General features: G+C 38.8%; 1 protein-coding gene and 1 pseudogene across 3 annotated transcripts in view; both read left to right on the top strand.

Moving 5' to 3' along the window:
* LOC309661081 (60S ribosome subunit biogenesis protein NIP7 homolog pseudogene) overlaps positions 1–6,794 on the top strand; it is a 7,670-nt pseudogene extending 876 nt beyond the window's left edge. The window contains exon 1 of the transcript in view: positions 1–6,794. This exon is cut by the window's left edge and continues 876 nt beyond it. The product of the transcript in view is annotated as a 60S ribosome subunit biogenesis protein NIP7 homolog pseudogene (transcript).
* A 32,110-nt stretch (positions 6,795–38,904) lies between these two features.
* Positions 38,905–109,187, top strand: SLC39A8 (solute carrier family 39 member 8). 2 transcript variants are annotated; one of them, XM_082462356.1, is made up of 9 exons: positions 38,905–39,017; positions 39,459–39,931; positions 64,085–64,247; positions 71,593–71,762; positions 74,698–74,820; positions 75,319–75,486; positions 105,037–105,244; positions 105,445–105,629; positions 107,717–109,187. In XM_082462356.1, the coding sequence occupies exons 2-9, from the start codon at positions 39,713–39,715 to the stop codon at positions 107,864–107,866; spliced, it is 1,386 nt and encodes a 461-aa protein (XP_082318482.1). In that variant the 5' UTR covers positions 38,905–39,017; positions 39,459–39,712; the 3' UTR covers positions 107,867–109,187. The 2 variants fall into 2 exon arrangements, with proteins under 2 accessions (XP_082318482.1, XP_082318483.1); XM_082462357.1 differs by lacking the exon at positions 38,905–39,017 and having other exon boundaries at positions 39,341–39,931.
* The last annotated feature ends 34,992 nt before the right edge of the window (positions 109,188–144,179 follow it).

The raw sequence follows: 144,179 nt of genomic DNA, 5'->3' as shown, positions 1-144,179 counted from the left end.
GATAAGAACATAATGGATTTTCTTAATTATTTATTAATACTATGAAAGATAGATATTGCCATATCAGAGTAGTAGGCCATGTCTGGGATTTTACAAATGAAATTTGGATAAAATAGTAAGATAAGTTTATTCTGCTGATTTTCTATATGGTAGGTGCTGTGGGTGTGGAAGAAAAACTTGGATTCAAACACCAGTTCTCACATCTACCAGCTGTATGGCCTTAGATGAGTCATTAAACTTTAATAATTTTCATTTCCTTCTTCTGTTTAAAAAAACAGCGTAACCGTCTTCCTAAGAATAGTGTTTAGAATTAGAAATCATGACTTTAAAGCACCTAGCACTGTGCCTGGCAAATGATAAGTGTTGAATAAGTGGTAAGAATTATTTTTATAATGCTTATACTAAGTATTTCTGCTACTAAGAGTAGGATCATATGAATAGAATTTGATTATATCATCTTGACTTTTACAAGCGGTTTTCTCAATCTTTCTTTTTCTTGAATGGTATAATCCCAGGCTGAATGTTATTTTTATCACCTTGATTTCCTAAAACATAATTTCTCTAATAAATCTTTTGGTTTTTTAATTAAAAAAATTTAAATTGAAGTACAGTTGATTTTCAATACTGTGTTAGTTTCAGGTGTACAGCAAAGTGATTCAGTTTTATATATTATATATATATATTTTTATATTCTTATAAATCTTTACTTATCTGACTGGGCTGGACAAAAAGCACTAATCAGAGATCCTGAAATAATTCAGCTCCTCCATCTTTTCCCCATGCCTTCCAAAATTATTTTTTAGAATTATTAAAATATCTTTAAATAAAAAACATATCACAGACAAAAAATTTTTAAACTACCTGTATTGTAAAACAATTTCTTTAGTGAAAGTACTGCTTATTTTAAATTCCAAAGATGACATCTCTAAAAATAAAGCATTTTTCAATTACCAAAAAGAAAAAAGAAAGAAATCATATGGTATTGCCTCTTCTGTACCCTATTGGTGGACAGAGTCACAAGCCCAATGAGATCCAGGGGATGGGCACATGTGCTTACCTCTTGATGGGATGATGGGTACAAAATTTGTGGCCACTCCCAATGAGTTATCCTGTGAAATATTTATCTGAGAAGCTCATATTTACATTGTATCAAAGTAGAATATGGAAAAGCTAATAGGCTGATAATTTGTTTTGCTCCTTTAAAAGTTGCTGTTTTAAAAATAGGCCTGACTGTATTCTGAGTGTAACCAGGCAAGACCAATAGACTGCCAATAGAGATTATAAGTGTCAAGTCAGCCTGTCGGAGAAGACCTTGACTAAATCATGGCAAGAATTCTTTATTAGATACTTTATTTAGCTTAAGCTGTTAATCAGCTCTTCTAAAGGTGCAAACTTTCCTGAGAGTGAGTTAGAAATAGGCCTGGGTCACAAAGTTTAGAGCTGAGAAAAGCAAGCTTCTCAGGTGTCATGTGTGACTTCCATGATCTCACCCAACACAATAATACTATTGGATTTTCCATCTCCAAGTCTGCCTTCATTAGTGGTTCCAACAGTGAAACTCAGGCCCTGCACAGTCATTTATTATACCTAAGGTTTTATAGTGCAGCAAAAATTTATAGTAAAACCATGACTAAGTGGTGGCCATGGTACTAGGTGCCCAGATATAACAATGAATAAGGTAGGGCGGCTGACTTCAAAGAACACACAGTCTGGTGGGTGTTTCAGGCACGTGAACAGATAAATTGCACCATAAGACATTACTTGTAAATGAACCATGTGATCTCAGAGGGAGAAGATCTACCTGCCTGGGTGTTCACACTGGATTAGCACCTATAACCACTCCATCTCTGTCCACACCTGAGCCTTTGAACCTTCTCTCTTATCAGGCCTACGAGGATGTCACTTTGGTAGACTTCAAACCTGGTTTTTCCCTCTGCCTAGATTTTTTGCTTTCATGACTGATTTGGATATTTGTCTCTTGTCCTAATATTCCTCCTCCCTGCAATACTTTGTCTCAACCCTGTTTTTTTGGTCTCTGTGCTCTAAAGGCTGAAGGTAAGAGATTCATTCATTAAAATATATAAGTTGAACAGTGATTCTATGCTGGGAAAAATGTTAGAAGCTGGGGATACAGTGGCCAGCCACTTAGAGTTCCTGTCTGTTGCAAGGAGCTTACTTCTAGTAGGATGCCTCCTAGACTCTTGGAGTTAGGAGTCCGGGCTAGTCAAATGTGGGGTGGGTTAGACCCGGAGAAGCTCAGGGAAACCTTTCTAGCCAGGTGACATTTGATCTATTATTATTATTATTTTCTAATGAAAAAAATAGAAGTTTTCCAGGTTGAGGTAGAGGTAGAGTAGGGGAAGGCCAGACATTTCACGCAGAGGGCATAACACATAAAAAACAGGAAGGGCATGGTCAATTTGGGAGATAAAGAGAAATTCATTTGAGGGTGTAGTGAGGCATATCAGAGATTGAAGCTAGAGAAGTAGGTTGGGGTCATATTGGGAAAGGCCTTGAATGGCCCTTCTGGTTCAATTTGGATTTAATCCTGTAGGAAAGGGAGAGTCAGCAAACATTTAGAAGCAGAATCATGACAAAATTATATTTGTTGTTCTTTAAGATGATAAACCCAGCAGGATGGTTGCAAGAGTGGAAAAAAACAAGTAGCAGGAAGACCAGTTAGGAGATTATTGTATTAGCCTAGATGAGAATGTGTGAGCACCTGAGTGAAGAGATCAAAAGAGGGGGCAGAGGTTAATTCTGCAATCGGGTTTTAAGGTGGAATCAAGACCACTTGGCAACTCATTAGAACACTTGATGGATGGTAAGATCATGAGTCTAAGACGGAAAAAGAGGGAAGAGGAGCAGATTTGGTATGTAAGGTAACACCAAGTTTTGTTTTGGATACTTGGCTATTCAAGTGAAGATGTTCGGGAGGCAGCTGGAGACTTTGATCTGAATCTGAGGAGGGAGAGAAGATGGGCTGGAGACCCAGTTTTTTGGAGGCTGTAAGAGAGGCAAATGAACAGAAAGTTAAACAAATATTTGAGAAAGGAGAAAAAAAGTCAACAAAGATTGTGGAATCAGTGAATAAGGAGGAGAAGCAGCAAAGATTAGCCTCCTGGAAGGGAGGAAAAGTCAGATAGATGATTGGTGTTGCTTGATCAAAGTTCTTTGGGTGCCTGGGTCAAGTGTTGGCACATGTGATGATGAAGGAACAGTAATAAGGAACAGTTGTTGGCTCCGCTGCTTAGGACGTTGCCACTGATGGTTGTACCAAAGGTGATATCCTATGTGGTTTTGGGCCCTCCCTCTTGGTTCTTGCCAGTCAGGAGTCAGAATAGAGTTAGAACACTTCCCAGGCTGGTCTCACTCCCGAGAAGAAGAGGATCCTAGAAACTGGGTACACTACTTTCCAAAAGTTGAAAAACATGGGAGATATAATCTGCCTCTTGGGAGATAGATAAGAGCACTTTAGCTTTAACTCTAAACCAGCTTCTCCATTTCTGTGCCTGAATTTCATCTGCCCGATGCATTTGGTTGAATATCACTATTGTTTTTTATTGTACTAGAGATTTTTTTTTTTAATTTTTATTTTTTTGGCTACGTTGGGTCTTCGTTGCTGCACGCAGGCATTCTCTAGTTGCGGCGAGCGGGGGCTACTCTTCGTTGCGGTGTGTGGGCTTCTCATTGCGGTGGCTTCTCTTTGTTGCAGAGCACGGGCTCTAGGTGCACGGGCTCAGTAGTTGTGGCTCGCGGGCTCTAGAGTGTAGGCTCAGGAGTTGTGGCACACGGGCTTAGTTGCTCCGTAGCATGTGGGATTTTCCCGGACCAGGGCTTGAACCCGTGTCCCCTGCGTTGGCAGGTGGATTCTTAACCACTGCACCACCAGGGAAGTCCCTGGAGATGTTTTTGAGTTGGCATGTTATGCAATTTTATGCTGGAAAATACTTCAAATTGTTCTAAAAATGTCCTCCCCAAGGAAGTGGTCAGAATTTTCTCTTTCCTCATCAAACGTAAATATACAAGCAGACTGCAAGAGAAGACTTTTGCACAAATGTTATTTGTTTCCATAGTTTATTTGTTCATTTACTTTCCATTGGGAAGTTTCTCTGGTTTCTCCTTGGATCATGTATCTGTAATTGATCTGATGCTCCATATCCTAGGCTAGCTTTGGTTACTGTTAGACAGGGTTTTAGTCTTCTAGGGCTGCCACAACAAAATACCATAGACTGGGTGGCTTAAACAACAGACATTTATTTGCTCACAGTTATAGAGGCTGGGAGTCCAAGATCAAGATGCTGTCAGGGTTGGTTTCTGGTGAGACCTCTCTTCCTGGCTTGTAGATGGCTGCGTTCTTGCTGTGTCTTTATATGGCCTTTTCTCTGTGCCTTGCAACCCTGGTGCCTCTCTCTCTTCTTTTAAGGACAACTGTCCTACCAAGTTAAGACGTCCACGCATAGGACCTCATTGTCGAAATAAATTTTTAGGCTCAAGATGGAACTGCTCCTGCCTGGAGTGCCAAGTCAGCACATCGAAACTTAGAAAACTTTCATGTCCCTGTAAACCCTCTGTTTGACCAGAAACACAGTATATCCAGCCAGCCAATCCCCAAACGCCAAGCCATCTCTGGGCTCTACACTTACTTCCTCATTTCTTATTCATTTTCTATTTTTCTCTCCCTTGTTCCTTCTTCTTTATCCTATAAAACTTTCTTGCCTTCTGCTCCATTTTGCAGTTCTCTGGACCCTTGGGAATGGAGACTGCCTGCTTCATGAAATGTTAAATAAAGTTTGTATCACCTAAATTTTCTTCAATCATTTTTAACACTACAAAAAAGAGTTTTTTCTCTCCAATGTCTTCCACATACACTATTGCCTGAGTGTGTCGTGAGAATGTGAAATGTGACAACTCAGCCTACCTGATCCTCAGTTTCCTAATCTTTAAAATGGGGGTAAGAATAACAGTCCCACCTATCTCACAATGGGATTTTTTTTTCTTTTCCTCTTCTCGGTATTCAATGCAATAAAATTCAGAAAGTGCTTTACCAACAGAAGGTGCTATGTCTGAAATGTCCTTTCCCCAACTGCCCGGTAAATGTTGACTCATTTTTAAGACCCAGACTAAATTATCACCTCCAGTGTGAGCCATTATTTTTCTTTATCATAATTGTTGACTGGTAGATGGGTGAAGTTTTTAACACCCCAGGGCCCAAATCTAATACAGGTAGAATATAAAAAGAGCATAGGTAATTTGCTGGAGTCTTGTAAGTAACCAGCACTTGCTTCTCTGACTTGGAACGATATGGTCCCAAGTGTGTCCAGACACAGAGCAGACTTCCTGTCCCTTCCTTCCTTCTCGGCCCACTTCTTATCAATGTGTTATGGAAAGAGCATAAGATTTGAAGGTAGACTGATCAGGGTTTAAATCTTGATTCTGCAACTACCTACATACTTGACCTTGAGCATTTTACATCCATGAGCCTCAGTGCTCTACAAGTCGGTCTGATACTTCAGATTTGGTTGCTTCCTCTGCATGGGCATGAAGTGCAGGGGCTGTGGGTACAAGGGAGGGAAGAGAGGAGTGGTGGCGAGGGAGAGGGAGGAGTACTGAGAACTGTGAGGACAAGTGGCATTTATGCCAATCTTTGTGTTTTAATTGCCACAGCTGTTCCCAAATTGGGATCTAGCTCTAAAATGGATAAATCTTTTACGTTAATTTCCCACTAAGTCAGGCTTCTATTATCTTTTACAAGTGGTGCTTTTTGTGTTTTGAGGAGACAGAGGTCACAGTTAATGCACAGACTTCTGGGAACTAAAGGAGGAAGCAGAAGGCCCATCTGGTAAAGCAGGTGGGCAGGCCATGGATGACCGTCAGGCATGTGTGTGTTGGGTGTTGATTATTGTGTTGACCTGGTCTAGATTACAGGAGAGCTTGAATGTTCCAAGAAGGAAAAAAAATTTGGGGGGGGGGGCACTTGGGACTGAACAAAATAAATTAACCATCTCTGATTGGTTTCAGATTTGCAGATCTCTGAGGAATTTGAAAAGGGTGTGGCAATTAAGCAATAGTGGAAGAGCCACATACCAAATAGACTAAATATTTTGAGACTTGCATAAGTTCTGAAAATGGTCCAGGCATTTTTACTAAACATCTTTTACATTTCTCAAAACTGAAATGGTTGAAGAAAAAAAGAGGAAACACCTAATGAGAAGAACGAACTAATTTATCAAAGGACAGAGAAGTTTTTTTATCCTAAAACTTTCAGTAAATGCTCTTTTATTCAAAGGTTAACCGTAATGCCCAGTAGTGACTTAGAGGTTTTCTCTCCCTGCCCTACCCAGCTGTGGAATACAGATTCATTCTTTTTATTAGAGTGATATTTTGTTCAATGGACAATGTTTATCCGTATCCATATCCAGTGATAGATTTAAAATATAGGTAATGTAGAAGTGGTTTGAGAGACTCCAGGGAAATGAATTGACAGGTAGCTAAGGGCAAAGTACTGTAGTCATGACTGGGTTACAAACTGCTGGAAAGGGTGTAAAGATTCAAAGCAGACTTATAGGACTTGACAGCCTGTTCTTGTTCCACTGTCCTGGCCTTGATAATGCTGCGCTGTCTCCTAGCGCTGGCATGAGGATTCAAGAGTGGCATGCCATTTGTAAAGTTGGCACACTGTAGATATTTTTCAAATGTTAGTTCCCTTTCCCTTAACTTCAAGTGCCAAAACGCTGCCCTTATCAAAATTATTTCCATCTTCAAGATGTGTGCGTGTCCGTGTGTGTGTGTGTGTGTGTGTGTGTGTGTGTGTGTGTGTATGTATACGCATATATGAGATGGGGGTGTTCTTAATAAAATGCACGTGTTGGTGCAGTACCCCCAATGATTAATCAATCTTGAAAAAGATGCTCAGCTCTGGGTCATTTTGTTTTCATTTATTTAAGGGACAATAAGTTTCTATTTTTTATTGTACTTTGGGCATAGATATAACGGGAGGCCTAAAAATCGGGGAGTTAGGGGAAGAAACATATGTAAAATGGAAACTGTGGCACCATGTCCAATATATAAAGGGGCAGGCCAAGGGCTTCTTTCGTGGGGTTCAAAGAGAGGCAGAAAGTGGCTGATGTGAAAAGCCTCTTCATTGGGGAGTTCAAAATAAGCTGAGTGTTACAGGACAAGGCCTCAACAGGCTGCTGTGAGATGAAAGTTTCATCATAAGGACCATAGTCCTTGGACTTGGAGGCCATAGTCTTATTGATGTGGCAAGATTTTTGATTTGAAGAAAGGGCATACTTTGTAGGGAAATGGTAATAAGGCAAGATTCCTCAGGGTCAGTGGGGTGACTTAACAACCCATTAATGTTGATGGGCATCTAATCTCTGAAAGGTCTTTGACCATACCTACCTAATAGTCTAGCTCTGATAATTCTGATGGGGTGTGCTGACTGATATTCTCTTTGAAGAGAACTTTGAACTATAGTTTCAAACTAGAAAGAAAAAGTAATCAATAGTTAAAGAAAAGAAAGGCAGGTAATGAACCCTGGTTTAGGTGTTGAGTAGTTAAATGTACTGCAAATATATGCCAGGAATTTACACTGCGGAGTGAATTGGAAGCTGAACTTTCCCGGAGAAGATTTCAATAAAGACTCTTGCTTCTTTCTTTGGTTCTTGCAGGAGACTATTTCAATTCCCCTTTTTACAGGATGGAAAAAATAGTGCATGAGCAGACAAGGATAGTCAAAGTGACACTTGAGTTATGTAAAGCACAAAGCATCACACACATTTCCCTGCTGTAGGCCAGCACACTAGTGTGGACCCCAGCTCAGAGTTTTGTCAGAGACCTGTCAGTCCTGCTTAATCAGGGAAAGAAGTTTGGCTTAACATGTTTCTCTTTTCCCCACATCACACACTACAAAAACGAAAACCAAACCAAATAAAACACAACAAACAAAAGCAAAATCCCATACCAGACAATACATGATTTACCTCCATGGGGATTAAACATTACAGAAGCTGAACTCATGAAATAGTGTCTGATTAGCTGTCACTATGAGGTTGTTATCATTTTTTAGTCTGGCCCAGACATGCTGTTCAATTGAAGAAGGTACTAAATCCAGGGATTTGGTGTTGGGATCTAATTATGGATCATAATTTCTTGTGGGCTTTCAACATGCCTGAAGATATAGTGACTGATGCAGGTCTAGGGCTCTGGACCTTTGCTCCTGGACTCACTATGGCCTCTTGTCTGAGAAGCTCTCCCCAGAGGAACCTTCCTCACACATTTCTCTCAACTTCTATTCTTTCTGATCCAGGAAGGAGGCCAAGTGTTGTATATGTAATTCTTGAATATTTCCTTTGAAATTTGCTTCTTGGTGGTCTGTCTCACAACTCAATTTTATATCTGATATATTTGATACCTTGGGTCTTCTAGTTGCAACTTCCAATTTAAGGTTCTGGGGTATCGGAATGGAGGGTAGAGACAGATTTGGTGATTCTTATTTTCTCCTTTATGCTTATCTGTATTTTCTTAATTTTCTGTAATAACCACACATTAATTTTAAAATAAGAAAAATTCATATGAAAGTGTCACTCATTAATTTATCTTTTTACCTCTAAAATGCTCAATGATACTTGGACAAATTTGTAATTGATACTACTCGTGTATAGAAACATTGTGTACATAAACAAGGCAAAACAGTAATTCTTTTTTTTTTTTAAGATTTATTATTTATTTTATTTATTTTTGTCTGTGTCGGGTCTTAGTTGCAGCACACAGGATCTTCGTTTCAGCATGCAGGCTTCTCTCTAGCTGTGGTGTGTGGGTTTTCTCTTCTCTAGTTGTGGCATGCAGGTTCCAGAGCGCTTGGGCTCTGTAGTTTGCGGCTCGCAGGCTTTCTAGTTGAGGCGCACTAGCTCAGTAGTTGTGGCGCGCGGGCTTAGTTGCCCTGCGGCATGTGGGATCTTAGTTCCCTTACCAGGGATCAAACCCATGTCTCCTGCATTGTAAGGCAGATTCTTTACCACTGGACCACTAGGGAAGTCCCCAAGACAGTAAATCTATTGCAAGTAATTCTCATTGTATCCTATCAGGTGACACACCATGGCTAATTGTCCCTTTACTGGTGGAGTTAACATTGATCACTTTATCAAGATGTGTCTGCCTGGGTTTTCTATTGTAATGTTGCTTTTTCATTTTAATTAATAAATATTTGTGGGGAGACACCTTGAGATCAGGTAAAACCTTGTTCCTTATCCCACCTTCACCCATCAATTTTAGCATCTATTGATAATACTTGTGTAAATTTATTATTACCATGATGATTGACAAACTGTGATTTTTCTAATTTCATCATTCATTCTACACTTATTAGTTGGCATTCTATGCTAAGAAAGAACTTTCTTTTCTCCCATTTATTTATTCATATATTTATTTATATTCATGGTCCCTTGGATCCTTATTTTATCAAATGGGTTATAATTTTTTACTATTATTACTTATTTTGATACTCAAATTGCTCCAGATTCGGCCAGTAAGAGCTCTTTCAAACTGGTTACTGAGTTTGTTTGACATGTCACTATCATTTTTTTGGAAATATTCTAGGTTCATCTTGTTCTCTCCCTATTCAAGTCCTGGAATTAGGCACTATTTCCAAGGTCCTTGGTTCCATTTAATGTAGAGTGATATTTAGAAGCCAAAGACCTGGGTGATAAGTGTGCTTATTGCTACTGAGATATTGATGTTCCACAACCTATCAGTGAACAGAATTATAAAAAAATATATCTATACACTCATTAATATCTGTATTTATTTCTATGTCTATCTACATATATTGAAATATGTGAGGTCACATTTATGCCTCCTATTCCAGTTCAGCACCACAAGATACATTCTAGCTTCTCTCCTTGCTATGTTTGTACCTCTTTTCTCTGACACTGAGAACTATTGCTGTCATTATCCTCAACATATTTACTTATTTTTTTAAATCTCTGAATATCATTAATCTCTTGACCTCTCTAGGTTTCTACCCCATTTGTACACCCTCCTTGCATGCATCCTGACTCACTCAGCCACCCTTCTTAATTGGATTCTAACTTATGCTGCGATGCTTTCTTGTCCTCTGGGAACCTCATGCGGGCCATGGCCACAACTGGGCTGCCATCAAGGAAGGAAGAAAAGAAAGAAGAAAGAAAGGAATCAATCTGAAGAAATACTTATATAGTAATTGTCTTTTTGAAAACTCAAGCTATAGATCACATTGCTTTATAGCCATTATGATAGAATCATTGCATTGAAGGCTGAAGGAAAAGTTAAAGAGTCTCTAATCACATTCTCTCATTTCACACATATGCAATAGATATCCAGAGAGGATAAGTTGCTTGGAAATGTCACGTAATTAATCAGAAGCCACAGTCTGAACAAGAAGTCAAGATATCTGAGTCCCTGGAAGGTTCTGTCTTTTTTTTTTTTTTTTTTAAGTTTCTGTCTTCACTGGGTCTTTCTGGTGCATTAGAAAATGGTTTATTTTTTAAAGTATCAAATTGAATTTCCATATTACAGTGGAGATTTGTTACTTTTGCCTCCTCAGTATACCATTTCTTCCTTTTGGGAGACATCCCATTGTCACTCTTAGTTCACCCTCAGCCATCACCAAGTGTGGGACCAGCTCTACTCTCTGGCTCCAGGGGTGGTCATAGCCTCACGAATGGCTAATGAGAGTCCCTGAGGCATCTGTGGAGACATCAAGAAGGAGTCTTAGTCTCTGCTGGGACTGTTAGACTAGTAGGAGTTAAGCCTGACACTGCTGTGGGCAAATACAGCCCAAAGATGAGCTTGATTACAGTTTAGGAAAAGTCTGACTATTAATGTAGCCAAGACATGAAGAGGTTCCTGAGGACATCCTTAAGCCCTGGATCAATTTGTGTGTGAAACCATGTTGCATCCCTAAACTTCACTGTTGTGTGGTCTAGTAAATTCTTTTGTTTGTCTAAGGCAATTTGAATTGGGCTTCCGTTACTCGAAACCAAAAGAGTAATATGTTCCCCTTAAAATCTTAATTTCTAAATCTGTGAAGCAGGAAAAGCATAGCTAAATTTATTTTCTGTTAAATTGATGTCAGGAAGTTTATTCCTTGATACTTTGATACAGGAGAAAGGAATGAGAAGTATTTGTTGAGTGCCTGGTCTATCAGGAAGAAAACCAGTCTCCTTTGCTTAGTTAAATAACCCCAATTTCACCTATTTGAAGTTCCTAAGTGGTGAAGATTATTACTTAACCACATAGATCACCAGTGTAAACCACATCATTTTTCAACAGAATTTATCTTTGCTTTTAATAGTTAGCCTCTCTAGACATATGATTGCTATTGTGAAATAATGGTGGTTCATTTACCTCAGTTTAAAATAGAAATATTCTTAACAGGAATGGTTGATGGACTGTTCAATTTTCAGGCTGTTCATCCTCCTTTAAGTTGTTCCAAACTAGGTAGCTGCTTCAGGGAAACATGGGTAGGATGTTAATGGTGGAGTGACACGCATAAAACCAATTATACTCCAAGTTTGCTTATTAATAGAAGCCTGGGACCTAAAAGAAACCAGGCAGCCAACTTATGAGATAGTTTTATATATTATAACATTTCTTCTAGTAAAATAGTTTAAAGAATGCATGCTCATTTGTTAATGTGATTTGATTATAAAACATACACTTACAACTATTGTTTATATATATATATATTTTTTAATTCAAATTTAAATTTTTTTTATTGGAGTATAGTTGCTTTACACTGCTGTGTCAGTTTCTGCTGTACAGCAAGCCATATGTATACATATATCCCTTTTTTCAGTTTCCTTCCCATTTAGACAACTATTGTTTAATATCTCAATTATAAAATATAGGTAAAGAAAGCTTAATATATTTTAAGTAAATTAATGATGATAATATTTATTCAGCACCTATGATATGTTAGACATTATTAATTAACTCATTTAATGCTCACAATAATCCCACTAAGCTGAGCAAATTTTATTCCTATTTTTAGAGGTTAAGAAATCAGTAACCTGGTGTCCAAGATCACACAATTATAAGAGGTGGATTTCTACTGAAGTTTACCTGACTCTCAAAGGTAAGTTCCTTTGATCCTCCAAACAGTAGTAAATTTCACTAAATTTCATGTGATAGTGATGATGGTTAATTTTATGTGTCAACTTGGGTAAGGCACTATACCCAGATATTTGGTCAAACATTTTTCTAAAAGTTTCTGTGAAGGTGTTTTTTAGATGAGATTAACATGTAAATCAGTAGACTTTGAGTAAAGAGTTTCAATTATTTGATAATAAAAGACACATGTATTAAAGGAGGTTAATACTTTTGTTGCTCAAGTAGAGTCACAGTTCAACATTCCGCCAAGTGGATCAATTAGTCTTAATAACACTCGCTGAAGGAGCTTGAGATAAGCATGTAGGGAGTCCTTATTTGCTCTCCAAGTTTCCATTAAGGGAGTCCCCAAAGTACAGTTATGTGCATAGAGAAGCAAAAGTCCTCATAACATGAAAACGTTTACTAATGATCTTCTATTTACAAAATTAATCTCCACTTACGCATCCTTTCCCTTTAACACACCACTAGAGATTATGAAGCCTACAGAGTGCCTTCTGTATCAGCCCCTGACTGATTTTTGGATGCCAGGATAAAAGCCAAGTCAATTGCAAAGTAAATTCCATATCTTGCAAAAAGGTAGGATTACATGCAGTATTGAACACAATGTTGAAGAACTTCTCAGCCTTTTACTGCATTACAAGAACATTAGGCACAATTAAATCAGTTAGCAGTAGAAGACAAAGGAAATCTACCTAGATGACAGAGTTTTTAGTTCTTTTTATTTTAATGAAAATTTTACGTAAAACGAAATGCATAAATTGCTGACTTCGAAAAATACTTCTGCCTGTGCAACTCAAATCCCTATTGAAATATAGACCTTTACCATCACACCAGAAACCTTGTGCTCTTTTCCAATTAATATTCATACCCACTGTCCCAGAAAAAACTACTATATGCATTTTTTCCCACCATAGATTAAAGTAGCCTGTTGTAGAAGTTCCCATAAATATATTCATACAGTATGTGCTCTTTTGTGTAAAGTGTCTTTTCATTCAAGATACTCTATGAAATTCACCCATGTGGTTACATGTATCAGTAACTTATTCCTTTTTATTTTGGAGTCATATTCTATTATATAAACATACCACAGTTTATGATGGACATTTGGGCTGTCTGCAGTGTTTAACAATTATGAATAAAGTTGTGAAGAGAATTCATGTACAAATGTTTTTATAATCATATACAGCTGTCCTTTCGTATCCCAGGAGATTGGATCTAGGACCCCGGTGGATTCCAAAATCCTCAGATTCTCAAGACCCTTATGTACAATGGTGTAGAACAGTCAATCCTCTGCACCTGCAGGTCCCACAGCCATGGGTACGGAGGGCTGACTGTACTTTCATTTCTCTTGTGCAAATCCCTGGAAATGGAATTGATGGGTCTCAGACCAGGTGTGTTTTGCTTTACAAGACACTAGCAGACCTCTTCCTTAAGTGCTCATACCATTCTCATTTAGTTTTAAAAAATGACCATATTTGTTGCAATGTGGAGAGGATTGTAAGAGTACAGGAATAGAAACTGGGAAGCCAGTATATTGTCATAGTTGATAGCCAGAACCTAGGTGTAGGTTTTACGCAGAATTTCTGTAAAATATTTGTATGATTTTTAATTGTTAGTAAAGCTGATATCAGACTCAGAATGTGATAACTAACCACAGGGCCAGTCTCAGCTGTGTACTTTGGAAATATGTGAGGAATTTAAAACTCAAGTCCTACTTACGGCAAAGAGTCCTTCATTTTAGAGATGGTAATCCTCATAAATCACGCAGGGAAGATACTCCTGTGAGCCTCTGTGCTATTTTCCAGGTGAGCGATGAGGTGTCAAATAAAGCTGTATTAGTTGTTTTTTTTCTTCCCACCAGAAGGCTTATATATTTTTTCTTTTTTATTACAAAATAAAAGCAGATCCAGAAAAACCACACAAAGGAATTATATAGCTCTGAATTTTTATAAGCTGAACACTTAACTACCACTCAGGCCAAAATATAAAGTTTTGCCAATCATTCCAGAAGCCCCTCCAGGTGACCTGTCCCACAGACCTGCCCTTCTCTCCAAAGGTAATCACTTTCTTCTTTGTGATTTTATCACTTAAGTATGCATCATTTGAGAGTACAGTTGATTGTGCCTATTAAAAAATCGATATCTTGTATGTCTCTTTTTGATCTATGGGCTTATCCTCCATTCTAGTCTCTGCCTTACAGTTTGTTGAAGAACCTCGGCCATTTCACTAAAGTGTTTCGCAGCCTGGACTTTGTCGATCACATCCTCATGGTGAAGTTCAACACGCGGTTTTATCCTCCATATTTCCTGAACATTAGCAGCTGGATCCAGGAGCTTGGTCAGACTCAGATTACTTCCATGGACCCATATGTCTGAGTGTTTTTCTGATGTTAGCAGACATTGACACTCATTGCCTCAAATCATTCATTGGGGGTCACAAAAAGGGTGATGCTCTAATTTGGTTTTCAATTATTAGCTGAAATACTTTTTATTAGAGATGACTCTTTCACCTACTGTTGGGTTACCTAGTAGTACGATTTATATAGGAATGGCAGGTTAAATTTTTGATTAGTGCTTTTACTCACCTGTTTTTAAGTAAAAAATTGGAATTGGTTTCATAACATCCTCTGAAAGTGAGTGATTAGTTTTATAGTTGTATAGGGTGAGGGAGTTTGAAAAAGATTTTGAAAAATTCTCTTACCTGGAATGCTAGCAATTGTGCTAGCATTCAAAAGGAATGACTGTTTTGTCAAGTTTTATATTGTGTGAATGTAATTGTGTGTGTGTGTGTGTGTGTGATGGGAGAAACAACTGGCACAATAAAAATGTTGATGAATAATTGTATTTTGGCTAATACAGCTAGCACTCCTCATTTGCTACACAGAAAGTTTTCTGTAAAGCAAGACAAACTACCACTGTTTGTTTGTACTATGACATAACACACTGCATTAAATCACCATCTGTATGGAAGTTTCTGTCCTTATATTTATATAAAAAATTTTAAGTAGCCATCTTACTTACTTCACACATTCTTTCTCACAAAAGTATTGTATTGCAGGATAAAAGAAAGTTAGGAATCATAGAGTTACCTGATTAAGAGTTAATATGGGAAGATCTAAAGTTGATCTGACTTATATAATCTCACTTTATCTCTTTCATGCAGGAAGTAGGATAACTTCGCCTCCAGAAAATAAAAGAGAAGGGCCACACTTCCATGAAAAGGCTGTCCTTTGGTGGTCAGACATTTTGGGACATGGGATCGTAGCCCTAGTCTGGGCACAGTGTCTGTGGCTCCCGTTCAGGTTGGGTGACTCCTTTGCACTCAGTACATCACCGCTCCATGTCTTTAAAGAGGGACAACCATGAGGTATCTTTGTTTACTCTCCAGCAGTGAAAAGGCAATTAAGTAAATGCTGCATATTTTTTTTTCAAGCCTCAGATAGAATTGGGAACACACCTAAGTCTGGAAAATCTTGTCCCCAGGGCTTTTTCAGCTGATGTCCTCTCTTTAGGCTAGCTGATGGGTCTATTGAGATTTAAAATCATTATTCTATATGTCCTGTGCAATAATTAAAAGGTATTATGAAATCTCCAGTGGCGCCCTAGCCCAGTTTTAGACTTCATTTCTCAGATATCTCTCATTCTCTTCCTTATAAGGACTTCTAGTGGCAACTTGCATAATTGCTTGCATTTCAGGGAAGGGAACTTTAAAAAATATTTTTCAGATTCCCCTCCCCCTTAAAAATAGGACTATGCTTAAGCAACACTAGGAAGTACGTTCTGTAAATCATCTATGAATTGTGTATCAAAGTTTAACACTGCAGTTCTTGGTCATTTCTGAGCTAAAATGGTTCTGTCTCTAACGCTGGCTTTGTTTTGATTAAGTTATTTATTTTGTAAGTGATGTCATTCTATTAATGGGGTTAAGGTGTAAACTGGTGAAATGGAAAACAACATAGTTGCTATTTAATGTAGAGGAATAATTAAGAGTGCCATTATGAGCCAAGGCCCCCCGTAGACTACAGATTAGGCTGAGCTGATTTTAGCCAGTTTCTATTGCCTGAGTTCTGAATCCACTAGTCTTTTCACTGGTTGTTTGAATCATGTATTGCTGAAGCTGCCATCTGTAAGTAGGCTGATTGACCCAACTTAATCAGCAATCAATCTGTGCTAGCTGTGGCCACTCTGTGCTACCTGAGGAGGTACAAAGGTGAACAAAACATGCCCCCATCCTTGAGGAACATATATCTTAAAGCAGTGTTACCTAAAGTGTGGGCCATAGACCAGTCCCAGCCCGCAAACTGTTTCTTACCTAGTCAATTATGAAATAAGTACAGCAATTGAGAGAAAACATTTAAGAAAGATGACAGAAATTTAACAGATTAATTTTATGTGTGTTGATATCATTCTGCTAGTTATTTATTTTTATTGTATTTTTTAAAAGTATTGGTCTGAGACAGACTGGAAATTTAAAAATATTGGTTCTATGCCACTGATAGTTTCAGAAGCACCAGTTAAAGGTGTAAGTCAGACATGTTAGTTCAAACTTTTTGATAATGAACATCATAAAAAATGCCTTTATATGTTTCATATGTAAGTACACATACATACGTTATACATACCTATGTAAAACAGAAATGAAACTCCTAAGAAATATTTACCTTTAGTCTAAATGATTCTTGCCTTGATATTTCTATTTACTTCTCTTTTATTGTATAAAAAAATAAATTGGTATTAACCCACAAAGTGTGCTGTTATGACCAATTTGAACACTATGTCCTAAGGGGTATGATTTAAAGGTATCTTTTCCTAAAACCTCTTATGGATGTTGCATTTCTAGAATTGGAAATTGAGATTTTGGTTCTCTGTTAAAGCAAACATCTTTGGAAAGGGGCTAAATATTGCCAACCTTATATCTTAGAGTGAATGATTTATTAATTTTTCTGGAAAGTCAGTTATATTAGAGGGAAGAGTAGAAGAAACATAGAAGCCTGAAATGTGTGCCTGAAAGGGACCAAAGGTGAGAGAGATTTCTGAGAAAGAAATCTTACCTTTACCATTCTACCTAGAGGATACCACAATAAGTACAAAATAAGATTAATATTTATTGCTAAGATAAGACCTTAGTAGTTCATTCCCAGTATGAAGAAGAAGAATCTGGAAAGGAGGTTAAGCCAGGACTGGCAAAAAGGAGAGTAATGCATCATTTCTTAACTCTGTAGAGAAGATATTAACCAGTATATCTGGAAGGTGGAAGACTGGAAAGGGAGTGGTTTGGAATTACCAGAAGAGGAAAGGCAAGAGAGTGTGGGGTTTACCTTTTTTTAAGCAAGGTGTGACAATGGCCCATAATAAAAATGACTCAGGTCCTCAGGTTTAGGCAAGATGCCTGGTCTGGGTCTTCTATCTTTTGTTGCCAAACCTCAGTCCCACTAGAATTATCTGTCCAAACAAATCAATGCAGAGGGAATTAAGAAAACTGGCTCAAAGGTCATCAGTAGTATTGTTAGGAGGACAGAAGAGTTCAGGCAGCTGGTGTTTTCCTGGTGATTCTAAAGATCAAAAAAAAAGATCATATCAGAAAAGTGGCTTAGGGCACATGCCTAAATTAGTGGGTGTGGAGAAGGACTCTTTCTAGTTTGTTGTGAGAGTCCCAGGTTGACAGCTGGAATTTCAATGTGTTGGTATGTTCTGCACCTCCATGATTTTGTCTGGGCTGAGGGGTTATTTATTAACACTGCAGGGTTGTTTTGTACCAGGTCACTTTGTCAGTATGTAGAATATGGCAATTTCACGCTCAAACCTGAGATGTTAATTAAGCACAAACAGTAGTCAGTGAGTGAAGTCAAATAATCTAAGTAGGGCACAATGGCTGCATTAAATTGTATCGTAGCCCATCTGATCTCTTTTACCAGTTGCATGAGACTACTTTTCTCGGAACGGACCAATACCTTTAAAAGAAAGATCAATTTTCTCTTATTTAATAGAGGCATGAAGTATTATTTGCAACTCAATCCTCAAAATTTGTTACTGAAACGTTCTCCTTAATTTGGAGTCAAGTCTGTGGAACTGGAATAACCAGATGAGTTCATCCATTTTCTCTTTGTCAGCTTATAGAGAAGGAGTCAGATGAACAGGTATGGCCACACTGCTTTCTTCCCACAATAACAATCACTCAAGTGCTGAGGAGAAGCCCAGCTCAATCTCTGTTGCGTGAGAGGAAGCAAGTGGATCTGTCCTCACCTCCTTGAAACTGAAGAGGAGGGGAAGGTTGTGTGTGACTTTGATATTAAAGCCTTGCATTATTCCAGGAGTTCCCACTTGCCCTACACTAGAAGCAAGAGATTTTGGCTGGATGGTGGGATCAGGAATGTCCCTGGATGTCGTGCCCTGAGGAAAACTTTGGCATTTCCGGTAATAGTATAAAATAACTCAGAACTAACAGGTGGATGTGACCCCTGCCCCTCAATGCAGACGCTCCTCACTCTCTACTCCCTCTCAGATAGAGGGAAATTCTAGCTAAGCCACACCTTGTGCTGCTACTGGCCTGGGGCAGAGATGAGAGCCTGCAGAGGAAGCAGTGGACCACGGGATGGATCTAGAAGTTCTGAGCCTCTTCTTGTCGAGGAGCAGTGAGTACATACTTGAGATCACTGGGGAGTCACGACATCTGCCTCCTCCGGCACTATGCTATCATCACTTCATTGATTCTGCAGTGAACCGTAATCTAAAGGTTTTATCGGGAGATTTGCTCTGTGAACATACACTTTTAGTTCTGTTTCACAGGAACAGATGTGAGAACTTTAAGGGCATGAGCAAGTCAAATGACCACCTTGGAAGACTAATTCACTGTCTTCAAGACATTAGCATTTGAACATTTCACATGATTTCACAATCATGATAAATGACGAAGAGCAGTGTGGAATATGCCACCAGCCAACGGCTTGAGAATGGCTGACTTCAGGAGATGGACACTCCATCCTCAGGAAGTCCAGGCAGAAGAGTCTTGATTTTTAGAGCACGTCCCTATCCATTCCTGGATTGCAGTTGGGTAAAACATTGGGCCATAGACCGGGGATTCCCAACCCATGTGGGTCAGGTGTTCACAAGGGCATGGTGAAATGAGAAAAGTTGCAAAATGGAGTGGGTTTTTCATAAGACCAAGTTTATTGCATTTAATGGAATTTTTCTTACTTTAAGATTATGGTTTTACATTCTGGGTGATAAAATATCCTTCCTTTTTAAGGGCTATTATGGAAAGAGTGAATATGTGTGTATGTGCACACACACATATAGATTTAATATGCTTACTTGGCAAAGGAAAGTGGAAAACTCTTTGTTTCTTCCTGACTCTTGGGGAAATTGTACTGGTCTCTGAAGTTCCAAGGTCTGGGAGCCACAATTTTGTACAGTGTTTTGTACACTGGAAGGTCAAAGATGGAGTTCATTATAGCCTATTGCTTAAAAAAATTAATAGATTTATTTTAAAGTAGTTTTAGTTTTACAGAAGAATGAATGGAAAATACAGAGGGTTTCTATAAGTCCCCTCCCATTCCCCCAGTTTCCTCTATCATTAACATCTTACATTAGTGGGGTGCATTTCTTATAATAGATGAGTCAATATTGATACATTATTATTCGCTAAAGTCCATAGTTTACATTAGGGTTCACTACTTGTGTTGCAAATTCTGTGGGTTTTGACAATATATAATGACATGTATCCACCATTATAGTATCATACAGGTCAGTTTCACTGCCCTAAAATTCCTCTGTGCTCTACCTATTCATCCTTCCCTCTACCTGAGCCACTGGCAACCACTGATCTTTTTACTGTCTCCAGACTATTTTATGCTTTCCAGAATATTGTGTAGTTGGAATCGTATAATATGTAGCCTTTTCAGATTGGGACCTCTTTCACTTATCAGTATGCTTTAATATTTTTCCATGACTTTTATGGCTTGATAGCTCATTTCTTTTTATTATTGGATAATATTCCATTGTCTGGATGGACCACAGTTTGTTTATCCATTCACATACTGAAGGACATCTTGGCTGCCCCCAACTTTTGACAATTATGAATAAAGTTTCATCTTAGCCGATATTTTGCATTTAAAAATACATAATGTTATATTCATTTGCTACTATTAAAAGAGTATTCTTTAGGAGATTTTAGAAAGTACAAGATATATAAAAAAGAAAAGTATTATTGGTAATCTCATGCCAAAGATAACACTAGTAACTGTTAGTGTATATCCATATTCTTTTTTTTAACCTAAATCTATATCTAGCTATATCTAGAACCTATATCTATATCTATGTCTACATATGCCTCTATTAATTCTTTAAAAACTTTGATATCATACATATACATTATATATATGTATGTTACTATATATAGCATATATAGTTTTGTATCTTAGTTTTTTCCCACTTAACATTATGTGTACATATTTTCAAATCTTTAAATTTTGTTTTTGGGGAAGATGATATTTAATAACTACACAGTGACTCATTATATGGTAAGTGTTTTTAAAAATGAACTGTATGTGTTATTTCATTCTTCTCCTAGTAAAATATGAACTCTAAGAAGGTAAGGATTTTAGTCTGTTTTGTTTATAGGCAATCCTTCAGTACATAGAAGAGTGTCTGGCAGGCACGTAAAAGGCACTCTAAAAAAAACTTTCGTTGAATAAATGAAAGAATTGTGTTTTTGAAATCTGTATGATTTCATTAACTACTCCTTCGAATCAACCCAGCACTTGGTTTTGGTGAAAGTTATTACCTCCTAAATTGAGGATCAAAATAATTGTGCAGTCTCAAATATAGTGTTTTTAAGGAATGGTTTACTATAGTGGCTTTTTCATATAGTTAGTGATGACACTATATCTACAACTGAGGGTTTTTCTGTGATGCCCTATCCCTTCTCTTGAGAACAGTTAAACATTATTGTTAAGAGACTGGTAAGAAATAAAGCTTTGTCTTGAGCAGAGCAACTCTACCTGGATTATGCTGGAAGCAACTCTTACTTGGTTGCAGTGATGCCCTGATGATAGGATCTCAGCTAGGAAGTGCTTCTTGATACTTCCTGGATGGGAACCACTTACCCAGAGTGATTGGTGAGGTTACACATATTCCTGCAGATTGCCCAGGAAACCAACATCTCCATTTTAGCTGATCGGAAATTCTTACTCACGTTCTCCAGTGTTGGCATTTGCTTGTCCAACAAGGCCAAGAGGCGGGGAGTGGCAGTAATTACACGTTGTTTAGATAATTGATAGCTAGAAAGGGCAGTTCACCAGGATATCCTGGCAATATTCTTAGATTTACGAAGGGGCAGGGCAGTGAACAGACATAGAAGGCTTCTGATTTCAGAGCAAGGACTTGAGGTGGAAGCAGCAAGAGGAGAAATCATGGAGTCAAAGGCCTGGAACAGATTTTACTTCTCAGACTTACTGAGAGGCTAATTCTGTTCAGCACCTCATTGTTTCATTGGGTGAGGTCATACATTAAAGCTGTGTCATTAAAAGTCATTTAAAAATTCACTAATTTATGGGATTGACTTAATTTTCCATTTGAAAATTCCTGCTTTGTATTACAAACTTTTAAAATTGCTTTCTAAGTAATAGATTAAAAGAGTCTGAGTAGGCATGTATCCATGGTTACAGCAGTAATGGTATCAAAGATTTCTGAAGATGGCATTTTTGTCCTAGATTTTTATAGAGTCTATTTATTAATCTTCCTTCTGGTTTGCTTCAACACTTTCTATATGATTTGAAAACTTGTTTGCCAGTTTTTTTGTTATTAAAAATCTTTAGTAACATTATTTAACAATTTTACTTGTATTCATTAATTCATTTATTTTACCAATATTTATTGAATACCTAAAATATGTGAAGTTCTTTAGACACAGTGGGAAATAAAAACCCTCAAAAAGTATATTGATTGTATGACCTGAACAAATAAACAGGCAATTAAAATATAGCATAATATGTTTTAAGAACACATAGGAGAGACACCTAATCAAAAAATTAACACCAGAGGTTTCCAAGGGTAAGTGCCAGCTAAACTAGGAAGGGTAAAGATGAGTGGTAGTGGTGATGAGGAGTGGAGAAGGACATTTCAAGAGGCAGGAGCCGCGTGTGCAAAGGCCCTGAGGTGAGAGATTGCATGGCTGGTCAGAGACCTAACAATAGCTTAATCGAACTAGTCTAAATGAAAAGTGAGAGATGAGACTGGGGAGGAAAACTAGGTCTAAAAGACCTTGCAAATCATGTTAAGGACATGATGCTAGAGACAATGAGAACTATTTGAAGGTTTTTATGAGTAAGTAGGATCAAATAGTCCATTTAGAAAGCACACACTGACTTCCCTGTGGAGAACAATTTGGTGAGGGGCAATTCACAAGGCAAAGAGATTAGTTAGAGATTGTAGTATTGTCCAGGTCATAGTTGATGGTGGCTTGAACCCAGGATAAAGGCAGTGGGCTTGGAGAGAGTAGATTAATTTGAAAGCCATGGTAGAATCACCAGAACTTAATAACTGATGGCCAGATAAAATGGATAAAGGAGAAAGCTAAGGGAATGACATTGACAGTCTTAGTGTGGGATCCCCTTACATGCAAGTCTGAGACAAGGACCTGGGGTTCAGGAAGTTTATTTTAGAGGCAATCCCAGGAAGTAAGACTGAGGAAATGGAGAGAGTGAGTCAGGAAAGGAGAAAAGCCAGTTCTGCGAAGGAGGAAAGCCAATCAAGTGTGCACTACTGAGCTCTTTATTGCTGCAGAAACTGGAGCACAGTCTTTTAGGGGATCTTCTGAGGAACCATACTGAAATCTCTCAGAAGGGTCTCTCTGGAAGACTGCATACCGGGTCTTTATTCCCCAACTCTCCTGTCTCTTTGGTTTGTTGCCTCCAGGGACGTTAACTCCTAGCTGCTGAGCAAGTTCTTAGAACTCTGGAGAAAACCCCGAGGCAGAAAATCTGAGAGAACTACTTGAGGTGAAACTGGAGTTAGAGATGGGCTGAGGGGATCTGACATGGGGCTCAAGTAGGGTCTACTACAGTGACCATACTTTTGGTTCAGGCAACTAGATGCACTGGCGTATGTAGAATTCTTGAAATGTTTTTGAGACATCCGCGTGGTGAGACCCAGCAGGCAGTGGGATGTGATTTGGTGATTAGACCTGACACCGCAGTGATGAGTTGAGGAGCCATAGCCTAATCACAGGTCGTGTATTAGTTTGCTAGGGCTGCCAAAGCAAAGTTCCCCAGACTGAGGGGCTGAAACAACAGGAATTATTTTCTCAGAGTTCTGGAAGCTAGAAGTCCAAGACCACAAAGTTGAGAGGGGTGATTTCCTGTGAGGCTTCTCTCTTTGGCTGTCTTCTCCCTGTGTCATCACCTGGTCTTTCCTCTGTGTCTATCTGGGCCCAAATCTCCTCTTCTTATAACAACAGCAGTTATATTGGATTAGGCCCACCTCTATGATTTCATTTTAATTTAATTACCTCTTTAAAGACCCTAGCTCCAGATGAAGTCTCGTTCTGAGGTACTGGGGGTTAGGACTTCAACATATGGATTTTGATGGGACACAGTTCAGCCCATAACAGGTAGTAATCGACACGAGGTGGAACGGATAAGCTTCTTCAAGAAATATGAATGAGAAAAAAAGGGCCTTGAACAGGGTTTGGAGGGAAACCATCATTGAACAGGATTAACACAAACACTAACAGGACTAACCTTTAACACTAACAAAACAGACTGAAAAGGAGTTTAGGAAAGTGGGAGGAAACCAGGAGAGTGTGGCTTCATGAAGGACAGGGCCGGATTGTTTCAAGAAGAAGAGAGTAGGCAGCCAATGCCAAAGGCTGCTGAGAGACATAGCAGAGGAGGGAAGCCAGGAGGTTGCTGAACCCGTGGGGTGATCATTGAAAAGAAGTTGCAAAACTTTGGCTGAGAGAAGAAGAGTGAGATAGTGTGGTGGCTTCAGTGGAGTGTGGAGTAGGTGGCAGGGTTTGAGTGCTACTACTGGGAAGAACCACCAGGGAGGAAAGGGCTGCGGGTGGAGGAGAGAGAGGTGAGTCATGCCTGAGGTGGAGGAAGAGAAAAGGATTCATAGCTCAGTTACAGGACTGGCCTTAGGTAAGTGTAGGGACACCTCTTCTCTTTGTCCAGGGTGGAAGGAGTAAGTGATGGGAAAAATGATTGGAAAGTAAGGAGTGGTTATGAAGGCAGAGTTTTGGGGGAGAGAAGATAGTTTGAGTTAAACAAAGAGTTGAAGTAAGGTTTCATAAAATAGCATGCAAATGTATTTTTATAAATATTTTTATGTTGTTCAATCTAGTATCACTTTTGGTCTTGAAATTTCTGGAATCCGTTTTCTTCATGAAATCAGAACGTAGATGTATTTTGTCAAAGATGACATTAACACAAATGCAAAACGCAGTATTCATAGAATTTTTGTTATTGTGTGTATACATGGATGATTAAATGGTATTGTTATATTACTCTATTCCAAAAAATAGCTTGAATAAAATACATAGGGCTCTTCTTCTAGGGAGGCCTTGATAGGAAGTGAAACAATGTAGCCCTGATGTGGGCAGTTAGCAAAGTTTCAGTATGTTTAATGTGCCGCCTTATCTTGCTGTGGAGCTACTCTTTACTACTGATAACAAGGGCAGTGGAAAAATGGAAAGACACGTTTATGTGGATATAGATGGTTGATTACTGTGAGCTATCACATCGTGGACTAATGTGATGATAGTCCTGTTCACATTTTAGATAATGCATTTTATGAATACGTTTAACAGTGCTCCTTAATTTTCTGTTTTAACTCAGTTCATTGTGCAAAACTTCTGCTTCTCTTCAGAGCATTGAACTGAGCAAGGAATCTTCATTGATTTCATTTATTTGCGTAATATCTCTGATTTCATATTCCTCATCTATAAATTGCCTTAATATCCAGGAGGAAGTTATTTTTTCTCATTTAATATAATTGAGATAATAATCTTAAATGACAATGAAATTATAAGGTGGGGTTAGTAATGAGGGATTTTAGTGGAAATTAAACTGATTTGATAGTGAAAAGCTTTTATCCAAGTTTGCATTTTATCGTTTACCCACTTAGATGTCACAGGACGGCCTTTTGGTTCTTAAATCATTTAGTTTCCAAATCTGTAAGATAAAAGTTAAAAAAAACTCCTTTCCTTAATACATAGGATGAATATGAAGATTAATATCTGCTAATAGCTTTGGAAGTTATAATATAAAATAAAGACATAACAGTTTACCTTAGGGTAAAGTATTAGTGGTAACAAATGCTTGCAAAACATAAAAACCCTTTTTATTAGTAACCTTCAAGTTCTTGAAAAGTTATTACAAAATACTTGCAAAATTTATTGCATCTATAAATAAAGAGTGCTTTAAATCCAAAAGGAAATTTTATGTATCGCATGTAATTAATAATCTAAAAGCAAATGCATTGCACTGTTCCACAAAATTTCACTAAGAACCTACTGAGTGCCAGGGCCTGGAGCATGGTAGTGAAAAAATACAGCAATTCCCTGTCTTTTTGGAACTTAAGAGTCCAGTGAGGCAGATAGACAATAGCAAAATTAAGAAATAAACATACAATATTATTTGTTTTGAAGAAAAACAAAGTACAATAAGTTACTTTGACAAAAGTGGTTTTGAGGAGTGGTGGAAGAGGTGGGGATCTTGACCAGAATAAATGCGTTAGAAAATGCGGGGGCGGTGAGTGAGGACAGCAATTAAAATTAACTCTTAAAAATATTTGCTATAAAAAGGAAGCAAAAGAATAGGATGCTAGCTTAAGGGAGTTTTAGGGTCAAGGGAATTTTTAAGTGATAAGATAATGTTTTCTGCTCATTGGGAATAATTTAGTATGAAGTGGAAATTCTGTATTAGTTTCTAGGGCTGCCGTAACAAAGTACCACAGATGCGGTGGCTTAGAACAACAGAAATTTATTGTCTTGTGTGCAGTTCTGGAAGCTAGAAGTCTGAAAACAAGTTGTTGGCAGGGCTACACTCCCTCTGAAACCCTTAGGGAACTTTTCTTGCATCTTCCTAGCTTCGGGTGGTTTGTGGGTAATCTCTGACATTCCTTGGCTTCCTGTTGCATATCTCCAATATCAGCCTTCATCATCCCAAGGTGTTCTTCTCTGTGTCTTCACGTGTCCATCTTCTTATAAGGACGCCAATCATATTGGATCGGGGCCCACCCAACTCCAGCTAATTCCATCTGCAGTGATCTTAGTTCCAAACAATGTCATGTTCTGAGTTACTGAGGATAAGGACTTCAACATATCTTCTTTTGAGAAACACAATTCAACCTACATCAAATAGAGTGATAGATTGAGAGGTACATAGTGGGAAAGGAACTTTTCAGACATAAGAGATAATGTTTTTGTTCTTGGGAATGATGTGGTACCGAGGGAAAAACTGATGATATTGTAGGAGAGAGAAGGTATAATTGTGGGAACAAAGACCTTGAGTAAGCAAGAGAGGATGGGACCATTGTACCAGTGGAGGGCTAGTCTTGGAGAAAAGGATGGGAAGTTCATTGGCTCTAACAGAAGAGAAAGCAGAGCTTAGGGATTCAGGTAAGGGTGGACTGTAGACTTGTTGGTGGGAAAAGAAATTTCTTTTCTGGGTGTTTGTATTTTCCCAGTGAAAAAGAAACAAATGTTTCTGACTTGCTTTGGATCAATATAATAATCGCAATTAGTATTGTTTTCGGGAACTGTGGTCCATGTGAAAGTACAGTGCAGTGCTTGAGAAAAACACACACACACACACACACACATTCTTATGTCTTTATGCTAGATACTTTACATATGTTATTTACTTTAATCCTCACAACATTTGACAAAGGAATTTTCTGGCAAAAGAACTTCTTTTTCTACATACCATAAAGGTTTAAAGCATTAAATATGTTTCCATAGCAGTTCAGAGGTTAGCTAAGAACACATTGTCGATAGGTCCTTTGAAGTTTGAAATGTAATCAGTACAAAGTTCAGAAGAATAGTTAAAAAAATTCAATAGATTAAAATATAGATTTTTAATAGATTAAAATATGGGATATAGATTAAAGATCAATTAGTGAATATTTACCCAAAATAAATCATTTTATTAATATCACTGTTTATCAATAATCAGTTTTGTGTTAGCAGTAACAGGACCAAGAGACCTAAAACCAAACCAAACCAAGTCTCTTGTCATTTAAAACTTTTAGGGAACTCTATATTGCTTGTTGGTCATGTATTTGGGATAATAATTAGCCGTTAGAAGAATCCAGGCTGATGAAAGCCATTAGAAGAATCCAGCCATTAGAAGAATCCCCCAAGACAAAAAACAAACAAAACGAAATAAACCAAACCCATGTTAACAGCTGTAAAAGGGTTGCAAGTAGAAACGCACTGTGAACAAGCACACATAGGCTCCTCGTAACCGATTTCATGGGCCGATCAAACACCGAAGCCTCTTTGTACTTTAACCTGGCTTCTTGGCCAGAAGCCCAGTCCGGGAGGCATTCTCTTTCTGTTTTAGTTTCTCAAACATAGATCCATTTGTTAGTAGGTAGCGGTCTTTACCATCCTTATCAGTATTTATATCAAAAGAAGATTACAAATTTAAAATGTATACTGTTTATGATTTTTAGTGTTAGCTTTTGTTTCGAATGAGTCAATACTTAAAAACCAGTTTACTTTTCTGTATTTAACCTACCTTTGATTTATATTCACTCCTAATATTTAAGAATATAAACTATATGTGAAACGTTCTTATCTGATTAAGGCAATAAATTAATATTCCAAATGTTCATACACTAGAATTAACATTCAAGCCAAGGTTATATAAGGAAAATAACATCTGTAAGAAAATGATGGCATTTAAACAACTACACATTAATCTGGATGATATAGTAAGAATGCTGTTTTCTTCATTCTAGGCTTTCCCCAGACCTACTGCATAGACTGAATTGTCCCAGAGAGATCATGTCTTCATACTCACTGTGGATTGGAGAGAGTAACTACAGATATTAGTTTTGTTGATGGCACTGGAACTACAGTTATAAATATTGAATTCTATAGTGTCAGCAGAGTCATAGATGAGTAAAGAAAATGACAGTGATATAAATGTTCTCTAATTATCTTAAAACCCAGGCATCTTTGAACCTACTCTAGAAAGTGTTTTGACATGATCTGATCTGTGATGACTCCCAACCCCATTCTTCAGTTCTTAAATCCATGGCACAGCCAGGCCCAGAGTATGCTGATGGTAATGCTATGCACACCTCCTTCTTTTCTAATCCCAGCCACTTTGCTAATCTCACTCTCCAGGGATGGCCAAAACAGAGCATTACAAATCTCTCTCAAGATAAAACAGCAGAAAGGACACTAGGGTACAACTTTGAGCTTCAACTTTCTGTCTGAACTTTCTGGATGACAAATTTATTTTGGCTCCAAGTTTGCTCCAAGATTATTCTACGCCTTCTTTAAAAATTCATATCCTAGAATCACAAAATGGTGAAGAATAAAATAGGCAGGGGCCTAATAGAAATAATTTTGCATTACAAAGATTGACAATTTAAATGTAACATTGGCAAAAACTTGCTTTGTATTAACTTTCAGTGGATTAAGTAGGAAGAAACAACTTGAGAAGTTACCTGTTCCTATTTTAGGTACTTTAGATTATTTTATTTTAGATTAAATTTTTAGTTTTATTTAGATGTTTTAGTATTTATTTAGTAATATTTTAGATTAAAAATCTCTAAAATAATTATTAGTCCTATGCAATGTTTTAGATGAAAACTTGCAAAGTGGTAGCTACCCAGAATGCATTGGACCATTTATTGTATCTTAATCATTTGGATTTTAAAGTTGTAGTCTACCTTTTATGTAGGAGGGTATAATTGCAGTTGAAAAGTTTCATGGAGCATAAAAATTCTGGTGTTGGGGGACTTTTTTCCCTACTAAATATTGAGTTTGCAGACTCAATTCTTGTTCTTGCCGTGAGTCTGTAATTAACCACATAGACAAGGAGAAAGCAGGGTTCTTTCCTCAAATTAAAGGAAATCCCACAGGCATGAAATTCAGAGGAAATTTTGACCACACTTAACCATTGGCTTTTTTAATGAAGAGCTGTTTATATCCTCATTCTACTTAACTCTCTAACTTTTAATTTTGTTGTTGTCGCTAGTTTAAAATTAATAGTAAAAACTTAATTGTGAAGTCATTTTTCAGAAGATTTAGAAAATATAAAAAATTATAAAAATTTCATATTACAACCATCCAGAGATGATAAAGTTGATGGTTTTGTTCATTAAATTCTTTTCTTTATGCATCTTTATTTTATTTCTTAGAAAAATGAATTCAACTTCACTTTAAAAAATTATGACTTTATCAGCAACGTTTCTTCATGACATTTAAAACAATGAAAACTGTATTTAAAGAACAACTACAGTGGGAGAGTGAGAGCTCAAATATATAAGAAACCCTCAAGTTAGTTTGGAAATTACAGTTTGGAGACATAATTTCATTTTTAATAATAAAACTAACTGGGAAATGTCAAAGGAAATATGAACTTAATTCAGTATATGAAACATATTATCAAATTCATACCATTATAGAACATTTCCTTTTACCCTCCTTCTTTCTTTTTCCTTCCCTCAAGTTCACAAATGATAGATAATAAAGAAATGAAAAAAAAATCCATCTGAACTCTGTATTTTCCCGGAATTAACTCCAATTAATATAACTCCATTATACCAATTCTTTTCTTTTTTTTAGATGAGAGAATAGGCGATAGTCCTGGGAGTTTGGAATAAAGCAACTACTTATTCCTCCTTATTACTTATTCCTGTATCAACCTTAAAAAGACTCATAGTGTTTTTGTTTGAGCAAATATATAGGCTTCTTTTAACACAAATTTTTTTCATATCTAATTTAGTTTCCAAACTGCAGTGGAAAATAGATTTTTCACTTGTGAGAACAAACATGTTTTGGGTAACTTGAATTAAGAATTAGGCTGGGTTCCTAGAAGACACCCAAGATCTATTAGTTGTCCATAGACTTTAAGAAATACACATGTACCAGACAAGGCATTTCTAGAGACTGTGCCTGGAACATAAAAAACCTGGACATTAGTAAATCCATCATTTTCTCAGTGGCATCACACTTTATGTCTGAGGAATATTTCTTCTTTCACAAATACAAGTTGAACATTTCCCTACAGTTCCTAGGATATTAGGATATGTTGTGTTTTTTTTGAACAGTAAGTTTCCTGTGTTTTCAAATTAATATCTTTCCCTGTAACATCTATCCTGCTTTTACTTTATATTTGTGTACATTTTTATTCCAGGTACATTTATCTATGTTAAGACTTTCCCATAAGAATGGATCATATTTAAGTGTAAAGCTGCAGGTACCAAAGCTTGATTTTTCATTTGCGTATGCCAAGAATAATTTTCGTCCTTCTGAAACATACAAAACAAAGGCATCAGAATAAGAAATCAAACTAGAAAACATTAAAGTTTCTATGATTAAATGACAAATTCCATCCAAGTTAAAAAAAAAAAGCAGTGTTTTTGAAAATGGGCTCTCTGGACCATGCTGTGGCCCTACAGACCAGTAATTTTCCAGTCAAGAGAGGATAAGCTACCTGGCCTGTTTGATGTTGTTATATGTGTCAGACAGACAAGTAGTTGTCACAGTGCTGTCAACTGTGCTCAAAAGGATATCTCAATCTGGTTTGGCTAGTTTGAAATGTTAGTCTTCCTTGGCTTTGTAGATTACAAAATACTTTAATTTGTTTATCTCAATGAACTATCAAAACAACCCTGTGAGGTATGCAAAGAGCTAAGGGGCTCAAACTACACAGACTACAAAACTGTTCACACGGTTTCCGTTAAAATGAGAACTCAAGTCTTCTGATTCTTTTTTTTTTTTTTAATTAATTAATTAATTAATTTATGGCTGTGTTGTGTCTTCGTTTCTGTGCGAGGGCTTTCTCTAGATGCGGCGAGGGGGGGCCACTCTTCATCGCAGTGCGCGGGCCTCTCACTGTCGTGGCCTCTCTTGTTGTGGAGCACAGGCTCCAGACGTGCAGGCTCAGTAGTTGTGGCTCAAGGGCCCAGTTGCTCCGCGGCATGTGGGATCTTCCCAAACCAGGGTTCGAACCCGTGTCCCCTGCATTGACAGGCGGATTCTTAACCACTGCGCCACCAGGGAAGCCCAAGTCTTCTGATTCTTATTCCATTGTTCTTTCCTCAGTACTGCGCCGCCAGACCTTGGGTTGGTTAGTCCATGGTGCCACGCTTAGAGATCACACACATCTTTCAAACAAGTCATAGATGAATGCTTCATATGAGAGTTCTTCTGCAGCAAGAATGTGGTAGGAATGAGCCTCAGAGAAAAGACTAGATGTGAAGCTGGTCAAGAGGATTCTTAGGTAGATTTAAGCTCCTCATAGAGCACACATACACTGTAGAGAGAACACTTGCTCTGTTTGCTTTTTTACTTCCAATAGTCTCATTTAAACTCTTAAGTTAAAAATGCTTTGTGAACTATCACTGCTTTATGCCAGTGATAACATTGGCATCAAAATATTGCAAATAGCGCCTGGGTCAGTTATCACTTTTTAATTCTTCATCTTTTATATTTTAATGTGAATGGAGATATTTAATGTGAGTGGAAAATAAAAGATTTGCAGGAAGGGAAGGCAAGGGAAGAGGATGTGGGTCCAGGTGTTAAGAGGTCTTTTCCAGAGGAGAAAAGAGTTCCTGATCACAGTTTCATTTCATAAATTTGCCGGAGGCTAGGCTTTGTACTAAGATCTTATCTTGAAAATAAAATTCTTAACTGTTCTCACATGATGCAATTTCCTAGCAGCTCCATTTCACTCCAGCTTTGGGCCTCTGACCCTCAAGTGTTGGGAGAGTTGAGATACGGGAAACCCTCATTCCAAGGAGAATTATTCATGCCTATGGTTCAGCTGACCCCATCCCCCATCAAAGACTTGGGGCTGTTCCGGATTCACAGAGTGAAAGGAGTTGGATGCCTTTCAGGGCTATTTTTATAAACCCATGCTATTTTTGTTAGCTTTCTGTGATGAAGAAGCACGTCAACCCCACAGCAGGGCATCTCTGTGCCGCTCAGGACTCTCCTCCCTGGGCCCATGGAAGCACCTTGATTCTAACACCTCGAGAGTCCACTTTAGAGGTTGCCTAGAGTTCTACCACCATCTACATTTTGACAATTTTTCATTCTTTTAAAGTAACACACACCTTTTGAGAAATTCAAACTCCACAGAAGTGTATAAAGAAAAAGAAACATTTTTCTCATTCTTCCCTCCACAGAAAGGTATTATTCTTCCCTCGGAATCCCTGCTCCCCAAACCTACTCTTTAGGAGGAAGACGTTGTAAACAGCTTGGTGCATAAACCCCCAGACGTTTGATATTGTAAGTACACACACATACACACACACACGCACACACACACGTTGTTTATATTGTTTTGTAACATATTCTGCTTCTACTTTTTTCATTAATTTATTCAACGTCTTTCCGTGAGCGGGCATATACATTTTCCAAAAATTCTAAGAATATCTTTAAAAAATTGTATGGTATTATAGGTATTATAAAGCACAGAAAACATGGTGAGGTCATGGTGAGTGAGCTGAGCTGAATGGGAACAAAAGACCAATATCAGGGATATTGGTCCATTACGAGGAAGAAGAGCTAGGAAGAACATAGGCTGATATAATTTTCAGTTTCATTTACTCAATCAAATTAAAGTCACATGTGTAATTCTCTCCAAACATTGACAGGTGTTTACTTTTGGTGGTAAAATGGAAAGAGGCAGATTTAGGCCTAGCATTACTTAACCATGTCACTCAACTCTCCTGAGTTTTCCTTTCCTCACTCAAAAATGACCAGATTAGCGTCAATGATATCTATGGTTCTTTCCATTTCTGATTAGCACTTTAATTTCCTGGAAAAAACCTCAAGAATTTAGTTAGATATAAAGTAGTCTTTGTTCCAAGGTTCTGGGTTGTTTTTGTCCATTTTCCAAAAGCAGTTCACTAGGCTGATTACACAGGTCACATTACCTTACCATTTTAAAAAGCTTATAATAATACTGACACTCTGTTTTACAGTTTATAAAGAGTTTTCACACACCTTACCATATCTGATTTTCACAGTTATTCAGTGACATAGATTGAGCAGATAGGACTTTAATCCACAGTTTATAGACTAAGAGTTAAATTCAGAGAGGACTTGCAGAAATCCGATTCCTACCTACGTTGTTTGTAGCATTGGTGGCTGAAGAGTCATACAATCTGGATAGAGTCATTATCTTGCTCCCATTTGAGAATTTTATGTGTGGCATGTTTGTAATAATAATGAATGAATATTATTTGATACTCGTAATACGGGGAAAAAGGAGGTTTAAATTCGCTCAGGAGAGTTTTGCCACAGATGATCAGAAGGAATGTTTTGGAGCATCCCTAGAGGAAGACCTCTTTGACCCATTGGAACTTGTGTTCCTGCCCCAGACTCTCCAGTTCCAAAGACCCTCTGTAGTTCTCCTTGCTCTTTCAGGGCTCTCAGGGCTTTTTACTTTGCACTTCTTTGTCCTGGAATGTGCTTCCTCCTGTCTTTCTGTCAAACTTCTACTTGTCTTTCAAGCTCAAGGGTTATTGCTCTGTGAATTATTTGCTCAGCATCTTCTGCAGACGTAAGTTCTCCAATCTCTCTCCACTGCAACCTTTAAAATCTCCATAATAGCAACCATCTCCCTTCTGTCTAACTTTAACTACAGGCTTCTTAAAGGTAAAACAAAATGCATGTTTTCATTTTTGTTTTCCCGGACATTATGAACTATGATGCGGGTACCAAAAATATGTCTCGAATGAGTCAATTAATTTTATGGAATATTATCAAGTTGGGATTTTAGCAAAATTTTAGTATTAATTTCTGTGTAATTTGTTGCAGGAACGTTCTCCTTTCCTTATTCATACTCAATATTTTATTTTTAAAGATTTGATGCAATTACAAGCTTACAGAGAAGTTGCAAGCACAGTACAAAGACCTTTCCCCTGCAAACCATTTGAGAGTAAGTTGCTGCTCTGATGCTGCATTATCTTGGAATACTTTACATGTATTTCCTACATTTTTTGACCACTTCCTTGTTTTTAGGCACAGCAAGAGATTCCAGGTTCATCTTGGTCTTGGCCTGCTCAGTCCTGGAATCAACCCTTTTTCTAAGGAGCTCTGATTCCCTACTAGTGGAGAATAGGTTTTAGAAGCCAAGTTCAGGGCCCTGGATATGCTTATTGCTATTAGGGCATCGCCATTTCCAGCCCCTCCTGGTGGACAGAGCTAGGGGTTATTTACAGCAATATCTATTTTCATTTGTTTATATACTGAAAACCATGAGCTAACACTGGTATCTCCAACACCTAATCATGGGCTCATTCTAGTTTTCTCCCTCTTGATGTTTGCAACTCCCTTCTCTGACAGTGAGAAAACTGGCTACTATTATCTTTAATATATTTACTTATTTAATGGATCCCTTTATACATGACTAATCTTCTATTTCTGATGCCATCTCCTTCCCTCCTGACTCCCTCCTTCTCCTCCTTGGGTCCTCCTTCTATAATTCTGAAATTCCAAATTTCAATATGGGAGATGGGTTTCCACACACACCCAAGCCATTCTCAGACACCAGCTGGGTGTCCTACAATTCAACTCAGTGCTAACACTATCTACCTGGAGATAGTGTCAGAGCTCACAGTTTAAGGGCTCATTCCTAAAAGACGGTCCCCCCACCCATGTCAGTCACAAAGTCCAGGTTGCCACCCATGCTTCGATAAACTGGCTATAGATCTGAGATTCCAATGACTCACAGAACTCAAGAGAAATGTTTTACTTACTCCATCCCCAGTTTATTATAAAAAATAACTCAGGAATAGCCAGATGGAAGAGATGCAAGGGGTAAGGTTTGGGGAAAGGGGGCGGAGCTTCTTTCCTCTCTGAACACACCACTCCCATGAATCTCCACATGTTCACCAACCTGTGCTCTCTCCCAACCCAGTCCATTTGGGTTTTTATGAAGGCTTCATTACAGAGGCATGATTGATTAAACCATTGACTATTAGTGGTTGATTCAACCTCCAGCTGCTCTCCTCTCCCCAGAGGTCAAGAGGGTGGGATTGAAAGTTCTAAACTTCTTATCACATGGTTGGTTTCCTTGGCAACCAGCGCCATCCTTAGGTGGGGGTCCAAAAGTCACCTTTAACACTTGCATCACTTGGGAAATTCCAAGGGTTTTAGGAGCTCTGTGCCAGAAACAGAGATGAAGACCAAATATCTTTTTCTTATTATAAATCACACTAGCACACACCCCATGTCAGGCTGCCCTCCTCACTGCACAGACCCTGGTACCTCGTGTTGCTGCTTGGCAGGTTCTGCCACCTCACTCTGTCCATCTCGGACATTCTGTGCAGGGCCACCGTCAAGCACCGAGGCCCTCCTCACCCATCCAGCCTCTGACTTCACCATCGGCTGCTTCTTTCTCTCCTCTGACCCAAGGATGCCCTCCAATCCTTGCTCTGACTCTTGACACCCCACATCAGGGCACTGCTTTGTGTAGATGCCCTCCTTTCCAGCTTGGGCTCTGACAAACCGTACCGGGAAGGAAGCTTCACTCATCATACTTGGGTGCTGACATTCTGTGCTAGGGTGCATGAATACACTCTTACCTCATTAGGGATGCACCTTCTGATTTCCAAAGTTTCCTCCCCCAATCTTGACACCTTCGTCACCCTGCTTGGGCTCTAACTGCCCACGTTAAATTTCCCTCCCACTTGGATACCCTTCTTCCCTTGTTCAGGTTCCAACACCCTTCTTTGGGCCACTGTGACTGCCCACCACACAGATACTATTTATTATGCTATGCTCCCCCCTGATGGCTTTAGGACTGGGAGAGAGAGAAAGAGAAAGGAAGGGGAAGAAAGGAAAAGACATACCATTTCCTAGGTTTACTTTTTAGTCCTTCCAGAGGAAAATGAATGCATGGAAAAGTTTAAAAGTGGCCAATTTGCTCCTTATTTGCAATAGTACAAAAAGATTTGGACTTAGAAAAATTTGAAGAGATTAGAAAAATAAAATTTGATGTTAAATGCCCTTTCCACTGGAGAATTGAACTTCTATTTATCTTCTAGGTGTTTCATGTTTTGTTCTGATAGATGACTACTAAATTAGACATTTAGAAATGAAAAGTCTGGAATGAATATTTGTGCTTCTATCCCAATTTTTTTGTTTCATAGATGAGGGAATTGAGTCTTGGTTAGGTCAAATGACTTTCCCAGGTTTCCCAGGTGACATAGTCAGAAAGGAAAAGGACATGTTTCTACATCCTGGCCAGTGTTCTTGGCACTCTCGCTTCATTATGATCATTTAAAATTAGTTGACCTTTAAGGCAAACTTCTGAGAAAAATTAGTTTTTACATTACACCTTATGTTTTTAATTGGAAGTCCTTTTCTTCAGTAATGATACTGCTGGTAGAATGCTATATTTTTTTGGCCCTGAAACCTTATCTAAGTAGTACTTTGGTGATTATATCTCACTAGAGTGGAAGAAATTAGCCTCACCAATTTGGTAGTTAGTAACTTGTAATTTTCTGAATACTCTCTTTTAATTGCATGCTTTCATTATGTTAACTGTTTTTGGTAAAGATGCCAAGCAAGAAGATTATTATTTATTTTACTATTTATCATCTTGTGGGGTTGATGGACTGGCAAAATGTATATATATGGTACAAATAGCTGATAAATAAAATTTTATTTTGAAAATCCACAATATAAAATTTGTATTATTTGAAACCCATTTACATTTGTGGAAGGTCCAACATCTTATCAATGTTGCAGTTCAACCTGGGAAAGAATAGCTTGTTGGGTGTAGGTGAACCATCTAGAGTGTTCATTGATTTCCAAGATCACCTTGAGTTGCTGGGGTCAAAGGAAAAATAGGCAACAAACTATATTTAAGGATCCAAGAAAAACCTTGAAGTGTCCCCATCAGTTGTGTAATTTAAGAGCTTAAGTGTGACATGTACTTATTTCTGGCCCTTGGGTGAAATATTTGCCCTTTTTGTACCAATGTAATTCTGTAAATTAGTATCAACAAACACACAGATTTTATAGTTGGAAAGGACACACCATCAAGATCATTTTGTTGATCTCCCTCCAAGGTAGGAATCCTACATACCCCTGAGTTTGATCACTTTCAATCATGGGGAAATCACTACCTCCCAAAGAAGTTGTGCCTTATTTTCTGCAGAAACTTTCCTCTTGGTAACTTTGCCCTGTTACTGCTGCCTTCGGCCCTCTGTAGTTAGAACACAGTTAAACCCTCTCCATATGACAGCCCTGCAGTTATGTCCCCCTGGATGTTCATCCTTCTGGAATTTTCTCTCCCTGTCTCTTTCTTCCATCATCTAAGTTCCTCATGGGAAATGAGATTCTTTCCCCCGCCCTTTGTCTGGACTAAGTGCCTCTTTTTTTTTTTTTTTTTTTTAGCTGCAAAACGTTGGCATTTTTATTCAGACGTATAAAAACAAAACAAAAAAACCTTCAGGGTTAACAACAGATACCCCCAGTTTCCCATCCATGGGGACGGAGGTCTGAAGCTGGGTCCTCTTTCTATGCCAACTGGAAGCTTCCCACTACTGGATGAGAAGAGCTCCTAAAAGTGGCTCTTGGGACCACTGTGAATCCGTGCCTTGGGTGGAGATCATATACAGCACATGCAGGTTATGGTTTACACAGAGATGCCCAGTTACTTTTCTTTCTGACCACCCCCTACTCCCACCTCCTGAGATAAGAAGTCTGGGTGTAGGAGAAGGCTGGAGTTGCTGGAGTTAGACTTGATCCAGTGCAAAAACAAGAAGACAATGCCCCTTCAAGGGCTCTGACTTACATCAGTTTTCCTTGGTACTTTACAGTAAGAGCACATGCATTAAGCGCCCCTTTTAAAATGTGCTATTTTAGGAGGCTTTGCACTCTCCCCCATGACAGACAAGAACAACGCTTTGAGTTCCTCTTATTGTCCTCAGCCAGGTAACAGTGATTCGTGGTTTCACTTTATTTCTGGACAGTTGTAGCCACTAGACACAACCTTTGCCCTCAAACACCGCATTCACTTTGCACAAGCTTGTTGACCTCACACCTAAGTCAGCTTTTCTTGAACCCTCATCTGAACAAACAAACATTCATTCTGATCTGCGGATATCCCTTGCGGCGTCAGGAAGGGCCGACTTGAGCAGTGCCCCGGCTCAGAGAGCTCGCCACCACCGCTACAGATTTGGTTTCCTTTTTCTCCTGATGTTAATTAAGTAAGACAAAAAACCAATTCCTGCTACTCTCTTAAGACAATGCAAAGGGTTCCAGACTCTATTCCAGGAAGTTGGTTTCAACAAGCTAACAAAGAGACCACGGAGGCCAGAAAGGAGGCTAGGAATACGGACCAGGAGGTGGCGTTCAGGTAACCGCCAGGGGGGACGGCGGGGAGCCGGCTCTGCCGGGGGTGGGAGTGCGCCACGCCAGCCAGGAGGGAGGGCCAGCGGCTGTGCGCCCCGGCGTGGACGCGCGCGGGAGTTCAGGCTGGGGAATGTGTCACCACGTGCTGCAGGGAGGCGGGGACAGGGCCCTCTCCTCCAGTTATAAGTAAAGAGCGCAGGGCAGGATCTCGGAGTTTCACAGCGGACTTGCCTGGGATAGTGTTGAGAGAGAGAGAGAGGGACTGACTCACGTGGACATAGACAGACGGAGAAACAGACGAGGTGAGAGCTTAGCAGGCTAGCTAACCTACTAGCTTGCCATTGCAGAGAAGAGATTTGGGAGAGGGAGGGTCCCGTTTAGACGCTCAAACCCCAGGACGCCGGAGGGGCCATTTCCTGCAGCTTCCTGGGGGCTGCACGTCTCACCCCTTCTAAGTTTGCTGTGAGGGAATTAAGCAGAAAGAAAAGAGGAGGTGGGGTTCTACAGCCCATGTGCTTTTAGTTCTTCCTAAGAAGTGGCGCGGTGTAGGGCTTTCTGTCCGGAAGGAGCATGTGTCATCACACTGCACGCTAATCCTGGGACGTTTGCAAACCCGGCTCCGGGGCAGTTGGCCCCATGCCCGGCCGGGCGTTCGAGGGCTGCGGCCTCGCAGTGCTCCCGGGGCCGGCCGGCGGTAGCCGGGTGGCCTTTATCTCTGTCCCCCTTTGTCCTCTTTATCTCAGGCTCTCCAGGAGGCCCGGGGGCCCGCTCTGTCTATCGCTCCCCACCCCCGGCGGCAGCGCCACTTCAATGCCCGGCAGGTCGCGGGCTGCTGCTCTTTGGAAGGCGGCGGAGGACCAGGGGCGCCCCGCGCCACCGCTGACTCGGACCGGCGCCGACGCCTGACCCGCGCCCTTGGGCACCGACGCGGGTGCGCCCGGCGCTTCCCTGTGCGCTCCAGTCCGTTTCGGGCCCGCGAGGGGCAGCCCCGGCCAGGATGGCCCCGGGCCGGGCGGTGGCTGGGCTCTTGCTCCTGGCGGCCGCCGGCCTCGGAGGGGAGGCGGCGGGGCCCGCGCTCGCCTTCAGCGAGGATGTGCTGAGCGTGTTCGGCGCGAACCTGAGCCTGTCGGCGGCGCAGCTCGGGCGCTTGTTGGAGCAGCTGGGAGCCGCCCCTGTGGAGGGCGACCCCGAGCCCGGGCAGCTGCACTTCAACCAGGTAGGGCGCGGGCCCGGCCGCCCTTCCCCGCCGGCGTGTCCGGAGACGTCCATTTGCCCAGGAACGCTGTTTAATGGGGAGAAGTGCCGGAGAAAGTATTTCGTTACGTTTCTGCAGGGTGAGGCGGGTCCCGCTTTTCACTAGACCTGGCTTTCTGGCCGGGGTTAAAGGGCTGGCGGTGACCAGGGAGCCAGAAATTGCAGTTTTAGGCCCGACGAGCTGAGTCCTCAGACGCTGGCGGTTGTAAGATTTTATGCAAAAGTTTATGAAGTAGTTGAGAGCGGGAAGCATCTTAGGAGATGCGTTTCAGTCAGGAATGGCGTGCTGAAGTCTTCCCGGCAGAGAGAGTGGCTCACAGGCCAGCCTCGTTAACAGTAGCTCGGTGGGCGACGACTGCTGTCGAGGCGTAATGTAGTTCTGTCTTTCCGGTGTACGTTACCCGAGGCATTTAGGGCCGAAGGGCCTACTGTATAGAGCTAGGGAGGCCGAGGGGGGCCCTGAGACCAAGATCAAGCATCCAGTCGGTGGGTCGAACTGGGTTTAAAGCCACAGTGTTTAGTCATCTGTCAGGTCAAGGGTTTGATTCGAATGTTCATTCATTCATTCAAAAACAAACAAACAAACAAACCTATCTTAGGACATATTCACAGTATTATACAGGCATTTGGTAATTCCTAAAATTTAAGGGTCACCATGAGTTACCTAGGAGCAATTAAGACCATACCTGCTAGTAAACTTCAAAAAGGAGGATATTATAGATTCTTCGTTACTTCCGTCATAAATATGCTATGATTGTTTCTTAAAATTGTGAAGGAAGCGAAGTGTGCTTTTGGCATCCTCCCCCAAACTTCTCTCTACTTTTAAAAACTCTGTTTACTCAGTGCTTTGATTTTTTTTCCCCTTCTGCTCTGGTTCCAGTGACAACTGGTGATGAATGGCAGTGTTCAGTATTTTCCGTATTGTTTGTCACTTCTGCGTGATGTTAGTTTGTGTTACAAAAAGTTTTTGTGGTCCAAGATGCTTGGGAAATGTTGCATACTATACTCCACTCTTGGAAATCTAGCATTTCCCGATGTATTTGACCTTAGATTACAGTTAGGGAAACTTTAATCAGATAAATTCCTTGCTAATAACATTATAGTTTGGCATTCTTTTTGTTAGAAATATCTTACCTCATTGAAAACATGCAATACTCAAGAAGTATAAGGTTCTGATGCCATGAGGGATCAAAGTGACCTCCCTTTGATCTAGAAGGGTTTTGTGGTCCTCTTATGCATGTTCTTTAGTAAACTATCTATAGATTCAGTTCTGGCATGGCATTACAGTTGGTTCAATGTCTAAGAAATGATACATTGGAAAAACTGAAATGACCCCATGTTCTACTGATATTTTAGAAAATAAAGCAAACAACTTCCTCAGTATTTTCTGTCTAGTTGCAGTCTCTTCAAGTGGGGGAAACAGCTGACCTGACTAAAGCATTTCTAGGTAGGAGTAGGGGCGGTCATATGCTTGGAAAGAAGCTTGGGGACTTGACTTGCAGCTGCGTATCTGTAGCCCACACATTGTTTTGACTTAAATTATCTCCTTATCTTGCAATGTCTGGAGGTGTTGATGAATTATAAAGGGACAAAAGACTGCTGAGCCACGCCTTGGCAAAGACACTGGAAAATATAATTAAATAATTTAGGAAAATTGCTTAAGTTTATTAGCAGTATGAGTCCCAGTTTATGAGTAAGTAGGACACCTCAATAGGTAAATTATAAGTATGTTGACACCTTGTTTCTCATTCTTCTGTTTGCATATTTAACTACCCTCATTATGGCCTCTGTGGGCATCCAAAAGTGATGCGAAGAAGCCCATAGTTACTTTGGAAATAAAGGGAAGCCATGGAAAATTTATCACTTAATCAGACCTAGCGAACATCTGTTGGATGTTCTAAAAAGTCCTAATGAAAACAACAATCATCAGTTAAATGATGTCGAATGAAATGCCATTCCAGAAGAATCTGTTAATTTGCTGACATTTATATCTGCTCCAGCAGGAAATCGTCCAGTTTGGAGCAAAATTTAGGGCTGTTAATATCTCCATACCTTAAAGAATGCAATTTTAGTTTCCTTACCTGCAGCAAAGTAGAATAATAATATATGTGAAAAGCTTGATTTTCTGACTTTGAAGAAAATTGAAAAGATAGAATTTATTTCTTTGGGCCAGGGATTTATTGAATCTTCTATGAGATCTGTTTACAGATGACATTGTTCCTTTGGATGAGGGCTTAGGTCAGCTTTTCCCATGTAATAGGACTACTGTACTAAAAATTTAGACAATTTTGGAAGGTCTTCTAATATTTTTTCAGTGTCCTTAAGTACTATTAAAAGAACTTGTTGCTTTGGGAGATCAAAGTGACCTGAGTTCAAGCTGGAAACAATAGAATAATTGAGTTTACTGTTTTGCTTCTTATGGTTTCTGAGGGTACAAAGAACAGGTAGAAGAAGCGACCCAGACAAGTGAGAGGAGGGAGCTCTTTCATCTAAATGGGTCGCTGGGGCCCATGACTGAGTGTGAGTCTGCTCTATCTCAGGGAGTTTCTAAAATACAAAGGGAAGCCCCAGCTGAGTGAATACCCTGGGTGATTAATTTAGGGGATTTAAGAATGGGCTCAGTGCCACTTTTTGTTTGTTCAGATGTTCCTTTCTCATTCTCCAAGTGGTCTTTTCTCTTCATATCTCCTTCAGAACACCTCACCTCTGAATTATCACACTAAGCTGCAGGAAATGCCTCCATTTAAATAACTCAGTCCCTGAGGAGGCTTAGTGGGGGTGATGGAGATGTGGGTGTGGGTGTGGCAGGTTGGCATGTGAGGCAACCTTTATTTCCCACCATCACTCAACCTTAGGCTTTTGCTTCTCTCTCCGAACTTTATTTTTTCATTTGATACGTTATCCTGCAGCGCATCTTCTTTTTTTCTTTCACAGGTTGCCTGAACCTTGTTTTTAAATCCCTTTCAATTCACCTTCAATCTTCCTAAAGCAATACTTGGAGTATGCCTCTCTTCTTTCAGATCTCCTCCATGAACTGTCTCTTGGCTGGTGAAGTCTAAATCTGAAGCCTGGCATTTAAGGCTCTGCACCGCAAGGTTGACCCTGAGACGTTAACATGCCTGCCCAGACCTAGCACTCACTAAATTAAATTATTCATTCTTCTCTGAAATCAATGTATGCTTCTACTCAACCACTTTTTTACCTCATTATCTTCCTTGCACCCTTCCTGTTTCCAACTGCAATGTCCTTCTTTTCCTTGAATTGCCCTATCAAAATCTTAAATTTTAAAAAACCCAGCTAAACTCCATAAAACCTTTCTGGGGCATCACAACCACCACTGATTTGCTGTCTTTTTGAATTCTTGAAATTTTTTATTATGCTAACGACACTTAGCTATTCATGTGTTCAACAAATATTTCAAATAACTACTATACTCTAATTAGGGTGGTCCCTTAAAAGTACAAATCTAATCATATTGCTCATTTTATTAAAACAATTAAATGCCTTCAAGTTAAACTTTAAACACTTTAATGTGGCTTAAGCCTTTTTATGATCTGCTTCCTGTATATTTCTCAAGCTTTATCCTTTGCTACTATTCCAGTCTTCATGGACTGCCGGTAGTTCCTGGTTCGCCATATACGTGTGCTTATGTTTTAGGTATCAGTTTAGACATTACTTCTTCCAAGAAGCCTTTCTTAGCCTGCTCAGGGGTTTAGTAGGAGCCCCCTTTTATGTGACCCTATATTAATTGGTGCCTATGAAATCATAACATATTATATATTGCAATTATAATATGGACATAATTTTATACATATTATAAATTTCTGTTTATATGGCTTCTCCTCGACCCCAACACACACACCCATAGGATTTTGAACAGATTGAAGGGACTGATCTGACTCATCTCTCTAGGGGCTAGTGTAGTGCCTGGTACATAACATGTATTCATTATATATATTTTTGAATGAATGAGTGAAGATGGTTTAATATGAGTAAGGCAATTTGAGCCCTCACATGACTTTACAGTTAATAGGTAGACGTATGACATGTGCACACGTAACTATAATGCATGATAGAATGATATGTCTGATTAAAGAATTTCAGAAAAAGTGGAATGGGATCAGACTTGTGTTTTTGGAAAATTCATCTGCTTGAGAGCGTGGAGTGTGTCGGAGTGGGTCGAGACAGGAGCTAAGGAGGAAACTGCAGTGGTTTGTAGGAGATGTAATGATTGCTTGATCCTGGAGGCCGTCAGGAGGTACATAAAGGCTCTGCCTTCTTCTGGAAGAGCAGCCGTGACTGAAGAGTAGGCAAAAGCCCCAAAGGTAGATATTTTCTACTTCAAGTCTTTTGCCTGTAGCAGCCATTTAACTATTGTTAGATCTTTCCTTTCATTAGTTTATGGCCCAAGGATGCCAGAGGGAGAGGCAGTGAGGTAACTCTTGGCTTATTTCAATGGATGGCCAGGCTAGCGGTCTGTAGCAAACAGAAGGGGTGTATGTGTGTGGTCATTACATACATGTTGTATGCATAGCTTGTTGTTGCTTAGTGTACTTTTTCTTGGGATGGAGGGTAATGGTGCATTACATGAGGGAGGTTCTGGGAAGCACTGATCATGGATGGAGGGGAGAAAGAGCATCTCTCTCCCTCTTTTTTTTTTTTTTCCTTTATATTCTGAGAAATGAGGGCGTAAATCTTCTAGGAATGCCTTCCAACCTGCTTGTTCAGGTGAGAAACTGGCAGGAAGGGCCAGGTTGTGCTTAGGTCTCCGGTGGCTTTTCCTTCAAGACAATGGACCTATTTTGATATATCACTCTCATTTAAGTTGACTGTGTACAGTGTGATCATTGTTTCCAAAAGGTTTTAGGAAAATGAGAGACACTCGTAATTCATTTGACTGTGATGTCAAGAGCTTAGTTTGCTTTCGTGCCAGGGATGATTGGGATCCATATGAGAAAATACCCTTCATTCTTTCTATCTCTGACTCCCAAACTTGCATCTTTACCCACTACCCTAGGAGTCACATAGACCCTTTTGTACATAACATAAATAATTATATCTAGGATTTATTGGTTTTTTCCTGTGTGACATAACTCTTAACCACTTTATCTGTATTAACGCCTTTCAAAATCACAACAATCCTGTGATACAGATACCATTATTAACTTAATTTTACACATGAGAAATATGTGGTGCTGAGAGATGAAGTACTTGACCAAAATCACACAGTAAGTGGTAGAACCTCAGGCAATCCTAAATCCTATAGTGGATTTTTTGAATTATAGTTTAGAAAATCATACTCTCTCTAGCCAGGGCAACTGTTAATCTCAGATTTTGATCTATGGGTAGAAGTTACAAATCTTCAGTCGCTTATGTAGCTCCATTGTTTAGTCACATTAAGGGAACAGTATTAAGACTACAGAAACTACAATGAGGATGACAGGTCCTTGTCCTCAGAGAGCTTATAATCTAATTAAGAAATAAGGTGGAAACTTTTGAAAAGTATGCAAGGCAAAACTGCAGTAAAGTAATCACTGAAAGAAATATTACAGGACGTATCACTAGGCTGTGTGAGATTAATTGCCAAACAAATACTTTTGGGAACCATGTTCTGTGGGAGCCTTCTGGGAAACACCTTGTGGAGGAGTTACAAGTCAGTCAATTCTCCTTTTGGAGGATTTTGCTTGTTTGTTTTGGTTTTTAAAATCCTTACTGGATGAACATCTGCTTGTGCCGAATGTGTCTGTGCTATTAATCACAAGATGGATCTTTTTGTGGGTTACATGAATTCTCTTCTATAGAATGAAAGTTTCTTTCATTCTTTCTTATATAATGAATTTTTCTTGGAGAAAATATTTTGGCAACAATAGTTTTCCTAATTCTGAGTTTCAAAAGTTTTCCTGGAGAAAGGCATATTAATCAGCTTCTTCTTTCTTCTATGGATAGACTGCAGATAAGGGGAGAAACATCCGTGTCTAGTGTTAAATTTTTCAGTCCTGTTCTCACTTTTACTCTAGAAGAATTCTGCCAATGAATTCACTCTCTCTTCAGGCAGTTTAGAATGTAAGTCCTCCTATTTAAAAAAAAAAAATTGTGCCATCTTCTCTCTGGCAGATAATCCTTTTTTTTTTTTTTTACATGTTAATTATCTTTTTCTTTTTTAACTGACGTATAGTTGATGTGCAATATTATATAAGTTACAGGTGTACAATACAGTGATTCACAACTTTTAAAGATTATACTCCATTTATAGTTATTATAAAATATTGGCTGTATTTCCTGTGTTGTACAATACATCCTTGTAGCTTATTTTATACATGATAGTTTGTTCCTCTTAATCCTGTTAAGTTCTCCTTTTTCATGCCTGTGAAGCAGCTGCATTGCTGACTGCACAACACTGGAGAAAGAGGACTGTGCATCGGTGCTAGGGAATGAGTTGAAGCAATGAGGGAAGAGTAGGTGAGCAGAGTACTTTAACAGAATTACTAACCCTAACAGAGGTACTAACTCTAACAGAATTACTAACTCTTAGAATCTCATTGCTGCTAGATGGGAGTTTGAGCTCTCACACAGTTACCAGGAGAGGGAGTGGTAAACTTTTTCCCTTAATTGAGATAGATCTTTATTTCTCTCTAGAGATATTCAAAGTAGAGTAGCTGGGTGGGAGATTTTCAGCTTCTGTGCTTTCCATGGTTCACACCATCTTTCTGTTTCCAGATGATGCCAACATTGGGAGATGTTGATGGTCAGGGACTTCATTTCCCAATCATAAAAACCCATTGCTTCTCAACTATGACTGCAGTTTAAGAGTTTTTTCTTTAAAATCAATATACATTTGAATCCTCTATGTTAAATTTCTTTTGGTGGTAGTAGGGGTGGGGGTAGAAAAATAGGAATATAAATAGGCATGGAAAACAGGCCTGAAGTTGAGAAGGATTGGCATTCCTCAGGGAAAAGAAAAGCAACCCCATAACGAGGGTAGCCTCATGTGATTGGTAACAAGAGTTTGCCAGTTACTTGGATTCAGAGTGGCATGTCCTCAAGGGACTGTCCATATTACTAAGTGCACACAGTTAATATTAGGATCATTTAAAACGCAATTTATTAAAAAAAAAAAGAACGTTACTAAACTCTAGACAACCTAAGAAACTTGTAGTTTTCAAAGAGTGTTCCCATTTCCAACTTCAGATGATGGTAGGATTCCTGTTTGTAATTGAAACTAATTAATTTATTCTCAAACTATTCCCAGTTGTCTGTTTCAGGAGCCAAATGTGTTTGCCGAGTCTTGAGGTTTATTTTGTAAAGAAATGAAACTATCACTGAATTACCTTTGTGATGATGGGATGTGGGAACATAGAAAATCTTCAGAATGGAGCCTTGTTTAATTTGGTTTCTGTCTCCTTCCAAAGGTCCTCTGTTGTTTTTCTTGGCCTGAAGCTTAAGGAGAACAAAAACAAAAATCTGTGAATCTAGATCAAAGGTGTTAACCTGAAAAGTAGTATTATGCCTTTGAAGTCCAAATATTTAATACCTTGACTTTTTTTATACTTAACTAAATAGTTAGAGAAATAAAAAAACCAAGTGAGCATTGATAAGGCCTCTAAGGCTTTAGTTCTGTTTTAGTTCTATTTTTGAACGTATTCAAAAATAATACACTTGTCATCGGTATATTCAATGGGCTTCTTGGGTCTCTAATTGTGGTAGGAATACAACATAATGGTTAACAATTTGTCCTTGGGGTTTAAACAGACATGGGCTGAAATTCTAATCACTTATTAGCTGGGAATCACAGGCAAATGACTTAACCTCTTTAATACTCAGTTTTCACATCTGTGAATTGAAAAAATGAACCTTACTCATAGGATGGTTGTGAACAAAAATATAAGAGCAATAATAATAATTACTGAGTATCGCTGTATTTTAGGCACTTCTATATTTACTACTATGTGCATTACATGTAGTAACTCAAACAAATAATCTATTTTTTCCCATTACCTGTATTACTTAAAAAAATAAATAACAAAAAAGACAATGCATGTAAAATACTTAGCATCATGCCTGGCTCAAATTATATGCTCAATGCATAGTTATTATATTATAATACTGTATTAGTTGATATAGCTTAACAATAGCTTAACTACCCTTAACAAAATTGTCTTTCACTGGAGGCCTGAGCACCTTAGGGTCACTCAACTTAGAGGAAAGCAGTGCTATAAAAAGACAGCAAGGATTAATGAAATAAAAAGTTCGGTGAGAAATACATCAGTCCAGTGACTTTGGTTTCAGTGTTAGTTTCAGTGGTGACTCTCCTCTTGAGAAAGGCTTTTACCATTTGCCTCTTCTTCCCTTTCATCAAACACTAGTAATAAACTCCTGAAAAATGTAAACTCCTGAAAATGTAAACCTTAGGTCCTCCCAGAGGACTTCTGAGGCTATATTTAGGAGTTGGCTTTGTTTGATTATTTTTGTCCAAATTTTACATCAATACTGAAATGTGAATGATTGGAAATCCATATTATACTTGTAGAAATTGATGTAATTGTGCTTTTAAATTTAGATTTACCTCAGGACCTCTGTATGGGTTTTGCAAGCCAAAAGAATCCAGGGTCCTCCACCTTCAGCTGACCTTATTAGTTGGGAAGCAGGTAAGAGAACAGGCGCCGCTTTGGTCTGACTATGATAAGTCAGGGATGTGTCTCTTCAGGGACAGGGAAAGAGAAGTTAGTCCAAACTTCAAACGAGAGGTAAAATCAGTAAGACGATTCTGAGTTGGGTAACAGATCCTGCTTTAAATGAATATTGAACACATATGCTGGAAAACACATGGACCCTTCTGTTAAGGGATGCACCCTACTGATGATACCAGGTACTTGAGTTTGAATATCAAATCATGATGCTCTGCAGTTTTCTTTAGGAGCAGGGATCTCAGAATTTATGTATATTCTTTGGTTACTTTACCTACACATCTTTTGAGAAAGTCTAGACACTGGCTCTGTCCCTAATCTTGGGATGAATGCCATTTAAGTAAATGTTCAGGTAGGACCTTCACTCCAGCAGAGGGAGCAGGTCCTATCCTAATAGAAGTGATAGTTAACATTTATGGAGTACTTATCATGTGCCAGGCATTGTGCTCAGTACCTTCTTATATACCATCCCATTAAGCCTCTTCATCTCACAGGGTAAGTACTGTAGGTATTCCCATGAGGAGACCCAGTCTCAGCGAGGTTGGATACCTCCCTCAGAGTCATAGCTCCGAAGTGGCAGAGGGAGGGTTCCAATCCAGAGTGACTGGACTTCAAAGCCCATGCTCTCTCTCCACTGTTGCTCCACATATACTGAAGAATATCATCCCACGGAGGGGCTGGTTTATTTTCCAAAAATCTTAGCACCTGATATGTCATCCAAGTGCCTCAGTGTCAAAGTAGAACTGATGCTAGTTTCTTGAAGCCACTGGGAACAGTACAGTCATTTAAAGCAGGAAGGTATTTTCTGCTGAGATTTCTTTTGTTTCAGTAAAACAAGAAAAAAAAATTATTATTACTATTCTTCCTGCTGGAGCTGTCTCTGCAATAGTCAGGTCTAGCTCTAAAACAAGATTATCAATTCCTTCACAAGCTATTTTTCAACCTTGCAATGTTAATTCCTGATCGTTGACATTTGATACTCCAAACAGTGTTGTGAGAGAATTGGGACATAGCAGTTTCCCCAGAAACTGAAGCCCAAAGAAGTCTTTGGCAGAAGTCACCAAGTGCCCAAATTTGACTGGGAGAACAGAGGTGCCAATACTGAATCCTCAGTTCTTCTCCATTGTGCTGGTTTTAGTCAGGTGCTGCCTTAGCGTGGCCCCTGTGCTATGAATCCCCTGAATATCCCATGGTCTTCGTGCCTTACTTTCTTTATATAACTGGGTGGTGGACACGTATGAAGTCTATTCCATTTTCTCACCTTCCAGACACTCCTCAGCACATTGCGGTATGGCTCTGTCCCCAACACTTCCTTCAAATTGCTCTATAGGACGTCACCCAGACCTTCTTATTGCTAAATACAATGAGAGATTCTCAGGCTTTACCTCTGTCTTAATTTTGACAGTGTTGAACACATCCTACTTGAAACACATCCTCTCCTTGCCCACAGCTGTGTCTACCTTGGTTTGGTTTTCTTACCTCTCTGGCTGCTTCTTTTCAATTTCAGTGTCTTTTGCTCATCCTTTAAACATCGGTGTTCCTTGGGGTTCTGTCCTAAGCACTCTTCCTTTTGATTTTGCACACTCTGTCTGTGCAACCTCAGTCACTCCTCTGGCTGCAGTTATCACCTGTCTGTGAGTGCTTTCTGCTTAGTTTGGCTTGGTTCACATTTCTCTCCTGAGGTTCAGCCATGCACATCCTGGTTGCCGATTGATGTCTAACTCTCTCCCCTCCCCAACTCAGCAGGTCTAAACCTGTCCCAAATGGAACTCGTCAACTCCATCCTTTCTCCATCAACACCTTCTGGTACAGTAAGTCCCCTACATACGAATGAGTACTGTTCCAGGAGCATGTTTGTAAGTCCCATTTGTTCGTAAGTCCAACAGAGTTAGCCTAGGTACCCAAGTAACACAATCGGCTATATAGTACGGTACTGTAATAGGTTTATAATACTTTTCATAAAAATAATACATAAAAAACCCAACAAACATAAAAAATAAAGAAAACATTTTTAATCTTACAGTACCTTGAAAAGTACAGTAGTACAGTACAACAGCTGGCATCAGGGGCTGGCATCGAGGGAACAGGCAAGAAGAGTTACTGACTGGAGGAGGGAGAGGAGGTGGGAGATGGTAGAGCTGAAGGACCATCAGCAATAGGAGATGGAGGGCAAGCTGCAGTTTCACTCACGCCTGACACTGAGGCCACAGGTTCTGGTTCCTTGCTGGATTCAATTCTATCTACCCTCTTGGAAAAGCGATCCAGTGATGTCTGGATAGTAGCTCTTTTTTTCTCGTCATTGATGACACGGTAGCACTGGATTGCATTTTGAACGGCTGCTGCAACCTTCGTGCACCGTTCTAAGTTTGGGTCCTGTGCCTTAAAAACTAACAGTGCCTCCTCAAATAAAGAAAATCCCCTTGCCATTTCCCGCGTTGTGAATCTCTTCGGTTCTTTAGTTACTTCTTCTTCCTCTCATCTCTCTTTGTCCTTTCTCTGGGCCTCCAATTCCGTCAGGTCTTCATTAGTAAGCTCCTCGTGTTGCACAGTAGGGAGTTCAGTGTTATTAGAATGAGCAATGCCTACCATCTTTTAGCCTTGCTCCGCTCTCGCAATTATTTTCACTTTTGTTTCCATCATCATCGCTTGGCGCTTCTTAGCAGTACCAGCTACATCACTGCTGCTTTTACGCTTGCTTCTGGACATCCTGGGCTTGAAATAAGGATACTGTACTACTGTACTCTATACAGTACTGTACAGTAAGGTACACAAAAGCACAACCACTTGTAGAGGATGCACACACATGACAATGTACACCAGACACGTGAACTAACTTATGTGATTGGACATGCGAATGCACTTTCGCATCTTTGAAAGTTCGCAACTTGAAGGTTCGTATGTAGAGGACTTACTGTAATCCTGTCTTGTCAGTCTCGGTGATCAGTGTCAACATCCACTCCGCTGACTAAGCTGAAAAACTGGATGTTATTCTTGAGTCCTCTGTCTCTCTACTTCCCATGTCAAACGCGCATAAGTCGTGTCACAATAGCTTAAATACTGCTTACTTAATATCTCTAAATTCCAGTGTTCTCTTTAGTGTAAGGGGGATAATTTTATCTACTTTATGGGATTGTTGTGAGATTTAATTAGATATAGATCTTGCATTCTGTTTGTGCCTGGCGTTATGCTGCCCACGTCATTCCATGCTGCCCCATGTCCTATCTTTCACATTGCTGCTGGATTTATATCCCAAGTACACGAATCTGATCATTTCACCATCTTCAAATGGCTTCTAATTACTGTTAGAATAAAATCTAAACTTCTTGCCTGGTATTTAAGGCCCTGCAGTACCTACCCTTACCCCCCATGTTTCTCCAACTTTATTTCTCCTTTTTTCATCACATCTCATCTTAGATGTTGTTTTCTCCAGGAATCCTTGGACAATCCCATTACGTTAGGGTAGGTTAGTTATTCTGTCTTCTTCAACATTCATGGATCCTACCCTAGCACTTACTGGGCCATACTGTAATTACTTTTTTTTTTTATCTGAACCCTGTACTAGTCTGTGATATCTATTGTGAGGTTAGGGATTGGGTTTATCTCAGTCACCTTCTTTATTCCTGTAACTAGCATAGTGTCTAGCATATAGTAGGTATTCAGGAAATATTTGTTAAATGAATGAATAACTTCAAACTTTTACAATAAATTTTACACCAATATAACTTTTAAAATTATTTCAGTCAACCTAGATGTCTCATTTAGTTCAAAGTAAGCCAGCAATCCATTTATTCGATGCAGACACACTAATAAAAAAAAGTAGAAAAGAAATAGTATGTTAAAATTGAACCTGTGTGTCATATCAGTAGAAGGAAATAATTAAGTTTTTATTCCTTCTAATTTCTGAAATTTTTAGAGTTCTTTGGTCATAATTTAGACTCAGATTTTTTTTAGCCCATAGCTGTAATTTTTATGGCAACTTGGAAACATTGGTGTCAGTATTAGTTTATTTGTAGTATCAGGGGTCTACTGAGTTGATGCCGGGTAAGTTTTATAGAATGAGCAAGGCAACTTGTGACTAGAAAATTTGATTCTTCAGAGTTCCTAGTAAATAAGTCTCAGGTTATCAATTTGTATTTCTCAGAATTATATTCAGACACTATGTGCTAGTTTCTAATCTTCTTTCATTCCCTGCCCTTTCCTTAATCTATCATGTTAGTGATTGTTATAAGTTGAGTGACTTACATGTCTGAAGCTTTGCTAGGAGTTGAGGAAGATATGAAATAATACATCCTTTCTCTCTAGATGTTCATGATCTTATTAAAGAGATACCCATTTTCAAGAGCAGATGGTAATATGAGGAAGCACACAGTAAGTGATAAACATGTAAATCCTATGGGTAGGGGCGTCTGGAGAGCATAGCAATATTAAGTAGAGGCAGTGGGGACCAAATATAAGACAGATAGTAGTTGGATACTTTGAGAGAGGTATCTCAGAATTCTAGGTAGAGCTCATGGGGCATGCAAAGTCACAGTGAAGGTAAAATACAAGGCATTAGAACTGCTTGGTTAAAACAGAGAGTTTAAGGATGCTTTTGGTGGAGGGCAAAAGGAGGAAGGAAGGTTGGGGACAGATAATTCTTCAGTGTTAGGTCTTCAGACTCTTGGCAGAAGCAAAGTTTTTTTTTGGTGTGTGTGTTGGGGGCCAGTTTGAACAGAAGAGTGACAACGGCAATATTTCAATAGAAATAGTCTCGTGTGTGGGGTGAGTAAGGATAAACAAGATGAGACATGTATTGGGTAAGGTTAGTTAGAAGTTCCCAACTTGTCAGTTAAATGTAAGGGCCCATCTGTCATTCTTATGCTCTAGGCCAAACCTGTTGGTCTCAGGACCCTTTTGTACCTTAAAAATTATTGAGGACCCCAATATACTAAAGTACACGTGGTTTATATCTATTGATATCTACCGTTATAGAAATTAATGTTAAGAAAAATTTAAAATATTTATTTAACATATAAAAAATAACAGTAATAAGGCCATACCATGTTAACATTGTTTTTTAAATGAAAAATAACTGTATTTACCATGACAAAAAATTAGTGAGAAGAATGGCATTGTCTTACATTTTTGCAAATCTCTAATGTCTGGCTTAGTAGAAGATAGTTGAATTCTCATATGTGCTTCTGTAGTCAATCTGTTGTGACATGTTATTTAGCCTCTGGAATATCCATTGTTTACTCATGAAAGAATGAGAGTGAAAAAGGAAAATGCAGTTTTAGCATTATTATGAAAATCATTTTGACCTTGCATTTTCTCTGGCAGGGTCTTGGTAACCCCTGGGCGGGGTGGGGGGGTCCCTGGACCGCACTTTGAGAACCACTGTGCTAAAGCGTTGTGATATGATTGGGTCTGTGTTGGACAAGGTCATTCCATGTATGCAGAGGTTAGATGACTTTGAGGATGAGCTCACTTCTTGTGGCATCTGCCCCAGCCTTGAGTTGGAGAAGGGGCAAGCAAGCCTTCCACACTTTATCTCCCAGGGGACTTAGTGGGGAGCCCTTGGCGAGAAGCAAGGCCAAAAGACCTTTTGGTCTTGGCAGCAAATGGGAAGAGGCCTAAGGGACTATCTTGCTGGTGATGGAAAGCAGGGTGGCCCCAGCCCCTGGAGCCAGGTCAGGATCATGAAGTCAAAAATCCAGATTATTTGTGCTCTGACACCACACCAGGCTTCTGGGGGTGAGAGAGCCTTGGAAACTGCACGTAGAGTGGGGGCAGGGCTGAGAACCTTGTCAGTAGCTGTGGTCATCAGAAAATTTTGTAAACCTCTTTTAAAGAGTGTATCACAGCTTTTAAAATTTCTTTTTCTTTAGTAAAAGTTAAAAAAAATTCCAGCCTGTCTTAATTGTGTTTGGAGGAACCTGTGAAAAGATTGGAAAACCCTCATGATTTAACTTTATTTTCCTAATTAAAATAGGAATACATGCATGTTGTCTAAAACTTTGGCAAATATAGAGAAGCAGAAAGGAAAAAACAAAAAAATCGTCCATAATTTCACCACCAGAGGTAAATTGAAGCATGTTATCTCCACATTTTTTTTTTTAACATCTTTATTGGAGTATAATTGCTTTACAATGGTGTGTTAGTTTCTGCTATATAACAAAGTGAATCAGTTATACATATACATATACCCCATATCTCCTCCCTCTTGTGTCTCCCTCCTACCCTCCCTATCCCACCCCTCCAGGTGGACACAAAGCACCGAGCTGATCTCCCTGTGCTATGTGGCTGCTTCCCACTAACTATCTATTTTACATTTGGTAGTGTGTATATGTCCACGCCACTCTCTCACTTTGTCCCAGCTTACCCTTCCCCCTCCCCGTGTCCTCAAGCCCATTCTCTACATCTACATCTTTATTCCTGTCCTGCCCCTAAGTTCTTCAGAACCATTGCTTTTTTTTTTTTTAGATTCCATATATATGTGTTAGCATACTGTATATGTTTTTCTCTTTCTGACTTACTTCACTCCGTATGACAGACTCTAGGTCCATCCACCTCACTACAAATAACTCAATTTCGTTTCTTTTTATGGCTGAGTAATATTCCATTGTGTATATGTGCCACATCTTCTTTATCCATTCATCTGTCGTTGGACACTTAAGTTGCTTCCATGTCCTGGCTATTGTAAATGGAGCTGCAATGAAGAAAATATTTGCAAATGAAGCAACTGACAAAGGATTAATCTCTAAAATTTACAAGAAGCTCATGCAGCTCAATATGAAAAAAACAAGCAACCCAATCCAAAAATGGGCAGAAGACCTAAATAGACATTTCTCCAAAGAAGACATACAGATTGCCAACAAACACATGAAAGGATGCTCAACATCACTAATCATTAGAGAAATGCAAATCAAAACTACAGTGAGGTATCACCTCACACCGATCAGAATGGCCATCCTCAAAAAATCTACAAACAGTAAATGCTGGAGAGGGTGTGGAGAAAAGGGAGCCCTCTTGCACTGTATCTCCAGATTTTATTTAACCTTATTTAGAGCAGTGGTATCATTCTATACATATTGTTTTGTAATAATCTGTTTTTTCCCTTATCAATGTATCATAAAATAAAGCATCTTTCTCCTTTAAATAATATATCCAGGAAAGGCTCTTTTTGTCTGCTCTTAAGGAAGAGCTTTGAGAATGTGTATAAGCACGTGTGTGTGTGCACGCCTGTGTACATTGTGGGAGGGACTGCGTCAGCACCATAGTGGCTTCAGTAAGAACTGTAAGGAGGGCTTCCCTGGTGGCGCAGTGGTTGGGAGTTTGCCTGCCAATGCAGGGGACGCGGGTTCGAGCCCTGGTCTGGGAAGATCTCACATGCCACGGAGCAACTGGGCCCGTGAGCCACAACTACTGAGCCTGAGCGTCTGGAACCTGTGCTCCGCAACAAGAGAGGCCGCGACAGTGAGAGGCCCGCGCACCGCGATGAAGAGTGGCCCCCACTTGCCGCAGCTGGAGAAAGCCCTCGCACAGAAACGAAGACCCAACACAGCCAAAAGTAAATAAATAAATTAATTAAAAGGGAAAAAAAAAAAAAAAAAGAACAATTACTAAAACTTAAAAAAAAAAAAAAAAAAAGAACTGTAAGGAAATCTGCGGGAAAAATGGAAGAACAAATCTTGGGGAAACAGAGCTGGGATCACTTGATTAGCCACCTTTTACGCCTTAGAAGATCATCTTTCTGGAATGTTCTTTGCTCAAACCTTAGAAAACTCTTTTATCATGGTGAAGTAATCATGAGTAAACTTTAAAGAGGAAATTAATTGGGAAAAAGTTCAAGAGGAAGTTGGTAGAGGGTGATTGAGCACACATATATGTTGTGCAAGAGCCAGGCTGCTTGGAAGTGGTGTGTGAGTTCCTTGCAACTGTGGTTGGGTAGTTCCATTGTTGTGTCAGTAACAATCCTGGAAGTGATGCCCATGGTCACTCCCACTTTGCCGCTCCTGCTGCCAGTGTGGAGCATTTAAATCACCAATTCCTTGACGTTGTGCAGTCACCCCTGAAGGGGAAAGTTAATGGGACTGTTCACTGGTTTCAGGGTCAGAAATGGCCTCCCAATTGTTAAACTCAAACCACCCTTTTAAGCTTTAAATATTTAAATTGTTCTCTTGCCATATTTGAAACATTCTTGTGTATACTTCATCTTCTTTTGCTTTTATACTTGTTTTACTTTTATATCATTTTGTTTAGGTTACTACTATGAACTTAAACAGGTTTTGCAACTGGTTTTAAAAATTACTGTGAAGACAAGTGAGGGGTTCATTCATTCATTTACTAATTTGTTCATTCAACAAGTATTTACTAAGCCCTGCTGTGTGCCAGCATACACTATTATATTGTTAGTATTAGCATTAGTAAATACTAAGGTGGATATGAGCGCAAGGATTCCAGAAGTTTCTTTCCCACTACATGATGATTTTGGATCTTCATCTTTTCCTCTTCCTAATACACTCTTAACAATCTGAGACCAGTTCCTGGCCTCGTAGTTGTATGGTTATATGATGGTAGCTTAGAAGGATGAAGCGGCATGTTGGCTTCTCTGCTTGAAATGCAAGAATACTGGGTTTAAAAAAGTTTATGTGGCTCAACTACTTGACAACCCAGAAAAACTGACAGGACTTGGTATTTCATTCTAGTTTTGATCGTCACTGAGTCTAAATGCGTCAAGAGGGCTCTCTCTCCCTGCCTTGAGAGCTCAGCCATACCTGTAGCAGCGGCCTGATTAGGAATGTTGAGCTGCTCAGCTTCCACAGAACCACAGTCCGTGCAAAACAGAATCTGAAACCATCTCTGGGGTGACCTTTGAGTGGGGTGATATTTCATTTGTGGCATAGTGTGAAGGCCTAGGCTTAATGGGTACAGGATCAGATGATCTTATTGCTTTGTATTATTTAGTGGATGCCATTTGACTAGACAGCCAAATAGAGAAGACAGCCCATGTGTTGGGAAAAGGAAGAAGGGTAGAGAAGCTTATCTTTTTGTTTTCACACAGGTTCTGGACGTAACATTCCTTTGCTAGCTTTAAAAATGTCTTTAAAGTAATTACCTTATATATCAATTAGGACTCTTTCATTTGTAAGTAAAAGAAACTTAAGTGAAATTAGCTTAAGTCAAAAAGGAAATTCATTGGCTCAGGTAACTGAAGATTCAAGGGGCAGAAGCAGCTTTAGGCACAGATGTATCCAGGGGATGAGTGATGGTATTGGATTCCTGCCTTTCTCTGCTTATTAGTTCACCTTCTTTCACATGGTGGAAAAGTGGCCTAAGGAGCCCATAGACTTCTGGCAATCCTAGTGGAAGAAGATTTCTTCAGCAGCTCCACCAGAGAGTGGACAAGTATGGGTCCTATGTTCCCTGGTCAGCCCCAACTAAATCACATAGAGGGGGGCTCCCATCGCAGGGAGGTGGTCTGTTACTGGATGATGGGGAAGGAGTCTCAGGCAGGCAAAAATGATAAGCATTCACTGGCCTTAATTATTTCTTATGTTTTGGGCTTATCTCGCTCTGTCTTATTTTCTGGCTCCCTTTCCTGCTTTTGCACAAATTATATGTGTATTCCCAAAGTTTTTCTCCTCTTTCTATACTCTCTCTCCTGATGATCTCCTCCACTCCCACTTAACTGTTATCTCCTTACAGAAGACAGCTACATCCTTATCTCTGGCCTCTAGCTTTCTCAGAGAAAGCTCACTCATCATTTCCATCCGGTGTCCCACAGGCAGCACTGCAACTTTAAACGTCTAAAATGAAACTTGCCACCATCCTCCAAAATGCCTTTCTTTTCCTAGGTTCTCTAATCACACCAGTAGCAATATCCTCTTTCTACTTTCCCGGAATTCTAACCTCAAAGTCGTTTTTGACTATTTCCTCTGCATATTATTTCTGCTTTATATGAACTCTCATAGTTCTTTATAATTACTTTATCACTTTCTCTCTGGTTTTATAGATACTGGTGTATCTGATTTCTTTCTGCTGAAATTATTTTGGTTTCTTGATGGAAGGTATGACGACTTATTTATCTTTGTACTATTTCTTTCTTTGTTGGCACCCTCCACCTTCCACTTCTTCCATGAATGTCATACACAGAATTTTATGATGCAGTAAATACTTGTTGAATGAAGGAAAGAATTTATGTGATGTGTAGTATAATTACATGGTTATTATACTTGGTATTGTTAAAGAAAACCAGAGTCTGACAGTAAGGTAATAAAAACAGATTTTATTCAAGAACTATTGCAATAGGGGAAAAGGGACCTCGGTATAGAACTGGGCTCAGTTCTGAATACATCACGGACAAGTGGGGATTTATAGCCAAGGAACAGAGTCAGGGTCAGTGGATGGGAAATTACTAAGAGGAAACATCAGGGGTAGGGAGGGATTTTGGTTAAATAGACCTAACAGGATTCCTGCTGAAGCCAGGGTAATCAGATATCAGGGTGAGGAATGAAGAATTTGACCAGATATTGAGGATATTAAGATAATATCACATATTAAGGCTAGGGGATTCTCTCTAAACAGACTTGGCAGGATTCTTGCTAAAACTGGGCAGTGCGAGCCCTACAAGGATGGACGCAAGGCCGAAGGCTAGAGGACTTAGAAGAACCTGACTAAAGTTTAGTCAAGTAAGAGAGCCTGTGTAATTATCTACACTGTGTAATCTCAAATCTTGCCTAACTCCTTGGCATTTATTATAAGCAGATTTCCACTGTATAAAATGTTGAGGGAGGAATTTGCCCTAATCATTCAATCTTCCCCCGTCCTCTCTTTGCACTGGCCTCCAGCACCTCTACAAAGAAATGTCTGGAAGAGAAGCAAAAAAAATTCTGAGTAGTCAGCACTGGTGGAAGGTAGAGTAGGGGAAGTAGAAGAAGAAATGTATGGAAGTATCTGATAAAATGATTTTGAATATAATTTGAGGCCTCATTAATGAGATGCATCTACATCCCCTTACCTCTACCACTACTTTACTTTGGTTCTTTGTGTGTATGAGGCCCATTCAAGATCATCTTAATATGTAATAAGAGACTAGCAAATAGGAGATTAACTCAACATTTAGAAAATGTCTTTAGGAAGAAGTCAACCCACTGTGCATTAGCGCGTTTGCTGGCTGGAGTTTGCCTCTCCCAGCACAAAGCTCACAGGGCCACAGCAAACATCAGGGGGTTGCTCTTGAGAACAGCAGTGTTGTAAGAACAAACAGATGGAAAGAAGAAAAGTCAGTACGGAAACGTGAAGGAGCCAGTGAAAACACACGGAGGCACATACTCTTCAGGTTAATCACCCTGAGCTGTTTTCTGAGGAGCCCCTGTGGGTCACACCAGTTTCATAGTTAATTCATTGTTTGTTTTGGAGCAGAAGGGGTATGTTTGAGAGGATGTTTGAACTTCCTCAGTGGTTCTGCTGGTTTTGTTGCCACCCTCACTGTTCAGGTCCTGGGAGCTCATCCTGTTTGTCTCTGCTCTGGGAAGCACTGCCCTTTCTTAGACAACTGCTTTCTTTGCGTCAGGTTCAACTCTGTTAAATCAAAGCATAATAAAAATCAATATTGTTTAAAGCCAAATAGGGTGCAGTATAAAACTATTTGCATTCCACTTGCTGGTAGATAGCTATTTAATTAAACTAATTAATTAATTTTCACTCATAACTTTGCTCCTTTATTTTTATTTATTTTTTAAATTAAAACGTAGTTGACGTACAATATTATGTTAGTTTTAGGTGTCCTATGTAGTGATTTGACATTTGTAGACATTATAAAATGATCACCATGATAAGTAGTAACCATCTGTCCCCACACAAAGTTATTACAATATTATTAACAATGTTCCTTATGTTGTATATTACAACCCCATGGCTAATTTATTTCATAACTGGAGATTTGTACCTCTTAATCCCCTACACCTAATTCACGCCCCCCCAACCCCTTTTCTGGCAACCACTGTTTGTTTTCTGAAGGTAGATAGTTAATTTAAATAAGGCAGGCCTGTCATTAGTTCAGTTTTGTCACACAGTTAGTAGTCCATCCTCATTCTAAAATCATAAAGCAAGGCCTAGAGTTTTGTCATCTCTGTACCTTTTTGTTCTTTCTGAACAGATCATCAAGACTCTCAGCTATCTTTCAATATTGACTATATATTCCTTGATTGCATTGGTTTATTTTTTCCCCTAACTCTATGTAGGACAGTGTCTTTAATGATGTACAATGGGCAGTCTGGGCATCCTTAAGGATAGTGACTTTAAAACTCTTGACTGCCATTTATAGTAAAAAATGAACTTTATATTGTGGTCCAGTATACGTGTGCATGGTGTGTATAAAGTGTAACTGAAGCAAAAGTTTGACTAAGCAGTACTTACTCCTGTTATGTGTGATACACTCTGTGGTTCCTATTATACTGTTTTTTACTTACTTACAAAATGCTCTCTGTGATGTTGTAAGTGGATTTTCTGATCCACTAATGGGTCACAATTAGAGTCTAAAAGGAACTGCTTAACAGTCATCAAGTTTTAGGAAGTCTTAGACTGTTCATTCTGAGAAGACTTTTGCAAATTATCTATGGGCAGCATCCCTTTTCCTCCTATTTTGGAGTTGGAGGAACTTCCTTGCAGGGAAACAGTGCTGCTTTGTATTTTCACTTCTACACCTATTTATTCCTGGAATCATGCAGTGGGGCAGTTGAGCCACATGGACTCTGTAATTTTTTTTTTTTTTTTTTTTGGCCACGCTGCACAGCTTGCGGGAATCTTAGTTCCCCAACCAGAGATTGAACCTGGGCCCTCGGCAGTGAAAGCGCGGAGTCCTAACCACTGGACCGCCAGGGAATTCCCCGGACTCCGTAATTTTTGAGCCTAGCATTTATGCTACTGGGTGTCTTCATAGTAATGAATAAACTATACCCACTTTCTCTCCCCCCGTTGGCTGTCGAGCTGTTTTCTCCCTCCATTGGTTCATTATCCCTTATTCTTGGTCTTCGGGAAGACTGTTAACAGAGCGTTGAGTGTTGTCTCCTCTTCTAGGGATGGCACACAGCTATCATTGTCACGAACCCGAAGGAGAGTTTAGGTTCAGTAAAGAACAGTTTTAGGCACATTCTTAGACATTACAAAAAAGATGTGTACATGTGCATTTTCTTTAAGGCAATTGAAGTCTTACCTTTTAACAACTCCATACAATTTGATGTATTTGATGTTTTTTCATCTTTCCTTCATAATCAGTAGTGATCTCCTTTTACCAAATCTTACATTTTTAATTTGATTGTTTCTGTTCTGAGGGGAATTACAGCACTTTATGATGAAACAGTTAACAACAACTTTTGAGTTCTTGGTACGGTTCATAGTGTATCAGTGACCTTGGGCTGCCGTAACAAAATACTGTAGCCTGGGTGGCTCAAACAAGAGAAATTTATTTTCTCACAGACTGGAGACTGCAAGTCCAAGATCAAGGTCCCAGAAGGGTTGGTGTCTGATAAGAGCTCTCCCCTTGGATTTCAGATGGCTGCTTAAGCCAAGGTGTCTCTTCTTATGAAGCCACTAATCCAGTTGGAGCAGGGCTTCACCCTCATGACTTTATCTGACCCTAATTACCTTCCAAAGGCCCCATAACCAAATATCATCACATTGGGGGTTAGGACTTCAATATATACATTTGCGGAGGACACAATCCAGTCTGGAGTACAAAGCTAAGGTCTTAGTGGGGTTTAAATATTGGCTGAAGTACGCAAAGAAACGTTCTTTGCAGTTATTAAAGATAGACTTTTTTCTTTGAGTGAATGGGTATTTTTCATACTCTATAATTCTTATAACATTTATTAGCAATAGTAACACATTTAATTTCTTTTATAGTCTTCTTAATAATGCAAGTATATAGAAGAAAGTTTACAGTTAAAATATGCCCAAGAGTAAAACGATACTTTTAAAAAGTTATTTCTGCAGAGAACTTTTTTCTAATGCAGATTCTATTCCTTATTAACAGTTAAATGAACTTCTAAATAGCCTAGCACCATTATAATATAGAAATATTGTAATATAGGAAAGCTACCCGCCAACATTGAGAATAATAGATATTTTAGCAAGCAACAATTTGTTCTAAAGAGATATTTTAAAACAACTTTTACGTATTGAGATTATTATTGCAGTCCAGGATGGATGAATTTCTTAACCATGAAATTGTAAGGGAACCAGGTGTGTTTGTTTACAAGAAACGCTATACAGAGCTACTCCAATAGCCTCCACAAAATACCTATTCAAACTGAGGAAAAACAGAGATGGGAGATTGAGGATATACAATTGTTTTAAAGCTCTTTGTGTGGATTGCTGTTGGTCCACTGATAATATATATTTTTTAACATTTTTATTGGAGTATAATTGCTTTACAATGGTGTGTTAGTTTCTGCTTTATAGCAAAGTGAATCAACTATACATATACATACATCCCCATATCTCCTCCCTCTTGCGTCTCCCTCCGACCCTCCCTATCCCACCCTTCTAGGTGGTCACAGAGCATGGAGCTGATCTCCCTGTGCTATGCAGCTGCTTCCCACTAACTATCTATTTTACATTTGGTAGTGTATATATGTCCATGCCACTCTGTCACTTCGTCCCAGCTTACCCTTCCCCCTCCCTGTGTCCTCAAGTCCATTCTCTGCATCTGCATCTTTATTCCTGTCCTGCCGCTAGGTTCTTCAGAACCTTTTTTTTTTTTTTTTAGATTCTATATATATGTGTTAGCATACTGTATTTATTTTTCTCTTCCTGACTTACTTTACTCTGTATGACATACTCTAGGTCCATCCACCTCACTACAAATAACTCAATTTCGTTTCTTTTTATGTCTGAGTAATATTCCATTGTGTATATGTGCCACATCTTCTTTATCCATTCATCTGTTGATACATTTTTATAGTGACTTTTTGTAGAAGAGGTAGTGTTGGGCTTCCCTGTTGGCTCAGTGGTTAAGAATCTGCCTGCCAATGCAGGGGACACGGGTTCCAGCCCTGGTCTGGGAAGATCCCACATGCTGCGGAGCAACTAAGCCTGTGCGCCACAACTATTGAGCCTGTGCTCTAGAGCCTGTGAGCCACAACTACTGAAGCCCGCATGCCACAACTACTGAGCCCACACACCTAGAGCCCGTGCTCTGCAACAGGAGAAGCCACTGCAATGAGAAGCCTGCACACTGCAACGAAGAGTAGCCCCCGCTCGCCGCAACTAGAGAAAGCCTATGCTCAGCAACAAAGATCCAACGCAGCCAAAAATAAATAAATTAAAAAAAAATAAAGAGGTAGTGTTGTGTGTCTAGAGGAAATAGTCCGTGCCTCTTTACAGTATCTTTGCTTGCAGCCTTTTACTATGTTGACACATATATGGTTACTTTGTTTCTTCTATTTCAGTGTTTATCAGCGGAAGAGATCTTTTCCCTTCATGGCTTTTCAAATGCTACGCAGATCACCAGCTCAGACTTCTCTGTCATCTGTCCAGCAGTCTTACAGCAATTGAACTTTCACCCTTGCGAGGATCGGCCCAAACAGAAAACAAAACCAAGTCATTCAGAGGGTATGTTGCAAGCTTTTTCTCCCATTTGTTTGAAAACTCTGTGAGCTAGTCTAAAATGAAATTAACATGCTTCTTTTTCTGCTTTATTGCTCTTAATTAATCTACATAGAATCCCTTGGTAAAAAATACTTATATTCTGGAAGTCTTTAGAATAAGCATAATTAGAACTCATTTAAGCTTCAGAAGTTATGCTCTTTTATTTATGGAGTCAAAATTTTACTTGGTACCACTGGAAAATTTTATAAAATTCAGTTCTTGATTTTAAGCAATACATGTTTTATGTTGTATATATTGGATGGCACATTCACTATTTGGGTCATAATTGATCAATTTCCATTACGTTGTACTTATCATATAATTTTAAAACCTGTCAATTTATCTGTCATTGTCAGTAAAGAGATAAGGGAACTAGTGTGGTTCTAGATTAAATCTTAAGGTACTGAGTTATTACTGCTTTAATTTTCATAAATAAAAGAAGTGCCAGTGACTCTTTTAAGTGCCTATAGCGGTGTTGCCATAGATATTGTAAAGAAATTTTTAAACATAAGAAAGTAAGTGTATTCTTACTGTATAGTCCACATACTTAATTAAACAGGTAGAAGAGTTCTTTCACCAATGAGATAAACCAGTTGCTGAGGGGCAATTTCTTGGTATTCCCAAATTGTTACCTGCCCCACATGAGTATTTTAATTCTCATTTTTTTGGTTCCTTTATTTTCTGTGTATTAAGCATTCAGTAGTGAACAAGAAGAAAAATTCCCTGCCCTCTTAGGGCTTACAATGTAGCGAAGAAAAGAAATAGGAAACATTTATACAAACAAGCAAATAAATTATATCATTTCAGAGTGATAAATGCTATGAAGAAAATAAAGTAGGTAAAGAATAGGATATGGTGGGTGAGTGTGATTTTAGATGGGTCAAGGGAGGCCTCTCTGATGAGATTACATTTGAACAGAGCCCTGACTGAGGAGAGGGAGAGGGCCATGGCTAGATCTTCTCTGGGGGACAGCATTCTTGGTCCAGGGAACAGCAACATAAGCTTGGGGGTGAGCTTGACGTGTGTAAGGGACAGCGAGAAAGCGTGTGTGTCTGGAGCACAGCGAGCGGGAAGGAGAGTAGGAGATGGTAGCCAGGGGGCCAGATAGCGAGGGCTTGTAGGGTGTGGTAAACTGGTTGAATTTTATTCTGAATGTGGTATGAAGACACTGTAGGGTTCTAAACAGGGGAGTGATGTGATTTTATTTGGATTTGTAAAAGATTATTCTACCTGCAGTTTGAAGAATAAATTGTTAAGGGGGAAGAGTAGAAGCAAGGAGATGGGTCAGGGGGCTATTGCCAGAGTTGGTGCTCAGCTTGATGGGGGCTTGGTCTAAGGTGGGAGTGGAGAAGTAAGGAGATCTGGTCAGATTCAGGATGGATTTTGGAGACTGTGCTAATGTGGTTCGCCTCTGCGCTGGATGTGTGGGAGGGAAAGATGAATCCAAGTTTAAGCCAGAGAAACTGCATAGATGGTTGCCCCGTATCCTGGGATGGGCAAGACGGGGGAGGAGCACTTTGTTGTGGAGGAAGCGAGTGGTGAGGACCAAGAGTACAATTTTTGACATGGTTAGTCCGAGACATTGATGTAGACCGACAAGGGGAGAGGTCCAGTAGGCAGTGGCACACACATATTTGGATTTCAGAGAATAGTCGAGGCAGGAGATTTGTCATCTCAGAGATGGTGTTTGGAGCCACTGGTCTGAGTGAGCACATCTAACGTGAATATAGATGGAGAATATAAAGAGAGGAAAGATGAAGAAGAAAAGGAAAGCCTCAACAAAGGGAGTACCTATTTTATTGGGCCGGCCAAAAAGTTTGTTTGGGTTTTTCCGTAACATGAAAAACCTGAACGAACTTTTTGGCCAAGCCGATATTAACTTTTGGATTCCTTTGTGCACATATGAGCATTTTAATCTCACTATATGTGAATAAAAGGGATAACAACAAAGACAAAAATAATGAAAACAGCCAACTTTTATGTAGTCCTTACTATAACCGATACTTTTCCAAGTTCTTTCATATGTTAACTCAATTAATCTTTGCACAACTATATGATGAAGGAACAACTATTCCCATTTTACAGCCAAGGAAACTGAGGTGCAGAGAGTTCAAAGTCATTTGCTCAAGATTTATACAGCTTGTACATGGTAGAGCCAGGTTCAAACCCAGGCTGTCTCAGCTTCAGAACCCATGTTCTCCTTTGTATTCTATATTTACATATACAAAGAATAGAAATTACCAACCATAATTTATCAATATAATTAACGATTTTGTGAGTAACAATAATTTCAGAGCTCATTGTTCAAACAAATATTTTTTCTAGAGGATGTACTAAATGGGAATATGTTTATATTTCTACAAGTTTATTTAATATAGTTTGCACTTTATATTCAAAACTAAATTCAGCAAATACTTTCTGTACTAACATTTACTAATAATATAGTGTAGTAAAAGCATAGATTCTGAAGTCAGCCAACCTAGGCTCAAATCCCAGCTCTATAACTTTCCAGCTATGTTGGGCACTTGACTTTGTCTTTCTGCCTTAATTTTCTCATGTAAAATAGTTCATTTCTCATAGGGTTGCTAGAAGGATTAAATAACTTAATGTTTGTAGAGCATTTAGAATATTATCTGGCACACAGGTACTATATATATATATATATATATATCTGTTACATGAAATATATCTGACACGTACATAATTCTGGGGACAGGAGGTGAGGCTTCAGAGAAAGCAAATCCTCTACTCTGTGCAGGTTAATTACTGATATTCAAAACTGTTTTAACCCCAATTAATTCCCGGGTTACCCTCTCAGGAACCAGGAAGTAGGAACAGGGAAGTGGGAAGCAATAAGGGGAAGAATTCTAGGATCAATACTGCAAAGCCATAACATGGAGACATCAACACTCCTAAGTTACAAGGTCAGGAAAGCACCAAGTATTTGGATGCAGGACCCAGAGAGAAATGCCTCTTAGGGTGCACATTATCTTAGGAATTGAAATAAGGCTAGAATGGGTGGGATGGAGTGAGAGAAGATATAGAAAAGTTTCCGGAGAATTAGAGATACTAGTAGAGTATTCATTACTAGTCTAAGATGATTGACTGCATATGGCCATTACTTGGTGTAATAGCTTGTTTTATTTTTGTGCAGCTGTGTAACCTTGGGTGACTTGTCTAATGTCTCTGTGCCTCATCTGAAAAATGGAGATAATGGTTGTACTTTCCTTATAGAATTGTTGGGGATATCAAATGAGTTAATATACGCAAGTACCTAGAACAGTGCCTGCGACAGAGTAGGAAAAATATGTCTTCGCTCTTCTACATATGCTCATAGGTTGACTCTATTCCCTGGCCCCTGTGTAAGCCTATTCTTTTCTAACAAAGAAATGATATTTTAAACAATGAAATGCCTTGGATTCTTTATATAATAGTTCACTTAATATAGAGTCAATTTTGAGCTCATTCAAGGAAATGAAAAACCAAAATAAAAGCAAGCCAAACTCTGATATTTCAATGGGCAGATAAAAGAATCTCACTTACCTGAGACCTTACAGTTTGTGATTTTGAAATTGCCTCTCAGGTACTTTATAAACTCATATTGATGAGTGCAATAAACTGATGGTAAATTGAATTCTCTAGGAGATTAATTACATTTTCACAATAAGTTAATGGTCCAAAGTTGCCTCTTTTTTTTTAAGATCACACAATACCATTCAGTTCAAATAACAGATAAGAATAATAGTATCTTATCCTTAATAGTATCCCTGAAAATCACACTGTCCAACTCTGTAATACAGTTGATGACATAAGTCTATGTTCCAGAGAGGTTAAGTGGCTTCCTCTAGGTACATACCTGAGGGGGCATGAGAGCCCAGGGCTCCTGACTCCTGGTTTGCTGATCTTTCATTGTATAACAGTGAGCCAAATGAACTAAAATTTACATGATGTCTACTTACTAACTTAAAAAAACAAATAGCATTTATTGAAGACTTACTATATTACAGGGTCTGAATTAACTGGTTTTATTTCAATTCTTGTAAAAACTCTGTGAAATAGGAGAATTAAATGAGTTTAAAAAGGTGAAGTTCTTAGAAGAATCTTAACACGTTGTGGGCATTCAATAAATGTTCGCTATTGTTACTAATATTCCTTGAAAATGTATTAAAATTCTTCAGAGTTCACTAAGAAGCAGAGAGAAAGGATTTTCTCTGAAACGGATCATTAGAGGGAGTCCTGTGTGTATATGGAGACGTCCAAGGAGTTTTTTTTTTTTTTTTCCAAGGAGTATTTTTATACTACTTCATTCTTTGGTGCTCAGATTGAGTGGATGAATGAATCGTTTTTTCCTGAATAATGTGCTAACAATGCAAGAAGGGGAGACTATGCTGTGTGCCTGGAGCATGGTGGTTCCCCCTCCCACAGTTCCCCAAGTGGTTCTGATGTGCACAATACTAGGAAGGAAGGTTAGAAATGTGGGACAAGCAAATGAGTTGGTATTTTTTTGACAGAGTTCTGGGCTGCACCTTGAAAATATGGCATTCATTCATTCATTCATTCATTCATTCATCAAGATATGTGTGCTATTTGCTGGGCAACATTCTAGGCTCTGCGGAAGAATAAAACATAGCCCCTGTCCTTGAAAATCTTATAATTTGTATCATGTAGACGAATATATGTGATAAAATGATGGTAGCACGCAAGAAATGGTAAGTGGCCCAGATACCTTCAAAGAACTATAGGAAACTTGATGAGCAAGGGATTGCTGCCTGGAAAATCCAGGAAAGTTTCATGGAGGAGGTCTTTGCATTGGCTTGGAGAGCCGTGTGTGAGTTTGTCAGGCAATGAAGATAGAAAAGGTGTTTTCAGATAAAGAACCACAGTGCAAAGGTAATTCTATATTTGGAAAACATTGTGTCTGCATAAAGGCCATGTTGATAAGGGGGTAGATAACATTGGAGAGGTTGTGTGGCAGTCCGTTGATGAAGGGCAGTTGCAAATAGGGGCACGAGATGATCAGAATTGTGTTTTAGGATAATAAGTTTAGTGGCCATGTCAAGTAGGGGGAGGAAGACCAGACAGAAAGCTGTCATAATGCACCAGATGAGGAGTGAGAGGTGATGGAATGGAGAACATGGAGTGAGATATCTCAAGGAAAATTCGTAGAGTTTGGTCACTAATTGTCTTTGGCATTGACTGTGGAGAGTGAGAAATTGAAATTGATCCTGATGTTTGTGCTATTTATGGAGACAGTGGACAAGGCTAGTGAAATAGGATTTCTCAGGGGAAGCTGATGAGTTTAATATGCGTAGTGGCTTTGCCTCTGTTTGGTACTCAAAAAGTTCTTTGCATTTTGATTTTAGTTTCCAACTTGTATATATCTTGTCTACTAATTAGATTATAAATATTTGTTGAATGAATGAACACATGTAGGCTAGTGATGGGATAGAAGGCAACTACACATAGATTATACCATGGAGGAAGAGGTGGGATTGAGAACTTCTTCGAAGTGGAAATGCTGAGGGGAGTGGGTAGTATTGCTTTAGGTGATAAGGTAAGAAATGGGAATGAGGTGGACCTTTGTGAGTCCGATGAGATGACTCTGGGGCATGGTTAGGAGTCTGGAACTGATAGGAAAGTATCTGCAGAAGATAAAGGCATGGTCAGTGCTGCGATGGTTCTTGTGGTAACATTGTAATGTTTATTATCTGTCCTTTTCATGTGGTACTCAGCACAAGCTACCTTGTTTTGCTTTGTGTATGTGTGTGCCCTCTAACGTCCCCAAGCCAAAGGTCCAAGCTCCTTGTTGGCAGGAAGCACGGTTTGGTCTACAACATAGGCTCCATAAACGTTTGCTAAGATGGCTTATTTATACTTAGAATCACTAGAATAATGGTGAGCAATCCTGTATTCATGAAGCACAATATAAGATGTTCACAGTTTTGTTGAGTCCCTTGAGCTTTTTAAAAATTAGATTACCTCTAAGGGGTAATGAAGCATATTGCTAATGAATGTGGGCCCTGGAGCCAGACTGGGTTCAAAATCTTGCATTCTATTCACATGACTCGGGCAGCTGATTTGAACTCCACGTACCTTGGTTTCCTCAACTGCATGAAGGAGGTAGTAGTCGTACTTGCTTCGCAGGGTTTTGTGAAGCTCAAATGAATTAATACAGGTTAGTCACTTAGTATGGTGCCCGGCACATGGCAAACACTCTCCAAGCATTTGGTGTTACTACGTACTCCACTGAGAGTGTCAATGAGGAATGTGCCCCGACATTTATAAATGTTTCCTGGGCATTTTAAAGAAGTGACAACGCAGAGGCAGCTTTCTAATCTTTCACAGTGTCCTTAGCGCACAGTCAGTGGGGCTGCAGGCAAAGCCAACGTCGCACAGTTCTGGGGGCAGTTTGTATCTCAGCCTGCACTGCCACCTGCCCCTGCACGGTTCACACAGTCTGTTTCACTCGCATTCCCATGTTGTTTTTAAACCATCCCCTCTAGGATAACCGGGGAGATATTGACCTTAGGATGCCATCCGTTCATTTCATTTTAAGGAACATTTATTAAGCACCACTAGGGTGCCAGGCCCTAGGATGGAGACATGAAGAATGCTCCACGTCCCTTTTCACCACAGTTTCCACTCTATGGGATATTGTTGCCTTCGTCCGAGCCTGGTAGGGTGAGTTGTGCAACGTATCCACTCTCTGCTGCTGCCATGTGCTCCCTTCTTGAGTGTTCACTGCACTGGGGCTCCCTGGAGGCCCAGGCAGGGGGCTGAGGTGCTGTCTTCCCCGAGGAGGTGCTGTCCACAGGGCCTGCAGACAAATGATTATGACCAGCTCAGTGTCAGCAGCAACTATGGTCATCTTAAAGCTAACCACCCCACCCATCTCCTTGCCCTCGTCACCCCATACCTTCTCCCCGCAACCCACACTGCCTCTGTCAGTCCTCTGAAAGGCCGAGTTTTAAACTGGGCTTTGAGCCACAGATGCAGCTCGGTAGCTTGGAGCCTGTGGGCCTCGGATGGTCACTCTGCTAGATGTTCTTCAAATTCCCTGCAAGCTGTAAAAGTCTGTAATCCCATAATGATGACTTAGGACTGAGGAAAGCATAGGCAGTGTTACTATTAATATTTATATTCTCAGTAATTTTCTATATAATTTTCAGTGAGGAGTTTTCGTTGTTTTAAAGAAGATACCTGTTTCAAGCTTTTAAAGATGAAATGTGTTTCAGACTGAATGTACAGTAAGATGTCATTTGGCTCCTTTGCTCTAATTAATTTCTGCTCTTTTCCCTCTGATCCACAGTTTGGGGATATGGCTTCCTGTCAGTGACAGTTATTAATCTGGCATCTCTCCTCGGACTGGTTTTGACTCCGTTGATAAAGAAATCTTATTTCCCTAAGATTTTGACCTATTTTGTGGGGCTGGCTATTGGGACTCTATTTTCAAATGCAATTTTCCAACTTATACCAGAGGTAAGGAGGTTGGCTGTTTGTTTCTGTGAATAATTGGTTCTTTTAAATGTTTCAGCACTTTGTACATTTTAAGCCTCCATAATTCTTGCAGCATTTTATGGTCTGGTTTATAGTGTTTTGGGTAAGAGAAAGCTGAATCACAGCAAATGAAAAAGCTTGTCCCAAGCTGCAGGGGAAGTCAGCGTCAGAGAGAAAATTAATATTCTGGGAGGCCAGGCACCAGGACGTGCTCAGACAGCTCTGGGACACCTCGGAAGGCCTTACAACTCTATTCTGTCTCACATTTGGCAAATTTAATTTTTCTACACTCTTTTTATTATTTACTTATTTATTTCTGAAGTGCACGCAGTGTCAAATTTACTAAGTTATACAACAGAATTCCTCCATGGATCAGTTCGGTGCTTTGTGACCACCTAGAGGGGTGGGATAGGGAGGGTGGGAAGGAAACGCAAGAGGGAGGAGATATGAGGATATATGTATACATGTAGCTGATTCACTTTGTTATAAAGCAGAAACTAACCAGTGTAAAGCAATTATTCTCCAATAAAGATGTTAAAAAAAAATTCCTCCATGTATTTACTACAGCTAAAGAAGACTAGAGGGTAAATTAGAACATGGTTGACAAACCTTTTCATTCTTTTTGACTGTGGATAAAAATCAATCGAGGGCCGATAAATAAACAGCAGCTTATTTTTTCCTTTGGTAAAACGTATTATTGATCTGCCATTGACTAGAGTGTGCTATTCAGTTCATCAGCACATGATATATATGTTTTATTTCAAATCTATAATGTGGCCATATAAGGAAGAGAGGTGGAGTGAGGAGAATAAGTGAGAGGAAAAGAGACAGGAAGGAGAAAGAGACATTAACAGGAGGGCGTCACAAAAGGCAACTAGAGAAATACATATACACGTGGACAGTATCTCCCCACTCATGCGCACACAAAGATGGAGGGGCAAGCTCTGAACAAAAAGAAAATATACAGTATCACCTTCAGCTCATAAGTTTTAGGAAATTATAACTAAAGCTCCTTTTAGTTTTCGCAGCTATATATGAAAGTGGGGCTGTAACTTCTTAAAGTCATAGTTTTTTTTTATTATTATTATATCTAGAAAGGACCTAGGAGAACATCTACTTCAAAGCCTCAATTGTAGAGATGAAAAAATTAAAATCCAAGGGGATTAAATGACTTGATTACAGCCATATAATCAGCTAGTAACAAAGCTAGGATGACAAAACAGATTTTCTGATTTTAAACATTATATGTAATATATTTGATATAGTATTATATATATTAACTCACCTGATTTGTGGTGAGTCAAATTAAATTAAAGAAACTGACTTGGTATGTGGACTGAGGATTGTACATTTATGATTTTGAGGTTTCCTGTTTTATTGAAAATGTAATAATACATTAAAATGTCTATTAGGAAAATAAGAAACTTCTTCAACAGCACTTATAGAGGTTCTTTTGTCTTTCTGTGATAATTAGGGAATTATGGATATGAGCAGAGAATTATGTAAACACTAGAGAATCTATCTTTTTAATAATACCCACAATTTACATAGTTATTTCTTTTTAAAAAATTTTTTTAAAAAATTTATTTACTTTTTATTTTTGGCTGTGTTGTCTTCGCTGCTGTGCACGGGCTTTCTCTAGTTGCGGCGAGCGGGGGCTACTCTTTATAGCGGTGAGCGGGCTTCTCATTGCGGTGGCTTCTCTTGTTGCGGAGCACGGGCTCTAGGTGGGCGGGCTTCAGTAGTTGTGGCACGTGAGCTCAGTGGTTGTGGCTCGCGGGCTCTAGAGTACAGGCTCAGTAGTTGTGGTGCATGGGCTTAGTTGCTCTGCAGCATGTGGGATCTTCCCGGACCAGGGCTCAAACCCGCATCCCCTGCATTGGCAGGCGGATTCTTAACCACTGCGCCACCAGGGAAGTCCTGATGGTTATTTCTTTTGTGGCAAAATTATTTCCCCTTTGCTATTTTATTTTCATAACCACCATGTTAGTTGTATAGAGTAGGTATTTTTATGCCATTTTTGCACTGTGTAAATAGGTCCGGAGAAGTCACTGAAAAGATGTGGCATGAGGTCTCGCCAGAGACAGATGTAGAACAAGAACCCAGGCATTTTCTATTCTAGACTGCTGTTCAGAGGGGAAATTTACAATGTGTGGAATGGTATAAAGCTGTGGCTTTTCACATGTTATGCTCCCCTGCTATTTTACTTATTTTAAGTTTGTGTTTCTTGTCTGCCTAGAACATCTTGACTCTATAATTTCAAACTCCAGCTCTTGTCCTGTGTTCTTTAAACACTAAATTATTTCATTCTCATCATTTGTGAGTGTGTGTGTATGTATGTGTGTGAGTGCCTGGTATGTTATATCTTTTCTTCTTTATTCTGGGGCTCAGTCCTCGATTTATTTATCTCTTTAGGACTTACTAGGATCCTCTAAGTTCAAGGGGCTCTCTCTTGGGAAAACAGTAATCCAAGTGACCTGCCATATTTGCTTTAAAAAGTTGACTGTGGATATTATGGGCAAATATATTACTTTTAGAAAAAGTGGATAATCAGTGTCTCATTTGTCTTAATTACCCATGTCTAATATTATCTTATAAATGTAGGAATCAGTGCTGCTTTTTTTACTGCTAAAAGTTTACTTTCTCAAGGCAAGTATCGCTGAAGGTGTTATAGCTAGGAAACTGTAAGGTACTCTGGGGGCTTTATTTAATAGGACTTCATCTGGTTATAAGACTTCAATGCTATCTCTTACAGTTTGATTACTCAGGTTTCAGAGTTTTTGTTTTATGATTTTGGCAGGTAAATTCCCAATATTACCTGGATGTGAAGGATGGACTTAGGACTGTGGTGAAAATTATTTACTGAATCAAATTAAATTACTTGGTCTTACCTGAATTGCCTTTTTTTCTTTCTTAGGCATTTGGATTCAATCCCAAAATTGACAACTATGTTGAGAAGGCAGTTGCTGTGTTTGGTGGATTTTACATACTTTTCTTTTTTGAAAGAACGCTTAAGATATTATTGAAGACGTATGGTCAGGTAAATGGACTTTATTTAAAATGTTTGATGTTTTACCCACTAAAGCTACTTTATATAGGCAAATAAAGGCAGGAATTTTATTCTTACAATTATGTGAACAGTTCAGTTATTAGACTTGTGAATGTGAGGAGAGAAAGAAAAGGATCAATATATTGATAAGTATAAGAGGAACACTTGATTCTTATTGTAGAATTTGGAGTAAATACTAACAATTTAATGTCCAATAACAGATGCACATAATTTGTATTCCATTCATAGCCATCAACATAAGAAGGTATATGCACCCTAACATGAAAAAACAAAAACAGGAGAATCTAATAAATGAAGATACATTTAAAGGAAGAGAAATTTTATAAATCTAAAAAGATTATACTACATACGGAATAGATATAAAATTTTTCTCTTATAAATAAAAACCATTAAATTCTCTATTTTCTTGCCTGTATGAGCCATCTTTGTTTCTTCTTATAACCTTTCCCTCCCTTATTTTTCTTGTAGGATGGTCACACCCATTTTGGAAATGATGACTTTGGTTCTTCTCAAGAAAAAACTCATCAGCCTAAAACGTTACCTGCCATCAATGGTGTGACATGTTATGCAAATCCAGCTGTCACAGAGCCTAATGGACACATTCATTTTGATAATGTCAGTGTGGTATCTCTACAGGTATTGTAATTCTCTTTACTGCATCCTTCATACTATGTGAAGACTGCTGTGCATGCAGCCAGTCAGTATTTTGCACATTTAATTGTATCAGGCTTATTCCTGCATGTGTGGGTTAAGTGGAATGTAAGTTTGTTTCTTTTTCCACTTTCCCTCTGTCAATTTACTGCAAATATGGGAGTTAAGCAATAAATTGTAGGTTGCTGGGTTGGAGGCTTTAGTATTCTCTAAGATTGTTTAACTATGTAAGAGTTACTAAGATTTATACAATGATATGTTGCAAAATTAATTTAGAGCATTTCTCTTATTTTGCAATTCTTTCGAGATACAAAAACCAAAGAATCCGTTTGAGTGATTTTGAAACTGAAAGAAGACTTGTAAGCTATTAAAATTGTGTTCATTAATTAATTGATTTAGAATTTTCATTCCCATTTTCTAAATAATGTTAATAGGTATTATTTCTTGGCAAGTATTATATGTCAGGTAATAAGCCAGCACTTATTTTATCTCATTTACTTTTTTTTTTTTTTAATTTTATTTATTTATTTATTTATTTTTGACTGTGTTGGGTCTTCGTTTCTGTGCGAGGGCTTTCTCTAGTTGCAGCAAGTGGGGGCCACTCTTCATCGCGGTGCGTGGGCCTCTCACTATCGCGGCCTCTCTTGTTGCGGAGCACAGGCTCCAGACGCGCAGGCTCAGTAGTTGTGGCTCACGGGCCTAGTTGCTCCGCGGCATGTGGGGTCTTCCCAGACCAGGGCTTGAACCCGTGTCCCCTGCATTGGCAGGCAGATTCTCAACCACTGCGCCACCAGGGAAGCCCTCATTTACTTTTTATAACAACTGTTAAAAGTAGGGATTCTTTTCTACATATTAGAACTACATATTAGAACTATTAGAACTAAAAGTAGGGATTGTTTTCTATGTATTAGAATTACTTGGAAATCAAACCCAAATTATGTATGCAAAAATGAGAATTTAGTGGAAAGATAATGGCTATGTAATGGGATAGCCAAGCTATAGGAAGATCAACTACCCTGGAACCATTAGAATTATTAGGACTCCCACTCCCTTCTCCTCTCTGCATCTTAGAGTCATTCTCTTTTTTCACTGTGGACGGGCTCCTTCATAAATGGGAAACATAGCCACTAGCAACTCCTGGGATTTATGTTTTATAATTTCGGCTACTAGAAGGAAATCGACCTGCCTCTTTAAGTCCTAAATCCAAAATTTCTGGCGAGTGTCTCCTTGGTCCAGCTTGAATTACATGTCCACTTCTAGACTAATCTAAGTGCTTAGAGGGTTGGGCCCTTTGGATGGCCCCAAGGGAATATGGATGCGGTAGAAGAGTGGTTATTAAAAGGGAGCCTGGCATGCTAGTGTCATTGGTGTCCACACACGTCTCATTTGACAGATTAAGAAAGTGGAGCTTTGGATGCTAAAAAACCTCTCCAGGGTCTCTCAGCTCATAAATGACAGATCCAAAAGCTACAAATACAATATAAAAGACAATAATTAAAAATAGAATCAGAAGGAAGTCAGCTAAGAAAAAAAAAGCAGAAAAAAGATATTTGGAAGAGGTTATTAACGCAAATGATCGGAGTTTACTTCTGGAAAGAAAATATGATTGGTCCTATACTTCTTCCCACCCGATTAAGGAAAATCTCAGGAGGGATTGAAAAGGCAGTTTTATGTGAGCACTAAGCTAAGAGAGGAAATTATTTCATGCAATATAATGAATGATGCTTTTAGGCAAGACTTTGCAAAGAATATGTAAATGTTCAAATAGATAATTTCCTATAATGATTACAGCTAACCTTTATTAAATGTTCAAGGACTATGCCTAGAACTTTAGATGGATGATCTCATTTGATCCTCATAATAGCCTAGGAGACAAGCACTCTTATAATTAGGAGATTGTGGCTTAGAGAGGTTAAATAAACCCGAGGACGCACATCTCCTAAGGATGAAGCTTCTCTCAGGACTGAGGCCATCTGATGCGGAAGCCTGCACTCTTATACGCCTTGCTGGATTGCCTTCATCATGTCAGTGCTCTGCTAGGATCAAGATGATAACATTAACTCTTAATAAATATTAAGTTTTGTAGAGGGAAGAAGATAATTTTGGCTCATGGTCAGTGCTTTCTGAGAACAAATAAAATTGATCTACTCAACAGTTTGACTTCAGTTTTAAAGTTTTAGGACTCCTGGTTTCCGATTCACAGTGGCCAGAAGACATGTTTGCAGTAAACACAGACACCGTGGCAAAGATGGGGTCCTAGACATGATCCTGTTTTACATAATTTAGAAATATCAATCAAACGGCCCTTCTTTCTCTGCTTCTGGTAGTAGTGCTAATATACAGGCTTTCATTCACTTATTTAATAAACATTTATTGAGTACCTGCTCACTGTCGTAGGCACTGGGGACTCAGAAGCAAACAAATTCTTGTGAAGCTTATAGTTTATTCAGCAGAAACAGACAATATAGAAAAGAGTAAAACAAGAAAATATCAGGTAGCATTAACTATTTTGACGAAAATAAAACATGGTGATGTGGCAGTGACATGTGGAGGCTTCTTTGATCTATCAAGAATGGTCCCTTAAGAGGTCAGCGGAGAATTGGCTAATGAGAAAGTAGAACCAGCCATGAAAATATCTGGGAAAATAATGTTCCAAAAGCTTTGAGAAGAATCAAATGGGTCCCATACAAGGGAGCTGGAAGCTGAATGGCGTTGGATTTCCTGACATCAATGCTGGAGACCAGTGGCACAGTACCTTCAATATTCTGAACAGAGGCAACTGTGGAATTGTAAACCTGGGTAAACTACCAATCTAGTGAGAGAGCAGAATGAAGCTAGGAGTCTTGAAATCTACTTCTAGGAACGAGAAGTCCGCCTGAAGTAGAGAAGGTGTGTGCCAGGATGACAGCCATGAACCAGGCCTTGACATGAGCCACATAAAAAGTTCTGATGCTAATTTCCTCTGGGGACTATTTTCTGGCTGTTTTGGTTGTAGGTATAATCTCTAGTGAAGAGAGAGATTTAAACAAATTGAGCAACACACTGTTATTTTCAGTTTTCTCTTCACATCGCATTAAAAACAAAGGAAAGAAGAGACATTTAAGAAATACTATCAGGGTCCAGATATTGCTTTAAGAGACAATAGGTAGAGAAATATGAGTGATACTGATTTTAATAATAAAATTAGAATATTTTCTAGTATTTTATATGATGAGAATATATTTAATCTGGTGACCCCATTACAATGATTGAACATGACGTGTAAAATTCATGGTTTGTTTCGAAGCCCAAGCATTGCCCTGAGAATTTTGTTGACGATTCCTGTTTTTACTGTTTTGACGCAGTGAAGTTTTTCCAAATTGAAGATAATAAGAAACCATCTAAGAGTGAGTTAAGAAAAGTAGTTTAATTTGACATTGCTATCAAAAGAACACAAATTATATGACAGTCTGGATTATAACAACATGATTCTTGGTTTTTCTGGAATATAGGAAGAACAAAAGAAATGTTATAGAATAATTAAAATGCGTGACTTAGGGATGTCTTTATCAATATTCATCCAGACAATTTTGGTTCATCACTGAATACTCAGAAAAGCAATAATGTTTAAGTTTAGTTGCCTTTGGTATTTTGTCTATATTCACTCATATAAAAACTATAGTTTTACATGTATTTTTAAAAATTTTATTGCCATGGAAGCGAATTTATCACAGTATGAGGATAGAAGATATTTTATTTAACAGTTTGTTAGCTTGATAATAACTTTTAATATTTAGACAAATGGTGTGAAACTTCCTTAGTACCCTTGTTCCGGTCTCAGTAAATGTTTGCACCGCAGCCTGTGTGGCACGTGTGTGCGCGTTGCTGCGGGCATGTAGGAGCATTCATGTTCTGGGGGAAAAGTAGCAGTGACAGAGGCATAATAAGGAAGCAGTTATGAGGGACAAACAGGAGCTCAGGATTCCATTTCTCCAGTTATCCCATTATTGCCTCTAAGTAATGTTTCACATCTCACCCTGTGACACTTGCTCTGTTCCTTTCTCTCTCTGACTACTACGCAAACACAGGGAGAAGTCATTGCCGTAACTCTGCAGCCAGGTGGGTCTTTTCCCCCTGAGTCTACAGCTTCAGAAAGACTGTGTTTAATAGACGTTGATTCCTCAGGAATGTCAGGTACTTCGGGGAGTGTTAGCTCTTCAAGGCCACTAGAGGGCCCATCTAGCTCATTCCTCCAGTAGTACAAAATCAGTATCTTTTTCTAAATGAAACCTCCTGTGCTTTCATTTAAGAATGAATGCTATTAAATATGAAGTGATATGAGCCACTTATTCTTCCTAACAGAAGAACAATTAATATCAGCCATTTTTAGAAACTGACTATTGTGAATTTTATGTTTAAAATCGAGGTGCAATGAAGTGGAATTTAACTGCAAAGTGTGGTGATGTTATTACTTTGTCAATAACTGAAAGGAAGTGATGCTCTACAGATATAAAGATAACATTTTTGAGGTGCTTGGGGGTATCCATGAGAGTCCAAGAGATTTTAAAAACACTTATTCATTCAAGTATTTATTGAGTACCTAATATGTACTTGGCATTATTCTGAGTACTGAGAATTCATCAGTGGGACGGAACAAACTTTCTGCCCTTCAATAGCATAACTGAAGTATTGTATAATATACCGAAATATTATACATAAAAGTGGAAAGCATCTTTTTTTTAAGTCCAAAAAAACCAAATCAGAAGCTCTGTGCATATGTGTGGGGCTTGTCTACTGCTCTTTTCTCTTGCGTGATGGGTTTTTCTCCATTCTTGCCCAGAGGTGGGAAGGATGGTGTCCATTCCTGGCTGCCCATGTTGGGAAGGAGGGCGGGAGAGGAAGGGGTCGAAGCACTGTGAATATCTGACTTGATACCCTTGTCTTCAGTACTGTATTTCACTCTAGCCTTCAGTTCGCTTTGTGTCCTTGAATCGAGGGCCTCTTCTGGTTCAGTTTCCCCAGTGGGTAAATCTCTAGTCATCATTTGGAGTGGCTGCCTTGCTGAATTGGTTTGGGAGCAATAATCTGGGGTTTTTATTGCTCCCTAAATAAATTTACAACTGATTTCCTTTCTTTAGTTCCACTCTTTCTCTTCAGAGGCAGTTGGCGCCTCCATCCTCTAAACTTTTCTGACGTTCTGGGCCCTGCATCACTTTGTTTCTTTTGACTTTTTTCCTCTGTGGAGTCAGAACTCATCCTCCTCTTTTCATCCTCCAAAATAAATATCTCAGCGCTCTCATCTTACATTCTTTCTGTCCTTGTGACTTATGTCATTTTTAGTCTTTAATTTTAGGAAGTCTCAGGAGGGACTAGAGAAAAACATGTATGTCTAGTGTGCCATATTTCACCAAAGACCTATTTACTACTTTAAATCATATAGTTTTTGTTTTTAATACATCTTTATTGGAGTATAATTGCTTCACAATACTGTGTTAGTTTCTGTTGTACAACGAAGTGAGTCAGCCATTTGCATACATATATCCCCATATCTCCTCCCTCTTGCGTCTCCCTCCCACCCTTCCTATCCCAGCCCTCTAGGTCATCGCAAAGCACCGAGCTGATCTCCCTGTGCTATGCTGCTGCTTCCCACTAGCTATCTGTTTTACATTTGGTAGTTTTTGAATATCACAAGATTTAAAAACAGAAATCAGTTACTTCCTTTTGTGGGGTTATACTAACAATTAGTTAAAATTGAAAATGATACATGTAATAAATTATATAAGAAGTAGTTTTCATTGGTCTTGATTGACAGATGCTTACAAAAAAGCTGGTTGAATTAGAGGCAAACACTGCCCCTACACAATCATGAGGAGGAATTCTGAGTACACCTTGGTTGTTGGTGGCCTTTGTTTTCTCACTGGATCCATCTCCATGCTTCCTTGCACCCCACAGACTATTTTATCAGGCTGCAGTCTGGGGGGTTTGAAAGTCATAAAAGTTTGTACTTGAATCTGCTCTGAGTTTAGCCCACGCTTTACTAAGTCCACTTTTATTCATTTTTAGTGAACACCTTTTCACATTTTCAAGAATAACTGTTCCAAAAAAATTTTCATTACTCCACAAAATTCTCACTACAACCTTTTCTTCCTTTAATGAGGAGACTGCGAAGATTATTTGGAATCTCTGTGAACTTTGCTGTCTCACCCCATCTGTTACTTCCTGAAAAGTGCTCTGTGCATCTGCTCTCTACCTTCCCTTTTGTGTCAGAACTTGTATCCTTTCTCTTTTTTCAAGGCCAGTTCCTCCACACGTACTCATCTTTCCCATGGCCTCTTCCTGTTTCATTTATCTTTCCTGAATCTTTCCTTCTCCCCATGTCTACAAACACTGAAAGTCTGTTCTTCCTTAAACTGTTCTTTTATCCTGACTCTGCTCTCCCTAAGATTTCTCAAATCTTCTCTACACTGTCCAATTTCTTGAAACATCAGCTAATACTGAAATAAGAATATGTGTCAGACATTGTCTTAAGTGCTTTACGTATATTAACTCATTTACTGCTCGGAGTAACAACTGTATGAAGTGAGTACAGTAATTATCTCCATCTTAAGGATGTGAAACTGATATACAGAGAAGTTGAGTAACTTAGCCAAGGTCACATGGGTACCAAGTTAGGATTTAAGCCCAGGCTTCCTGGTTCCTGGGATGGTTAACCATTACCCTGACTGCACTGCCTGTTATTTCCATTTGCTGACTAGTCTTCACGTGCTCCCTCCTCTTATTCATCATCTCCTCAAATGTTTAATTGTTGTAATTTAAAAATTCACTACCTATTCTCTGAAATTTCTCTCTGGAATGATACAAGTGATTTTTCTAGGCAGCAGGCTGTATTCTTAACACTCATTCTCATCCTTTCTGAAGCATTCCTGTAGTTTAGCATACATTTGAGTACCTATTATTGGCTAAATGCTAGGAATATAAAGGCAGATTTTTTTACTGGAACTTACTTCCTCCCACTTGGAATTACTCATTAGATAGTTTCTGTGACATGATACTATTTTTCTCCTGCCATTTTAGCTACCATTTTCTTGGTGCTTTCTCAGAATCTCCTTTTCTTTGCAGGACAACTGGGAGGAGGAAGCAAGGGTTTTGGAGTCACATGGGGCCAGTGTTAACGTCTCGGCAATAAAATATGTTGCGTGATTTAGGGAACATTAGTTAACATGTCTGAGTCTTTGTTCACTCATCTGTAAAATGAGGAGCAAAAATCCTTAAATTAATAAGTTTTTGTGAAAATTATTTACTAAGGGCCAACTATGTAACAATGTGTCTGACATTAAATGCATGCAGTCAATATATATTTCCCTCCCTCTTCCGTTCACCAAATTTTTTTCTTCGCTTTCCTTCATTTTTAATCATAGTGATCTCATCAAATCCTATCGCTTCACTTTTCATTCCTGTGGGATTCACTTTTAAATCTATGTGCATAATTATTTACAGATCATCATTTAGAAGAGGGCTTCTTATACTAAGCCATAAAGGCTTTTGAATTGATTTGTATTTTTTTCAGTGGGATACAGTACCACAATGAAAGGATAAAAACATATAGAATTCCATGCTTTCTCATCTTTATTATTTACCCTTTAAAACATTTGAGTGCCTTTCCTAGAAATTAGAGTTTGATTTTTAAAATTTGAAGGCTATTTGGTAGTAAAGACAACTTTCTGAATGCAAATGCCTGCAAGCCTGCCCTTGACTTCTGTCAGATAGACTAAGAGAACTTGAAACATTTACTCACCCTGGAATAAAACTTTAAAGTCCAGCGTAACTTGCCACTTGAACGATATTATCAGTTTTTGCGTTGCAGATTCTCTATCCGAGTTGTTCAGCTATGCACTCATCCATCCAGTTGTATCTGTCACACTCTGACACATTCAGTTCATTTGAAAGGACATGAAAATAATGGCACCTTAATTATGCAGGGAAGATATTTGATTGTCGTGTTATTGAAATAATTGGGCTGCATAAAACCTTTTAAAATTGAATTAAGAGTTGTAGTTAGTGCTGTTAACTTTTAAACTCTGGATACGGACATTTTATACAGATAAATTCTAAAGGTGAAAAATTTAGTGATACAAAATGTAAAAATGGTAATTTGAAAGATGAGATAGAGCACCAGTGAATCAAGTCACACGACTAGAGATAGTACCTGCAATCTAAATGAAATCAGAACTAAAGTGGAGAGGTTTGGAATGTCAACCAGAGCAACTTGCCAGAAAGGGGAACTATCCATTAAGTACCACGTTTGCTCTTCCAGATAAGACCATGTCCCAAATACGTAAATTTGGCAGAAACATTTTAGTTGATACCAAGTGTGAGGAGGGATTTAGGGTTATCTGTTGTTCCTTAAATTAGCCAGTCATTTTTCCAGCTAAGACATCCCTGTTTTCACACAGGGAGGCTGGTAGCATCACCACTGACACAGAAAATTCATAAAGAAAGAGTTTGTACTACCGACTCTTAGGTCAGCTGGGAGAATCGAATAAGGTAATGTACAGTATGTGAAAGTGCTTTGAAATGTACCCAAATCCGTACTATTTAATCTATTTGAAGGACAAACAGTTGCTTAAGGGTCTCAGTCAGGGACTGCTATGATATCCAAAAGAAAAGGGAATATTTTAGTTACTCATAAACATTTATACGGTTAATACTTTTTTGTAGAGTTTATAATTTTAATCCATTTGTATACAGACATAATTAAAATGTTATGAAATTTTGAGTTCTGGTTATAACTTATAGAGTTTTAGGGTTTTCTTTTGCCTTTGTAAATAGACCACACACACAATTTAATTTCTGTTAAATAATGAATATCTTAAAGTAAAAAAAAGAAAAGAAAGAAAAGGCGTTCAAAAACGAGACATTCCCGGAGAAGTCTTCTCAACCTCCCTAGAAATTGCCAGAGAAATCCTGACTGATTTCTGTCCCACATATTGTTTGCCAAAGAATCATTAAAAATTCACTCAAAAAGAGTACTACTCATAGTGGATGGAAACCTTTTGTGAGTTATCAGGATAAGATGCCAAAAACTGCTTAGTTTCCAACTTGATTTACAAAATGCAGCGTAAGAGAGAAAACAAAAGATCCGTTTGATGTTGGTGGGAAGAAAAGAAAGACATATTTGATAAGAGTTCCAGATAGTATTGGCCTGTCTTGGCAAGAGTTGGTCTTCTGGGATGGAAAGACTGAAAATGAGTGCATGAGCCTGTGTTTCAGAAATAATTATAGTGTGATTAACAGAAATGAAGCAGTTGGAAAGAGAACTCTGGAAGAAGGAGGGGAGGAGGAAAGATGATTACTTTTTCTCTAAATGAAAACATTTTTATGGAGGCAAAACATATGTATGGAAAAGTGCACAGAAAAGAAAATAATTTATTATATACTATGGATGCCTTAAGGCACTAGGGCTTAATTGTCTCGCAGAAACTCTGTGAGAAAGGTTGGGGTACATAGCTAGACTTGTAAGAAATGGGTCATACAGTATGCACATATGTAATTTTATTGAAGAACAACAAATTGCTCTCTAAACTGTTATGCTTATTTACACTCTCAGCAGCAGCACAATTCACATTTTCTCCACATCTTTAGCAATTGTTGGAAATTTTAGACTTCAAAAAATCTATTGCTTATTTAATGAATTTGGAACGGTATCTTTCTGTGATTAACCTTTATATGTTTCTGATTACTAGTGAAGTTGAGCATCTCTTCACATGCTTATTGGCCATTTTACTTTTGTGTTTCCTGTTCATCTATGTCACACATTTTTAGTTGAGTTGCTTATCTTTCTTCTTATTGATCTGAAAGAAAATTTATTTATTTATTGAAAGAAAATTTATTCTGAGTCTTGTTAAAATGGCAAGGAAGACTTTATTCAAGATTGTAGAGATAGGGGTCAACTCTATTACAATAGAGTAGAGAGATGGGGCTCAACTCGGAATATAGCAAAGACAGCTGAGGATTTATGGCTAACAAGCAGAGTGAGGATGTCAGTGGATAGAGAATTACTAAGAGGAGACATCAAGAGTAAGAGGGATCCTTGTTAAACCAACTTGACAGCATTCTTGCTAAAGGCAGGCCAAGATGATCAGATATCAAGAATATGGGGATTCTTACTAATCTGACTTAGCAGGATTCTTGCTACAACTGGACTCTGGAAGGAGGGGCAAAGAAGCCCATGAATGAGGTCTAGTTGAGAACAGGGCTCAGAGGATCCTGCCTAAAGTTTAGTCAAGGATACTCTTTGTCATTTGTAGGAGTTTTGTATATATTCTGGATGCTAATCTTCATTGATTAAATGGATTACAAATATATTCTCAAAGTCTCTGACTTCTCTTTTCACTTTGTTTATATTTTATTTTTTAAAAGTTTTAATTGTAATGTAGTCAAATATATCACTAGTTTTATTCAAGCTTTCTACTTTCTGTGTTTTGTTTAAGATAGCTTCCCTTTGCCAAAGTAAAGAAGATATTCTTCTGTATTTTTTTCCAAAAGGTTTAATATTCCATGTGGAATTTATTTTTGTATATAAAAAAAGAGACACTTTTTGCTTTCTGTATAGATGAGCAGTTAACCTAGCTTCTTTTATTGAATAGATCATCTTATCTCTGCCATATGTCAAGTTTCTATATATCAATGTGTTTATATCTAGACTTTTTATTGTCTTTCATTTGTCTATTAAAAAATTTCTGCCTTATTACCACAGTACCTTAATTATTATAATTTGTAGTGAACATAGAATGCCCCAAGACAAGGCTCTTCACCTTGTTGTTTTCACTGAAAGTTATCTTTGTTCTTCCCTATCAATATTTTGGGGATTTTTATTGACATTGCATTGAACCTAGAGATCAGTTGAGGGGCAGCTAACATCTTTATGAGATTTCAGATTTTCTTTGTTTTGTAATTTTCTATAAAAATGTCTTTAGAGTGTTCTGTTAGATTTATTCCTAATTACTTTGTAGCTCTGCAAGTATTATACATGGTATTGTTTCCAATTCCATTTTCTAATTAGTTATTATATAGGAGTACATTGAATTCGGTATATTGATTTTAAACCTGCAGTATTGCTGAACTCTCCTGCAATTCTTTGTATTTTATTTATTTACTCTTTGGGATTTTCTGCGTAGATGTCAATGAGCAAAGAAGCAAATTTTTTCTTCTTTTACAATTGTTATAACTCTTTTTTTCTTATTACGATGGCAAGGATTCACAGGGTAATGCTGAGTAGAAGTAGTGATAGCTGGTGTTTCGTCTTGTTCCTGACTTTGATGGGTACACTTCTAAGTTCAGTAGGTTGCTGGCTTTAGTTTGTTTTTTTTTCAATAGATACCATTAATTAGATCAAGAAAGTTCTCTCATATTCAGAATTTACTAAGAGTTTTTCTCAGTGTTGAATTTTATTGGAATTTTTTTCTTTTTCTGTACTATAAAGTATGGATAATCTATACTTAGTTAATTTTTTTTTTATTTTAAATTATTTATTTATTTATTTATTTATGGCTGTGTTGGGTCTTCGTTTCTGTGCGAGGGCTTTTCTTTCTAGGTGCGGCAAGCGGGGGCCACTCTTCATCGCGGTGCGCGGGCCTCTCACTATCGCGGCCTCTCTTGCTGCGGAGCACAGGCTCCAGATGCACAGGCTCAGTAGTTGTGGCTCACGGGCTCAGTTGCTCGGCGGCATGTGGGATCTTCCCAGACCAGGGCTCGAACCCATGTCCCCTGCATTGGCAGGTAGATTCTCAACCACTGCGCCACCAAGGAAGCCCCCTTAGTTAATTTTTTTACTTTAATTTTTTCATTTTATAAATTTTAATTAAAAACTTTAAAAAATGTTTGCTATTTAAAAATTTTAGAAATCCACGAGGAAAAATGTATCTCTATTAAGAATCTGCAATGCTTCTCTCTTTCTGAGAAGAATTTTTTTTTTACTTTTAGAATTGAGGATTCTTAAAGCAGAGTGAAAGACTAAATGAACAAATAAGAATATTTTCTGGCAAAATTGTGTCATTTCTGAACTACAATATTATTCAGTAGGTGTTAATTGATTAGTAACATGAAAGTTAGAGCAACTTTGTTTTGTCAAAAGAACTTGAGCCAAAATAATGCCATTTGCAACAACATGGATGGACCTAGAGATTATCATACTAAGTGAAGTAAGTCAGACCGAGAACGACAAATATCATATATCGCTTATATGTGGAATCTAAAAAATGATACAAATGAACTTATTTACAAAACAGAAATAGACTCAGAAACATAGAAAACAAACTTATGGTTGCTAAGGGGGAGGGATAAATTGGGAGTTTGGGATTAACAGGCACAAACTACTATATATAAAATAGATAAGCAACAAGGGCCTACTGTATAGCATAGGGAACTATATTCAATATCTTGTAATAACCTATAATGGAAACGACTTTGAAAAAGAATATACATATATGTTTACACAGACATATATCACTTTGCTGTACACCTGAAACTAACACATCATTGTAAATCAACTATACTTTACCACTAATCAGGTTACTTTACTTTTCTAAAACGATTTCTTTTCATCTTTAAATTGGCAAAAGTCTCTACCAATCAGGATTATTACAAACGAAATGAAATATTTTAAAAGTAATGAAAGAGTACAGCTATGAAGTAAATATTAAATCTTATTACTACCACGTCCGTATTACCAAACATGACCACCTTCCTGAGAAGTTATGGGGATTAAGTGAGAGCAACAACAGCCAACCTTGTGTGTGGCCTCAAAGCCACAACGTTCTCTATTTCAATGGCAGAATATTGATTGGGCAGCTCTTGATTTCGAGTAGGGAGCTTGGTACAAAGTTGTGGGCTCATATGTCAGGTTTATAAGCACAAGTCAGCTGGAAGGAGGAAAGCATTTTATGAATGGGTTTTCTGTGAAAATATGGTGGGGTACATTTTGAAGGTTCAAAAATAGATGGATTACTTCAGTGCAGGAGCAATTTATAGTCAAGAGTTATATTAATGAAGGTTTCCAGAAGAGTTGAGAACAGGGTTTTCATGGAAGTTTGCAGAGAATAAAACCAAATAGCAAGTTTAAATAAAGGATAGGAAGGCAGTTGAATTTTGAGGTTGATTTGCTTTCCCTTTAGACCAAAACTTCTCAGCGTCAAAGTTCATTAGAAGACACTTTGGTGCACAAAGTCCCATGCGGTAGGCAATGCTGTCCTCAGGACCATTGGAGAGGAATGTAGAAGAAAATGGCCAGGGGCTGGGGTGGGATGGAGTGGTGCTATGTTTCCAGCAGTAAATAGAAGAAACCTCATAGACCTTCAGTATACTGCAGACTCTCCTTGATAATATGTCTTTGTTCGCATTGCCCCAGCACAGAGTAATGATTGAGAATAATCAATCAGCTTCCATAATAACAAATTTATCTGAAGATGGAGAACTGCTGTTTGTGGGGGGCAGGGGGAGAGAAAAATTTGGAAGAATTTTCAAGAAAGTAGAGATTGGAGGTTCTGCCCTGACAGCTGAAACTATGGCCAGGAGGAGAGGTCTGAAGGGTATTTAGAATGGTGCTGTGTGTACTGAATAAGTCTTTCCTCGGTGTTTTCAAAAAGTTCTTAGTAAAGAATTTATAAATTTTCAGTGCTTCTGAAGTCAGATATAGCTACTTTTTAGGGATTACTTTGCTGCAGTAGGCTATAAGGAGAGGAAATGCCGGATTTAATAAATAGATGCAGAAAAAGACTAGAGAAGTGAATTATTTCAAGGAGTCTGTCATGGAAGGGAAGAAGAATGAGGGAGAACAGCAGTTCAGGGGAGGATCCGGATTCAGGAGTTCATTAATCTAAAGGAGATTGCAGACAGAGAGGAGAGGTTGGGAAGCAGAGAACAATCGAAGTCGTGGCCAGAAGGTCTGATGCAGCAGATTCTTAGAGAAGAAACTAAAAGGGAATTAGAACACGAGTGGAACTGCTGATCTTCAAAAGGAGAAGGGTTTTTATTCGGACATCTAGTGGAAGGTGGAGAATGTGTTTGTGGGCGGAGGGGAGGGTGTGTGTCAGATGCCTCCATCTCAGGCAGGTGGGAAGTAGCAGTAAGGAGCGTGGGGTTGGCGAAGAGAGGAAAAGCTTGGAATAGGTTCTCTGTTAATGTAGTTAAGAGGTGATTAGAGATGATAACAGATTGCTGGGCAGAAAGGCAGATTTCTCAACCCTGAGCCTGTGTCCTTACTTTCAGGAGTGGAAATGTTGACCTTTACATCCTGGGCTCACAAACTCAAGCAATACTCTGCATGGGTGCAAGGCAGAGACGGTGATACTCCACCTGGGTAGACTCCCACACTGTTGCAGACCCCGAGAACAGCATGCCTGCAACCTTTGGAGGGTTCTGGGAACCAGGGGGTCACATATGAAAGCAGCCTGCTCCTGTGTACGAAGTTCTAGAAATATCGTTTTGCGCTCTGCCTCCTGAAAGCTGTCCCTGCACAGATTTTCTTTTCTCTGGTCTGTGAGCCATAGTCAGTGTCAGGTAGAGCAATCCATCAATAAGCATGTTAGATTTCTGTTACCTGTCACTCCTGAATAATTAACAGCAATAATTGTGATGGCGGTAGTTAGTGGTGTGATGTTGGTGGTATAGATCTTGTGCAGGGAATATACTCAGTACTAGACAAATGTTATTCATGTACAACCTTGATTGGTAGGTGTGATTATCTCCATTTCACAGATGAGGAAACTGAATTTCAGAGAGGTTAAGATTTATTTGAAATTAGATCTGTCAAACTCAAAGTTCTTTTACCAAAGCCAAGTTGCTTTCTGATGTGCATGTTTCTCATCAGTTAAAATGACTACTTTTTAAGAACAATTTTTTTGTTGAATGAAAGGTTCTTTAAATTCTATAGTGCTTTATAATTTTCAAAAGTTTCACACAGATGTCTTCATATAATCCCATAATAACCCTTTTTTTGGTCTCTTACCCCTATTATATTGCCCCTCCACCCGTTCCCTCTCCCCACTGGTAACCGCTAGTTTGTTCTCTGTATCTGTGAGTCTGCTTCTTTTTTGTTATTTTCACTAGTTTGTTGTATTTTTTAGATTTCACATATAAGTGATCTCAAATAGCATTTGTCTTTCTCTGTCTGACTTATTTCACTTAGCATAATGCCTTCCAAATCCTTCCATGTTGCTGCAAATGGCAAAATTTCATTTATTTTTTATGGCTGAGTAATATTCCATCGTGTGTATGTATGTATGTATCTATCTATCTATCATCTATCTCACATATTCTTTATCCATTCATCTGTCGATAGACATTTAGGTTACTTCCATGTCTTGGCTATTGTAAATAGTGCTGCTATGAACATTGTGATACATTTATCTTTTTGAATTAGTGTTTTTGACTACTTTTAATGAAAACCAAATATAAATACATTTTTTGTGGGAAAAAATTCTATCCACTTATTAAGAATCTACCATGTACTTGGAATTCCTTAAAGGTACATATATCCATGTAAAAATAGTTATAGCATGGTGTGATGAGTACTTTAGTAGATTTATACACAAGTTGCTGTGCTGAGAAAGATGTGGCACATGTTGGGGTGGGAAGTGATGCAGATGAAGTGGTCCCAGATGCTTTCCTGAGAAGATGATGCTTGTACCAATTGTGAAGGATAGGTGTGAGGTTGCTAAGTAAATAAGATAGGATGAAATGGTAACCTAGGTGCAGAGGATACTTCCAATTATTATTTGTAAGCATTTGGCCATTTCTAATTTTTAAAAATTTAAGCAAGTACCCCTGTAGAGCAGGTCTTAAGAATTCCCCTTAGGAAGCCGTTTGATGAAATGCATGAACTTTTGCAACAGAAGAATATACAGACCCACCAATTGTTACATACAATTTAAAGTATGTACACCCCTACAACTGAAACACCCTTACAACCTCCCAGCTAATCGTCTCTGATGTAGAGAGATACTTGATAAAAGAAAATAAATGCCCAGGGGTGGGAGTAGAGAGCACTGTAGTAGGTGCCTTACAGATACTATGTTTAATTCCTACAAAAGTCCTGGAAAATAGGTATTAAGTCTATTTACAGATTTAATTAAGACTCAGTTAAGTTAAGTAACTCACACAGGTTCACACAGATAATAAATGGCAAAGTTACGATGAGATCCCCTCCTGGGGTCTTGAGTTCCAACCCCATGTTCTTTCCGTATATAGGTATGACACGACCTTCCTAATGGGAACATTGCTCTAATCAGTTCTGATTTCTAACCATGAACTTACAAATGAACTTTTGCAATGCAACTTGAGGATTGCCTGCAGAGTGAAACCTCATTAAATTTGACTCTGCTAACCTGTCATAGCTAATAACGTATGATTTGTTACATTTTGCTTATAGACTGGGCTGTAGAGTACTTTGGCATCCTCTATAAAAATTGCTTTTGAAATAATTTGTTAGGAAGATGCACCTAAAGTTTTCAAGTTATCTCAAGAAACACCAAGTTGTTATTTGTAATTGAGATGCTACATTAATCTTATCCATACAACGTGGCAGATTTTCTGAAGGCCCTCTACTACACCCCGTGCTTGCTGTGGAAGCTATTTGTGGGTGTGAATTCTGGAAAGCTATAAAAGTGTATTTATCTAAACATGTTCTATACTAAATTGCTTTCACTAATCAAGCAGGACTTATCCCTATTTAGAATTAGTGAAGTTTTACTCAATTAGGCTTGATGTCAAGTTAATTTTTCCCCCATTAGTATAATGAAGAATTGCTGTGTTACTTTGTTGTGCATGCTGATTGATAAAAAAAAATTGAGGATGAATGCCAATACATTTTTCTTTTGAAAAATGAGGAAAAAAATTACGAGGTTCAAGTAAGTTATTCTGGGCATCAGAAAGAGTTGCTTAATTTTATTATGCAAACTAGCATAAGCAATGGAAAAATGTAAATATATATTCCGTTGCTGGTGTGTCTTTAACATCAGCTTTTTCAGGCTTTTTTAAAGGTTGACTTATAAAAGATGTCCATGTCATAAACACTGGGCTTGCCAAAATTGGTCTCTTTTTAGAAAAATTTTTGCTGTTTGCTCATTTGAAAATATTTATGTGGTGCTATATTTTTTACATGCTGCATCTTGCAGTTTGGGAATACTGGATCAAGACCCGGTGAGTAATTTTTACTCAGTGGATTGCATGATGGAAAATTTGCCAAAGCATGAGATGTTTTATTTTAATAAGTAAAATTCATGTCCCAAGGAGAGGCTATTGGGGAGGTAGAATTTATTCTATATTCTAGTATTCCGTATTATATTTATTCTATATATTTCAAAAATAGGAATCCTAAATTAGAAAGATCACAAAGCTAAAGTATCTTGCAAATGAAGTGTGGTCTTGCCAAGATGTTTTTTGAGTTTAACACTACTACACCCTGTAGTAGAGCATTAGCAGATTGTCTCTCTCTCTCTCTCTCTCACACACACACACACACACACACAGATGTTTATCTGCCTATATATTCCTATCTATTCAGTTTTATGTCTGAGGCAAATGTCCAGATCACACAAAGCACTTCTATAACTAGAAATACTTCACTGATTATCTTAGTGAATAAAAAATAATTGAAGGTGTTTAAAGACCAAATTAGGTGTTCACTCTTAATAAATGTACCATCAGGTTACAGTCAGATCATTGATTGGGTGGTGAAATTTGATTTTACCGTGTGCTTGCTTTTTAGATAGGGGATTTCAGTCCCTTTTTGAGGATCTCAGTGCAATTAAGTTAATGACTCTTCCTTTTTGTTAATTAAGTGGTGACTTTCTCCTGTCTTTAACTTTGCTCACCGTGTTGATCAATGGCCCAATTTATTCAGATCTATTGTAAGCTTGAGTTCTTATCAGTCAAAAGGAGAAACCTCAATGTGTGAGCCCCCATTTCTTTTAAAAGTGGTTCTTTTTGCTTCTTATTTCTGATATCAGGTATCAGAGCATTAAAAGTAAAAAAGAGAACAAACTTTATTGAATCTTCTTCTACTGAGAATTATCAGATTGCTTAATGAGCATGACTTTATTAAACCTTTATAGCAACTCAGTGAAGGCAGATTAAAGAAAAAACTCAATGGCTGAGAAAGCACCAATAAAGATCACCTTTGAAGTTTCAATAAACCATACAGGTCTCTGGTTTGATGCTTTCTAGTTTATCTACTTTTACTACTAGGTTATAAAATACATATCAGAAAAACTGAAGTGAGGGATCATCAATAGTTTTCTAGGCTGCAAAACAAACAAATCTAGAGATTGTTTTACATTTGGAAAGTAAAATTGCAAAGATCCTTTACTGGGAGGGCATCATTTTGCAGAAAATTTCTCTGGATTCTTTGTAGTTCTTCTGACTTGGACCAAAATTTCAGTCATGCAGCTTATGTATTAAAACAATAAAGGCAATCTTAAACCGAGCCTTCTTTTCTGGTAAGATTTCACATTCTGAATGACATCCTGGTCTGTAGGTCAAATCAATAAAGCTGTATTAATGGGCAGGAGTATGGTATTTAGTTTTTCATTCTGTCATTCATTCACTTGTCGTGTATCCTGTGATCACATGCCTAAAGCCAGTCTCTGTTCCACCCCCTGGAGATATTGTGGCAAATTAGACAGAAGATGTGTCTGATCTCTGGCACTGTTTTTGTTCCAGTGGGTACATAGCCCAACATTATAGGGTTACAGATGCTGTGCAGGGAATTGAAATGTGGTGATGTGATGATGTATTTGGAGCTAATTTGGGTGGTCAGGGACATATTTAAGCTAAAATCTGAACTGTAGGAAGCAGCTCTCTATGCAAAGATCAGGGAGAAGACGGTCACGTCTGAGGAAACAGCCAGCACAAAGTCTCCAGGGTGGGAAAGAGTTTGGTGGGTTTTAGGAATCGAAAGAAGATCAGAGTAGCGAAGACACAAGGGATGCTGGCATGAAATGACATTGGAGAAAATTTTAGATGGAACTCCTTCAAAGTAAATGTTACTGTGTTTTAACGTTTAAATAAGTATCGATAATCTCAAATAAGCCTCTGGTTCTAAAATTACATTTTATTAAATTAAATGTAAGAGACTTAGGAAGGGACAGTCAAAAAACAACTGTATATTTCCTATCCATACTGCAGTCTGTAAACAACAGATTATATGGAGTAGATTTGAAAGCCCGAGATGGTGTTTTATTCCCTCAGTGATTGGAGGTATTATTTTAAGTGTGTCTGAAGTGTTAGCAAACCCCAAAACATCAGCTTAGTGTATTCTACTCAAAACCAGAGGTACCTGAATTACTGGCACCTTCCATGATGGAGACTGGCAACAGCAATAAAATAACCCATTATCATGGGAATAAATTACTGAACGCAGAATTTGTTATCTGGAAAAACTCAGTCCTTTTGAGCAGTCTTCTGTGCCTTTTATTGCATGGGCTTAGGAGTCAAATCATCGGGGTTCAATGGCTTTTCCATCTCTGGCTGTGTGGTTTGGGTCCAGCCCTTACCTCTAGTACCTGCATTACTGCATCTGTGATTGGATGTTAGAGGTGCTCAGCTCACGGCGCTTCGCAGAGTATCTTGCAAATGGTAAGCACTCAACAGTGTTAGTCGCCTTTGTTGCTACTGTGATTTTTTGCCCCCTTCCTCCAACCATCTTCTGAAAAACGTGTAAGCATCCTCGAGTTAGATGCAAGGCGGCTGCTGGTAAAGGTCTTCTGCCCTTTGGAGGTCACCGGGACGGATGTGGAGGCACTGATGTCTGCTGACTGGGGTGTGATTTGGCATTCCATTACTCCATCCAGTTCAGCAAAACAAGACCCCCCTCCTCTTGATTTATTTAAAAGAAAAATTTACTGAACGCCTACTAATATTAAACTTTGGGCTGAAATGAAAAAAAAAAAATCTTTGTCCACAAGGAGCTTTTGATGTGGCTCCACGACATTAAAGAATTGGTGACAAAACAAGCAAAGAACAACAAAAACACTTCTGCACTTTCAGAGTGTTTTTTTTTTAATGTAGATGAACCAATTTGGAATTGATTAATGAACATTTTTCTATGCACTCTTTACCCATGTTGTGTCACTGCCCTTATGTTTGTTCTTTGGAAAGACTGGAATAGATGCTTCATGTGACAATGATTTGTGAACCTGTCATGAGAGAAAATGTACTTTTACTATTACTTGACCTTCATTTATTCAGACAACAAATGTTCAGGGTGCCTGCAGTGCTAGATACGGGATGAACAGGAGTGAATAAGAGAAAATAAAACCCCATATTTTCTGGAGATCACAGGCGTAGCTTGTTTGGCATAGAAGTTTAAATCCTGTCTCTGCGCCTTTCTAGAGGTGTGACTTTGGGCAAGTTACTTAATTAACCTCTTTATAACTCAATTTCCTCATCTATAAAATGGAACTCATAACCTCATGGGGTTATCGTGAGGATTAAATGACTTTACTACTAATGACTTGTGCTACTACTATTATCATTTTACTGTTCTGAGCTCCCTGAGCACATCCTGTGTCTTTCATGTGCAATTCCTCACTATCAAATTTCTTTTCTTGAATATAAAAAAGAATGTATATATATGTATAACTGAATCACTTTGCTGTACAGCAGAAATTAACACAATATTGTAAATCAACTATACCTCAATACAAATTTCTTTTCTTAAACTGGTGAGCAAATCTTCAGAGTATCCATTTGCATCTTTAAGAGGGAATGAGGTCCTGGTACCCTTATTCCCTGTGTAGTTCTCACCACTCACTCTCCACATACTAAGTAGAGATGCTCTGTTTTCTAAACTGTTGGAATATAGACCGGGGCCGGTTGCCTCCTCAGAGAACAGGGTTATTTCTAACCCTCTGTTGCTCACTTTCTTCTCTACTGGCAGACTGCCTGTTTCTTAGTGCCCCCCCTGTGGTCTCCATCGCCTCTTCTGTCGCGGTGACTGCGGTTGGCACTGGCTCTTGTCCCTCTTGTCACCTGTCACCCCTTGCCTCTCATTGCTTTCCCAAACTTCTTGCTCTGAGAGGCTTGCATTTCCAGATCTCTGCCAATCAGCCTGCCCTCATCTTTTGCAGGGCTCGATAGTTAATCACTTGTAGTACACTGGGTGGGATCTTCTTTATTTCAGTTCTTTTCACATAATTCATGTCAAATGGTAATTACAACACAGGCAGCTGCTGCATGGGGCCGGTTCCTCTACCACATCCCACCCTACTCCTGTTTCCTCCTCTGAATTATTCTGGAAGACTTGATGCTGAGCAATGTAGATATCCCTGCCTTTGGGGAACCCCATTTTTCAGGAGCTCCGCAACAAATTTCTCCAACTTAAATGAAAATGTAACCAATTTCCTGGTGCTCTGACTTCCTTTAAGGCTTCTCGGTAACAATGAGAGTTGCGTGGGCTGGGGAGTACATCATGCAAGCTTTTTCTAAGAAACGGTATCCTGCTTCTCGAATGTATCAGAGCATTAATGCCCTCCTCCATCTGTAGTAACAGTAGGCATCCTTTTAGAGAGGCGTAAGTAGTCCATTAGGGTAACTGTAAATACTTAATTAGTATATACTCTAAGTTCCATTGGCAAAATAGTAGCATAATTTCTTGAAAACCCCTCAGATTTCTCCTAAGTTATTTTTATCAGGACAGTAAAATGATATGGTCCCAACTGCAAATGAAAGACAATTATTTCAACTCCTAAAGAGCTAAATAACTTCAATCACATCTCACAGAAAGGATGGAGGGAAAGGAAACAATTTTCAAGCTTTCGGGAAATTATTATTTTCTCGTTAATGGTTATTTTCATTGGCAAAGAGAGTTTTGAAAATAGTTATGAGGTTTGTCTTGAAACCAAATGACTAGACTAAGTGCATTTGAATTATATTTGGTTATATGCACTAAAGATAAAATTAATTTCTCTTTTCTCATATGAAGTTTGATTTTGGTTATAGTGAGCTGAGACTGACTCTTCAGGGCTAGAGGAAGGACAAAGGAACCATCAGCTATAAAGTCCATTGAAATCTCTTGAAAATATAGCCATAAAAGCAAAGCCCATCGAAATTTTATATTTGTATAGTGCTTTTAACTCTTTATATCTTTGTGTCTATTTAATCCTTTTCGTAAGTTTTTCTGTTCAAATATATATAATAGTATATAAAGAGTCTGTGAATGTTGTATGTGGAATGAGCATTTGACTTTGAATCAGTCGTGTCCTTTCCAGAAAGAGATGGCACTTTCAAGTAAGGATAAATAAAAAATAGAAAAAGAGCAGTTTACAAAGCTCTGGGCAAGTTGTGGGTGAACCACAGGGGAGAGTGCAGTAAACCTGGGGCTTGAAATGGTGGAGCTGTTAGCAATCTTATGTCCAAAGGGAAAGGGGAAGGAAGAAGCCACTAGAACTAGGAGGGAACTAATCTTGTACAGAAAGCCACTGTTTGGTGGAGCAGTGATCTTTAATTAGGGACATAGCCAGTCTAAGTTGCCACTCAAGGAGGGAGCCTGGGGGATAAATTAAGCAAACATTGGGATGGCCAATGAAAGATACCAAGTGACATTTATAGTCAGGTCTTCTTGCTCACTTTATTACTGAGACCATCCTCAATGATAGCCTCTTATGAGATTTAATGGAATAGAATTGTCTTCATATTCTGTGCCTTTTACAAGAGGTCCATCTATATATTTTTTCCAGATCTCTGCCACCAGTTTCCAATTTTGTTTTTTGAAAGTCTCTGATCACCTGGCCAACTCTTTTAGCACCCACCCATGAGTTAGTGTAGATGTATATCTCAGGCCATTACTTCTACACGAAGTTCAACACAACACTCAAAAGTTCTGCCCACTTGGAGGATTTATCTTTATTGTTTTATTTTAAGTTCACTGTGAGTAAGATTGTATAGCTGGTTGGTGCTGGAACACTCACTAGTCACAGTTAACTGGCTATAGGAAATGCCCCATGTAGCCTTATTGTTGTTAAGGGAAAAGAGATGAAGTATTAGGTTTAGATTATGAGAGTCTGAATCAACTGCCATTGCCATCTGTGTCTTCAAGACTGGTGTGGGCTTGTACTTGTATATACAATTTAATGATGGAATGCTGGTGTGAACAGCTGATTTTATGGCTTGCTGGGAATGATCTCAGGGCCACTAGATGTTCCATGGGCACAAGGTAAGTCTCTAGAAGACCTAGGAACAAGCAAGGAACTGCTTTTGAGATAAAGAATAGTTAATGGCAAAAGAGGTCATGGCTTTGACCTAACATCTTAAGGGTCTGCACTGTGATTCTCTGATCAGGGATTGCCAGAAGGCTCCTTTCAGCATCTCTGTCTGCCACAGATTATTCCAATTCCACTGGCTCTGCTGGGTCCTAGGAACCAACTGGCAGGAAAGCTTGCAATATAGCCTAGAGCTTGCAGAGTCCCTTCATGTTCTGGCCTTCATTGAAAATTGAAGCCCACCCATGGGTAATCAATGTCCCATTTCTCCATACTTTGAATATATGAAAAACCCAATTAAATTCCATTTTGGGGGGTCTGTTTTTTATGGCCACTTCCAGTACCAGTGATTCTATCAGGATCCCAATGGGAAACAGATGGACTACTCAGATTAGAATAATTTGAGGAAGATTTATTCATAAGGTGTGAGTGGGTTATAAGAGTAGTGCATGAACCAGGCACCAGTAATGGTAAAGTTGTTACCATCCCTGGGCCCAAAGGATGGCGAAGAAGGAGCAGTTACTAGAACCTGGGAAGAGAGTCATGGCCATACTCAGGGTCATCTAGGTTTTCTCCTGTGTTATCTTCTGGGAGTTTTAGAGTTTTGCATTTGCATTTAGGTCTATGATCTATTTTGAGTTCATTTTTGTGAAGGGTGTCAAGCCTGTGTCTAGGTTCTTTTTTTTTTTTTTTTCATGTGGATGTCCACTTCTTCCAGTACTATTTGTTGAAAAGACTGTCTTTCTCCATTGTATTGCTTTTGCTTCTTTGTCAAAGATAAGTTGACCTTATTTATATGAGTCTACCTCTGGGCTCTCTGTTCTGTTCCATTGATCTGTTTGTCTACTCTTTCATCAGTACCACACCATCTTGATTACTGTAGGTTTACAGTAAGTCTGGAAGTCAGATAGTGTCAGTTCTCCAAATTCGTTTCTTTCCTTCAATGTTGTGTTAGCTATTCTAGGTATTTTGCGTTTTCATGTAAACTTTAGAATCACAAAATATCCACAAAATAACTTGCTGGGATTTTGACTGGGATTGTACTGAATCTCGATCAAATTGGGAAGGACTGACATCTTGACAATTCTATGTTGAGTCCTCTAATGCAGGAACAGAATAGTTTTTCTTTGGTTTCTTTCATTATAGTTTTGTGCTTTTCCTCATATAGATCTTCCACATATTTTGTTAGATTTATACCTAAGTATTTCACTTTTAGGGGGTGCTGATGTAAATGGTATTATGATTTTAATTTCAGATTCCACTTGTTCATTGCTGGTATATTGGAAAGCAACTATTATATATTAACCTGTGTCCTGCAACCTTGCTATACTTGCTTATTATATTCTAGGAGCTTTTTTTTTTATTCTTTTGCATTTTCTACATAGACATATGCCAACAAAAACAGTTTTATTTATTTCTTCCCTATGTGTGTATACCTTTTATTTCCTTTTCTTGTCTTATGTTAGCTAGGACCCAAGTAACTTTCCAAATGGCACAGAGCTGTTAAGTAGCAGAGCCATTACTTAATCTCACACCCATTTTGTGCCAAAGCCCATACCCTTTAATCATTAAGCTAGCTTGCTTTCAGTGCCCCTTTATTTAACTCTCACCTCTCTTTATTTGCAGCCTCTTAAAATGATATTTTATTGTTTTTATTTATATTACATTAAATTCTCTTTTATGGGTGTAGATTTTATGTTCCTTTGCATACAATTGTCAGCTTTTGTTTGTTTATTTATGCTTCCTTTTGCCATTTTTGTTATGTTTTTTGAAGTGTTTCTACTTTCCTTTTTGACTTTTTTTTTTTTTTTAACCAGAGTTCTTGCTCTGCAAAATTCTTTCAGCATGGGATGTAGAATTTGAAATTTAACTTTCACCTGCAGTGGTTGCTCACTTTTACCTTCTTATCAATAAAACATATAGACAGTAAACCACAAAAAAATTTTTATTAATCATGACTCACCTTGCCTCCTCCAATGCATAGTGAGGTCTGACAGTGCTCATGCGATTAACTTAACAAAAAAAGTCTCACTTAGTGGGACAATACACCCTCTTTTTAATGCAGACCAAACCTGCCAGGCAGCTTGCTTCTCCAGCTTTACCTTGTTCGCTGATGATAACTCCTGAGTCATCACAGGTTCACTTTTCCCTCTTGTGAGGTTCTCACCCCATGGCTTTAATGTTTTGTTTTCTGAGTATTGAAATAATATATAATAAGTGCAAAGAAAAAAAAATCCAGAACACCCATAAAAGATAAAAGAAAAAACCCAAGGATTATCCACAGTATTATCTCCTAGGGAGAACCATGACTAGCATTTTTTTTTTTTTTTAAACTTCAGATTATTTACTGTGCACATAATTCTTCCATTTAGTTTTTTTTTGTTTTTTGTTTTTATTTTATTTTATTTTTGGCTGTGTTGGGTCTTCGTTTCTGTGCGAGGGCTTTCTCTAGTTGTGGCGAGCGGGGGCCATTCTTCATCGCAGTGCGCGGGCCTCTCACTGCCACGGCCTCTCCTGTTGCGGAGCACAGGCTCCAGACGCGCAGGCTCAGTAGTTGTGGCGCATGGGCATAGTTGCTCCGCGGCATGTGGGATCTTCCCAGACCAGGGCTCGAACCCGTGTCCCCTGCATTGGCAGGCAGACTCTCAACCACTGCGCCACCAGGGAAGCCCCTGATTAGCATTTTTGTATATATCTTTCCAAGTATGTTTGCGCTTAGACCATCATGAAGTTATAATAATAATTTTTACCAAAAGGTGCCCACTAGACATGTTGTTTTATATATATATAAACCTCAATGCTATGCTTTGGATGTCTTTACATGTGGAAAAATAAAATATTCATCATCTCCACTACTCTGCATAGTATTTCACTGCAGGTGTAAGCCATATTTATATGATCTGTGTCCTATGCAGGATAGCTAAGTTCTTTCTTTTCCTTTCCTCATCTTCCTCCTCCTTCTTGTTCTTCTTCACCTTCTCCTTTTCTTCATCCTTCTTATCTTCCTCTTTTGATTCCTCTTCCTTTTCCTCCCAACTCATGCCACTCCTCCTCTCCTTGTGTTCCTTTTCGGTCTTCTTCCTCCTTGCTTAAACTTAGACTGTTCTGCAATAAGCATACTTGCTTTCTTCATTTTGATTTCTTAGTACTGTTTTTTCTTTTACTTTCTGCTTCTTCCTCTCCATACTTACGGTGGGACTCTACTCAGTGTCCCCTCTCCTCTCATAACTTTGGTCCATGCTATTCTTTCCCCCCCTATTCTGATTAGTCTGCACTTTGCTTTGATTTTCATTTTCATTAATTATTAAGGTGAGCAATGTTAAGAGCCTTGCTGATGATTACACGGTAATTCTTGTCAGAGCCGAGCGAGAACTCGGTTCTCCTGGACCATCTAGTGATGGTCTTTTCACTAGATTGAGCTGCTTTATCATGGCTGAGGTTAGAAAGAGCCTCACATTTAGTATATAAGTCAAACAAGGAAGAAAGCAAGCAAGAAACAAGAGCAAAGAAAAATAAAAAATAAAGGGAAAAAGAAGGATACTCCCTGATTTAACTAAAGGGACTTGACTTAATTGTCTCTCTGCTCAGTGACTTTGTTCCAGGTGAGTTAAAAAAGTACTGTTTGTGAATGTTTGCCTCTTTCATTTGTTCTAAGACTATTAAAAATGTATAACTGTTAACCTACCCAACAGTGTCACTTGAGACCTAAGATTATAAGGCTAAAAGGAAGCATAATAAATAGAGTGAATAATATCTGTAATCAGAGGTAAGAGAACCATGCCTGATATATTAATTTAATTTCTTTTTCAGAATTAAAGGAGTTTGTATACAGACTCTGTACAAAATATCAGGTAGTCAAGACTTGGTCTTATAATCTTTCCCCTAAATCATCACAAGTAAATAAGGAAATTATAAATATGTGATTAGGTAAACCAAGTTGGAAGAGGAAAACAACTGGTCTTATTAAATGTATCTTGGCAGTAGGTTTTTGCAAAGCCAAGGTCACTTCCTCTGTGGGTTTTTCTCATGACTGCCTTTGTTTCTCTTTTGGCAGTAATTGCTTCCTGATCCGCAGCATTTCTTATCCAAGCTACCCATTTGACATGAACTAAGTCACTGTTGTTTATTATATTGTGCATTTAAGATATATCAATTATTAAATTAATTAAACAGGGAGGCAATTAGGCTGAGGTGGCTCTAATGTCATATATAAACAATCCAAAATCTAAGCCTGTAAATGCCTCAGTGTTACAAAATCAAAACCTAAGGACAATCCATCGCAAACAGCCATCTAGGCTTTAAGGTGTAGCCAGTCAATAATTTCCTTGCTCTGCTTCCGTCTTTTCTCGGTAAAAGTGTCTCCCTGCGCCTGTCCGTGGAATGCTCCTAACCACTTCTGGTTTGACACTGCCAGATTGGAATCCATTCTTGCTCAAATAAGATCTTAAATTTTTAAATTTGCCTCAGTTTATGTTTTAACACTATACAGTAAAAAGACCACATTTTAAAACCAGATGGAATTCTTTTTATGCTGATGAGAATTGCCTTTTAAAGTAAAAGGAGATTAAATACTTATTCCAACGTTGCTTCAGGTGTTTTTGAGAGAAAGGGGTATTCTCCTTGCAAATTGCCTTCAGACTTTACCACAAACAAGAGGTGTTCCCTACCTCCCCACCATAAGTTTGGAGTAGTAGAACAGTTACTAGAAAAAGCACACTTCTTTCTTTTGTATCGCTAGTAAGTTCACCAGCCTTTCTTTGTTTTAGTGTCCTCAACCATAAAATGATGGATAATAGCAGTACTTAACTAATAGAATGGTTCTAAAGGAATTAAATATCTAAATCGCTTAGTACAGTGCCTGGCACATAATAAACACCATATGCCTTTGCTATTACTGTTTCTACCACTACTAACAGCTAGCAACTACTACTAACAATCCTCCCTCCTTTCATATTAATTTAAGAATTTATTGGCTCCAAATGACTTTTGGCTGTGTCTACAAACAAAAAACATCCCTCAAAGCTGAAGATTTGCCACTAATGAAACAGTGAAAAGTTGTGTGGCAGGATCTACCTTCAATTCTGAAAGGAGGTCCCCAAAGTGTTTTGATCAATGAAGTGACGTCAGAGTTACACGCACAACCGTGCAGATGATTGCTCTGAAGGAAGCCCCTTTTCAGCTGATATATGTTGCACATTTTTAAGAGTCAGTCGTATACTTTACATCTTGTTTCTCCAAGGTAAATACGCTTCTTGAAGATAGAAGCTGTATTTTCCACTTCTGTGCACTTTGCATAGCATCCAGCACACTGTTGTACAGTTGCAGGTGTTCAATAAATATGTTGATTAGCTGCTGAGTTAGAGTTGCAGGAAGGAGAATTAGGAATAAAATGTTCTCCAGTTAATTGCAAATTGCTTCCCTGCTTAAAAATGAATTTGCCTTTTATTATCTTTTTCCACAGTTTCTGGAAAATGCTTCAGTTGGCATTTGTCATTTGATTTTATACAATTTTGTAAATTTGATGGAAATTTAAATTCTTGCAAAGGATCTGTTGTAGGGTTTTCTATTTTTATTATTGTTTCAAAGTGGAAAGAAGTGTTGTGTAAAAGCAAGCCTGTTCCAATCACACTTCATGGAATTTGTTAAGAGAATCATTGAAATTTAGAGCTTGTAGGGACCACGTTGTTACAGCCTAAACACGCAGCACACTACCTGAATACCATGGAAACTTAATAAGTCATTGAAAAATAAATGAGTCATTGAGTACACTCTCTTCACTTCACAATTGAAGAAACTGAGGCCCAGATTCCTTGCCCACAGTCACACAGTGGCATAAGATAGATTAAACTAAATGTTCCTTGATATCATCATGCTTTAAATGTGGATCTCACGTTTAAATTGTGACATGGAAGAGACTTTAAATTTAGTCTTTGACAAACTTCTTTTACTTTAAAGAATGTGAATAAATCAAATTCTTGGTTAATATCAGTTACACTTTAGGCAGGCAGTAGTAAGAATCTGTTCATACAAGTCAAAAGGATTGTTTGAAGGTGAAACCAAAGCGAAATGTTTTTTAAGTGGTTTGTTCAAGGCCTGTCAATCTCTTCCTTTCTTTTCTCCCTCCCATAAGTTTTTTTTTTCTCTGTTTTATATGATTAGGGGTTCCTATCTACTATGAAAGACTTTTCTGGTGGAAACATTTGTCTCTCTCAACACGTTAACACATCCACTTCTGTGTATCGTTTAGACTTTCAAGAAATATTGGTGGTATCCTGTTGACTGATTTTCTGTTCTTTTACAGGATGGAAACAAAGAGTCAAGCTCATGTACCTGTTTGAAGGGGCCGAAGCTCTCAGAAATAGGGACCATTGCTTGGATGATAACACTTAGTGATGCCCTTCACAATTTCATCGACGGCCTGGCCATCGGGGCCTCCTGCACCTTGTCTCTTCTTCAGGGACTCAGCACTTCCATCGCCATCCTGTGCGAGGAGTTCCCTCATGAGTTAGGCAAGGGACTCTGCTCTTGTTCTCCAAGTCTGGTGCTTCTTGGTTTCAGGGGAGGGAGACGTTTCAGGTGACACACTCTTAAAAATCCTGCTGATGCCTCAAAAAGACGGAGCCCTTTTTTAGACGATGATGATTTTCTTTTATTTCATCCCCAAATAAGAAAGTAACCCTACTCACTTGATATGTTCTTCTTCTTTTAGGGGACTTTGTGATCCTACTCAATGCAGGAATGAGTACTCGACAAGCCTTGTTATTCAATTTCCTTTCTGCGTGTTCCTGCTATGTTGGGCTAGCTTTTGGCATCTTGGTGGGCAATAATTTTGCTCCAAATATTATATTTGCCCTTGCTGGAGGCATGTTCCTCTATATTTCTCTGGCGGATATGGTAAGAAATTTTAAGATTTTTATCTTGTTTTAACTTAAATTTGGAATGACACATCTGGGTTATGAATTGACTAAGGGTGACCTTTTGTTTTCCACAGTGTGGAAGGCCTTTCTGTTGTAGTTTAAAATATTCCCAGTCCAACAGATAACTCTTTTTCAGTAGTTTGTACTAATAGTGATTTGCAAGTGATTCTCATTGATTGTTTGATCTAGGATCTCATTGACAGAGGATGAAATGACTTATTTTTGCTGAAGGAGAGATATCTTCCCAGGTGTTTTACCTTGTGGGTAAAGCTTGTATTCTATAGTATGTCTCCATAGGACTTTTCTCTCTTCTTTTGTGAGGATGTCACATTCAGAAGGGAATAACTTGTTAAAGTAAATAGCATTTTGTTATTTCAAAGTTCTGAACAGTGAGAGCCTTTTGAGTTAAACTAAAACTGGTAAATTAAAATTGAACAGTATTTACTTGGGAAGGTATATATTTGTATCTATGTTTATGTCTATGCTGTGTCTGTCTTTATGTCTGTGTGTGTGTAAGAGAGAGAATACCAGTGGTCCTGTGCATTTTCAAATAAATCATGGACAGCTTTCTAGAAAATGAAAATGTGCTAAGTGGATGCAACTCAAGGAATGTTTTTTTTTTGCATTTGGAACTGAGGATGTATTACATACATAATTTAATAATTTAATTTCCTTCATCTGCATTCTTAGTTCCAAATGATAACTGTCTAGCTCTGTTCATTGTTCTGTGCAGGCCCTTATAAGTGCAAGGATTTCATCTCTTAGAACCATCACTGCATTTATGTTTTTCTTCACAGAATTAATGCCTCATAGCATATTTTATGCTAGGTCATCACTTCTCCTTTCCGTAATGTAAGAACAGAATCTATTAGAGTTATTCAATTTAAAGAAATAATACTAATAAATGATGCTGTATATACTTAGTTGCTTTTTTCAGAAAGCATACTTGCTTCTTTCAGAACGGTTTCCTAAGTTTCATCCATTTTATCCCAGTAAGTTTTCTGAAATCAGGCAGGTGGATTGACAGTGGATTCCGGAGACCTCTTGGATGCTTTGGTGCAATGCACCACTGTATGTATAGCAAATCACTTTGAAAAATGTTTTGAAACGATGGCATTTACAGATTGCCTCATGAAGCCTTTTCAGTAGAAGTTGTATGCTGAGAAAGGATACCTTTTAAGTACAGAACTTGGGGTTTTAATTGCTTTCACTGCAATAAGATTGTTACAGTCTTCATTTCAAGAACAGAGCACAGTTTATTTAAAAACCTTATGATTTTGCGAGGGACAGAACAAGCAAAAGGAAACAAATTGAAGAGAACAGGAATTAAATATATAGTGATTTCTAAAAATGTATTGAATCAGCTACTATTGATTGATATTTTTGTATCAGGCTTGGAAATTGTGGACCCTGGAGGGAGCAAAAAGGCACAGTCCCCGTGTTCCTGGGGCTTCTGTCTACAAAGAGGGGAACCTGAAATTCAACAAACAAACAAAATCACACACATGATTACATAATTACAAATAAAAAACTGTGAAATGAAAGGAAAAACAATATATATGATGAAAGATGATAATAAGGGAACCTAAATTAGGAGGGCCTAAGAGAAGCCTTCTGAGGAAAGTATGATTTAAGCTGAAACCTCAAAGATTTAGCTCATTGAAAATTTTGAGGGAAAAGAGTTCAGATAGAGGTTTTAGTGGGTGTGAAGATTTTGAGGATGGAAAGAGGCTGGATGCATTTGAGGTCCTAAAAGAATGGTGTGGATGGAGCAGAGAGAGCAAAGAAGAGAGCTGGGGGCGGGGGAGAGAGAGAGAGAGAGACATAAAATGAGGTAAATCCTATCCCACTGTATTGACTCACTTGGGGAACACTATTTTCGTACTTTTCTTCTTGTTGATGTCTAGTAGGGCTGGATATCACTGTTACGCTCTTTATACTAAAACATTTAAACAACTCAGAGAAATGCTCGTCCCCTCCCACCTCCACAGGAATCTGTAAGTGACAGTTTTATGTTCTCCCACAAGATGGCAACAGTTATCTAACAATATATCTTTCCTCTAGTTTCCAGAGATGAATGATATGCTGAGAGAAAAGGTAACTGGAAGAAAAACCGATTTCACTTTCTTCATGATTCAGAATGCTGGAATGTTAACTGGATTCACAGCCATTCTGCTCATTACTATGTATGCAGGAGAAATTGAATTGGAGTAACTGGAAGTGAAAGATGGTGTTGTTAACGAAGGCATTTAATAAATAAAACAGCTCCTATTTAGTTAAAAGATAATTTTGTTTTCAGCTGTAGGTCAAGAAAACTGACTGTTGGTTTTCTGATCTGTGAAATAGGCCATTATTTGTTGTTAAAAATCCTTCAAAAAGCTTTTCAGTTCCAGCCTGAGAAGCCTGATAACATGAGATATTTGTTAAATACTCACTTCTTTTATGTTTCATGCACACTAAAAATCATCACAGAGCAAGAACCAACTCATTCTATAATCATTTTGACACCAAGACTTGGAGAAAAATACAGACTAGGCCGTATAAGCCTTTGAACCTCTATGGTTGTATCAAATGTTCAAGTAGTTTCAGAGTGGTTTTCTTTGAATTAATTTGTTTTAGTGCTTTCACAAGCAAGTACACAGATACAAATGATTCCAAGGCCTTAGTGAACCCAGGAGAGAAAGATTGCTCATAGCTTTTGTTTTGTTTTCTATTTCAGTTAGGGACTTCTAGGATTATTTTGAAAACCATCCTGAAATAATATGAATTATGAAATCAGTAAAGTTTTGTTAGCCCTACTAAGTCCAGACTCAGTGTAAACTCCACCAGATTCCGTAAAAAGCCAGAATTGCTTTCTTATGACTTATGTTGTGGTTGTACCATGGCAAATGGCAGAATAGTACGTAAAGCTGGTGACAACAATGTTTCGGTATCCAATGTGTTTGCTTGTGAAGGTGAAGAAAATGTTGGTTTATAGAAAGAAATTGAATGTAATTTTAAGCAATTTACTTTTAAAGATGAACACAACTATTTTAGCAGAGGATATTTTAAGTAAATGCAAAATAACAGCTGGACGGCTGTATGCCAAAGACTGATTGGCTAGGAAATATATGTTCCTTATGGGTGATTGAGAGACATTCAGAAAATACTTCTTTTGTGTTCAGCCTACATTTTTCCTATATTGTATACCTTCCAAAATAATTCCACACACCATGGTTATTTTTCTACCCTTTATAAAAGATAGAGCCTGTTTATTCATTTAGCAGATACAAAAAGTTGGTCTATAATTGAACATCCTAACCCCAATTCACACTCCCAAGTCGTTTAAGGAAAGATGATTTGTCAGTGAGGAAAATGATTGAAAGAAGCCAACAATGATCTCAGGAATTATATTTTTCTACAGACCATAAAATGATGTCACATAGCAATAATGCAGATGGGATGAATATTTAACATGTATGTTAATGTACATTTCACTCTATGACTGACAATTAAAGAATATTGTTTGACCAAACAGTAAACACCTTTGAATCCATGTATTGTGTCATTCATTATTCATTTTAATATGTATTTTTTGTGTGACTTCCATGTACTCGGTATTATGAGGGAGAGAAATAGCTATGTTTATTTCAAAGATATTCAGCAAATAAATACTGTAAAGATTAATCATTGTTCATTAAAATCAGTAAACGGAGAATCTATTTTTATCATTTCACCTGTTTACATTCAATCTTAAGAAATAATCTTTACCTCTTTAAAGCACAGATTGTATGTCTGGGTTAAGAAGCTATTTACAACATGGTATTAAAACAAGAGAGTTTAACAAACTCTCATTTGGTGGAGATCAGCGTATATGGGGACTGTCTGGGTGCTTCATGTTACTCTCTCCGTGTATTGATCTTTTGGCCATTTTCCTCAACTCTGAGGAGAACAGAGGCAATAGGGTATGAAGACCCAAAAAGCAAAACAGCAAATTGCTACTTATTAGAGGCTATGGTTCCAGGTAGAAGGTAGGATATGGGAAGCCATGCTTAAATTTAAATTATCCTAGATAACAAAATGTAAACCTATCAGTCAACATACCTTATCCTGAGACATTCATTATACCAGTTGAATATTCTATAATTTCAGGCTTTAAAGATGCTAGTATGGCAAACCAAAAATGATTTCAATGCATTATATGGGCGTGTATACTTTTATTTTTGCATTATTGAACTTTATAACAGTGATTACTAATTTGGCATTTTTTGAGTACTGAATCAGGCCCTGTCTTAGTCTGTTTAGGCTGCTATAGCAAAATACCAGAGACTGAATAGGTTATAAACAACCGAAATATATTTCTTACAGTTCTGGAGGCTGGAAGTCTAAGCTCAAGGCACAGGCAGATTTGGTGTCTGGTTTGTAGATGGCGCCTTCTTGCTGTGTGCTCAGGTGGTGGAAGGGCAAGGGATCTCTCTGGAGCTTCTTTTATAAGAGCACTAATCCCATTCATGAGGGCACCACCCTTTTGATCTAAGTATTTCCCAAAGCCCTTACCTCCTAATATCATCATCTTTTGGGGGTTAGGATTTCAACATATGAATTTTGGGGGGACGTAAACATTCAGACCATAGGAGACCTCTATTACCATACTCATGTGGAGTAACAACCAACCGAAGAATCTGAAGACCCCAGGCTCACAGCGACAGGTTACTGTCATGCTCACGGGTCTGATGAGCAGATCCAGCCTGGGCTCTGCTGGGTCGCTCCACTTCAGGCTGTGGGTCATCTAGGTTGGGCCAGTGTAGTAAGAGGTGCTACAGAGTCAAGTGGCAAATAGACATGCAATTCTAACGCAGGAGGAGAGTGAAGAATGCAAATGGCTTCAATCTACCCTATGTAGATTTATTATTTCATTTTCCTTAGAAAATATCTAATACAAATTCACCCAAAGTTTCCAGAACTACTTTCATGTTTGAACTTAGTATTTAATACCAATTCCTTTTTATGAGAATATTATTTTCTTTCCCTTACCAGTGTAAGTTATTGTGTGTAGATGTATGGATGTCACACTGGTTTGCTCTGTCAGGATAATCTGTGTTTCTTCAGTTTGCAAGTCTGACCCTGCGAGGTTCTCTTCTATAGCAGTTGCTTAGCGGTGCCAACGTGAGAGTCCAGTTATATAATAGCCCCTAAATAGCATTTCATAATGACCTCTAGATGTTTAGTATTTCCAACCTACCAACCCAACATCTAAGAGGGTTTCTTTACCTAGGAGCTTAAATTTTTGAAAAATGAATTAATTGCAAAGAACCAAAGAACACTCTGATTTACCAGGTAATTAGTGTAGGTGCATTAACAGAACTAATTATTGATGGTCTGTGCCAGGGGAACATTAACTACCAATCTGTCCTCCATGCTCTGATTGGCATTGTCTTCACTTTGGTTCTTAGCAGTAGGCTACCGTGATTTCCAGACTCCCTCTGTTTTATTTAAGGTCCATCACAATACAAGAGGTTGACAATACAAGAGGTTCTAACTCTGTGATAAATAAATTCCTTAGCACTGATGTTGCTACATCTGCTTTCTCACTGACACTCTGCCTTCCCCCAACTGTGGGTTGAAATACCTGTGTAAGATTGCATTGCCCTTAACTTCCTTTCTGTGCTGAGTGTTCACAGAGCCTTCTCTCATGGTCATTTAACTCCTTATACTGGAGGCTCCCAATCAGGGACTTTACTAGTAAAATTTTGGGTAAGCTAAGGCAGCGGGATAAACTGAAAACTCCAAATTCCTGTTCCATTAATTCTGAGACATTGTTGAGGAACTTATAGTTGTGTGAAAAGGAAAATCGTCTGTTGGAATCTGGTAAGGCCAAGAAAATGCCAGCATCATTGCATTTAGGATTCGCTAGCATAGAATAACAGGCGTGTAAACATGTTAGGTTTACTTTCCTTCCTATAAAAGGAGTGTGGAAGAAGCAGTGCAAGGCTGGCATTGTGGGTCCCTGGTCATTGGGAATCCCGGCTCCTTTGACTTGTAATCTTTGGCTTCTGACTTTAAGATTACTTTATATGCTAAAATGTTTGCTAGAGAGATCCCACCTAAATTCCACATAGCAGGAAGGAGGAAGGGGTAGAAAGGCAAAAAATTCACACCTAGCTCTTCATCCCCCTTTAAGGAGCTTTCTCAGAAGTAATATACAACAATCTCCACTTATAGTCACGTATCAGATTTAGTCGCAGGCCACACCAACTTGTAGGGGAAGCTGGGAAATGGTGCTTTTAACTGGTTATACTACCACCAATAAAGTCAGGGTTCTGTTTCTAAGAAGAAGCAAAGAATGGGTATTGGGTAGTAGAATGACTGTGTCAGGTAAAGACAGGCTTGCATCTGGTTCACTTGGGGAACTTATCATTCTAGGTGGTTCTGACACAGCCAGCTCAGGGACCTGCTTCTTTTAGGGATTCTCATGACTTCTTTCAGATTAATTCCTTGACACTTTGACCATTTTAATTATACTGGGCCACCTGACCAATCTTACCTTACAAACAGTATTGTTCATACACACTTGTACTTTCTAGTTTCTCTGTCTTAGCCTGTTGTATTATTTATTTACCTTGAAGACATCCTGTGTTTTTCACAGGACTGTCTACCTTCTAAGGAAACAAACAAACAGAAAACCAGAAACCCCAAAACAAAAAAGAAACCTCTCTTTTTCTATGGACGTTCATCTTTTTATTTGAAACTCTTCTGATTATGGGGCTCAAACCCAGAACTGTAAAACTAAGTACTGTCAGTAGAAATTGGCAAAAATAAATTTAAAAAATCATTTGTTTTTTTCCTCTCTCGTTATGGGTTATTACAGCTATGTAGCATAAGCTAAGTTGGATCAGAAATGTTATTTGATTTTTGTAGATAATTAAATGAGCTACTGGTGGCACCAAATCTTACATTGCTTAGTTTGGATATATACAGCAAGATTACCAAAGAATATTTTTCATGGGTAGGGCTTGCATGTTTTAAACTTTATATAATGGTTTAATTCCTGTTGCAGTGGTTGTGCATGGGAGCCCAACAACTGTATACACCTGTCTGTGGGAAAACCCCAATAGGGCAACACGTGGATAATTTATGACCATGCTTGTGGTCACCAAAGGGATGTTTGATCAGGGGTCATGGGAGAGAAAAATAAAGATGAAATATTTTGAATTACAGGGGCAGGTCTCATAGGAAGAATTCAAATCAGAACTATTTCCCTCCCTCACAAAGCTGAGGAAGTTTACAAAACGTGTCTCATTCTGGATTTTGTGGCAACTCCACCAGAAGGCCCTGCAGACAGCCCAGTAGGGGCCACCGCAGTTATGGACGCAGTGGACTGGTGTCTGACTCCCTTCCTGGAAACAGAGAGACTGAGAGGAGGCTGGCAGGTGGCTTTGGAGGCCACTCTCTCAGGTGAGAGAGTTGTTGGTGCATTCAGCTTGAACTTCACCCCTAGAGTTTGTTGGGACAAAGGACGCATGAATATCCCCTTGGCCTAGTGTGATCTAAAGGGGGATGAGAGATCTGGTCTGGAACAATTTTAAATCGTGTGTAAGAAGGGTGCCACGTTGAGGACAGAGAAGGTCGGTACTGAGTGGACTTCTGGAAAAGCCAAGGACTGAATTTCGTGGGACAACTGGAGAATTAGGATACATCATTGGGGAGGAGCCCCTCTGAAGAATCCTAAAAGTGCCAGTAAGAAAAAGGGTTAGCTTTAAGTACTCAGACAGCTCTAAGTCAAACCAGACGGCGCGGAGTCATGTTTTGACTGTACCCATCAAATAAGAACTTTTCTGTGCCTCCTTTCCCCTCCTCCGTCAAAGCACTTAACCCTTGTGGCACCAGATGCCACGTTAGCAAACAGGGGGAGTAAGAGAGATGAAAGAAAAGGATTCCTTCCTAAAAGCCTTACCTTTGAATAAAGATTGAAGTACTGATTGGTATATTGGACTGGATACTTTCAATAATCGACCTGAGACTATATATATTTTTTAATCAAAAAAAATTTTTTATTGAACTATAATTGATTTACAATGTTGTGTTAGTTTCAGGTGTACAGCAAAGTGGTTCAGTGTATATATACACACATACATTCTCCTCCATTATAGGTTATTACAAGCTATTGAGTATAGTTCCCTGTGCTGTACTGTAGGTCTTTATTGGTTATCTATTTTATATAGAGTACTGTGTATATTTTATGATCTGAGACTATATTAAAGTGATTGTAGGACTTTATATAACTCCAGAGTTTTGTGTCAGAACAGTCATTGTTCCAGATCAAGTTTCATTCAGGGGTAGAAGGGTTACCCGGTCCCATCTCCCAAGCAGGTGGGGAATAAAATCAAAGTTGTTTGTGGTTCACCCTGAGAGAACTGCAGGTCAATATACGGATTACACATGCACTTTTAAAATCAGTACTCACAACAACCCTGTGAAATCGGTTCTAGTTTTAATACCAGGCACGGCTGGGGCTGAGCGCTTGCAGAGGGACCACATGCTCTGGGTGTGTGGTTGGGGCAGAGTGTGACCAAAGTCCTCCCACTCTCACCGCTGACCCCATGCAGCACCTGCCAACAAAAGGAGAGCCCCTTCCTCCTGCTATATCCCCCAGGGCTCTCTGGTGAGAAAGTTCGATGTGCTGCTCACTGTACAGGAGAGATGCTAAGGGAATTCTGTCTGTTAGGGCAGAGGATGTATTGAAGGGTGAATCTGGAGCTGAGAGGCAATACGTTGATAAGTGGCACAGGGAGTGTGACCAAAATGGCATTCTCTGTGATGATGGGACTTTGTGCATTTGTTATGTTTGGGCCATAAACTTATCAATTGCACAGAAAAGAGATTCACTCTCCGCCCTTCTGTATCCTGCTCTTTGTCCCAGAGGACTGACCTATGTGGACCTCAGAGGGTTTAGACAATGGGGAACTTAACAGGAGATTGGAGGGAGAGAGGAGAGTGAGGATAGGGCATCAATTTCCTTGACTATCTTTCCACTGGGTTCCCTTGGGCTGTCTGTTGCTCAACTGAAGGGCAGCTCCTCTCCAGAAAGCCTTCTCCAGGACTATCTTTGGTTCTGGAGATCCAGATCTTCTACTCTCTGTGGTGAAGGGCCACTTTCTTATTTCCAATTTGCCACAGGTTGGTACTTTTGTAAATAGAATGCAAAGGAATTACTAGAAAAATAAAATAAAATTTAAAATACATAATCAAAACCATTTTTATTATTGGAAACACCAGACATACAATTATTTTATTGAATTGCTAGTGAAAATTATAAATGCTTACTCAATTTCTATACCTAGCTCATCTAACCAATAGTTGCTGGACCAACACCAGCCTATAGCTCCTTTCCTCTGCTTCTGGCAATCACGCTCTCTCTGTCCCTTTGACCCAGGGGTAGTAACTGTTCTGCTGCAGTTTGCCCTAGTTTCATGCTGGGGTTTCCCCAAGTCCTACTTGAATTTTTTATAATTAGATCATTTGTAAGTAAATGGACCTGTCTCACCTTATCCTAGTTTGAGTGGGCCATTTGTTTTTGTTGTGACTGACTGATCAGCAGTAGATGTCTTATTGTGAATTTGGGGGAGAGAGTAAGACACTAAAGTGGGTAAATGGAAGTAGAGTTAGTATGATTTGAGAGCAAACTGGAAATTTGTAGGAACTAAAGATGATTGGAAAATATGCATTAAATGCTCTTAGGTTAACTGGATGGAATTAGGTTAGATTAATTTGTATGAGTAACTATTCAAACAGAGAAAAATATCTAGGATATTTTAGAGACTAGCTATGAAGTAGATTTATACTTCCGGCAGATACATATCTTTAAAATTGATAAAAGATTCCAACTATTTATGAGGCAACAGTTCCTTAAATATCACTTCTTATAAAACAAAGACATAGATTCTAGGTGGGGAAGAGTGAATATATTTCTATAAATGCTTACTGAATAAACAGTTTGTGACTTATGAGATTTTTTCCCATGTAGATGTAACATATTCCTTCCCTTAAAATGTACTCTGAATTATTATGAGGCACAGCTGAGTGATAAAAGCAGGGACCCAGCTTATAACCATAGAGCTGAGGGGAGGCCCCTCCTGTTTGCAGCAGACACCTCTGAATAACATTTTTCCTTTGGGAGTCATTTTATTTGTTAGCCTTAATGTTCTTATCCTTATAATTAAATGTGGGATTGTTAATGAACTTAGAAACACTGATTTTGGAAATCTTAGAAACTGTTGGGAAGGTACGTCATATACATTTTTCTCCTTTCTCCACCTTTACTTTTTGTCTTTCAATAAAAAGTCTTTTAATTTGCAAAAACTAAACCTCAGAATTTTACGTAAGCACTTTATAGAAGGACACATGGGAGAACAATCACCTGTGCTATCATAGCGATTCCTTGGTGTTTTAGGGTGAAAGATGTTCAAAACATTCTAGAATAGTGAATATTAGAGCCAATATTTATAAAATAAGGGTTGAGTTGCCCTATACCTTTGCAGTGACAAAACTGGTGAAAGTGATATTAAATTACCAACATGTTTGGAGTAAGGGACTTCTGTTGATTTTCCTGCTCACGTTGACTCTGCCTTTCTTGTAATGGCTTCATTCTTTCTCACAGAATCTGGCTGCTCCATCCTCAGTGGTTCCAGAGGGCCTTCCAACCACTGCCCCCCACCCCCCCGCCCCGTGCCCCGCATGAGCTAGGAAGTCACCCAGGCTAGGTCAATCATAATCTTTCCACAGAACTTCCCACATTGGAGGGGAACAGCCAGAGCTCTTGCCTTTGGATGTGGTTCCAGTGTTCCTTGGCATGAGGAGAAACCTGGGAAAATGAGACTGAAGCTCAGAGAGAAGATGACAGGGTAGAGACTGGGGTAGAGAGAGAGAGTTATCATTAAGTTGTCCATGGTTGTAGTCTCTGACATCCTCAGTATGTTTCGATTTTTCCTGCAGTTCCTTCAATTTCGTGAGTTATCCAAGTTATTTCAATATTAAGTCCTTTTTCCTTTTGGCTTTAGATAATTTGAGTTTGTGTTACTCGAAATGAAAACTTTCTTTTTTTATTGAAGCATACTTGATTTACAATATTGTGTTAGTTTCTGGTGTACAGGAAAGTGATTCAGTTATTGATATAGATTCTTTTTCATACTCTTTTCCATTATGGTTTATAACAGGATATTGAATGTAGTTCCTTGTGCTTTAGAAAACTTTCTAACTAATACAGCAGTTAAATACAGAGATATTTATTTTAAACACAGTTTCTAGCACTTAAATTTAGCACAGTCCCTAAGTACTTTTTGGACAACATCCCCCCCTTCCCCCTGCCGTCAAGATTTGGAGTCAACTTCCTATTTGGGGCAGAGTATAGCAAAATCTCCATTATGTTCTTCTAGTGGTGAACAAAAGTCCTTCAAAACTTGCAGATAACCTCCAGTTCATTATTATTTCACTTTGGAATAGAGAAACATTGTACATATTTTAATTTTTGTGTTTAGCACTGCTAGCCCGTCAGAAGCCATGGTTGTTCCTCAGTGGTGACCAAAGGAGAGGGTAACATTTGATGCCACTGAAATGTTTGGAGCTGAAGAGGGCCTTAGTCTGTAATCTAAACAACCTGGAGTCCAGAACAGGTCATGGTGATGAAATAATATTCTATGTATAGAATCATGATTTTTAATAGCAGGAGCACGACAGCAGAAAGAGTCACTTATATGCCTTGACAAGCCATGCAAAATCAGACTCTTTAGATAACTCTGAGGAAGATGTTTTATGTAGGATATGAATCTAGGCCATACTTCATACACCATGTGTTCACAGCAAAATGCAGTTTCTTAGCAACCATCACCTGGTTGTCAAGTTATTACTTGATTTTTATAGACACCTGGCTTTTTTAGGCACATGCATCACTAATACTTAAGCATAATATCCAGGTTAGTGTTGGAATAATTACATTTCACTTTTTTCCAAATAAAACTTTAAAAGTTAACCGTTCAAACTTTAACTGTTTTTTAAAAATAAGGGAGACCATTGCAGGGAAGGAGAAAAAAATTTCTGAGCTTGTTCTGTGAATGAAAAAATTCGTTCATTTGTTCCATAAAACATACATTCGAGGCCCAGAGGATACAAAGATGAATCAGCTTATGTTTGCTCTCAGGAGGATCGTGAGGGAATAGTCACATAAAAACCAATGATACCGCAACTCATAGGTGTTACGATAGAGGACACCAGCAATCAGACAGATAGACCTGCAGCAAATAGTTACTGAGCACAAGTGGGAGAATTCTCTTTAGGTTGGAGTGGGAATCAGTCAGGCAGTTCTTCACAGAGGAGGTTGTGTTTGACTATTTGACTTTGGTTTTAGTGAATAAGTCTAATTCCTTTTTACTAGACCTTTTTTCCCTTCCCATCACTAGAATCAAGAACTTCCCTCCGTGACTTAACTTGAGATGGAACACTTTTGCAATTAATGATACTAAACGATGCTTTTGGGATCACCAGAATAATACTTTCGATATCAATACACTGCTGTCATTTACACTGTATCTACTTAATGGATTTCCCTTGATCCCAAGTGCGTATATTTTGGTATCATTTACACCACTGTAGAGTGTAAATATAATGGAGGTGGGGGTGTTTCTAGATAATACGATTACTTCTAATACACTGAGAAAGGCAATGTAAACAATTTAATATTAACTGAAAAAAAGCAGGCTACTCAGCAGTATGCCCTCTGTAATCCCAATTTTTCTTTATATATGGATGTGTGTATAGTATATACAGATGGGAAAGATATTTTCTAATGCATTAGTAGGGGGTATCTCTGTTTGTGGGATTATGAGCTATTTAATTGGTCCTTGGTAAAATATTAACATTTTCTCAATTTTCTTCAATAAACATGCATATGTATACCAGTGTTTTAGAAGAAGAAATCTCAGCTGATGGGATATGAATCATTAAAAACTTTTTTTTTTAATACTTTCTCAATTTTCTTCAGTGAACATTTATTCTAAAAAAAACCTAATAAATGCAACTAGAAAAAAAGGAGAAAAGTTCATAACTTAGAGGACAGAAAAATTTAGGAGAACATAATAACCGACATGCTTAATACCTTGTGATGTTACTTCCCTTTGGCTATCAGTCAAAGTGGTCATTGTATTCTCTGGAGCAACCCACCTCCAAATCCCAGCAATTCCAACCACTTCACCAGTGACTGGTTAGGCATATGACACAGTTTCCGATCCCTGAGACAGGACAGTGCCTTTTTAAGAAACAGGGAAGTTTCTTAAAAAGAAGAGATACTCTTTACTTCTTTGAGACATTGTGTGTAGATGTGGTGTCTGGAGCAGCTGTTTTACTACTGTTACAAGTTGAATCGTGTCCCCACAAAAAAAGATATGTTGGAGTCCTGATCCTCAGTACCTCAGAATGTGATCTTATTTAAAAATAGGGTCATTGCAGGTGTAATTATTTAAAATGTGGTCATATGGGAGAAGCGTGTGTCCCTAATCCACTCTGACTCGTGTTCTTATGAAAAGGGGAAATCTGGGCACAGGTCTGCCCATAGGAAGAATGCCAAGAGAAGATGAAGGCAGAGATTGGGGTGATGCTTCTACAAGCCAAGGAATGCTAACGATTGCCATCAAACCACCAGAAGCTAGGAAAGAGACGTGAAACAGATTTTCCCTCACAGCCCTTAGAAAGAACTAATGCTATGCACACCTTGATCTTGGACTTCTAGCCTTAAGAACTGTGAGACCATACATTTCTGTTGTTGAAGCCCCCTAGTGGGTGGTACTTTGTTATGGCAGCCCCAGCAAATGAAAACAGTTACCCTGAGAGGTAATAACATGAGGACACAGGTGATGTGCTGAGGATGCAGGATAGAATATGGAACTATGGTCTAGGATGACATCCTTAGCAGCTGAATTAACAGACCTCCTCCTTGGAGTCCCATTTCCTTGGGACTTCCTGACGTGTAACAATCACTTTTCCTAGTCATGAAAACCCTTTTGAGTTGCTTTCGGCTACTAACAATTAAAACAAAGGAACAGATTCAGCCCTCCTGCGTGTTCCCTTTTGTAATCCAAATTCTGATGTCCAACTCTGCCTGCCGGCTACCGTCCTCCATTAGTCCCCAGATGCCTCTCTATATGTCTAAACTCAAGAGGAATCGTGTAGCACTTGTCTTCTGCAACAGGACGATTTCACCGAGCATAGTGTCCTCCAGGTTCATCCATGTTGTCACAGATTGCAGAATTTCCTTCATTTTTCAAGGCTGAATAATATTTCATTGTATGTATATAGTGTATTTTCTTTATCCAGTCACCCATCAATGGACATTTACGTTGTTCTTATATCTTGGCTATTGTGAATAATGCTGCTATGAAAATGGCAGTGCTAATATCTCTTCAAGATCTTGATTTCAATTCTTTTCGATAAATACCTAGAAGTGGGATTGCTAGGTCACAGTAGTTCTATTTTTAATTTTTTTTTATACAACCGGTTCTTATTAGTTATCTATTTTATACATATTAGTGTATATATGTCGATCCCAATATTTTTAATTTTTTGAAGAAGTTCTATACTGCTTTCCAAAATGGCCACACCATTTTGCATTCCCAACAACAGTGTACAAAGGCCCCAATTTCTCCACACGCTTGCCAACACTTGGTGTCTTTTTGTTCCTGCATGATTCCATTTATCTAAAAGTATCTTATCTAGAGGCATCTAAAATAGTCAAAATTGTAGAAGCAAAGAGTGGAGTGGTGGTTGCCAGGGGCTAGGGGGCAGGAGAAATAGGGATTGTTTATCAATGGGCATAAAGTTTCAGTTAAGCAAGAGGAATAAGTTCAAGGGAACTGCCGTACAACATTGTACCTAGAGTTAACAATACTGTACACTTAAAAATTTGTTGAGCGGGTAGATCTCATGTTCACGGTTCTTACCACACGCATACACACACACAAAGTCAAGAGGAAAAGAAGGCTAACATTTTTTTTCTCCCAAGATTTCCTACTTCTGTGAGAACCAGAAGGAAGTGTGTCATCCAACTCTTATCACCCGTAGGAGCCCAGCCAGCCATGAGCCCTGTCATGACATTTAAATAGCTAAATTTTATGAGAAAAGCCAAACAGACAGAGCGGTCTGTTAGTTTTCATAGGTTTACGGTCTTTACTTAATGGTGCTTCAGGGATTGCCTGATTGTTCCAGGGTAGAAGAAGGAGAAGAAGCAGTTTCTGGCCGATGCTCTGGCTCATCACTTTTTGGAGTTGGCTTTTGGGACTGGAATCTGGAACCAAAGAAACATTGCCATTTCCAATCTCTGCTTTGGTGGGGAGAAGCTTCGGTGAGGTTGAGAGGTTGGAATCATCTCCAAGAGGAAGAGAGAAAAGGAAGATGCTTAACACCAGGAGGCCTGGGAAATCAAAGAGGGTGGGACTTCCTGGACTTGGAGGTGGGCAGTGGGTGTGAAAGCTGGCCCTGTGGAACTTCCTGTCCTTGAACTGCCCCACTGCCCATGGAGCTGGCCCTGTGCAGGTGCTGCATCCCCCTGCCTTCTGCTGATGGGGTTAAGATTCCTAGGATTCCCTCATCTTCACGGGGCTTCCCTGTGTCTTTAAGCTGTTAAACTAACTCACACCTCCACTGGGGAATGGGTTATGGACTTGGGGGGAGAGGATAATTCATTATACTCACATAAACTACCTAGCTCTTAATTTCCAGGTGGAAATCCCAATTGGCTGTCCTGCTTCCATTTGCATTATGAGTCATGGGCTTGAATGATCTCCTGACAACACTTTGGAGTTTCCAACCTGGGCTGCTGGTTTGGAATCTCATTTACTCATTCATTGAAGAAATGGTGGTGGATGGATATTCAGGGAAAGGTATTTTTGCAGGTGGTATTTCTCTGCTGACAAATAAAGAATGGGAAGTGTCTTCCTTGAATGGTTTGTTTATCAAACTGAAATAAATGATTTGGGAGCTACCCTCACAGAACTAGTGAAGGTAAAAAACTTTCTTAAGAAGGACTCAGAGGGTGCAAAGAAACTAGATCATCCTTCAACCTGGTTTTAAAATACAGAACTTGCCATTGCTATTTCAAGATCTGTATAAAAATAGGTAATATTGAGCAGAGAACATTTTATTAAATATAACACTTGTATTTTTTTCAGTGCTGGTCTATTGCCAATCAATCAATAAATACTAGCCATTAAGTGCTTCTGCTAGTTTAAATTATGTTATATTATTTCTTTCATTTACCACTTATACTGCCACTTACTAAGTGGTACTTCTGTCAAAAGTAATTTTCCTTTTGAAGTTTCTCCTATGGATGTAATTATAAAAATAACTTTCTGGGATAACTATAGAAATATTTCCTTATTAAAAATTTACTGTGAGCTTATTTCAGGTACTTAAGTTTTTAGATTTGATCTTATATCACTAAAAATATTTCTCTACAGTTGTTTTTTAGTTTATTAATTTTAATTATTTAGCTTTTAAAAAATCATAGAAGGAACACATGTGTTGAAGGGGAAAGGATTTTGGAATCAGAGAGATCAGACTTTTAATCTTACATCTGATATCTACTTGCTATGTGAGCTTGGTTATACCTCTCTGAACTTCAGTTTCCTTATCTGCAAAACAGGGATAATAATTTCTGTCTTGCAGGGTTAAAAGTGACCATGCATGAAATATGTCTGGTAAGTGGTAAACACTCAACTTGTATTATTTTATCAGCTTCTTCATTTTCCGAATATCACCTAGAGATAACAAATAGTTTCTATTTCATGGTAACAAGACCATAGAGCTTATTATTGTTTACAAAGAATTTTAACTGAGGGTGTTTTTAAGGTTTAGCTATTATCCTAGATTTGCTTCCTTTGAAAGTATATACGTGTAGCAGGAATATTACTAATATTATTTTAGAAGATAAATACTTAAATGTTATTTTCACTTAAAACGTTGGTGTTTTGTAATAGGTATTTAAGATCAGTGGAATTCCTGCCTGGATTCAGATGGATACATGAAATGACTTAATTGTCATGTTGACCTTGCCTGATAGAGAACTTTGCTTTGGTTTTAATTCTTCTCTGATAATTTCCTATTTCTTTGTAGTTTGCGGTGGTTTTCAGACGCACATTACTCAAAATGCTACAGATTGTTTTCCTTTCCTATACTGCCTCTGATAGAGGAAATATGATTCAATGTTACAATAATAATAATAAGCACTTTACGCTCATCAAAGTTTGAAACATATTCCTGCGTCTTCTCATTTTGTTTACCTTTCTCCGTCTCTATGAAATTACCTGAAACAGTTACCTATCCCAGTCTTGACGCTGTGTCCTTGCGTGGGAGTGTCCCTATGCAGTCTGTGTGCGCCCAGCGACTGTGGTGGGCGAGCTGGATGTGAAGTGGGCATGGGCTGTGTCTTCCCCTGGGGTGCGCTGGCAGCTACCGCCTTGGTGGAAGTCACGGCTGGAACTGGAGGGGCTGAGGCCAGAGCCAGGTGCAAGCCAGGGCTTCTCCCATGCTCGGTGTTTGTCTCAGCCCTATTGGGGAAGAGATCGGGGCCTGAGGGACTGGCCTAGGAGCACTGAGGGAGTTGGGTTTCTCCTGGGTGGGACGGCAGTCTCTGCCTTGGTTTGGGGCCATTGCCAGGGCCTGAGGTTTTGGGGCTGCACTTCTGCGCAGGTTTCACTTTCCCCGCAGTGTGCGTGCCTTAGTTAGAGGCGGGGTTGGAGTCAGAGGGGTTGTCTTCACTTCCTCCCAAATGTGCACGGGGAGGCACTCACCTGCGATGGTAGTCTCCGCCCCGGAGCTAATTTTGCTCCTCCCCATTGTGCGCAGTGACGTGCACGCTGACAATGGCTGCCTCTACCGTGATCAGAGGCAGGGCTGGGGTCTGAGCGGACTCTGTTCTCTGCAAGCGTGCGCAGTGTCTTTGGCAATGGCGGTCCCAGCCTCCGTGGGGTGCAGTGCCGGTGCTACAGGGGCTGGAGCAGGAGCCCTGTGTGGGCTGGGGGCGGGGCACACTGTGGCAGTCCTGACAAGCCAGCAGAGCCCCAGGTAGTCTTTTATCTTCTGCTTCCATGTTGTGATTGGGAGGAAGCAAGTCTACGTGTGCACGCTTTAAGAGCCGCGTCTTGGGTACTTACGGCTCTCTAGTAAGCCCCACTGGGTTTCAAACCAGCTGAGGGCACTCGTCTTCCCAGTGTCGGACCCCAGGGCTGGGATGCCTAACAAGTGGCATTCGAGTGGGATGCTCGAACCCCTTGCTCTCCAGAGAGGATGCCCAAGCCTATGGTATCCCCCATCTCTTCTGGGTCCCCTGGTAGAGGTGTGGGTTTGGCCAGATTGCTTCTCCTCCATGACTATCTGACTCCATGTGGATCTTTCTTTACCGCCTTGGTAGTCCCCAAGTTGATTTTAGTGGGAGTTGCTATATATGCAAGTTGTAGTTTTTCATGTTTGTGAGGGGAGGTGAGGCCAGTGTCCTCCTACTCCGCCATCTTGATTTCCGCCCTCCTGGGATTCAGTGTTAATATCACCTTTGCAAAGATTATTTTTACTGTGTAAAGTACGGTTGGTTCTTAAACTTTTTTGGATCCTGGAATTCTTTGAATTTCTGATGAACGTGAGGGTACCACTCTCCATATACAGCAGAAATAATACGTACACACATTGTCTACATTTAATCTCCCCTTCCCAACTCAGCTAGTTAAGAGAACCTCTAGTTTCAACAGTACTGTTTATGGATCACATTGCAGTGCACCTGATAAGGCAGCCTGGTTTTGCTGATTTATAACACTAATTTACATGTCAAGGGTGTGTGGATGTGAACACCTGGGACACACAGCACAAAGCCTTTCCCCAGCAATGCACTCTGATAATTCCACCACAGAGAAAGAATAAAGGTTGATTAATCATTCAAACTGTGTTCCATGGAGAAAAGGGTAAGCTACAAAATGTTAACATCTTTTTCTAAGAAGAAAGAATTCTGTGTTCAAAAGGTTTAAGAAATGTTGCATATTGTAGTCATCCCATGGAGCTTCACTTGAGTATATCAAAGACTCTAGAAGTCCTGCAGTAAAGAAGCCAGTGTAACTCTTTCTGACCCAGCGTCTCCCCATATTATCAAACCACATAGCCTTTTTTTTCCCCCATATTTGGATAATTCTTATTAGGATCACTTAGAATACACTTTTGGAAATGGTGACTACTTTCATTCATTTTTTTGTGATTCTTATAACATCTGCCACTTATCCCAGTGCCAATTGACAATGCTGTGGTTGCATCAGCATTTGGGAGGAACTGCTAGGTCCTTAGCTGTTGCCCTTCTCGTGGTCATCCCTTCCATGTAGGCCAGATCTGAGGACTCTTGCCCTCTTCATCTACTGGTCCAATGTATTGAGACTGATATCGAGCTCAGCTTTCTGGTTTTTATTCTAGAAGCTTTTGAAGATAATAGACAGAGGTCAAATGCACCCTTTGTAGTAGTTACCCCCTATTTCATTCTCAGCAGTTTCTATTTCGTTTTTTTTTTAGCTGTTCTTTTCAGTATTTCAGTGACAGCTAAGACTAGAGCTTATCTTACTATAATCTCACCTTCCATCATCAGGCAGGTTTGAGAAGCAAAAGAATGTCATGGATGAGCACCATTGTGGATGGCTCTGGGATTAAGAGGCCCAGGCTCAAAGCCAGGTCCACCGTGACTAGCTCCATAAGCATGGCGATCTGCTAAACCGCATCTGTAAAATGGTGATAATAATGGCGCCTACCTCATTGGTGCCATTACCTTGAAGCAGTTAATACGCACAGTGGAGTTAGAACAGGGCATGGTTATAACAAGTGAGTGTTATTATTATTGAAAGTCAGTCGAATCTGGTTCTCATGACCTGTTCATGGCCTGCTATACAGTAAGCACCCAAACATTAGTTATTATTGCCATTATCATGTTACTCTTTTGACAGTTTTATTGATTATATTCTCATTGTCTTGATTTACCTGATTCCAGAATGAAGATATTTGATATAAACTGATTACAGAAATTTAAATTCTAGTACCCAGAGTTCCTGTTATGGAACTGATACGCGATTTTGTTGTTGACTTTCAATAGCGTGAACCCAGTAAAGAACAGACTATTTTCTTTCTTGCTTAGTTGAAAGAATTTCTCTGCCAAACTGAACCCAGAGGGTAGAAGAGCTATGCGTGTGGGAATGTGTCAGGATGTATCTAAAAGAGCTTCAGGAAGGGAGAAGAGGCAATTATGTTAAACCTTCTGGAAATGCACAATCATCAAGAAAGTCACAGTTAATGGAAAAACAAGCCAGTCCTTATTCCTGTGTTTATCTTTTCTCTCCTAACCATTGCATTACATTTTGCCACAGAGAGGAGGAACAGCGTCAGTGTAAGTTTATTCTCACAGCCTAAATAAATGGCTCAGAAAACTGAAAGAAAGTTAGGCTTATGTTTTCTGTTCTGTGCTTATTCGCTCCTTGTACATTCTATCTTGCCTCCCTTGCTGTGGGAATAGTTGCTTAACAGTTTTAAGTGTGAAATAGTTTGCATGAATCAAGATTAGTTTCCTCCTGAAAGGAGAAAATGTGACTAGTACTAATTTAGATTTATTTGCATTGATCATTAGTTATTTTCATCAATCAGAAATATAACCTCTTAAGAAGTGGAGCAGTTTGATCTGAAAGCAGGTGGGCTGGGCCTGCTGGGAACTGTCTCCTGTCAACAGGCCCTAGATGAGAATATACAGAAGCAGCCTGTGGCTTAAGCGAAGCCCTGTTCTGTATTTGGAAGCAGCTTTCAGACTCTTTTTTTAAATAGTGAGATTAATTTTTACATGAAATGTTATTTGGGACCCAGATGTGAAAGAAAAGACAATAGAAATGGTTCAAGTATGGGGACTTGGCTTCTCTTGCCCTCATTTTCCTCCTGAGATCGTCTCTGGGACACCTGAGAACTGCAGGTTTGGAAAGTACTGACATGCAGAATAAACAAATGCCCTTGTTAAATTTGTCACTCCAGTATATTAGTTGAAATACTTAAAAATATATTTAAACTTTTGTATTTTTAATGAACACTCTAGACGAGGGGTTGACAAATTTTTCTGTAAACAGCCAGAGAGTAAATATTTTGCACTTTGTGGGCCAAGATACAAAATTGAGACTATTACATACTTATATAACATGAGAGAAAACAAATATCCACAAAATATCTTTTTTTTTTTTTACAAAATTCAAAATATAATGATAAGGATTATTGAGTACATACAAGGTTTTGTAATATAGGTTGGCTAATGAGAAGAATTGAATTTTTTTCAGTAACATTTTGCTTAATTGGAGTTCAAGGTAGCATTTCCTGTCATCAAATCAATTGCAAATGCTCATCTGTAAAAACAGGTCTTAGCTTGTGGGATGTACAAAAATAGATTGTGGGTTAGATTTGGTCTGTGGGCCATAGTTTGTCGATTCCTCCTCTAGAATAAACTTCAATTGGAAAATAGTAATTAGGAGATTTCAATTAATATTTAAAGAGCTTTTGTTTTTTAGTGACAGCAATGAACCACTTTCTCATTGCTACGATATTGGCAGTGCTTTTTCTCTTTGAAAGTAAAATTACAATACCCAGTGTTGTGGACAGTTTCAGAAAAAGTGAATTTCATGTATTCTCAGTGAGAGGCTTTTCTGGGAGAGAATTTGTCAAAATGTGTCAAAAAATCTGAAACAGTGCACGTACACTTTGTTTGACCCAGTGATTTCACTTCTAGGAATTTAACCCAGTGAGGATTATATTGAGGTATTTATGAGCAACAATCATGGGATTGTTTATCATGGCAAAAATTTGGGTGCATACTAAATTCTTAGCATTAAGGGGATCAGTGAAATAAATGATTGCAGATACACAAAAGAGATTATTATGAAGCCACTGGAAACTGTATTGTGAAACTTTATTGACATGGAAAGATTGTTTTAAAAAAGCAAGCTGCAGACATTAAGCATATATGATCTCCATTACTGAATAAAAAATATGGGGAGCTTACACATAGAAAACTAAATGAAAGACTACATGCTAAAATGTTGACAGTGCTTCTTTGTGAGATGGGAATATAGGTCATTATTGGTAGTAGCATAATCATAAGTACTATTTCTTGAGTGCTTACCAACTGCAGGCACTCTGGGAATGCTTTACATACATAATCTCATGTGATCTTTAAATCAATGCTGTGAAATAGGAATGCTTATCTCCCCTAACATACAGGGAACGCTGAGGCTTGGAGAACATTAAGTAGCTTCCCCAGTAGACACAGCAAAAATGGGGAGCCTGGGTTTTGTACTCAAATGGGTCTCAATTCAGAATTTGCACTGCTGTCTCGCATGCCATACTGACTCTCTTCTTTTCTCCGTGCTAATTTATATTTCTAATCTTGCTCTGAAATGCCAGCGGGTGTTTTTTTAAGAAAGTTGAAGATGAGATCATTGGGTGTAATTACATTAAAAACACTGAATTGCCATGTAGAAGGTTTAACCGTTTCTTGTTCCATTACTGCTGATTCTGCCTGTTCTTTCTACTGGCCCAGATGGGCTTCCATGAAGATTTGGAAGGGCAGAAGTCATTAATCCAGGCTACTGCAAAGAATGGGCATTCCAGTTGCCTCTAAGTCTATAACCTAGCCAAGAAATACTTGTTTTCCTCCAAGGTGAAGAATAATCTTCCATATTTTAGTTAAATTCCTTTGCTCCAAGAGACAATCTGACTCTAAGAGCTTTTTAGAATCAGTGCCAAAAGTGGGAGTAGTTTATCAGTTGGTGACCAAGAGCCTTTCTCTTACTTCCCCACTATTCCCTGCCCTCACTCTTTACCACATTCCTTCAAAAGGGAACAGGGATAGTATGGGTCCAAGAGGGGAGTGTTAACTTATTCAAATTAAAATTAAGTGCTTATTTAATAATGTGTTTACCAGAAATAAATTATCACCTGGATTTAAACTTCATGATTTTTTTTTCTGTATGCTAGGCTACAGATGCTATAAAAATGATGGCTTGTAAACTCCGACAGTTTCCATTCACTGAACAAGATGAACTGTTCTGTCTTGCTAAATTGCTCTTTAAGATAATCAGTCCTGTCGCCAAAGGCCTGTGATCATCTTGCCACTTTGGTTTGTGTGATTACTGTGTTACGAGCACTGTCAACGTGATCTATTTTTTTTCTGACCTGTTTTGTCACATCTTTTGTTCCCAGCTCCTTGAAAACAGCATGATGGGTAAATTCATCTTTCTTAGAAGTTGTGAAGAACCATAGTCTTATTTATTGAATGTAGTTAAAATGGCCTATTGTAAAATGATGCCAGATCACAGATAGACAGGTAGGGGCATGTAAAGTTATTTCAAGAAACACATGAAAAATTTTGAAACACTGGTAAAAGTGATTGTAAGTATAAATCTAGGTATTGAATTGGGATTTAATGGTCATGATTGACAGAATCTTTTTGGAGTAGGCAAAAATCAGTTTGTACAGTGAAGATTAATAAATAGTTAAGTACAATAATTGGGTGTGGGGTGAGGGATAGAGGGAACTAGTATTTAATGGTAGCTCTGATTTCTTTTTAGTTCCCATTCATTCATCCCATTCGTTCATCCATTAACAAATATTGCGTTCTCAAGGCAATGAGGACACAGAGGTAAGCAGGACAGACCCGATCTCTGTTCGCATGGGGCCTAGAGTTTCCCAGTTGGTTGCTAAGATTCTTGTAGTGCATGTCTTCCACATATCATGAGAACATATAGCTGTCCCACCTCTCACTTACATAGACACATAGTCATGGTGAATTTGAAAATGAAAGGGAGTGAGCAGTGAAAAATGTTGACTTTCCTAGCCATGTAAAATTTAGATTAATTCATATTTTAAAAATACCCCAGTGTGACTGGTTCAGACTAAAGGGGAATACTAGTCTAATAATTACTATCTTTTCATAATATTTTTAAACTGGAGTTTTAATTCTCAAATAAAATGGTGCCAAGTTATGGCAAGGTGCTGTCGACAACAGTAGGGTTATCCTGTCTCTGCTGGTTTTGCAAGAGATCATAGTGACTTACTGTTTGAATTCTCTTTGTGTAAACAGATAATTTTTCCAATTCAGTATATTCATCTTATTATACAAATAGCGTTAAATAGAAGAATAATTTTCAAAGATAATGCTTTTAAAAGGAATTAAGAACAATTTCTTACCTTCCTCACTAATATGAACATTTCCTTTATCAATTCTTCAAGAATCCTGGTCTGGAATCATATATTTTCCCCAGTAATTTGCTCTTGATCTTCTTGTAGCTGAGTGTCAAAATGATCTAGGTTGTTTGTCTTTCAACAATTCTTTTACATTAATTTCTGTATTAAGAACAATTAGTCTCTGATTTCAGAAGCTTTGTTCTCTTATTTTGTGCACAGTCTCAGAGGGGAGAAAGGAAAGGAATTTACTCTGGAGAACAAGATGGCTGCAGGAGCTCCAAGAATCATATCCTCATATAACAGTATTTGAAAGAAATGACTGCTTTCCTGTATGTATTCCTTTTTCCACAGCTCTTTGTAGACTCACCTTCAGGTTCTTTGGTCTACACCTAGGCCAGTCACTGCAAAAGGGAGTGAAATAACTGTTTGGCTTTAAGCCAATCATGATTCACCCCCAGGGTCTGGAGAGTTCAGCTTCCTCTGTGGCCATGGTTTCTTGAAGAGGATGGACACAATTTAGTTTTATTGGAACAAAGGTGAGCAAATGACTGTTGAGTAGGCAAGCCATGGTGTGTGCCAAAGTTGGTTTTGGCAAGTTAATGTTATCAATTCCGATAAAATTTTTTTCCTCTTATATCTGTTAAAAATTTTTCTCACTTCACAGTATTCTGATTCTTTTTTTTTTTTATTGAGATATAGTTTATTTACAATATTGTGTTAGTTTCAGGTGTACAGCAAAGAGATTCAAATATATATACACACACACACACACACACACATATGTGTATGAATGAGACTGTATTTGGAGATAGAGCCTTAAAAGAAGTAATTAAGTTAAAATGAGGCCATTAAGGTGGATCCTAATCCAATCTCACCGGTGTCCTTATAAAAAGAGATTAGGACACACAGAGAGTCCCCAGGATGGTGTGTGCACAGAAGGAAGACCATGTGAGGACACAGTGAGAAGATGGCCATCAGCAAGCCAAGCACAGAGACCTCAGAAGAAACCAAACCAGTCTGTGGTATTTTGTTATGGCAGATCTAGCAAACGAATATAGATAGTAATTAGTACCACCTTTTAATGAATACCTATGAAGTGTGAGGGACTATATTAGGAGGCCTTTATGAATTACCTGAGGTAAGAATTGTCCCATTTTAACAACTGAAAAACTGAGTCTCAAAGAGGTTAAACAACTTGTAAATGGAAGAATTAGAATCAACCCATTCTAAGTACTTCCCATATACCTATGCAGTCTGGATAAAGTAACTTCTATATATATATTATATATATATAAAATATATATATACACACATATATATAATTGTATTATATATAATATGTGCATGTATAAAGTACATTTATAAATATATAAAAACATATAAAACTTATTGAATTCTTCCTATTTGTTAGGCATACAGTGCTAAGCATGTTACATGAATTAGTGTGTTTAATCCTCATCATGACATTATGATGTGTGCATTATTATTATTCCATGTAACAAATAAGGCTCATAGACTTTGAGTCAATTTCCTAGGATCACACAGGTACCAAGTGCTGGAGTCAGGACTGAAGCTTGGATAATCCGACTCTAGAGCATACTCTATCCAGCATCTAAGCTACTTTCTGTTTGAAAGGATCATCAGAAAGAAAGGTTTATGAATGGAAAGTTAAAGTCAAAGCGACACAGAGCACCCACAATAGAGGAGAAATATAAACTCGATGATATGTTAATTGGTGAATGGATCTTGAAGAGATTTTAAAAATGCAAATATGAAGTAATATTTATTAAGAAACTAGTATATGCTTGGAAATATTTATTTTTTGTTATAGCACATCACCATAGACATAGGCCAGTCTTTTAATCAATTAGCCAGTCAACTAAAGGATCAACAAAAGAGACACAGGCAGTCCCTGAAACGGCATCATATTAGCAGAGTGGCAAGGCGAATTCCCCTTTTCCATAAGGATACGCTATAATTAGGGCTCGAAAAATAAATACCCATTATCAAATAACTACACATGTGATGAAAATATGCCACAAACAAGCATATTCACTTGAATATAAACTTGTAAGATATCTTCAAATGAAAAAAATATATATATTGAACTCCTGTAAGGTGGGCATTGATATTATTCCCTCTCTTGCCAATTTTATGTTTCAATAAAGTGATATTAGGCACCTGAGGTATCACTGTGGATAAGGCGAGGAAGTTCCAGTTGTTCCTGGTGATGGCAGGTGGTGTCTATGAAATCACAAAGCGGCTATAAGTCTCGATTTTTTTTTTCTAAATGCCAGCTATACCTCTCTCACAGCTTACTTGAGTCACTGCCCAGCAACAATGGGTGAATGGGAAACTCAGCAAGGTGTGAAGCAGAGTGTTAATTAGAAGCAATGAATGGAAACTCATGATTTGTGAAGAATTCAGAAGCAGGACTGACTATAGGAATTCCTGTGATTCGTATAAAATATCCTGACTTTTTGAGCTGTAAAATCCTTTCTTGGTTAATCTGAGTTTGATTTCTTTTGCCATTAGTAAATTATATGTAATATGCCATATGGTTTTGAACTAAAATTAATTCAGCTTTGGGAAATTTTACATCATCCTTTGGTATAACTATCTAAGACTTCAAAAGCTCAAGATTGAGAGTGATTTCTTTTGATTTGCATTTAGCATAGTATTGGTAGGAATAAACTTAGAAAGTATGTTAGTCTAAATCACACCATAGAGATTTTTATACCATAGAATAAAGGATGGAGGTTGGATCGAGTGAGGTATTTAAAAAATATTCCTCACTGTCTTATAAAGTGAAAGACTGATAGATTCAGCAACAAACCCTCCGAAATTCACATCTAGCAGGCAGGGGTAACAGTCATGACTCAGCACTGCTGAGGAAGAGTGAGAAATACGCAAACTGATTTTGGTCAAGATTAAAAGGAGAAATTTCTTAAGTGAATTGGAAAGCTTTTTATGATGGCTAGTTCAGATTGTTTTTTTTTTTTTTTTGGATTGGACACTTCAACCTACACTTTCTGTAGATATTCAGGCCACAATGGCTGACTAGTCTCCCTTTACTTTCATCAAAATGATCCCTCATGTTGCTGGCAGCCATATCTTATTTCCCAAGTCCATTCACTTCCCAGGCTCCAGGACCACAGCCAGGTTCTCAGCCTTCTCTGTCTGCTCAAACCTCCAAAACCCGTTCACCACCCCCCTTCTTACGGATGAGCTTATTTCCCGTTGCATTGAGAAAAAAATCAAACAGCGAGCACTCCGATAAGCTGCTGCGACCGCTTGTGCACAGCTGTACACGTCTGCCTTCTCTCCTAATGTTATTGGTGAACGATTTGTTACGAAAGAAAGAAAATTCCAATGCCGCCACTTACTTGCCTGCTAGATCTCATCCCTTCTCCTCTATTCAAGGACATTGCTCAGCAATTCTTCCCTCCTCTCCTTTGTAACCATATTGACCCTTTCTACTTGAATCTTCTCTCAGACTGCAAATATTCTTTAAAGTCTCATATTCTAAAAGAGAAAGGAAGAAAGAAAAGGAAAAGGTCACATTTCATGACCTCCCATGATGTAAGACCTTGAAATGAATTTTTTAGATTGGTTCTGTCCAACTCCTCTTCTCCTCTTCTCTCCCAAATTCAATAAAATCAGGATTTTAACCCCACAAGTACATCTAACTGCTCTAGTGAAGATTAGCATTCACGTCCCTGTTGTGAATACTGATGGTCAATACGGTCCTCATGTTACTGGTCCCTAAGCATTTGACATTGCTGGTCATTCCTACCTTTTTGAAATGTGTTCATCACTTGGCTTCAAGGACACTTCTACTACCTCACTGGTCACTCCTTCTCTGTCCCTTTGGTGGTTCCTATTCAGTTCTGATCTTTAGATGTTGAAGTGCAGCAGTATTTGACACTGAACTTCCCTTTTCTATTTACACTTACTATGTAGGATATATCATCCAGATTGGAGATTCACACATTTATACCTCCAGCCCAGGTATCTCTTCTGAACTTCAGATTCATTGATCCAACTGTCTACTTGACATTGCCACCTGGATGTCTAACAGATGATTTAATATTACCATGTCCCAACACCTGCTTCTCCCAGTCTTCCACATCCAGTAAAAGGCAGCTCCATTTTTTTCAGTTTCTCAGATGAAAAACCATGACCCTTCTCTTTCTTAAGCCCACATCTGATTCTTCCATAAATCCTTTTGGCTCTGCCTTGAAATTTTTCCAGAATCTTACCATTGCTTTTACCACCACAACTTCCATTCTAGTCTTATCCAGCATCATTTCACCCCTGGAATACCTTCTACCTGGTTTCCTTTTTTCTGTCATTGTCTCTCCTACAGTCTATCCTCAAATCAGATGCCAGAATGATCCTTTTAAACCTAAGTCAGCTCATGTAATTTCTCTGTGCAAAATCTTCCTGTAGCTTCTTCCCATCTCATTTGGAATAAAAGTCAAAGGTCATGATATATGCCTCTTCTGCTTGAACGATATTATGTTTCACCTCATCTTCTACTGCTCTTCCCTCATTCACTCCCTTCCAGCCACACTGGCCTTGGGGATGTTCGTGAGAGGCCAAGTATGCTTCTGCCTCAGGGCTTTTGCCCTTGCTATTTCTTCTGCCTTGAACATTTCCCCCCAGTATTTGTAAGACTTGCTCCCTCATCGTGTTCCGATTTTTACTCAATTGTCATCTTCTTTTTTTAAGGTTTCTCGTACCAATTATTAAAACCTGCAACCATATCATTCCTGACTTTATATTTTTTGGTAGCACTTTTCACCATCTGACATGGCAGCTATTTTACTTAACTTTTATTGTCTTTCTTCCTAGAATGTAAGCTCTATGATGGCAGGGGTTTTTGACTTCCTTTAACTCCAGCACACTGAGCACTGCCTTGCATTTAAAAGGTACTTGGTAAACCTTTGATTTTCTGAATATATGAATACAATTGGATGGGCATCTAAATGTAACTTGTATAATTTTTCAGAAGGTCTGAAATAAGTTAGTGATTTACAGCACTAGGTTTCTGTATTTTAACATAAGAATTCTGTCTTATAAAAAGGAAAAGATATTCTGTACGCTAATTAGATGGGCATTACTATAATTGGTGTGGTGATATAGGGAATTAAATAAAATTAGTGAAGCCAAAGTTTTCGCTTTTCATTGTGAATTTATGGCTATTTTTTCCGAAGTAGATTTTTGTTCTCTTTCACTTCAGTGGTTTTGAATGCTTCCCTATGTTGTTGGGTTTTGTTTTTGGTCTCAAAAATGGATTATCTCTGTAGGTCATCTATAGAAAAGTAGAATCTGTCACATTTATAAATGATCTTTTGAATGCCAACACAAACAGCAGAGGGAAGGAAAGTTAGCTAAAGTTAGATTTTTGAGTAACTCCCAAGATCTACATGAGTGGTTTCCAAGTGTAGGAAAGGACCCCCTGAGGCTGCTTGTTCAATTCGGCTTCCTTGGCTCCACTCCAGGCTCGCTCTGCTAGAATCTCTGATGATCGGCCCTGGGAATCTGTGCTGTAACAATGCCCCCAGGGGTCCTGAGGCAGAGCTCCATGGGTCTGGCTTTGAGATGCTATTCTGATCATTCGAAAGTTGTTCAGCATCTTTCCTAGAAATCAAACGAAGGCTTACAGTAAGAAGAAAAGTATCGTGAGTTTCACTCCTGTGGAGACCAGTCATCCTGCTATGAACTGTGGCTTGTCTGCAAACTGCCCCCCATCCCCAGGGTGCCATCTTTCATACGTGCTGTGGCATACAAGGTGGGGGGGAATGAGTAATTTCAACTAACCTCTGCTTGATCAATAGTAACCTATCACCCTCAGTGAAAAGATAATTCTAAGGAAATGTCACGTAACTGTAGGTGGTTAGAATCACCTCCTGGCCATGTTTGCTGACTTACCATCATCCATTCCACAAATTGCGACTTTTTTTTTGTCTTGACGCTTTTGTCTCCTTGCTCCTTTCTTCATCCTAAGGGAATTAGGTGATTAAAAGGATCAGAGTATGATACACTGCTACCGTGGAGACCAGAAGCTACTCAGCTCCTGTACGGGCTGTTTTTTCCCCCCCTCTCTAACCAGCTGTTATTCCACCAGAGTAAAGGATTTTTACCATGTGGAAATATGAGCCTTTGAAATCTTTCCTTTTTTTTTTTTTTAAATTTATATTCAGTGAGATTCACAGATCTTACTCTGACCTAAGTTTTTTATTTACTTATTTATTTTTTATTTTTGGCTGTGTTGGGTCTTCGTTTCTGTGCGAGGGCTTTCTCTAGTTGCGGCGAGTGGGGGCCACTCTTCATCGCGGTGCGCGGGCCTCTCACTGTCGCGGCCTCTCTTGTTGCGGAGTACAGGCTCCAGACGCGCAGACTCAGTAGTTGTGGCTCACGGGCCCAGTTGCTCCGCGGCATGTGGGCTCTTCCCAGACCAGGGCTCGAACCCGTGTCCCCTGCATTGGCAGGCAGATTCTTAACCACTGCGCCATCTTTCCTTTTAGCTCTAGTTTGTGTGCGAAAGGAATGCCACCAAACACTTTTCATTAGTCTGAGACAAAGTGCTAAGAAAATGTTGGGCTTGGGGTCGTGAAATTTCCTGTCACCATGGTGTTTGGTTTTTGGACTTGTAGTTATTTTGTTTTAAGCTTTTGGTTAGCATATTATAATCATGAGTGGGAAGACATAGAGTGCTTTTAATGCACTAACCTCCTGCTATGAGAGGAGATGGAAATGTTGGTAATTGCAAATTATTCATAAAATTCTATCCACCCCTTTGAGCACCTGCTTTATCCAGGCACTCTTCAAAGTGCTTTACATGTATTATTTCATGTAGCGTTACATCAAACTATGAGGTGGATTTTGTTATGTCCATTTTATGGGTGAGAAAACTGAAACACATTGAGTTTAAGTGACTTGTGCATGAAGACCTTCTAGTGATGAAACTAGGCGTGGATCCTGGAACACAGAGCTCACACTTGACACATGATCACCGCTGCAGAGAAGCTACTGCTGAATCAGCTGTGTGTACTGTGACAGTGCAGCTCTATAACTATAATTCAGGTCATGTTCATGTCAGATGTGAGTGTGTGAGTCACAAGGCTAAACCAGTAGTTATTTCAGCAAGTTGTAAAATATCCTAGAATTCGGGTGCAGCTGACACCCCTGGTGTCTGCCCCACAGTCTCTAAGTGCAGCTCTGATTTTAGCAGCAGCTGTGGTGGCAGATCTCCAGAAGTTCAGTCTCAACTCAACACCGCCAACCTCCACCTGGAGGCCAGTTATGGGTCTTTCTGTGCGTTACCCCAGGGTCTTCTCTGACACTCTAGGAGCTTCTTATGTTGTGCACACGAGCAGCCAGGAATTGTGGGAGAGTTAGCTGCCCAGGGGCAACTCTCGGCCAATGAGGGTGGGGGAGGGAGAGTAGTGCATAAACGCTCCAGCCTCCCATTGTCAGCTGGAAAATTCTAGAAGGCATTCCATATGCTTCTCAGAGGCCCGGGTAGAATCGAGACTCCTTTCTGGAGGAATCCATCTGTGACCTCGAAAAACAACTTAGAGTGGTTTTTCTTCTCACCTGTCTTACTCTCTCCACTTCTGCTCCTGCTTCCTGGGATCAGTTCCTAAATAAACTACCTGCTCCCAAGCCTTTGTCTCAGGTTCTGATTTCTGGGGGATCCCAAACTAAGAACCAGGGTCATTTAGCAGCCTTCAAAATTGTGATGATCACACAGTACTGGGAGTACAGCCACCAAGGATGTGGTCAAGTCTGTGTGGTCAAGACACACTTGTGTGTGTTTGGATCCTGGCTCATACCGTACAACACTGTCAGTTAACCAAATATTCTGAGCCTCAGTAATGTCAAATGGAAAAATGGGAAAAATACTACTACCTCATAGGATTGCTAGGAGCTTGCCCAGAACCCTGACATACCAGTCTTGGTGTGGCTGTGATCCTTGCCCGACTTCTAGACTCCCCTCCCTTCAAGACACATCTTGGTTGACGCTAAGATGTGTAGAAGAGTGTGAAATGGACATGAAGATGTGTGTGTGTGGCAAATGAGAACTCAGAACATCCATTTCTCTTTTGGGAGAACAAGGTGAACTGAATGTTGGCTAGTGATCTCTATTCATAAAATATGGCAGAGGATGTATGGGGCAATGTTTTCTCAATATTCTCATAAGGAATTTTATAAAAAGTGTCTGCCTTCCTCCATTACCCTTAGAGGAAAGAACTATGAGTTTACTGCAACATATAGAAAACTCTGGAGACTCAAAAAATGCCAAAAGTTTCCATTTAAATTATACCTCCATTTATTAAAATGCTTCTACTTTATTAAACTTTCTGTCCCTTGCTGTTAAAGGGGTGTTACAGTGAATGGGAATGGAAGGTGGGTGAGTGTGGAATGGCTCCAGAATTGCCATGGAAACAGGTGGTACAGCCAATCAGTGAAGAGATACGTGTTCATCCAGGAAGCTTTTCAAATTGCCCCTAAAGGCTATCTGACTATATAAGTGAACTGCATAACCTCAGCTGGTAAGCTGGTGCTCTGTGTCCACTATGCAAGCCCAAATCTATGTCGTCAGTAAAAGAAAGCTTATCTTGCACACAGAGCTCTACGGCTTCGAAGATAATAGAAGATATCTAGGCTTCAGTTCCCTCTGCTTTTGCCAATAACAAGAGAGACAGTGGGGATGGCAATAATAACTGACGTGTGTTGCTCTTCCCACACTTCCAAGGGGTTTTATGTTCATGACTCATTTGATCCTGTATGACAGGCAGCCTTGGTCTTGCTATCCCAGTATCACAGAGGAGAACACTGAGGCACAGGGGGATTTGTTCAAGGTCATACAAATGATAAGTAGTTAAAACGGGATTGGAGTCCTGAGCCCTCTGTGTAACTTTTTCCTTTCTGCTAAGGCATAGCCCAGAGATAGACTGGAAGAGGATAAAAGACCTTGCTGTAAGTTTCTCTGGAACTTGGAAAAGTCCTGCTGGTACTTTGGGAGGTAAGATTGAAGTGCTGTTCGTGGGTCCACCTCTTCTCCATCCGGACTTCCATTTCTGCCCTAATCAAGACCAAATTCTTCTTCTGCAGCACAGTTTCTTCTGCATTAAACCTTTCTGAAGTTAACTTATACCCACATATATAACTCTCTTCAATTCCCACATTACTTATTCTCAGAGTTAACGGATAAGGTACTGTGTTGTGATCTCCAAGAAATACATATTTCGGCATTGAGCTGACCAACATATATTTCTCATATATATTTGGCCTTTGTCCATGGCATTAGGAAACAATAAACTGGAAAGTAAATAGCAGATACAATCAGTATATGAACACAAACAGGTAACTCGGTAAAAATTGTAATAAAACATGTGTTTGGAGAAACATAACAATTCCTTAATTGTAAAGTAGGGATGAGAATATTGGATGTATTATTACTTTTATATTTACAACAAGGCTATGACACAGATATCATCTTACTTTTTTAGTAGGCGGGGAAATTGGGACATAAAATGTACTAGGTCACCTTTCCAAGATCAAATAGCTGGTGTTATAGAAAGGATTTGAACTCCATTTTAAGTCCAAATCCTATTGGTTTAAACATTGTACCAGGTTGCTTCATCCTTAGGACTCACACTTTAAAATACTTTCCATTTGCTCTTACCTACCGATTGAAAGTATAAAATAGGAAGTGGGGTTATTTGATCAAAATGAATAAAATGATTATTATCTAAGTAACTTCTTAACTTCATATCTATGGATAGTATTGGCCTAGGTGTTAGGAAAAAAATCCTGCCTATAGAATCTTATGCTGGAAAATACCAACATGTCTTAGTCTTATTTTTGGTGACCCGTGTGTGCCATACCTGTGTTTTAATTGAATTGTCAGGGGCACATTTGATTGATGAAATCTGGCTTATCCTTTAACTTCACTTGGACTACTACCACTTCCAACAATCTTTTATTTCTTTCTTTATTATACTCATAATATTTTGTCAATATTTTATGTATGCAATGGAGTTTTTATACATGACTCTGTTCCTCTCAGACAAGGGTTTCTAGAAGACAGGTGCATATATTGTACTTATTTTTACCTTTCATGATGGCTTGCCTGGAGTCTTAGGCATGATAAGTGTACTATAGACATTCGCTGAAATGAGGTCAAATACCTTCCCTTAGTTTAAAATCACACCCCCTTTTTTTTTTTTTTTTAAACATCTTTATTGGAGTAAAATTGCTTTACAGTGGTGTGTTAGTTTCTGCTTTATAACAAAGTGAATCAGTTATACATATACATATGTTCCCATATCTCTTCCCTCTTGTGTCTCCCTCCCTCCCACCCTCCCTATCCCACCCCTCTAGGTGGTCACAAAGCACGAGCTGATCTCCCTGTGCTATGCGGCTGCTTCCCACTAGCTATCTATTTTACATTTGGTAGTGTATATATGTCCATGACACTCTCTCACCCTGTCACATCTCCCCCCTCCCCCCTCCCCATATCCTCAAGTCCATTCTCTAGTAGGTCTGTGTCTTTATTCCCGTCTGCCCACTAGGTTCTTCATGACCTTTTTTTTTTTTTTTCTTAGATTCCATATATATGTGTTAGCATACTGTATTTGTTTTTCTCTTTCTGACTTACTTCACTCTGTATGACAGACTCTAACTCCATCCACCTCATTACAAATACCTCTATTTCATTTCTTTTTATGGCTGAGTAATATTCCATTGTATATATGTGCCACATCTTCTTTATCCATTCATCCGATGATGGACACTTAGGTTGCTTCCGTGTCCTGGCTATTGTAAATAGAGCTGCAATGAACATTTTGGTACATGACTCTTTTTGAATTATGGTTTTCTCAGGGTATATGCCCAGTGGTGGGATTGCTGGGTCATATGGTAGTTCTATTTTTAGTTTTTTAAGGAACCTCCATACTCTTCTCCATAGTGGCTGTATCAATTTACATTCCCACCAACAGTGCAAGAGGGTTCCCTTTTCTCCACACCCTCTCCAGCATTTATTGTTTCTAGATTTTTTGATGATGGCCATTCTGACCGTTGTGAGATATCTCATTGTAGTTTTGATTTGCATTTCTCTAATGATTAAGGATGTAGAGCATTCTTTCATGTGTCTGTTGGCCATCTGTATATCTTCTTTGGAGAAATGTCTATTTAGGTCTTCTGCCCATTTTTGGATTGGGTTGTTTGTTTTTTTGTTATTGAGCTGCATGAGCTGCTTGTAAATCTTGGAGATTAATCCTTTGTCAGTTGCTTCATTTGCAAATATTTTCTCTCATTCTGAGGGTTGTCTTTTGGTCTTGTTTATGGTTTCCTTTGCTGTGCAAAAGGTTTTAAGTTTCATTAGGTCCCATTTGTTTATTTGTGTTTTTATTTCCATTTCTCTAGGGGCTGGGTCAAAAAGGATCTTGCTGTGATTTATGTCATAGAGTGTTCTGCCTATGTTTTCCTCTAAGAGTTTGATAGTGTCTGGCCTTACACTTAGGTCTTTAATCCATTTTGAGTTTATTTTTGTGTATGGTGTCAGGGAGTGTTCTAATTTCATACTTTTACATGTACCTGTCCAATTTTCCCAGTACCACTTATTGAAGAGGCTGTCTTTTCTCCACTGTATATGCTTGCCTCCTTTATCGAAGATAAGGTGACCATATGTGCGTGGGTTTATCTCTGGGCTTTGTATCCTGTTCCATTGATCTATATTTCTGTTTTTGTGCCAGTACCAAACTGTCTTGATTACTGTAGCTTTGTAATATAGTCTGAAGTCAGGGAGCCTGATTCCCCCAGCTCCATTTTTCGTTCTCAAGATTGCTTTGGCTATTCGGGGTCTTTTGTGTCTCCATACAAATTGTGAAATTTTTTGTTCTAGTTCTGTGAAAAATGCCAGTGGTAGTTTCATAAGGATTGCATTGAATCTGTAGATTGCTTAGGGTAATAGAGTCATTTTCACAATGTTGATTCTTCCAATCCAAGAACATGGTATATCTCTCCATCTGTTGGTATCATCTTTAATTTCTTTCATCGGTGTCCTATAATTTTCTGCATACAGGTCTTTTGTCTCCTTAGGTAGGTTTATTCCTAGATATTTTATTCTTTTTGTTACAATGGTAAACGGGAGTGTTTTCTTAATTTCTCTTTCAGATTTTTCATCATTAGTATATAGGAATGCAAGAGATTTCTGTGCATTAATTTTGTATCCTGCTACTTTACCAAATTCATTGATTAGCTCTAGGAGTTTTCTGGTAGCATCTTTAGGATTCTTTATGTATAGTATGATGTCATCTGCAAACAGTGACAGCTTTACTTCTTTTCCAATTTGGATTCCTTTTATTTCTTTTTCTTCTCTGATTGCTGTGGCTAACACTTCCAAAACTATGTTGAATAATAGTGGTGAGAGTGGGCAACCTTGTCTTGTTCCTGATCCTAGTGGAAATGGTTTCAGTTTTTCACCATTGAGGACAATGTTGGCTGTGGGTTTGTCATAGGTGGCCTTTATTATGTTGAGGAAAGTTCCCTCTATGCCTACTTTCTGCAGGGCTTTTATCATAAATGGGTGTTGAATTTTGTTGAAAGCTTTCTCTGCATCTATTGAGATGATCATATGGTTTTTCTCCTTCAATTTGTTAATATGATGTATCACGTTGATTGATTTGTGTATACTGAAGAATCCTTGCATTCCTGGAATAAACCCCACTTGATCATGGTGTATGATCCTTTTAATGTGCTGTTGGATTCTGTTTGCTAGTATTTTGTTGAGGATTTTTGCCTCTATGTTCATCAGTGATATTGGCCTGTAGTTTTCTTTCTTTGTGACATCTTTGTCTGGTTTTGGTATCAGGGTGATGGTGGCCTCGTAGAATGAGTTGGGGAGTGTTCCTCCCTCTGCAATATTTTGGAAGAGTTTGAGAAGGATAGGTGTTAGCTCTTCTCTAAATGTTTGATAGAATTCGCCTGTGAAGCCATCTGGTCCTGGGCTTTTGTTTGTTGGAAGATTTTTAATCACAGTTTCAATTTCAGTGCTTGTGATTGGTCTGTTCATATTTTCTATTTCTTCCTGGTTCAGTCTCGGCAGGTTGTGCATTTCTAAGAATCTGTCCATTTCTTCCAAGTTGTCCATTTTATTGGCATAGAGTTGCTTGTAGTAATCTCTCATGATCGTTTGTATTTCTGCAGTGTCAGTGATTACTTCTCCTTTTTCATTTCTAATTCTATTGATTTGAGTCTTCTCCCTTTTTCTCTTGATGAGTCTGGCTAATGGTTTATCAATTTTGTTTATCTTCTCGAAGAACCAGCTTTTAGTTTCATTGATTTTTGCTATTGTTTCCTTCATTTCTTTTTCATTTATTTATGATCTGATCTTTATGATTTCTTTCCTTCTGCTAACTTTGGGGATTTTTTGTTCTTCTTTCTCTAATTGCTTTAGGTGCAAGGTTAGGTTGTTTATTCGAGATGTTTCCTGTTTCTTGATGTAGGCTTGTATTGGTATAAACTTCCCTCTTAGAACTGCTTTTGCTGCATCCCTTAGGTTTTGGATGGTGGTGTCTCCATTGTCATTTGTTTCTAGGCATTTTTTGATTTCCCCCTTGATTTCTTCAGTGATCACTTCGTTATTAAGTAGTGTATTGTGTAGCCTCCATGTGTTTGTATTTTTTACAGATCTTTTCCTGTAATTGATATCTAGTCTCATAACGTTGTGGTCGGAAAAGATACTTGATACGATTTCAATTTTCTTAAATTTACCAAGGCTTGATTTGTGACACAAGATATGATCTATCCTGGAGAATGTTCCATGAGCACTTGAGAAAAATGTGTATTCTGTTGTTTTTGGGTGGAATGTCCTATAAATATAAATTAAGTCCATGTTGTTTAATGTATCATTTAAAGCTTGTGTTTCCTTTTTTATTTTCACTTTGGATGATCTGTCCATTGGTGAAAGTGGGGTGTTAAAGTCCCCTACTATGATTGCGTTACTGTTGATTTCCCCTTTTATGGCTGTTAGTATTTGCCTTATGTATTGAGGTGCTCCTATGTTGGGTGCATAAATATTTACAATTGTTATACCTTCCTCTTGGATCGATCCCTTGATCATTATATAGTGTCCTTCTTTGTCTCTTGTAATAGTCTTTATTTTAAAGTCTATTTTGTCTGATATGAGAATTGCTACTCCAGCTTTGTTTTGATTTCCATATGCATGGAATATCTTTTTCCATCCCCTCACTTTCAG

This window comes from Balaenoptera physalus (genome assembly GCF_965194825.1).
Source record: "Balaenoptera physalus genome assembly, chromosome: 5".
NCBI classification, from domain to species: Eukaryota; Metazoa; Chordata; class Mammalia; order Artiodactyla; family Balaenopteridae; genus Balaenoptera; species Balaenoptera physalus.
Note: the sequence above shows the minus strand (reverse complement) of the source record. Positions and strands in the feature narration are given on the sequence as shown.

What these genes read in the sequence shown, in the direction of transcription:
- SLC39A8 (XM_082462356.1), top strand. Translation starts at nt 39,713, where the DNA reads ATGGCCCCGGGCCGGGCGGTGGCTGGGCTCTTGCTCCTGGCGGCCGCC. An exon ending in TCAGTGTGGTATCTCTACAG is followed by an intron (nt 75,487 to 105,036) that starts GTATTGTAATTC and finishes GTTCTTTTACAG; the next exon opens with GATGGAAACAAAGAGTCAAG. An exon ending in GGAGTTCCCTCATGAGTTAG is followed by an intron (nt 105,245 to 105,444) that starts GCAAGGGACTCT and finishes TTCTTCTTTTAG; the next exon opens with GGGACTTTGTGATCCTACTC.